Consider the following 141,632-nt stretch of genomic DNA (forward strand, 5'->3'; position numbering starts at 1 on the left):
TGTCCCCTGGGTGAGACGGGAGGCTGGACTGGAGGGACCCTCCCTGGCCTGACCCAGCAAGGCTCTTCTGAGGGTCTTCTTAGGGGAAGGCCTCGGCCTCTCTGCCCTGTGGCTGGCCCTGCAGAGGAACTGGCTGGCCCCTGGGTGAGACGGGAGGCTGGACTGGAGGGACCCTCCCTGGCCTGGCCCAGCAGGGCTCTTCTGAGGGTCTTCTCAGGAGAAGGCCTCGGCCTCTCTGCCCTGTGGCTGGCCCTACAGAGGAACTGGTTGGCCCCTTGGGGAGACGGGAGGCTGGACTGGAGGGACACTTCCTGGCCTGACCCAGCAGGGCTCTTCTCAGGGGAGGGCCTCGGCCTCTCTGCCCTGTGGCTGGCCCTGCAGAGGAACTGGCTGGCCCCTGGGTGAGACGGGAGGCTGGACTGGAGGGACTCTCCCTGGCCTGACCCAGCAGGGCTCTTCTGAGGGTCTTCTCAGGGGAAGGCCTCAGTCTCTGCCCTGTGGCTGGCCCTGCAGAGGAACTGGCTGGCCCCTGGGTGAGACGGGAGGCTGGACTGGATGGACTCTCCCTGGCCTGACCCAGCATGGCTCTTCTGAGGGTCTTCTCAGGGGAAGGCCTCGGCCTCTCTGCCCTGTGGCTGGCCCTGCAGAGGAACTGGCTGGCCCCTGGGTGAGAAGGGAGGCTGGACTGGAGGGACCCCACCTTGCCTGGCACAGCAGGGCTCTTCTGAGGGTCTTATAGGGGGAAGGCCTCGGCCTCTCTGCCCTGTGGCTGGCCCTGCAGAGGAACTGGCTGGCCCCTGGGTGAGACGGGAGGCTAGACCGGAGGGCCCCTCCCTGGCCTGGCCCAGCAGGGCTCTTCTGAGGGTCTTATAGGGGGAAGGCCTCGGCCTCTCTGCCCTGTGGCTGGCCCTGCAGATGGACTGGCTGGCCCCTGGGTGAGACGGGAGGCTGGACTGGAGGGACCCTCCCTGGCCTGACCCAGCAGGGCTCTTCTGAGGGTCTTCTCAGGGGAAGGCCTCGGCCTCTCTGCCCTGTGGCTGGCCCTGCAGAGCAACTGGCTGGCCCCTGGTTGAGATGGGAGGCTGGACTGGAGGGACCCTCCCTGGCCTGACCCAGCAGGGCTCTTCTGAGGGTCTTCTCAGGGGAAGGCCTTGGCCTCTCTGCCCTGTGGCTGGCCCTGCAGAGCAACTGGCTGGCCCCTGGGTGAGACGGGAGGCTGGACTGGAGGGACCCTCCCTGGCCTGACCCAGCAGGGCTCTTCTGAGGGTCTTCTCAGGGGAAGGCCTCGGCCTCTCTGCCCTGTGACTGGCCCAGCAGAGGGACTGGCTGGCCCCTGGGTGAGACGGGAGGCTGGACTGGAGGGACCCTCCCTGGCCTGACCCAGCAGGGCTCTTCTGAGGGTCTTCTCAGGGGAAGGCCTCGGCCTCTCTGCCCTGTGGCTGGCCCTGCAGAGGAACTGGCTGGCCCCTGGGTGAGACGGGAGGCTGGACTGGAGGGACCCTCCCTGGCCTGGCCCAGCAGGGCTCTTCTGAGGGTCTTATAGGGGGAAGGCCTCGGCCTCTCTGCCCTGTGGCTGGCCCTGCAGAGGAACTGGCTGGCCCCTGGGTTAGACGGGAGGCTGGACTGGAGGGACCCTCCCTGGCCTGACCCAGCAAGGCTCTTCTGAGGGTCTTCTCAGGGGAAGGCCTCGGCCTCTCTGCCCTGTGGCTGGCCCTGCAGAGGAACTGGCTGGCCCCTGGGTGAGAAGGGAGGCTGGACTGGAGGGACCCTCCCTGGCCTGGCCCAGCAGGGCTCTTCTGAGGGTCTTATAGGGGGAAGGCCTCGGCCTCTCTGCCCTGTGGCTGGCCCTGCAGAGGAACTGGCTGGCCCCTGGGTGAGACGGGAGGCTGGACCGGAGGGCCCCTCCCTGGCCTGGCCCAGCAGGGCTCTTCTGAGGGTCTTATAGGGGGAAGGCCTCGGCCTCTCTGCCCTGTGGCTGGCCCTGCAGAGGGACTGGCTGGCCCCTGGGTGAGACGGGAGGCTGGACTGGAGGGACCCTCCCTGGCCTGACCCAGCAGGGCTCTTCTGAGGGTCTTCTCAGGGGAAGGCCTCGGCCTCTCTGCCCTGTGGCTGGCCCTGCAGAGCAACTGGCTGGCCCCTGGTTGAGATGGGAGGCTGGACTGGAGGGACCCTCCCTGGCCTGACCCAGCAGGGCTCTTCTGAGGGTCTTCTCAGGGGAAGGCCTTGGCCTCTCTGCCCTGTGGCTGGCCCTGCAGAGCAACTGGCTGGCCCCTGGGTGAGACGGGAGGCTGGACTGGAGGGACCCTCCCTGGCCTGACCCAGCAGGGCTCTTCTGAGGGTCTTCTCAGGGGAAGGCCTCGGCCTCTCTGCCCTGTGGCTGGCCCTGCAGAGGAACTGGCTGGCCCCTGGGTGAGAAGGGAGGCTGGACTGGAGGGACCCTCCCTGGCCTGGCCCAGCAGGGCTCTTCTGAGGGTCTTATAGGGGGAAGGCCTCGGCCTCTCTGCCCTGTGGCTGGCCCTGCAGAGGAACTGGCTGGCCCCTGGGTGAGACGGGAGGCTGGACCGGAGGGCCCCTCCCTGGCCTGGCCCAGCAGGGCTCTTCTGAGGGTCTTATAGGGGGAAGGCCTCGGCCTCTCTGCCCTGTGGCTGGCCCTGCAGAGGGACTGGCTGGCCCCTGGGTGAGACGGGAGGCTGGACTGGAGGGACCCTCCCTGGCCTGACCCAGCAGGGCTCTTCTGAGGGTCTTCTCAGGGGAAGGCCTCGGCCTCTCTGCCCTGTGGCTGGCCCTGCAGAGCAACTGGCTGGCCCCTGGTTGAGATGGGAGGCTGGACTGGAGGGACCCTCCCTGGCCTGACTCAGCAGGGCTCTTCTGAGGGTCTTCTCAGGGGACGGCGGCCTCTCTGCCCTGTGGCTGGCCCTGCAGAGCAACTGGCTGGCCCCTGGGTGAGACGGGACGCTGGACTGGAGGGACCCTCCCTGGCCTGACCCAGCAGGGCTCTTCTGAGGGTCTTATAGGGGGAAGGCCTCGGCCTCTCTGCCCTGTGGCTGGCCCTGCAGAGGGACTGGCTGGCCCCTGGGTGAGACGGGAGGCTGGACTGGAGGGACCCTCCCTGGCCTGACCCAGCAGGGCTCTTCTGAGGGTCTTCTCAGGGGAAGGCCTCGGCCTCTCTGCCCTGTGGCTGGCCCTGCAGAGGAACTGGCTGGCCCCTGGGTGAGACGGGAGGCTGGACCGGAGGGACCCTCCCTGGCCTGGCCCAGCAGGGCTCTTCTGAGGGTCTTATAGGGGGAAGGCCTCGGCCTCTCTGCCCTGTGGCTGGCCCTGCAGAGGAACTGGCTGGCCCCTGGGTGAGACGGGAGGCTGGACCGGAGGGCCCCTCCCTGGCCTGGCCCAGCAGGGCTCTTCTGAGGGTCTTATAGGGGGAAGGCCTCGGCCTCTCTGCCCTGTGGCTGGCCCTGCAGAGGGACTGGCTGGCCCCTGGGTGAGACGTGAGGCTGGACTGGAGGGACCCTCCCTGGCCTGACCCAGCAGGGCTCTTCTGAGGGTCTTCTCAGGGGAAGGCCTCGGCCTCTCTGCCCTGTGGCTGGCCCTGCAGAGCAACTGGCTGGCCCCTGGTTGAGATGGGAGGCTGGACTGGAGGGACCCTCCCTGGCCTGACCCAGCAGGGCTCTTCTGAGGGTCTTCTCAGGGGAAGGTGGCCTCTCTGCCCTGTGGCTGGCCCTGCAGAGCAACTGGCTGGCCCCTGGGTGAGACGGGAGGCTGGACTGGAGGGACCCTCCCTGGCCTGACCCAGCAGGGCTCTTCTGAGGGTCTTATAGGGGGAAGGCCTCGGCCTCTCTGCCCTGTGGCTGGCCCTGCAGAGGGACTGGCTGGCCCCTGGGTGAGACGGGAGGCTGGACTGGAGGGACCCTCCCTGGCCTGACCCAGCAGGGCTCTTCTGAGGGTCTTCTCAGGGGAAGGCCTCGGCCTCTCTGCCCTGTGGCTGGCCCTGCAGAGGAACTGGCTGGCCCCTGGGTGACACGGGAGGCTGGACTGGAGGGACCCTCCCTGGCCTGGCCCAGCAGGGCTCTTCTGAGGGTCTTATAGGGGGAAGGCCTCGGCCTCTCTGCCCTGTGGCTGGCCCTGCAGAGGAACTGGCTGGCCCCTGGGTGAGACGGGAGGCTGGACTGGAGGGACCCTCCCTGGCCTGGCCCAGCAGGGCTCTTCTGAGGGTCTTCTCAGGGGAAGGCCTCGGTCTCTCTGCCCTGTGGCTGGCCCTGCAGGGGAACTGGCTGGCCCCTGGGTGAGACGGGAGGCTGGACCGGAGGGCCCCTCCCTGGCATGGCCCAGCAGGGCTCTTCTGAGGGTCTTATAGGGGGAAGGCCTCGGCCTCTCTGCCCTGTGGCTGGCCCTGCAGAGGGACTGGCTGGCCCCTGGGTGAGACGGGAGGCTGGACTGGAGGGACCCTCCCTGGCCTGACCCAGCAGGGCTCTTCTGAGGGTCTTCTCAGGGGAAGGCCTCGGCCTCTCTGCCCTGTGGCTGGCCCTGCAGAGGAACTGGCTGGCCCCTGGTTGAGATGGGAGGCTGGACTGGAGGGACCCTCCCTGGCCTGACCCAGCAGGGCTCTTCTGAGGGTCTTCTCAGGGGAAGGCCTTGGCCTCTCTGCCCTGTGGCTGGCCCTGCAGAGCAACTGGCTGGCCCCTGGGTGAGACGGGAGGCTGGACTGGAGGGACCCTCCCTGGCCTGACCCAGCAGGGCTCTTCTGAGGGTCTTCTCAGGGGAAGGCCTCGGCCTCTCTGCCCTGTGGCTGGCCCTGCAGAGGGACTGGCTGGCCCCTGGGTGAGACGGGAGGCTGGACTGGAGGGACCCTCCCTGGCCTGACCCAGCAGGGCTCTTCTGACGGTCTTCTCAGGGGAAGGCCTCGGCCTCTCTGCCCTGTGGCTGGCCCTGCAGAGGAACTGGCTGGCCGCTGGGTGAGACGGGAGGCTGGACCGGACGGACCCTCCCTGGCCTGACTCAGCAGGGCTCTTCTGAGGGTCTTATAGGGGGAAGGCTTCGGCCTCTCTGCCCTGTGGCTGGCCCTGCAGAGGAACTGGCTGGCCCCTGGGTGAGACGGGAGGCTGGACCGGACAGACCCTCCCTGGCCTGACCCAGCAGGGCTCTTCTGAGGGTCTTATAGGGGGAAGGCCTCGGCCTCCCTGCCCTGTGGCTGGCCCTGCGGAGGAACTGGCTGGCCCCTGGGTAAGACGGGAGGCTGGACTGGAGGGACCCTCCCTGGCCTGACCCAGCAGGGCTCTTCTGAGGGTCTTATAGGGGGAAGGCCTCGGCCTCTCTGCCCTGTGGCTGGCCCTGCAGAGGAACTGGCTGGCCCCTGGGTGAGACGGGAGGCTGGACCGGACAGACCCTCCCTGGCCTGACCCAGCAGGGCTCTTCTGAGGGTCTTATAGGGGGAAGGCCTCGGCCTCTCTGCCCTGTGGCTGGCCTTGCGGAGGAACTGGCTGGCCCCTGGGTGAGATGGGAGTCTGGACTTGGGCGGACCCTCCCTGGTCTGGCCCAGCAGGGCTCTTTTTATGTCATTATGTGATTTTGAAATGTACTACATGGTTCTCTTGGTTGGAGCGCCGAAATCTGGCCTGTGTTCTGGACATTTCCCTGTTAATGAAGACAATTCTGCTCTTCAAGTTTTGTGGATGAAGAAAATGAGCCGTCCCGCCGTTCAACGTCTCTTCCTGTGTTGGGCTGCTAAGCCCCCCGGGTCAGGACAGGAAGGAGGTCCCACAAGCCCTGTGGGAAAGTGGAATCCATGGGAAGATGACATTCCTAAGCATCTTTTCCGAGGCCTCTGGGGACTTGGCGGCAGCCCCCTACATTGTGTGCAGGAGATGAATCCCGGTGCTTGGAGCAGGACCTCTGTCCACGCAGGCCCCCTGGCCCTCCCCTGGGGAGCAAGTGGGCTTGGCTGAGCTGCCATGCGGCACAGGGCACATTTTTCTTACAGGAGAAATTCTCAGTGGACATTATTTATTTATTTGTATTTTGGCTTTTATACTTCCACTCCCAGAAAGGCTTGTGACAGTTCACAACTCAAGTATGAAATACACAAAACCATGGTTAAAATCCCCAAGTACAACCCCCTCAAAAGTGACAGCTCCCACCCCACCCTCCTCCCCAGCTCAACAGACCATCTGAAAAGGAGCCTCAGGGGGGAGCTTGATGACCTCCACCCTGGACTCAACTGAAAACCTGGCGGAAGAGCTCCCTCTTGCTGCAGGCCCCTCGGAACCGTGAATGCTCAGGCAGCGCCCTCAGCTCTCCCGGGAGCTCATTCCACCAGGCAGTGGATCCCCCAACCTTTCTAGCTTTCTTCTGGCATCTTGTATAGCTCTGCAGTTCCGTTTTCTTCTCCTGCACATGTCTTCTGGCACGAGGCTTACATATGTTGGCTTTCTGTTTCCCTTTCTGTGGCAGTGTTTCAGTCGCGGATGCTGGATGAAGGCGCCTCTTTCTGCCAGGGGCTTCGGCCCAACTCCCTGGGCTGTAAGAGAGGCCCTTGTCTGGAGGAGGAAGGGGGACAGAGAAGAATTTTAGTGAGCAACTGAGCATTTCAGATAGTCCTCTGGAACACTGATTCTTTGCTGAATTGCCATTTGAGAGTTGACTGCAGTTTTGTAGGTTGGCTTGTTCGACAAGCAAATGAAAAGCCAGCAGAGCCATTCCAGCTGCCAGTAGAGGAGGGGTCTGGCACCTGCCAAGCGTTTTTAGATGCTGGGTGCGGCCAGGTGGCACTTTTGCCCAGGAAGAGTTCTGATTGGCCACTGGAAATCTGACTGGCTGACCTTGACCATGTTGGCACGCTAATTCGGGCAAGGCATGTCTGTTCCACTTTGGCACTAGGTATCCCTCCCTCTGTGACCCTTCCTTCGTACTCCTCGCCCTCCCTAGCCCCAGGCGTGCTTTTACTCTTGCCAGAAGGAATGCCCTGCTGGCAGCAGAACCAGAGGACGATTCACTAAACTCCTTCCTTGGATTGCTTCTGCGGCTGTGTGTTTGGTGCAAGAAGGATTGTAGACCTTCCTCAGTTATTCTGTGCTCGGGGCTCTTGGGATTCCCCCAAACTAGAAACCAGCTTCCTTCTGAGCCATGCGTGGCATCTTTATTATTTGCGTATTTTGATCCAGAAATAACTTGATCCATTGCAAAATACCTGACCATAGTTCTCTAAAATGCTGCTAAAATGAGTCTTATTCTGCTGGCCATATGAGAACTATAGATGTCCACGCATGTATTTTATCCAGTTTGTTTTTAGACTTCTAAGAGGTATCATTGTTCTGTACTGTCTGTTCTGCCATGCTTTGTAATATATTCACAGAACCCCAGAGTGGGAAGGGGCTATGCAGGCCATCCAGTCCCACCCCCTGCTTAGTGCAGGATCAGCCTCCAGCATCCAGGAGAAGGATCTGTCCAGCTGCTGCATGAAGGTGGCAAGTGAGGGGGAGCTCCCCACCTCTCAGGCAGCCCATTCCACTGCTGAACTAGACTCCTAGAATCCTAGAGTGGGAAGGGTCATCCAGGACATCTAGTCCCACCCCCTGCTCAGTGCAGGATCAGCCTCAAGCATCCAGGATAAGGATCTGTCCATCCACTGATTGAAGACCACCAGAGAGGGGGAGCTCCCGACCTCCTGAGGCAGCCCATTCCTCTGCTGAACTAGACCCATAGAATCCTAGAGTGGGAAGGGGCCATGCAGGCCATCTAGTCCCACCCCCTGCTCAGGATCAGCCTCAAGCCACTAGTTTAAAGATCTGTCCAGCCTGTTGCGTTTCCGCTGCTCCTTGGGACAAGTTTCTGTGAGGATCCTTCAGCTCATGAGCCTCACCCATTGGCCAGAAGGGCCCATAGCGTTTTGAGGCCTTTTAGGGACTCCCCAAGCGACCCCATTGTGAATTCCCTGGTCCCAGAGACCCAAAACACTAAATTGTGTTTCCCAGGAGCCCTGGCTTGTGGCACTCGCACTGTGGAATCATTACCACAGTGAAATGGGTCAGTGTGCATCTCTCTTTGTGCACAGCTCCTCCTGGTGCATCACTAATCCCTTCAGGAGATGGGGAAGCCTGGCAGCAATTTGGAAAAAATCCAGTTTGTTTCTTCTCTTAGGACCCTTCCCCCACACAACCTCCAGACACATACCTCTTTTTTTTCCAGTGGAAAATACTGTCTAAAAACTTCGAAGCCTAAAGACAATCTATGACAATTCCTTTATATACCGTTGACATATACAGCATATGTTCCAAGATATGTCTTTTGTTTAAATGTGATTCATTTTCTCCTCCATTACGGAATGGGTTGAGCCCAAACTAAATTTTCAGCTTGGTGTAGTGGTTAGGAGTGCAGACTTTTAATCTGGCAAGTCAATTTTGATTTCCCGCTCCTCCACATGCAGCCAGCTGGGTGACCTCAGGCTAGTCACAGACCAGTTAGAGCTGTTCTCACAGAGCAGTTCTGTCAGAGCGTTCTCAGCCCCATATACCTCACAGAGTGCCTGTTGTAGGGTGAGAAAGGGAAGGCGAATGGAAGCTGCTTTGAGATTCCTTCTGGTAGAGAAAGACGGCATCTAAGAACCAGCTATTCTTTATAATGCTACAGGTTTATCCTCCAAGTTGGGAAACTCTTAGAGATTTGGGGGCAGAACGGCAGCATTTTGGGGAGGGAATTCATTGGGCATGTGAAACAGCCACATTTTCTACGAGAACTGATTTCTGCATTCTAGAGATAAATTGTAATTCAGGGAGAACTCAAGGCCATGCCTGGTGCTTGGCACCCATACCTGTCTCCTGGGATTTGCTGTTTGGGGAGATCCGTGGGTTTCGGTGCAGGGGTGGAGGAGCACAAAAAAGTCCTGTTTCACTGTCAGAGCGTCTTGAGAGCTCTCATGGTGAAGTGGTTAAAGAGCAAAAAAAGGACTCTTGTCTGGAGAACTGAGTTTGATTTCCCAATTTTCCACATGCAGCCAGCTAGATAACCTTGGACTAGTCACTGTTCTCTTAAAGATGATTTATCAGAGCTATCTCAGAGAGCCAGTTTGGTGTAGTGGTTAGGAGTGCGGACTTCTAATCTGGCATGCCAGGTTCGATTCTGCGCTCCCCCACATGTAACCAGCTGGGTGACCTTGGGCTTGCCATGGCACTGATAAAACTGTTCGGACCGGGCAGTGATATCAGCGTTCTGTCAGCCTCACCCACCCCACAGGGTGTCTGTTGTGGGGAGAGGAATGGGAAGGCGACTGTAAGCCGCTTTGAGCCTCTTTCGGGTAGGGAAAAGCGGCATATAAGAACCAACTCTTCTTCTTCTTCAGCCCCACCTACCTCACAGAGTGTTTGTTGAGGGGAGAGGAAGGGGAAAGTGCTTGTAAGCTGCTTTGGGACTCAAGGCAGGGTAAAAGATCTTTTGCTAATCCTTAACATTGTAGCCATACGCAGATAATTTCTGAGTCCAAACAATTCTATTTTACTCCCCCTCTACATAAACAACAAAGAAGCATGCAGATCTCTCTCTTGCACTGCGTGTATTTGCAATTTTTCTTGAACAAAACTACTTTTGAATGTCATAAAGATGCCAACTCCACATTTATATAGGTGAAAGTGATGGGTGATTATTTTTATGTTAATAAAGCAGTAACTTAAATGTAGGCCTTAGGAAGTCTGAGCAACAATAAAGCTAGTGTTGGTGACAGCATTCCAATTGAACTATTCAAAATCCTAAAAGACGATGCAGTAAAAGTGCTACACTCAATATGCCAGCAAGTTTGGAAAACTCAACAATGGCTACAGGATTGGAAAAGGTCAGTTTACATTCCAATCCCAAAGAAGGGCAATGCCAAAGAATATTCAAACTACGGCACCATTGCACTCATTTCTCATGCTAGCAAAGTTATGCTCAAAATCCTACAAGCTAGGCTCCAGCAATATGTGGACCGAGAACTTCTAGAAGTACAGGCAGGATTTCGAAGCGGCAGAGGAACTAGAGATCAAATTGCCAACATACGCTGGATCATGGAGTTCCAGAATAACATCTACTTCTGCTTCATTGACAATGCTAAAGCCTTTGATTGTGTGGAGCACAACAAATTGTGGCAAGTTCTTAAAGAGATTGGAATACCAGAGCATCTTATTTGTCTCTTGAGAAACCTATATGCAAGTCAAGAAGCAACAGTGAGAACCGGGCATGGAATCACTGATTGGTTCAAAATTGAGAAAGGAGTTTGGCAAGGTTGTATACTGTCGCCTTGCCTATTTAACTTGTATGCCGACCACATCATGAGAAATGCGGGATTAGAGGAGTCACAAATTGGGATCAAGATTGCAGGGAGAAATATCAACAACCTCAGATATGCAGATGATACCACTCTAATGGCAGAAAGTGAAGAGGAACTAAAGAGCCTGTCGATTCGGGTGAAGGAGGAGAGTGCAAAACTGGGCTTGAAACTCAACATCAAGAAAACAGAGGGCATCCGGCCCTCTCAAATCCTGGCAGATAGATGGGGAAGAAATGGAGGTAGTGACAGATTTTATTTTCCTGGGCTCCAAGATAACGGCAGATGGGGACTGCAGCAAAGAAATTAAAAGATGCTTGCTCCTGGGGAGGGAAAGCTATGGCAAATTTAGACAGCATCCTAAAAAGCAGAGACATCACCCTGCCAACAAAAGTGCATTTAGTCAAGGCTATGGTCTTCCCAGCTGTAATGTATGGCTACAAAAGTTGGACCATAAGGAAGGCCGAGCGTCAAAGAATTGAGGCTTTTGAACTCTGGTGCTGGAGAAGACTCTTGTGAGTCCCTTGGACTGCAAGGCGAACAAACCGGTCAGTCCTAGAGGAGATCAGCCCTGACTGCTCTTTAGAAGGCCAGATCCTGAAGATGAAACTCAAATACTTTGGCCACCTCATGAGAAGGAAGTGCTCCCTGGAGAAGAGCCTAATGCTGGGAGCGATCGAGGGCAAAAGAAGAAGGGGATGACAGAGAATGAGGTGGCTGGATGGAGTCACTGAAGCAGTCAGTGCAAACTTAAATGGACTCTGGGGAATGGTAGAGGACAGGAAGGCCTGGAGGATCATTGTCCATGGGGTCGCGATGGCTCGGACACGACTTCGCACCTAACAACAACAAGGCCTGATAGGAACTGAATATATTTCAACTTTCTCCAATATGCCTGCCCCCCCCTGCAGCTCCCCCCCTTTATATCCCCCACTGTCCGTCTACTGGAGAAGGGGGCCAAGTTCTTGAGAGAGCCAAAGTGGGCCAATTGCAGTTAGTTGATTCTTGAACAAGTTTCTCTCCTGTTGTGTACTGCTAGGCATAGGCATAGAGTCAACCCCCAGAAGTGTAATTTCAGTAATGACTACAGAAATTGTTATTGTTGTTAAACATTTGTATTTAATATTGTCAATACTGACTGTTAAAATTGTTTATTTATATTTTTTACAGTGCTTCACATCACTGGGAAAGAAGAAAGATGTGGGTAAGTTGCAATCACAGCTTGACCTGGATTATTTCCAGGACTGTGAATTCTGTGTTTAAAGAATAAAAATGTAAAAACAAACAAACACCATTGTGGGGTAACCTAAACTCTGGCAAAATAAATTGAACATTGTAAACTGAATTAACTAAATAAGAAGAGTTAAATCTGCCCGGTGATTGCATATCAGGTCTGAACCTGTTCTGGCCACTTGATATCTGTTCCCGAGATTTCATTAGCCTTTTCACCATTAAAGATTCAGCGTTATTTAAAAATTACCTGGTTTCAAATGAAATCTGAATTTATCTGAAAAATACATTCTTTTGATACTGAATATATGACTTGTTCCTGAGCTCTTGAGAGGGTTTCTTTTTTAAGGATTTGTGTGGAAGCAAACGTTGACAGTTGTCAGGCAGTACAATCACACACATCGTGGTTTGATCGCGTGGGTCGGGGGTCATGCAAGTGAATTCAGGTCATCTTTTTTTTGGGGGGGGGATGCTATTTTATGCTTCCTGGCTTATTCAAGACGTTCCAGAAGTTATCTGTGAAGAACAAGGACGTACCCACCCCATGGAATACACTGATCTGTCCAGTAAATGCCTGTTGCGTTTGCTTCTGGTCGAAATTCTTAATTGCGGGGTGGGGGGGAACGATGGGGGTGACAGAGCAGGTTCCTTACCTGATAGAGGAGAAGGAAGAAGCAAAAGCGCTCAGACGGGTACCCTGGGAAGAAGCAACAGCCCATAGTGCTGAAGCCAGTGCTAGTTCAGGGTGAGGGGAAAGAGCATCATCAGGACATGTAATTCCCAGTGTGGCTTCATCTGAGGATACTGCAAACCAGAGACTGGAGTCAGGAATAGACAAGACAGATCTTTCTATAGCCCTAAGAAAAAGCCCCGTTTTACAGAAGAATCTGTACTCCTAACATCTCCCCCCCCACACACACACACACACAATAATAGAGGAGCACCAGTACTTTAAGAAATGAATGCCCTTTGAAATCTCAGTGGCTATTGTGCAGATTGCTGCATTACCACAATAGTATTTGTGGTAGAGGTAGAGATTTTGCCCAAATATGAGACCATCCCGTGTTGCCAGCAGCATATTGATGTCACTTCTGACATGTGCTGGAAGTGATAATGCTGATGACGTTGCTGTGACATGGGGCTGAGCATTGCCGCATCACCAGCAAGGCCCTGCCCCACTCACACCAGTTGCCATGGGGATCCTAGCCACCCTATTTCTCCTCCAGGGTCAGTGCCCCCAAGTCTCCAGGAAACTGCCAGGCTGGAGTTGGCAAGGCAGCATTGCCTTCAGTGCCTTCTAGAGCTGTAGCATGCGGTGTTCCCAGTAGCCACGAGCTGTGGGCTTCCCAGGACAAGCCCTGGAGAGTCCCCGGCACTTCTTGTATTCATAGAAAAACAGGAAGGCTTGAACTTTCACAGGGGGCTTTCCAAGGGGGTTTCCCATGGAGAAGTGCTTTGTGAAGACCACTCGTGATCTCAAACCTGCCCTTATACCAAAGACTAACGTTAAGCAGCCAAGTGCACTTGAAGCGTTCCTCTTTAACCTCGTTATAAATGGTCTCCACAGCCCCATCTTTCTGGTGGGCTTTTTAATCCGCTCCATCTGCCCCCGAGACCAGTTTCCCCGGTACGCGCTCTGATCTTGGGTTGACTCATTGGATGCCTTTGCATTTTACTGCTCAAAGGAAGCCTTAGATACAACTTATCAAAAGACCAGTTACGGTTTTTGTGAAGGCCTTGGCCTATGAAGGGCCATTTGGCCATGTTAATTTTCTTCACTCATTTGCAGTTGTTTCCAGGGTTCCTCACAGCAGCTGAAGGGCCTATGTGTGTGTGTGTGTGTGTGTGTGTTTTAAATGCCTCCCCCCCCCCCCGCCAAAGCAGTTTTCTCATGCAAAAATTGTGACGAAAGAACTCTCACCCAGTGCACATTTTGGATGAGAAAACTATATTCAATTTTAATGGACTATTTAACTGGCTAAAAGCAGATTACTAACCGTGGAGCACTTAGGGGGGAGCAGGTCGTTGGGAGGCTGGACTCCTGCTTTGCCTACAGGAGCCGCAGGGTCAGCACGCAGCCCAGCCAGTTGAAGCTCCTCAGATAGAAAGTGTTGGGGGGAGACACACAGAACTGGCTTAGAGCCCAGCTAGACACGGATCTCCTTGTGGCGTCCATGAGGAGGATGGTGCTGCCATTAGAAAGACATCTACAAATACTGTGGGGGAACAAATGTCCTGTTTCTCCTTCCCTGTGACTCATCAGATGCTGAAACACACACACACACGTGTTTGTGTGTGCCTTTTGGCATGATGTGTGTGGGGAGGGGGTGAGGTGTGACAAGAGCGCTCAGCCTGGTGTGCTGCAGGCCAGACTGTTGCCCGTCTGAGGGACTTTAAAAGGACACCAATGCTGCCTCTTGTTTGGCCTGGCTCGTGCGCACGGCGTCTGCGCATGTACAAAGTGCACACATGCAGGCTGTGTCCTCCTGAGCGGGATGCATAAGAGATGGCATTGAGCTGTGTGAACATATGGTGGAATCTAAAACAGAGAGAAGGAAATGTAGACCTGGAACCTACATGCAGGACTCAATGTCCGTCTCTCCATGTTTGCTCCCTTGGCTTAACAAGCGTGTTTGGAAATTTTGTTGCAATTCTGTGATAAAACCCTGATTTGTGACCTCTCAGTATGGACCAGAACCTTTGCTGGAAGGTGCTGAGTAGGTGCGGGTCTTGCATACGGGGCACATTTTAATGGAGCACAGAGTGCTGCATGGGCTGCTGGGTGGAGTGAGGGTTAAGCAGCCATCAGAGACCATATCAGGGACTTCCACAGATTAATTTGCCCTAACAAGATGTTGCCGAAAATATTCATGAGAAGCTTGGAATTGAGAGAGAGAAAACTGCTCTGCCCTCCCTGCCTTAAGGAGAGATCCAAGGGGGGTTTCCGTGTTGGTCTGAAGCAGCACAACAGTCCGGCACCTTCGAGAGCAACCAAGGAGTATTGAAGGCGGGAGCTCTCGAGGGCAGGCCTCTTCCTCAGACTCCATGAACAATCGTCATAACAGCGGAGAGTTAAGGCAAAAGCCAGTCATGGCAAATCAGGGCCTTCAGTGACCCCCGGGAGGGGGAGGGGGAGGGGGCTGGTGACTCTCCTTGACCGCTTTAACTTCTGAACTCTTCAGTCGGATGAGGGAGCGGTTCATGCTGCCAACTGCACAGCTCAACAATTCATCAAAAGTGAGAGGCACAGATTTGGTTCCTGAGTTTGTGGCTGGCAGTTGGCTGGTCTCCTTGTGGTCCTGTGATCGGAGGGGATCTCCTCTCTCTCTCTCTCTCTCTCTCTCTCTCTCTCTCTCTCTCTCTCTCTGTGACTCTTGTTGTGTTTGTGTGCTTAGGCATGCGCTTGCTGAGTCATGCTTCCCCCTGACTCCTTAAAAATAGCCTGACACCAGGGGTGGGGGTGGGGGGGCATTCAGCCCAGCCGCTCCAGCTAATTAGCAGGGGTCAAAACTTGAGAACCTGATTCTTGTTGGCTCCGGGGTGCCCAGACAAGGAACTGTGTTGTGGGGAAGAAGTTTCTGTGCCCCACTTTTCACTGACGGAGGAAGCGGCTTACAAATCTTTCCCTTCCTCTCCTCACCACCAGGGCTGACAGCTTCCAGGTGGGACTAGGGGATCCCCCGGAATTGTGGCTCATCTCCAGGGAGTAGAGATCAGTTCCCCTGGGGAAGATAGCCACTTTGAAGGTGGGCTGTAGGGCGTTATACCTATCTGAAGTCCCACCCCTCCCCAAACCTTGCCCTCTGCAGGCTCCACCCCCAAATTCCCCAGGTTTTCCCTAACTCAGAGCTGACAAATCTACCACAAGAGGCACCCTTTGAGGTAGGTGGAGCTGAAAGCTCTGTGAGAACTGCTCAGCGAGAAAAGAGTTGATAATACTGACTTTAGGGGACTGGCGGTTCGATTCTGTGTCAGGCAACCTTAGATGTATGTTATTTTCCAGTGGCTTCCAAATTTCCATGTTTAGTGCAGCCCCTCCATCCATCTCCAACATTTCAGTTCCTTGCAGTGGTTCATCAGGTAAGACGGGCACAGCATTCATTCATTCATTCATTCATTCATTCATTCATTCATTCATTCATTCATTCATTCATTCATTCATTCATTCATTCATTCATTAAACTTCTATACCACATGCTCCCAGAGAACTGGCTCGCGGCAGTTTACAAAAAAAGAAGAGTCACATAATAACCAATAAAACATATGGGCCCATTCCGCACAAGGTTCAATGTGGCAAATTGGTTTCGGAAAGAAAAAACGGAATTTTAAATAGTGGAATTCGGAGTAACACATACCTGCCTTTGTAGTGGAATCCAGTTACGTTACAATCGTTTCCCACAGGTTTCCGGTCTCGGCAAAAATCGCTAGAAAGGAAGCAATTTTTTCCATGCTTTGTCCCGCCCCTGGCTGTCAATCAAACGAGCAGCCAATGGGCAGTTGTTACCATGCTCCGGAAAAGCCCCTTTGCCTTTAAGAACAGGTTTAAAAAAAAAAAGAAAAACGCACGTTGCAACAAATATGCCTTGATTCCTTGGTTCCTTGCTTCCTCCTAACATAGAGACCCATCAAGCTGGCAGCTGGCATGTGAGCTGCCGATCCCCCCGTGCACAGGTGCGATTTTCGGCAGAAAATAAAGGGAACTTGCAAACTGGGCTGTGTTGTGCTTGGTGACTTGAGGCGAGCTTTAAAGCAGCTCTGTGGAGGGACTGCAGCCGGAGAAGCCTCGCTGGGTGAATGAATCCTCACCGGTTCATTGCTCTCCGCTCACTCTGAGACAAAAAAATGGCGATTGCTTCGCCAGAAATTCAGAGGAGAGAGCCAGGGGGAGGGACTTTGCTGAAACCGCAACAATGTTAATGCACAGGTATTTTTCGCTAGTGTTGCAGATTGCTTGCAAGAGAGTAGTGCTTTTCGGAGGGTGAATCCACTTTTTGGGATTTCCCTAGAAGTGCTTCAACGAATCACTTTTAGCGGGACTATTTCAGGAGTGTGGCAGATTGTGTACGATGTTGTGCATAACTGCATATTAGTAGCGATTACAATTTGCCACACTACTGCAACATTAAATTTGTGCGGAATGTACCATGGTAAAAACCCTTAAAATCATATTGCACCCACAAAAATACATTATGGACTTTCTAATGAACTCCACCCAGAAACAGGAAAGGAGCTTCTTCGTTCCTAGGAGTCTCCCAGATAAGACAGCCTTGCCCCACCCTCTGAGAAGTAAATAAAATGCCCAGCCGCTGTTCCCACATGGAGGGATTCTCATCTTGCCGTGTCCTGTCTCTGAGGATGCCAGCCACAGTCCCTGGCGAAAAGTCAGGGAGTAAAACTACCAGATCACGGCCACACAGCCTGGGGCACCCACCACAGCCCGCCCGCATTTCCGCTCTCTTTAGGCTCTGCTTCCCCATCGCCTTTTAAATGAGGACAGAATTAAGTCTTGGGCTGTTTGGCTAAAATGTTTGTGTGTGGATTGGAAGGCCAGTGCAGCCGCCAGGGAGCACATCAGGGGAGGTGCAGGTGATGTCATGACATGGAAACAGAGCATTTTACGAGGCTGTGTATTTATCCATTATTTGGAGAAACAGCCATCTTTTAGCTGTTCTTCTAGTTGTTCCTGTCCCTCATTTTTTAAAAACTGTACGTTGTTCCCCCTCCCCCCAGCAGTCCTTAACCCCAACGGAAAGCCTTCATTCCAGAACGAGATCCTGCCTGGCCGTTGACATGGGCACCGCCACACGCCCTGGCGCCCTTGTGTGGATGGCCGCTTCAGAGGGGTGGGGCCCTCGGGCAGTGTGCCATGCGGCAGCAATGTGCTGGGACCTATTAATAGCCCCTCTGTGTGGGTCTTCTAAATGCCACCCATTCATCAGGCTGGCTGAGGTGGTTTGTGGCATGCGCACTGCCTTCCTCCTCCCAGCCACTTGCTCTGGTCCCCTCCAAGCGGCCCGCCTCCTCCGGCACAAACAGGAGCACTTGTGTTTTGCTCCTGGTCCTGCCCACTGGGGGCCTCTCTAGGGCCTCATTCCTTTTCAAACACTGATGTCCAGGAAATCCCACCCGTTCCTGGCTCCACCCCAAAGGCTCTGGCCACCCTAGTAGGAGGCTGGGAGAGCTGCTGAGCTTTATTAAAATGGCCGCTCAGATCGCATTTGGCTTCCGGGAGCCGGCTTCAAAAGCATACCGACTCCTGTCAAGCCAGTGGCCCACCTGAGCTGGCAACCAGTTTCACACAGTGGCCAACCAGGAGAAGATGTTTTCTGTACTAGCCGAAGGAGTTTCAAATTGGCTTCCCATTGGCTTGTGGGGAGAGGAAGGGAAGGTCATTGTAAGCTGCTTTTCAGTGCAGACCTTGACAGCTCTTGCTCTAGGGACCCTTCTGCCCCTAAAAAAAAGGCCTTTTTGTTGGCCCCTTCCCCACAAATGAACGCCATTGAATTGGATGGGGCTTGCTTGGGAGTTGGTGTCCTCTGGATTGCTGCCTTGGCCAAGGAGCGCAGGAATCACAAGGCAGAGCCCCTTTCTGTGTGGGCGATGCGCATCCCCTTCCCACAGGGCTCTGGCCTCAGGCCCAACCGATGGAGGATTCTGGAAGAGATCCACTCCCATCCCTTTGAGGAGAAGGGCTGGGGAGCCACATCGAGATCCCTGGAGGTCTGGTTGGCTGCTGGGCTGCCATCCCAGCTAGTGGCTTCAATCTTGGCATGACTTGGCATCGATGGGCTGAAGGCCGGGGGTCCCGCCTGCTGACTCCAAGGCCTGGGCTCCCGGGCACCCTTGGCGGAGGCTGCACCTGAGGGCATGGAGGCCAGTGGGCTTGGAGCATCCCAAGGGCACGCGGGCCGGGCCTAGAAACGCCCCTCTGTTCCGCGGGGGCTGGATTGAGGCGTGTCACGAGAGCATAAAAGGGGCTCCCAAGACCCGCAGCGCCCGCCCGCCCGCCCGCCCGCCCCGTGTCCTGTGGCCGCGCTGCGCGGGGCGGCGTTGCAGGGCCGGCCGAGGAGTCGCTGCCCCCGGCCCTGTGGGCGGGCCGCGGCCGAGGGGCGGCGAGCAGAGGCGGCCATCCCATCGCGGCGCCCGTTGGCTCGGCTCGGCCCCGCTGCCTGCCCGGCCGGAGCGCCCCGCCCGCCGCCCGCCGCCCGCCGCCCGCAGGTAACGCCGGTCCCGCGGAGGGAGGGAGGGAGGGAGGGAGGGCGGGAGGTCGGGCGTTGGCGCCGGGGCTTGGTCCGAAGCAGGCGAGGCCAGACGCTCCCGCTTCGTCCGCCGCCTTGGCGCCGGTGGCGGGGAAGGAGCCGCGAGGGCTGTCCCGGGGAAGCCGCTTCTCTCCGCGGGCCTTTGACAGGCGCTCGTGGCCGCCTCCCTCCCCTCTGGGCAGCCGCTCGGCGCAAGGGCACCTCGCCGGCCCCTCCGGCATCCTGTCGGCCTCGGCGGCTTCGTGGCCAGGCCTGCCCGCGACGTGTGGCCGCGGGGCTCCGGCAGAGGTCGGCGTGGCGCTTGGGTTTGTGCAGGCGATCGCCGAGCGCAGGGGCTGGCATTGGGTCGTGCCTGCGGAGTCGGGGGCAAGCCAGAGAGCAGGCTGAACCCGGGCAGATAATCGGCCCCCTCCAGGCTCAGGACTGCCCGGTCGTGGGCGACTCCTGAGCCCTGCCGCCCTTGCTGGGATAAAACGGTCGATCCAGAAATCCCCAACCGGCCCTGAAAGCCTTGGCCTTTTTAGTAGAGCAGGAAAGAGTGATACTTAGCAAGAAACTTGAAAAACACGAGTGGAGCCTGTTACTTCCCGAAGCCTGACAGAACTATTCCCTTCTCTATTTGGCAATCAAATACTTCTCCAAATTTGAATTCCCACCCTGGCTTTGCATGTCGATAGTGACAGTCCCTGCACTCTGGTGGGCAGCCGTGTGGCTCTGAAGCAGCAATGCGCATGCACACGATGGGTGTGAAACCCAGAAATATACTTGCTGGTCTTAAAGGTGCCCCTGAATGAAGATGGCCAGACAGGTTTATCTGTTGTCACGGGATCGTCCCCACAGCGGTGACCAAGGGGCATTTTGCTGGGATTCTGCCGGAATGCCATTTTTGTGCTTTTTCCTGCTGGTCAGTGGTTGGCTCGGTCCTGCACATCTTCTTAATTGTTCTTAATCTTCTATTGCCAGGAATGGTTGTTAAAACGTTCAGCCACTTCCAATGCCCATAAATTAAGTTGGCTTCTGAGTGGTTTCTGCAAAGTTTGCAGGTTTGCTGTGGCTACTTTTTTCTTTGTTGTTTCTAATTCTTAACTCCTTTTTGGGTGTGTGCAGCTGATGGGCGGTTAAACCCAAATAAAGATGAGTAGAAGCCGTAGGAGACAATGGTGCAGTGGGGCCTTATTCCTGCCTGCCTGCTCCCCGCCCTGCCTTGTTAGGCTACAGCAGCCCCTGAAATAATTTTCCGACTTTGAGGAGCCCTAGAAGGGATGCCTGCTCTCCACGCCCCAGAAGCAACAGCAGTACCCACACCCTTAGCTCTCCTTCTGCTCCCTCCCCCTACCTGTAGGACTACTGTTGTAGTTCTGTCTCCTGGGGGCCACTTCAGCGCTCCTGCAGACCCCCTTCAGAACTCCCACGGCCTCCTGGTTGGGAATCCCATGGCTTCAGCCTCCCCCCGCCTCCGCCACCACTACTCCAAAGTCAGGCTGGGTGTGGCTGTGTGGCCTGAATATGTGTCCCTCAGAACGACAGACCTGCATGCTTGGCAGGTGACCTCATGGCTCCCTTGCCACTGCATTGGCAGCTGGGCCACAGAAATGCTCCCTTGTCTTCGGCAATTATTATCTTTAAACTGCTCCTGTGGAGTGGTGTAAATAAAGGAGTAAGCGGTAAAGGGGTGGGCCGAGTCCGTGATAAAAACTCAGAGGGGCCAATCAGAAGCCGCTTTGCAGCTCCTGATTGGCCCCTCCAAGTGTCACTCCAGGGCTGGTCCGTCCTCGGCTCAGCCATCCGGGGAGTCACCACAGGAAGAAGAGCCTTCTCCACAGGTGAGTCGCCCGGCCATACAGGCCCTACAGGTGAGTCGCCTGGCCCTACAGGTCGAAGGGCCTTTCCCGACCACGAGGCGGGGCCCAGTGCGTGACGCCCAGCCCGGGGAACGGGAGGCCCCGGGAAGCCTTCGCCCCACGAAGGCTTCGCCAGGGAGGGGGGCCTACCCCCTAGTACTGTCAATAAAGTGCACCCCACAGGGGAGCACAAAGGGGGTGTGATAGCTCCTTCCCCACAGCCACCCTCTTTTTTCTTTAGCAGCGTGTAGAAGGAGCTTTCCCAGAGACCAGCGGCTGAAGGACAAAGGCCAGCAGTGCAGGGAATGAATGAATTAACCTTTGCGCTCAGTTCTGCAGCATTCTCTGGCACCAAAAGCATTGCCACAGATTAAAGCTGCATTCCGAAAAAGTCAGGGGTCCCCCTAGCCCAGTTAATAATTGAGCTCCAATGACCCTTCTTGTGCAGAGTCTCCCTGAAAGTCACCTCCAGATGATTATATTAACTTCTGCAGTTGTTTGGGGGGGGGGGGTTGACGAAGCTCGAAGAGACAGACATCTCTTTATTTCTCGTCCGTGGGTTTTCAGGCTGGGCTGAGACTCTCTCTGTGCTGAGGGAGGAATGCCAGGAGAATAAAGACTCAATTTAAATCCAACACATTCCGTGGTGCTCCTAAGCTGTGCCTGTCGCTGTCCGACTGGCCCAGTGAAAGAGCAGCTGGAACCAGCTGGAAGTGGGGGTGGCAAGAAGCAGCTGGGGCGAACAGAAGCCAGCGAGGAGGGCAAAGGAAGCTTGCTTGGGAGCAGTGGCCTTTCTGAATGGCCTTGGTGGTCATTCTGGAGTCATGAGACAGATGCAGGAGGCTGGACATGCTTTGACACTCCTTGGGGGAGAAGAAGGCAAGGCTTTGGTCTTCCCTGGCTGCTTTCTGCCCGAAACCCCGTCCGAGCGCTTGAGCAGGGCTCTGGTGGCAAGTGCGATCCTCGACTTCCATGCGCAACACATTGGCTGTTCTGCCCAGAGCCCTTGAAGGGGCGTGCAGAATGTTTATGCAGAAGAGCTAGCAGATGCACGGAAGAAGCAGTGTTTGCTGTCCTAATTCCACCCATCTGGGGGATGCTGGCAATCACATGAACACAAGTAGAGTTTAAAAGGCTGTCTTGGAATTGCCCAACAACCATGAACTCACTTCCTCATTTTCTGTAGCCACAATCACAGGTCGCATCTGGGCCACAAAGTTTAGTCCCATGCAGCGAGGGAGAAGACACTTGTCTGGTCTGTCTTATGTACTTGAATGGGATTTTGGTTTTCCCATGGCTGGTTTCAGAAGATTCACTGGGCAGTTATACCTTGGTATTTCTGCCCCAGATATCCGTGGGGAAGATGCGAGAGGGAGAGGGTAGGGGAACCAAGTGTCTTCTCCTCGCCGCCTGTTGACTTCCGTGGCCGTTGGGTCACCTCCTGGTTGGCTGGTGAGCAGCAGGAGGTGGCCGTCCTCTTTGTCTTCTTAGGACAACAAACAGCTCTTTCTGTCCCGACCCCTGAAGCTCAGATATTAATCCCGAACTAATCTTGGGATGTGAGAATTAAACTGGGCCAAAATTCTTGCTAATCTCCTCCCACTCCTCCCCCCCCCCCCCCCCGACAAGCAAATAATGCCAAGATCCCTTCTGCTGCCGGTTAATAAGTGACACATTATTCTCGCAGCGTGTGCCGGGAACATGTATGCGGCGCAAAGGAACACCGTGTTTAACTATCCATTTTACCGGCTGGTGCTTATCAGAAACGGGGCTTGTCCCTTGGTGGCAGAAGTGGATCGAGTATACAGAGGGGACTATTACAGAGGGGGCATTTCCTAATCTGTTAGATAAAGCTCCTGAAGGTGCCTGCATTTGACACCCTTGTGCTCCCAGCCTTGTCCCAGGCTCAAAAGGGCAAAGCCGGGGACCGAGACAGGGCTCTCTGCTTACTGATGCAGCCTCTGTGTCCAGGGTCAGGGTACAGTGCAGTGCCCATGGGGTGGTGGCCCCCATCACAGACCCTGGCTGTAATTTGTCCAGGGCCATGTTGCTGATCTCTGCCTGGCCGTTGTGGCTGTTGCGTGGGGGTTCCAGCGGCATGCACCTTCTCGGCCACAAAGTGCGCTTTGGACAGGCTGCTCTGCACCACAAACGTGCTCTCTAGTTGACGCGTCGTGGTAGAACAAATCTGTGCAACCACCTGATGATGCAGTCCTTCGCTTAAGTGGCGATTGGTGGTCACCCGCGTAGGATTCCTTGTTTCTCTGGGCATCGGGAACTAGCGTCCAGTGCCTTGGCAGCCATGCCCTGGGCCTGTATGGGGAATGAAATGTTGTAGGCTGTGTCCTTAAGAGATAGTTGGCCTGTAACTCTGAAGCATTCGGTGATCTCTTTCAGGGGGTGTGCCTGGCTCTCAGGAGGGTAAAGGATCAGACGGATCCCTGTGAATTATTAAATGACTAGAATTAAAGCCCGTTGTAGCTGTAAATGCAATGGGCGCTAGCGTGGGGTGAGGGGGAGCATCCTGTCTGGAAGTGTAGGTGTCTGCGACTTGTTGAAAGAAAGTAAGAAAGAGAAATATTAAGAGAGAGATAGAAAGGAGAAGAAAGAGACCAATATAGAGAGAAAGAGAGGGAGAGAGAGAATGAAAGAGATAGAGAGGGAGAGAAATTAAAAGAGAGAGAGAGAGAAACCATTCTGTTACTGTTCCTGTATTGGCTTTTCAATTATTTTTATGGCATGTTCTGTCTGGCAACTCTACACATGCTCAGATGCACCTAGTCCTTGGTTCCAGAACTTTGTTAACGAACTGTGGCAGCCCTATTCGTTTCTTCATTTAGGAAATGTGTTGGCCCCCTCTTCAGAGACCTGTTTGAAGTGGCTCACAAAATATAAAACGATAAAATATTAAAAACAGCATACAAATGTTTATTTTCTTTTAAAGATTGGAATGACTGTCTCACCTCTCGAATGAATGTATGTTGTTTGTCTGTCTCTTGGATTGTACTGAACAGAAGAAAGCTTTGATCATTTAATTTTATTTACACTCATTTAAAGTTGGGTTGTCACTTTACGGCAATGAATGCAAGATAGGAAATTGTAAAAAGGATGTTCGGCAGGACAAAGTTCAAGACCAGCAAAACCTTTAAAACCCACAAAGTTTAAATCAGCCTCTAAGATTTCCTGTGTGTGCTGTCGTAGACCTTTCACCCAAAAGCTATTCTCCAGAATTAAACTTTGCTGGTCTTGAAGAGGCCCCCGTACCTTCGCCACACAGGGTGCTGCACCGCCCTGCCGCCGGGTCCCTGGCTCCAGGGAGGTCGCCCCAAGACTTGCTGCTCCTGCACAGGGGGCCGTTTACCCCGCTGCCCCCCATCTGCTCTGGGCGTGTGCTCCTGCCTGAGGCAGCCGGGCCGTTGAGATTCTGCCACACTTTGGGGAGGGGTGGGTCTTTGGTTTGGGTTTTGAAATTAAGAACGTGTGCTGTGTCACAACGCAGTACCGCCTTCCTAAAAAGAAATGCTCCAGGGCAGTGGTCCCCAACCTTTCTGAGGCTGGGGACCGGCAGGGCATCGGGCCGCGCCCGCGCATTGCGCATGCGTGAATGTGCATGCGCGGCCCTGATTCCCTCTCCCCGCCCTCCCGCAGCAAGCTTGCGGCCTGGGAAGTTTTTTACTGCGGGGGGAGGGCGGGGAGAGGGAGCCGCGGCCCGGCGCTATGGTCTTCGCGGCCCAATACCGGGCCGCAGCACGCAGGTTGGGGACCCAGGGAGCATGGCAGAACTGCCCGGGGCATTCCTCTTTATTTACAGGAATGCAGTACTGGGGGTGGGGGGGGGAGAAGCTGGGCCAGGACGCCCTGATTTTTCCCCTTCCAGATGGGCCAGGCCCAACATATGCCCCAATGAGGCCTGCAACAAAAAAGGGGCCAACTGAGAGCCCGAGTCACGCCAGGCCTGGGCTCACTCCAGACAGGGGCCACCAGCATCTGGAAGTGGAAAATAGCCCCATGATCGGATGGGCACTGGGGCAGGCCTAATCCCAGGTGCAGAAATGGTCCTTGACTCAAACTTGCTTCAGACCAACAGGGCAACCCACCTGAATCAATGTTCTACAGACTTTTTCTTAGTATGTTTATTTTTGTTTATTTAGATGTTTCTATCCTACCTAATCCCCTCGAATCCTGGCAGTACCCTCGCGTAAGTACCCTGTTTCGGCCTTCGTGTGAGTGGTGCTGTCATTAGGAACAAGTCAGTTTTTTCTGGGTCTGTATTTCTTGCAGTGACCGGCTCTGTCAAGTCACGGGCATGTATGCTGGGGCCAGCGCATGGCTCCGTTTGACCTCTTCAGTTTTTGAATTGGCTTTCTTTCATTAACTAGAATCAGGATGCAGAGTCAAGACTCCTTTCCTTTGTGCTCACGTCCAGGGTCAGTTTATTTTCTGGTCAGTCTCCAGAATTCAGGGAGGGACGGGTTTCCTTAAAGGCATTTCCTGTAAGCATGTTTATATTTAACTTGCTAGTGAGGGGTAAAGGACAGAGCAAACGGGCTTGGGGCAGAGAACCACGTGTTCATATATCTGTGCCAGTAACTCCTCTAAATGGAGCTAGATTCCTTAGAAGAGGGCAGAAGCTGTGCAAGCCCTTCCCCGGGACACGTTTCTCTGCATTGCTGGGACAGTCATTTGCACTTGGATGTCTTGAGGCCAGAGGAGACTGTAGGAGATGAATATGGCCACACGTGTGGTGAAAGTTACTGTACTGAAAAATGGCTGCTGTGCCATTCATTTGCCCTGATGCATGCATATGCAGAAATGAGGTTCCTCTTTGGGTGCCCCTAGAATTGGACCCCCTGGTCCAACCTTTTTGCGACTTGAGGGTTCTTTTAAGGATGGGCTCCTGCAGCTACACTGCAAGTTTGGTGCCTCTACCTCAAACCCCCATCCCCAGAGCCTGTGAAAGACAAAAAACGGGAACTTTTTTCTCTTTCCCTTTAAGGGTTAAAGTTGCCTGAGATGCCAAATTGTACCAAATCACAGTTTGGTGATTTGAACAAGGTTTATTCCATACTGGGAAATGGTGTGCAGGCCGGATCTGGGCGATCTGTGCCTGAATCAAGACTAATTCAGGCATTTTTCAGCTGGATTGAATCAAATCACACATGCCTAGGCCTGGCTGAGGGGCAGGAGCTGTGTTCTTCCCCTTTCCTCTGTCTTTTTTTCCTGTTCCTGTTTTTTTCAGGAACTTTTCCCAGTTTTCCTGAAAGATCCTGGATCCCAACATGTATCTGAAAATACTGATAAGATTTTTGGGGGTACATTTTTGCCTTTCGTAGATGTGAATGTACACGCCTATGAAGGAAGGAATACAGTCGAGTCAAACAGACCGGGCGGAGTCACTGGGCCAGCCTGGCCACAGACGCCAGGAGAGCACAGGCTGTCCCTTGGCCTCCGCTGAACAGGAGACGCAGGCCGGGGAGAAGGACACACCTCTCGAGTGTGCTGCTGGTGGTGGCAGCACAGTAATCAGATTGGAGCAGAGAATGTGTTCCCACATGATCTGCAACATTCTGATTCTCATGCGCCTTTTATTGTGCTGCAGACATATGGGTTGTAGTCAGAAAGACCACTTAGGTAGAAAGGCAGATGTGCAATAACAAAAGCTTCCCAAGCAGTTGCCAAGGCAGCAAAAGCAGCCTCCGTTATCTCTGTTGTGGCCAGGGCATGTATAGTGTGGATGCGCAAGGTGGCCCAACTGACCTCAGAGGGAAGAAGGCTCTCTGAGGGAGCACAAGCAGTTCTCATTCTTAGCTGATGCTTCTCTGGTCACTTCTGTGCTCTGAGCTCAGCAGCAAGAAGTCACCCGCTTAGCAAGGCAAGTGGATCTAAAAGCCAAATAGATTGTAACGGCATCCCCCGTTCATGGTGAAAAACGATTTGGTAAGCCTTGGATAAGGAGATAAAAGGACGGTAATGCCTAGGACTCTGAGGAGAAATGGCAGGAGAATACTCTCTAGCTCACCATCCACGTTTAGATCCCAGAACCCCTTACCTAGATTTCACCAAGGCGGCAAGAGACCTTACTGGCGACAAAACAGGCAGTCCTTTAGCGGCGGCTTCAACAATAAGAAGCCCAACAAGGGCCGGATTTTCCTATAGGCTAACTGGGCTTCAGCCTGGGGCCTCAAGATCAAGAGGGGCCTAGATTCCACATTTTTAATAAAGGTTAGTACCAATCACAATATGTTTCATTCAACATATAGATATATATCACAGTAATGATGTATTTTATTATCTCTCATGTAATTTACAAACTTAAAAATGGGAGGTGAAAGAGCCATATAAGTGGAATAGCTTAGGGCCTCTTTTCATGTAAATCCAGCCCTGATCCCAATACAGGAATCAACAGTGGAAACAAGCAGGACGGAGAGCAGAAACAGTCTACAATGACTATGTTTTGGCACAGGTGAGAGGCTAGCTAACCTTATTCAAAGATCATTGGGTGGGTCCACATGTAAAGAGATGGTCATAGGAGGTAGTCCACAGAGGTTACGCAACTGAATTTCAGTGCCTGATGAGTTCATAAAATGTCCCCAACTAAGGACAAAATAATTTAGTTGCACAATTAGCTATAGACAATCTGATCCAAATTCAGGCCATAGAAAAAGTACCAAAAGCAGGAAGAAAACAAGGGGTATATTCAATATTGTTCCTGGTACCAAAACCAAACGGAGAATGCAGAGCAGTACTAGATTTTAAATATTTAAACAAATTCGTACAAAACAGAAGGTTCAGAATGAAAACGTTGAGATCCATAACAGAAACCATTCAACGAGATTTGCTAACGTCCCTGGATTTAAAGGAGGCACATCTCCACATGCCAGTCCTAGAAAAACACAGAAGGTATCTGAGGCTCTGTGCTCAAAAAGCGCATTTTCAATACAAGGCACTTCCATTCGGAATCTCAGGGGCCCCAAAACATTATCCAAGCTAGTACTAGCCCCAGTAGCAGAACTAAGAGGAAGGGGGATACATGAATACCCCTTTTGGATGACCTGTTAATAAGAGTGTCATCAGCAGACGGGTCAAAGAACAACACAGAGGTCGCAATGAAAATATTCCAAGAGTTTAGATTTGTAATAAATGCCACAAAGAGTTCAATAACATCAGTTCAGAGAATGGAACATTGTTGTTATTGTTGTTATGTGCGAAGTCGTGTCCGACCCATCGCGACCCCATGGACAATGATCCTCCAGGCCTTCCTGTCCTCTACCATTCCCCGGAGTCCATTTAAGTTTGCACCTACTGCTTCAGTGACTCCATCCAGCCACCTCATTCTCTGTCGTCCCCTTCTTCTTTTGCCCTCGATCGCTCCCAGCATTAGGCTCTTCTCCAGGGAGTCCTTCCTTCTCATGAGGTGGCCAAAATATTTGAGTTTCATCTTCAGGATCTGGCCTTCTAAAGAGCAGTCAGGGCTGATCTCCTCTAGGACTGACCGGTTTGTTCGCCTTGCAGTCCAAGGGACTCGCAAGAGTCTTCTCCAGCACCAGAGTTCAAAAGCCTCAATTCTTTGACGCTCGGCCTTCCTTATGGTCCAACTTTCGCAGCCATACATTGCAACTGGGAAGACCATAGCCTTGACTAAACGCACTTTTGTTGGCAGGGTGATGTCTCTGCTTTTTAGGATGCTGTCTAGATTTGCCATAGCTTTCCTCCCCAGGAGCAAGCGTCTTTTAATTTCTTTGCTGCAGTCCCCATCTGCAGTGATCTTGGAGCCCAGGAAAATAAAATCTGTCACTATCTCCATTTCTTCCCCTTCTATTTGCCAGGAATTGAGAGGGCAGGATGCCATGATCTTTGTTTTCTTGATGTTGAGTTTCAAGCCAACTTTCGCACTCTCCTCCTTCACCCGCATCAACAGGCTCTTTAGTTCCTCTTCACTTTCTGCCATTAGAGTGGTATCATCTGCATATCTGAGGTTGTTGATATTTCTCCCTGCAATCTTGATCCCAATTTGTGACTCCTCTAATCCCGCATTTCTCATGATGTGCTCTGCATACAAGTTAAATAGGCAAGGCGACAGTATACAGCCTTGCCGAACTCCTTTCTCAATTTTGAACCAGTCAGTGATTCCATGTTCAGTTCTCACTGTTGCTTCTTGACCTGCATATAAATTTCTCAAGAGACAAATAAGATGCTCTGGTATTCCCATCTCTTTAAGAACTTGCCACAATTTGTTGTGCTCCACACAATCAAAGGCTTTAGCATAGTCAATGAAGCAGAAGTAGACGTTCTTCTGGTACTCCCTAGCTTTCTCCATGATCCAGCGTATGTTGGCAATTTGATCTCTAGTTCCTCTGCCTCTTCGAAATCCTGCCTGTACTTCTGGAAGTTCTCGGTCCACATATTGCTGGAGCCTAGCTTGTAGGATTTTGAGCATAACTTTGCTAGCATGAGAAATTAGTGCAATGGTGCGGTAGTTTGAACATTCTTTGGCATTGCCCTTCTTTGGGATTGGAATGTAAACTGACCTTTTCCAATCCTGTGGCCATTGTTGAGTTTTCCAAATTTGCTGGCATATTGAGTGTAGCACTTTTACTGCATCGTCCTTTAAGATTTTGAATAGTTCAACTGGAATGCTGTCACTACCACTAGCTTTATTGTTGCTCAGACTTCCTAAGGCCCATTTGACTTCACATTCCAGGATGTCTGGCTCCAGGTCAGTAACTACCCCATTGTGGTCATCAGGGATGTTAAGCTCGCTCTTGTATAGTTCTTCTGTATAATTTTGCCACCTTTGTTTAATCTCTTCTGCTTCTGTGAGGTCCCTACCATTTTGGTCCCTTATCATACCCATCTTTGCATGAAACGTTCTCTTCATATCTCCAATTTTCTTGAAAAGATCTCTGGTCCTCCCGATTCTATTGTTTTCTTCTATTTGTTTGCACTGTTCATTTAAGAAGGCATTCTTATCTCTTCTAGCTTTTCTCTGGAATTCTGCATTCAATTGGGTGTATCTTTCTCTTTCTCCCTTGCCTTTCACTTCCCTTCTCTCCTTAGCTATTTGTAAAGCTTCCTCAGACAGCCATTTTGATTTCTTGCATTTCTTTTTCTTTGGGATGGTTTTAGTTGCTACCTCTTGTACAATGTTGCGAACCTCCGTCCATAGTTCTTCAGGCACTCTGTCTATCAGATCTAATTCCTTAAATCTATTTGTCACCTCCACTGTGTATTCGTCGGGGATATGATTTAGTTCATACCTGAGTGGCCTAGTGCTTTTCCCTACTTTCTTCAATTTAAGCCTAAATTTTGCAACAAGAAGCTCATGATCTGAACCACAATCAGCTCCTGGTCTTGTTTTTATTGACTGGATAGAACTTTTCCATCTTTGGCTGCAGAGCACATAGTCAATCTGATTTCTGTGTTGACCGTCTGGTGATGTCCATGTGTAGAGTCGTCTCTTGGGTTGCTGGAAAAGAGTGTTTGCTATGACCATTGTATTCTCTTGACAAAATTCTACCAGCCTGTGCCCTGCTTCATTTTGTACTCCAAGGCCAAACTTGCCAGTTATCCCGGTTATCTTTTGGCTTCCTACTTTAGCATTCCAATCCCCCATGATGATAAGCACATCATTTTTGGGCGTTGCTTCTAGAAGGTGTTGTAGGGCTTCATAGAACTGATCAACTTCATCCTCTTCAGCAGCAGTGGTTGGGGCGTAGACCTGGATCACTGTGATGTTGAATGGTTTGCCTTGGATTCGAACTGAGATCATTCTGTCATTTTGGGGATTGTATCCCAAGACTGCTTTTCCTACTCTCTTATTGATTATGAAGGCTACTCCATTTCTTCTGCGAGATTCTTGTCCACAGTAGTATACCTGATGGTCATCTGAATTAAATTCACCCATTCCTGTCCATTTTAGTTCACTGATTCCTAAAATGTCGATGTTCAGTCTTCTCATTTCTTGTTTAACCACGTCCAGCTTGCCTTGATTCATGGATCTGACGTTCCAGTTTCCTATGGAATAAAAATCTTTACAGCATCGGACTGTCTTTTCGCCACCAGTTACTTCCACAACTGAGCGTCCTTTCGGCTTTAGCCCAGCCGCTTCATTCATTCTGGCGCTACTCGTACTAGCCGTCTGCTCATCCCCAATAGCATATTGGACACCTTCCGACCTGAGGGGCTCATCTTCCAGCGTCATATCGTTATGCCTATTGGAACTGTCCATAGAGTTTTCATGGCAAAGATACTGGAGTGGTTTGCCATTTCCTTCTCCAGTGGATCACCTTTTGTCAGAGCTCTCAGCTATGACCTGTCCGTCTTGGGTGGCCCTGCACGGTATAGCTCATAGCTTCACTGAACTACGCAAGCCCCCTTGCCACAACAAGGCAGCGATTCTTGAAGGGGGGAATGGAACATCTGGGCATATTAATAGACATGCAAAAGGCAAAGATGTTCCTAACACAGAAGAAGGTGGAAAAAATCAAGAAGGCGGCATTGGCAGTGATCTGAAATAAGGTATCGATAGTAATGGAGCTGGCAAATCTGATGAGGTTGATGATATCTACCTGGAAACTGTACAAGAGGTAGCAAAAACATGGATTTGTCTCCAACAAGTCCTGTCAGACCAACCTGGTTTCCTTTAAGTATTTGAAAGGTTGTCACTTGGAGGAGGGCAGGATGCTGTTTCTGTTGGCTGCAGAGGAGAGGACACACAGTAATGGGTTTAAACCTCAAGTACAACGATATAGGCTAGATATCAGGAAAAAAAATTCACAGAGAATAGTTCAGCAGTGGAATAGGCTGCCTAAGGAGGTGGTGAGCTCCCCCTCACTAGAAGTCTTCAAGCAAAGGTTGGATACACACTTTTCCTGGATGCTTTAGGATGCTTTGGGCTGATCCTGCATTGAGTAGGGGATTGGACTAGATGGCCTGTATGGCCCCTTCCAACTCTATGATTCTATGATTCTAAGAGATAAGAATGCCTTCTTTAATGCAGTGCAAACAAATAGAAGAAAACAATAGAATGAGGAGGACCAGAGATCTTTTCAAGAAAATTGGATATATGAAGAGAACATTTCATGCAAAGATGGATATGATAAAGGACCAAAATGGTAGGGACCTCACAGAAGCAGAAGAGATTTTTAAAAGGTGGTAAAATTATACAGAGGAACTATACAAGAGCGAGCTTAACATCCCTGATAACCACGAGGGGGTAGTCACTGACCTGGAGCCAGACATCCTGGAATGTAAAATCAAATGGGCCTTAGGAAGTCTGAGCAACAATAAAGCTAGTGGAGGTAACAGCATTCCAGTTAAACTATTCAAAATCTTAAAATACGATGCAGTTAAAGTTCTACACTCAATATGCCAGCAAATTTGGGAAATTCAACAGAGGCCATAGGATTGGAAAAGGTCAGTTTACATTCCAATCCCAAAGAAGAGCAATGCCAAAGAATGTCCAAACTACCGCACTATTGCACTCATTTCTCATGCTAGCAAAGTTATGCTCAAAATCCTACAAGCTAGGCTCTAGCAATATGTGGACCGAGAACTTCCAGAAGTACAGGTAGGATTTTGAAGAGGCAGAGGGACTAGAGATCAAATGGCCAATATACATTGGATCATGGAGAAAGCTAGGGACTTCCAGAAGTTCCACTCAAATGGCAGAAAGTGAAGAGGAACTAAAGAACTTTTTGATGCAGGTGAAGGAGAAGAGTACAAAAGTTGGCTTGAAACTCAGCATCAAGAAAACGATCATGGCATCCGGCCCTCTCAATTCTGGCAAATAGATGGGGAAGAAATGGAGGTAGTGGCAGATTTTATTTTCCTGGGCTCCAAGATCACTGCAGATGGGACTGCTGCAAAGAAATTAAAAGACGCTTGCTCCTGGGGAGGAAAGCTATGGCAAATCTAGACAGCATCCTAAGAAGCAGAGACATCACTCTGCCAACGAAAGTGCATCTAGTCAAGGCTATGGTCTTCCCAGTTGCAATGTATGGCTGTGAAAGTTGGACCATAAAGAAGGCCAAGCATCAAAGAATTGAGGCTTTTGAACTCTGGTGCTGTAGAAGACTCTTGCGAGTCCCTTGGACTGCAAGGCGAACAAACCAGTCAGTCCTAGAGGAGATCAGCCCTGCCTGCTCCTTAGAAGGCCAGATCCTGAAGATGAAACTCAAATACTTTGGCCACCTCATGAGAAGGAAGGACTCCCTGGATAAGAGCCTAATGCTGGGAGCGATCGAGGGCAAAGGAAGAAGGGGACAACAGAGAATGAGGTGGCTGGATGGAGTCACTGAAGCAGTAGGTGCAAACTTAAACAGACTCCGGGGAATGGTAGAGGACAGGAAGGCCTTGGAGGATCATTGTCCATGGGATTGCGATGGGTTGGACACAACTTCGCACCTAACAACAGCAACAACCCTGGAAACAGTGATTTGGAATAGATTGCATTCCAGAACTTTACAGTAGTTCCTGAAACCCAGGCAGGGGAAGATTATGAACAAGGAGGTAAGAAAGATAAAAGTTCCAGCCATTGTCAGTTGTCAGGAGCATCTAGTGAGCTGTGCGTGCCAATTGAGGGAGGATCTCTGGAATATTCTCCCTGTCTCTCTGTATGATTGTCAGGAGGATCTCCTTTGAGGGAGGTGGTTCTTCTGTAGGAATAGGATTGAAATGTGTTAATTCAGGATGAAAAGGCCTAAAAGCTGTCTTATGGCCATACATGGGTTGCTCCATATGTCCATGCCCATCGGGGCCAGGCCAGGGCCTTTTCGGTCCTAGCCCCGACGTGGTGGAATGATCTCCCAGAAGAACTGAGGGCCCTGATGGAGCTCTCTGGGCTCCGCAGGGCCTGCAAGATGGAGCTCTTCCGCCAGGCGTTCACTTGAGGCTGGGGTCCCTCCCTTGTACCCCGTAGCCCCCTCGGCCAAACGTTGCCTGTGAGCATATTCCCGGGCCACAGCGACTGTTACTGGGAGGGCTGAGGCATGGCATGGGGGGTGCTAGATTGGTTCATTGTTGCCACCAATATTGTGGGTTTTATCTCGTTCTTTGTCTTTTATGTAAACTGCCACGAGCTGGCCGGGCCAAGAGTGGTGGTCTATAAATACAATAATAAATAAATAAATAAATAAATAAATAAATAAATAAATAAATAAATAAATAAATAAATAAATAAATAAAATGGAAGGCCTCCTGGTCTTCTGCCACGTGCTGTTGAGAGGGGCTGCCAGGATCCCATCAGGGGGAGGCAGCTCCGATGGACAGGGTTAGGCAGCAGGTAAATGATACAGGTGGGCACCTTGAAAGAAAGACTTGATGCCCGTGACTGGGTGGGAGAATTCTGTCCTTGCCAAATGATGCACAGTAGCGTAAAGGTGGGTAGAATATCTGCCCCCTGGTTTCTATGCCTGGTTGTCCCGAGTGCCCGGCTTGTGTGTTCTTGTTCTCTTGCATACGGACTGATGTGTCTGTCCTGCCTAGGCGGCAGATGGGCATTGTTGACGCATGACAGGATACGTAAAATGGGAGGGTTAATGCAGGAGCTCAGGAAGCTAGCCATGAACTGCCAGAGAGCAAATGAGGACAGAACTGGTGCCAGAGTTTGTTATGGTCCCTGGGATCGTTTCTCAAGATCCACTGTCTGTGTCAGGTTCAGTGGCCTTCGTCTCCCCGCTCTTTGCCGTGCTGGCACAGCCCACCACCTCCAGCATCCAGTTAACCTGGCATTTATTTATTTATTTATTTATTTATTTATTTATTTATTTATTTATTTATTTATTTATATTTTTATTTATATTTTTATTTATATTTTTATTTATATTTTTATTTATATTTTTATTTATATTTTTATTTATATTTTTATACCGCCCTTCCCTAAGGCTCTGGGCGGTTTACATAAAACATTTGGGAACATTCACATAGAACATGACGGTGCGCCCCCACCAAAAATGCTGCATGAGTGGGCAGACCCTGGAGGACCCACCCGTTTGGGTGCCGGTCGCAGGAGGGGTCTTGCCAGCATTCAGGACCGGACTGGCGCTGGCCTGCAACTGTCCTTGCATTCCTGGCAAGGGGGCTGCGGCATTAAAAGGAGTGATCTGGTCCCCCTCGTCTCCTTTAGCACCATTTCTGTCAAGCCCTTTCTGACTTCCCCCTGCTGGCTGCCCTGTTCCGTTGCTCTGAGCTGAATCGCCTCCGTAAAGAGAAGCCTTTCTGTTCTTGCAGCCTGTATTGAGCCACCTCGCCCCTAGTCCGAATGTCTTATCCGCACTGGTACTGAAGGATTGTTTTTGTACCTGGCCAGGGCTGGTTCGGGGCGGATGGGGGGGGGGGTGGAAGGGCCCTTCAAGTCACAGGCAGCCTTTGGTGACTCTGTGGGGTTTTCAAGGCAGGAGGCATCCGGGGGCGACTTGCCGTGGCCTGCCTCTATGGAGCAACTCAGTCAATCAATCAATATTTATTTACTGTCATTCAGACCAAAAGGTTTTTTTTTTTGTAATGCCCCTCCAACACAACTGTAGGTAGAGCTGAGCATCTCGCTTGGGCGAAGGCCCTTCTATGGGTGTGAAGTTCGAGGTCTGACAGATATGGGGCTGGCACAAACTTGTATCAGATCCTGTCTGGACACAGAAACTCTGGTGTTTTGGCTACATCGCTTTGCTGACTAATGTCCTTGGCCCTTTGTTTAATTATGGATTTAGCTTGATCTTGGTGTAAGTTGGCTAGCTGTTGTTCCATAAAGCCGAGCTGTGCTAGTTTGCGCTTCACAGTTTTTAGCCAAGTTGACTGAAAGTAGTCTCTTAAGATCAAAGCAGACAATCGCTTCGGTTGGTAGGATAGCTTCAGCCAGTAGAGGATCGACAGCATATAGATCTTGTCTTCCACACTTGCATACCTGTTTCCAATCTCACTCTGGCAGTGAAGCAACTCAGAACTTCCTTGAGGGTCTCCAAATGTGTAAAGCCTCACAAGAACAACCCTGTGAGGTAGTGATGCTTGTTTCCATAGGGAAGATGGGGAGTGGGATTCAAAGAAGCAGCTCCAGTGTGTAGAAGCAGTGTGGGGCCTCAGAGCCTCAAGGTGGCCTTGTGGGGCCAGGTGCAACTGCCCTTCATTGTGGGCGGCTGTGGTGCTTCCTGGCGACATGGTTCCTGCTCGTTTCCTCTGAGAAGGCCTAGCTCAGGGCCTCTGCCTCTGGGACGATTTGTGCTTTTCCTTAAGCAGCTATGCCTGGATTAAGTACGACTACGTGGCCACCCTGTGGCTCTCTAGATGTACACGGACACCAATTCTCATGAGCTCCTGCCGGTGCTGGCAGGGGCTCATGGGAATCGTAGTCCATGAAGAGCCACAGTTTGGCCACCCCTGGACTCAGGTGTGATTCCAAATCCATCAGAGCGAGCTTCTTGCTGCCAGGGCCCGACCTGTAGCCACTGTTTCCTCAGTGCTGTCTGGGGTGCTGCTGTCTTCCGGCCCCCCACACTGACCTGTCCCTGCTGGTCAAGCTCTGGACATGACGGCCATTGGTCCTGGCTGCTGTGGGAAATGACGGTCACCCGGTTTCCTTCTCTGGCGCCACAGGAGCTGGGACAGGAAGATCCAGCCAGGGTCAGACGTGGAGAGAGCTTTTCCTGGGGTGAGCTGGGTGGGGAGGGGGTCCTCTCTTGCCTTCACCCCCCTCACCTCCAGTGTCCCCTACATCAGTGGTCCCCAACCTGCGGGCTGCGGCCCGGCGCCGGGCCGCAAAGGCCATGGCACCGGCCGCGGCTCCCCCTCCCCGCCCCCCCCCGCAGTAAAAAATTTCCCAGGCCGCAAGCTTGCGGCCCGGGAAGCTTCTTACTGCGGGGAGGGCGGGGAGAGGGAATCAGGGCCGGGCCGCGCCCGCGCAGCCCAGAGGTGCGGCCCGATCCACGGATGCGGCCGGGCGCAGCTCGTGGGCATGGCCCACGCGGTCCCTGCGGGCGCGGCCCAATGCCCTGCCGGTCCCCAGCCTAATAAAGGTTGGGGACCACTGCCCTACATTGTATGTCTCCCACTTTGGGCCTTAAGTAAAAGCAAACAAGCTCAAATTTTTGATGGACAGATGTCCTGAGGCCCTTGCTTGTCCCCATGCACCTTCATGCTCATTCAGCTCTAAAGTCAGGTGGTCCCTTTGCAATTCACAAAGCCCCAGAAATCAGAGTTTCTCTTAGCAGCAACCAGAGCAGGGAAGGAGCTCTTGCAAGGGCAGGATCTGAGCAGGATGGATCCAGGTGGGCGGCTGAAGCAGCAGGACAAAGTCTGAGCCCAGGGGCATCTTTAAGGTCAACAGTTTTTTCCTGGGGTTGAGCTTTCATGTCCACACACAGATTCAAATGGGTGCTGGCACTCGAAAGCTCACGCCCCGAATAAATCTTTGTTGGTCTTAAAGGTGCTCCTGGACTCTGCTGTTATTATGTCCCTTCTTTGGATTGATCCAAGGGGGAGGTCACGTTGGTCTGAAGCAGAAGGACAACATTGGAGCTCAAAGGCACCTTGAAGACCAGCTGAGTTTCGTTGAAGGTGAGAGTGTCCATGGCCCTCCTGCACCTGGCCCTTTCTGATCCGGTGTCCCAAGAGGTTTGGGCTCAGGGATCCGTGTGCCTTTAGACAGCCAGCATGGTGTAGTGATGAAAGGGGAAGCTTGCTGGGCAACCTCGGGCCGGGTACAGACTCTCAGCCTCACCTACCTCACAGGGTTGTTGTGAGGGGGGAATGTGAGCTGTTTTGGTTCTCCAGGGGTGCAAAGGGCGGGGTTATAAGTAATGTTAATGAATTTGCAGAGGCTTCCAAGGGGACAGCTGCTTAGGGCAGCAGAACGTTCCTTGAATTGGTGGGTGGAGTACAAATATTTTGTATCCGGGGTTTTGAAGCCCTGTAAGTATAGCTTTCTGTTTTCTTTTCAAGCTTTCCCCCCATTTGGAATGAATTGTGTAGTGGGAGCTTGGTTGCAAGGAAGGACTTGGCTGCCATCGGTCCAAACGGTCACTCGCTTCTTACACGGTCATCCAACGGTCAGAGCACCCTGGTGACTCCGATGTAGGGCAGGCCCCTCTGGGAGGCAGTGCTTAAGCCAGACTTCCTCACCTTTCTGCCTTTGAGAAACATTCCTCAGGCTTTGAGACCCCCCAGAAGTGGCATGATAGTCCGGAATAGGGTGGGGAGGCAGAGCTGTGTCCTCGCCCATTCGGGGCCCCTAACCATCCCCCCCCCTCAGGGCCATCACTGGCCATTTGGGGAGGGGGGCAGGTTGACATGACTGTATAAGGTGATATCACTCACTAAATGTTTAGCACTTTTTAAAAATATATTTTAAAAATATTCGGCAAACCCTTCCAGGGCTGTGAAGAGACCTCAGGGTTTCATGGAACCCTGGTTGAGAAAGCCTGGCGTAAGCAAACCGTGGCTTTCTGGAGAAGGCTCCAGAGCAAAGAGCAACTCCTCTGCATGTCTTATAAGGGCTCTAGGGCAGAGCAAACCGGTGTAGCATGCTGGTCAGAGAGTCCGAACAGGATCTGGGCACACCAGGTTCAAGTCCCCAACCTTCCATGGAAGTTCCATGGGCGATGTTAGATCCGTCATGTACTCTCAGCGCCTACCTCCCAGGGTTGTTCTGAGGATAAACGGAGGACAGCAGAGGACAGTAAGCAGCTTTGGGGGCCTCGCTGGGAAGAAAGATTGGATACAAATGAAATAAATGAATAACTTTGATTTAAAATGTGCAAGGCCAGCCCTGCAGTGTAGTCAGTGAGAAACGCTCTTAACCCATTGATCTGGAAGGCACTCAGACAAGGGTGACCTGGGAGGGAGGGTGGGGATAGCTCATGTCCTGCCTCTTTGGGTTTTCCCACAAAGCATTTTCCTCTGTCAGGCTTAGTTGTGCGGCATGGAAGGAAGGATTCAAAAAAGGAACAGGAACGGGAGGGAGGGAGGGAATAACCCCTCAAGTGCTGCTTCCCTCGGCATTCCTGGGCATGAGGTCATGCTGGAACATGCTTCTGCATCTCCCAGGGTGGGTGGAGATTTCATGCTTGGGTCTTGGAGGCTGGAACTGGTGGCCAGATGCTCAGAGACCTGGCTGGGCAGGAGGGACTCTGTGGGATTGCAGTGAGAGTGACCGTCATGCGTAAAAGGCAGCATGGTGGAAAACATTTCCAAGAATTGCACTGCAGCTGTGGTTTCTCCCCTCCCTGGGCTGAAATGCAAATGTCCATTCAGAGCACAATCTGGCAGAAACCTCATCCAAGAGTGCGTGTTTTTGAGGCAAATCTGAGTGGGAATGTAGACAAGGAACTTCACATTACATCACGTTGGCGAATGTCAAGAATTCCACTTTCCCCAGACTCAAACTGTGCTCTGCTGTTTCAGACCCACAGGGCCACCCCCTGGAGAAGTCCTCAGGCACAGGGAAGCTTATCCCCAGAATGACCCTCTATGGGTCTTCAAGGTGCCCCCAGACTCAAGCTTCAGACCCACAGGCCCCCTCCCTGGATCCCCCTGGAGACGTCCTCAGGCACAGGGAAGCTTATCCCCAGAATGACCCTCTGGGGGTCTTCAAGGTGCCCCAGACTCAGGCTTTGTCCTGCATTTCTGCACATCACTAAAAATAGTGTTACGTCTGCCGAATGGCATAGTGCTAATTCATATTGTGTTTCCTGGCCCCTCCTCACCTTTTTGCTGTTTCACTTTCGTCTGCCGCCTTTTCACGCTTCTCAATCTCCACATGTGCTGCTGGAAATGCCGGAAGAGAGCAACACAATTTATACGCAACTCCCTTCCACCTGTCAATCAATCCAGGCAACCAATCCCCTTTCTCTGTGTTTTAAAGTTCTTCTCTTTTTCCTTTGAGTGAGTCCCTGTGCCTGTTGGCTATTCCATTGGCTTGGCAGATGACAGAGCAAGCACAGGGACCGGTAGGTGGGGGGACGCTGAAACCCCACATCCCGTCAAGCTTTCTGGCTCCTGTAAGTTCTGTACTGAGTCGCTGGAGGCAGGTTTGACCCAACACAGATCTCAGCAGTGACCTCGAGAGACACAATTTGGCAGCACACTAAAGTCATTTAGAAATGACATCTGCACACTTCAAGGCTACTGATGTAAAAAAATCCAGAATTTTTTTTAGCTGTAGGGTAAAAAAGACTCCTCAATTTATTCATTTATTTGCAGGGAAAATAGGAACCCTGGGGGAAAATTGAAATATATACAGTACTTACTTTTCCTGTCAAAGCAAAACATCTTTTACTAATTTAGCAACAAATAGTTTAGTCAGCATATTTTGAATTTTGAAGCTGTGGGAGTAAAAGCTCCTCCCCCAGCATGCAAAATTACCAATTTGTACTATTTGGCATATTTATGGAACTTATTTCAAATAAGGAACATTGCAGTTTATTCCAGTTCTGTAGAAAGAGTTACAGATTGCTGTACCTTATTCTTCCATAGCACATGTATTTTTTTTATTTTCTGCCAGCACAGAAGCAGGAAAAAATAGAAGTTGAATGTAGAGAACTAACTCCATATTAAACAAAAGAGAATATTTGGACAGAAATGCTCTCTGAATCACAAGAGGTGGAAAATTGAGAGTTATCAGACTTCTCCATGCTGAAGTGAAATGTTTTGCAAGTCAAGACTTTCCTCAGGCTAAGAGGAAACATTCAATTGTTGAGGGCATTCGTGGCCGGAGTCGCCTGGCTGTTACGGGTTTTCCGGGCTGTGTGACCAAGGTGGTCTGGTTGTTTTAGTCCCTGATGTGTCACCAGGAACTGTGGCTGGCATTTTCAGGGGTAGGGCATGGCAAGATGGGAATCTCTATCTGCCGAAGGGTGTGATTCCCATCTGGCCACGTCCTACCTCTGAAGATGGGAGCCAAAGTTACTGGCAAGGTTAAGGGAAGGCCAGCATGAAGCAAGTTGCAGAAGTCCCGTCTAGAGGTGACCGTTGCATGGATCACTGTGGCCAGGTGTTCTGGGGCCAGGTAGGGCACAAGATGTGAGGGCCCTAGAGGGGTTTCCCAAATGGGTGGGAAAGAATTAATTTTAATTTTAAAAAATCAGTTAAACATTTATCAGGTGATATGATCCTATATAGCCTCTTGTGGCGCAGAGTGGCAAGGCAGCAGACATGCAGTCTGAAGTTCTGCCCATGAGGCTGGGAGTTCGATCCCAGCAGTCGGCTCAAGGTTGACTCAGCCTTCCATCCTTCCGAGGTCGGTAAAATTAGTACCCAGCTTGCTGGGGGGTAAACGGTAATGACTGGGGAAGGCACTGGCAAACCACCCCGTATTGAGTCTGCCATGAAAACGCTGGAGGGCGTCACCCCAAGGGTCAGACATGACTCGGTGCTTGCACAGGGGATACCTTTACCTTTTTATGATCATATATGGTCAACCTGCCTCCCCCACCAATGGCCAATGATGGGCGTGGGAAGGGGAGGGTCCCCAGGTGGGCGTGTCCATAGCTCTGCTTCCCAGCCATATTCTGCACAGTCATGCCACTTCTGGGATTTCTCAAGGCCTGAAGAAAGTTTTAGGGGTTTCTCAGGGTGAAGAAGCTGAGGAAGGCTGCTGTAGTGTTGTCAAGACTACCCGTTACCTGCCTTGGACTCCTTTGGGGCCTCCCATCCAAATACTAACTAGGGCAGCCCTCCGTTGACCTTTGATCAGGGCAGATCTGCCTGGAGTAAGGCTGCCCACCGCAAGTTTCATCCCCAGCCTCCCTGGCAGGGAATTCCAGTCCTGCAGCACAGCAGCATTTTCTGTATCAGCCAGGGAAGCAGTTCTGTTCCCGGGCGGAGGGGCGGAGTGTGCATTCCAGTTCTGTTTTTCGGCGGTCATTTAGTTTATAACAGATGCTCTGTGCTCCTTGCTGTGCGCTGTGTGAGTCCATTCAGAAAAGCGGCCTACGCCTCTCTCGGATTTCACAGCTTTCCATGACGTCACGGGCTTCTTTTCACACCCTGCCTGGGTGGGTGTTTTAAATTAGGAATGAGTGTGGGATGTGCACACACAAATGAGTGGGGCCCGTGTGGATGCTCGGGAGGTGGGGACTCCTTCTGGTTTCCTGGCCTTCCCACTCTCCCTCTCTCCTCCCCTCCTTGGGACAATTCCTACTCTTCTATTTTTGGCATGGTTTTTTTTAAGTACGACATCTGCAAATGCACAAATGGGGGCCCTGTTAAGCCTGAGCTCTGGGCATACCCTTGTGTATTTTAGACCCATCACTATTAGAGAGACTCCTACAGTGGGAAGGGGCCACCCAGGCCATCCAGTCCTCCCCCTGCTCAGTGCAGGATCAGCCTCCAGCATCCAGGAGAAGGATCTGTCCAGCCACTGCTTAAAGACGCCCAGTGAGGGGGAGCTCCCCACCTCCTTAGGCAGCCCCTTCCCCTGCTGAACTAGACTCCTAGAATCCTAGAGTGGGAAGGAGCCATGCAGGCCATCCAGTCCCACCCCCTGCTCAGTGCAGGATCAGCCTCAAGCATCCAGGAGAAGGATCTGTCCAGCCGCTGCTTCGAGACGGCCAGTGAGGGGGAGCTCCCCACCCCATTAGGCAGCCCAGTCCCCTGCTGAACTAGACTCCTAGAATCCTAGAGTGGGAAGGGGCCATGCAGGCCATCCAGTCCACCCCCTGCTCAGTGCAGGATCAGCCTCCAGCATCCAGGAGAAGGATCTGTCCAGCCGCTGCTTGAAGACGGCCAGTGAGGGGGAGCTCCCCACCTCCTTATGCAGCCCCTTCCACTGCTGAACTAGACTCCTAGAATCCTAGAGTGGGAAGGGGCCATGCAGGCCATCCAGTCCACCCCCTGCTCAGTGCAGGATCAGCCTCAAGCATCCAGGAGAAGGATCAGTCCAGCCACTGCTTGAAGACGGCCAGTGAGGGGGAGCTCCCCACCTCCTTAGGCAGCCCCTTCCATGGCTGAACTAGACTCCTAGAATCCCAGAGTAGGAAGGGGCCATGCAGGCCAACTATTCCCACCCCCTGCTCAGTGCAGGATCAGCCTCAAGCATCCAGGAGAAGGATCTGTCCAGCCGCTGCTTGAAGACGGCCAGTGAGGGGGAGCTCCCCACCTCCTTAGGCAGCCCCTTCCACTGCTGAACTAGACTCCTAGAATCCTAGAGTGGGAAGGGGCTATAGAGGCCATGTAGTCCCACCCCCTGCTCAGTGCAGGATCAGCCTCCAGCATCCAGGAGAAGGATCTGTCCAGCCGCTGCTCGAAAACAGCCAGTAAGGAAGAGCCATTGGAGGCTCCCCAGAAAACTGCCCTGTTTTCCCGAGCCGAAGGGAAGTCGGATTTCCTCCCCCCTCCCTGCCCTCCCCCTCCTACAGCCAGCGTTCTGGGAAGGGAAGGAAGAGCACAGCCCTGTGATGCTGAGCAGAGTTCGGTGAGATCTCAGACTTGCCTGGTGAACGCTCGCTTTCCCCTGTGCCTGTGATCGGCTGGGTGGGAGCTGCTGGGCCTGTCCTGCCTGGGGACTCTGGGCCCTTTGACTCTGGTCCGGGCACGGAAGACCTCGCCCCAACCTAAGAGTGCTGCTTTGGATCCTGGCTGGTCCAGCTGCAACGCCTCTTCATCCTTTGCCTGTGTCTGCGGTAAGGGGGGGGGGTCCGAATGGCAGCAGCATCTAAGAGCAAGTGAAGTTCTTTCCCCCTCTGCTGAAAGAGCCCGAGCTGCTCTCCTCAGAGGTCCTTTGTTTGCTTTGTTTCAGAAGCCGAGGCTAAGCATGCGTGCGCCTGGCTGCGTGCTGCTGGCTTTCCTCAGTACGCACAACTTTATGAAGGTAAGTAGGAGTGCTTGTGTGGGGGGGGGAGGGGGGGTCTGAGCTGATGGGGAAGCCCATGAAAGCGTTCTACCCCGTCCTTCTAGATCAGCCTTTCTCAACCTTTTTACCGCTGAGAAACTCCTGCAGCATTCCTCAGGCTTTGAGGGACCCCGGAAGAGATGCCAGCAGGACCCACCTCCCTGCCACACCCTGGAAGTCACATGTCACCAGAAGTGACATCACATAGACACTCCCACCAGATGTGACACCACACTCTGTTCTCCCCCTGACACCAGAAATGGATCAGTGGCCTACTCTGCTGGGCTGGCAACAGGACTGGAGCAGGCATTCGCCACTCCATCACCTCTGCCCCCCTCCCCTCAAACACAAATTGAAATGGGAGTACCTACCTCTCTGGACTGCAGTTGCTATCACCTGCAACAAGCCCCTCCCCTTTCCACCCCATTCAGGCCCATCGTTGGCCACTTTAGGGGTGGGTCAACATGACCCTCTATGAGCATATCGCCCAATTAGGAAAGCCTTTCCGAGCCTTCAAGAACCCCCTGAAAAAGCCCTGTTGAGGAAGCCTGGTCTAGAATGATCCAGCTTGGCCCCCCAGGACTGGTGCCCTTCCCACCTCTGGAGAAGAAGCAGGAGGAGAGCTGGTTTTTGTACTCTGCTTCTCACTCCCCAAAGGAGTCCCAGGGTGGCTTCCTCTCCCCCACAGCAGATCCCCTGTGAGGGAGGTGAGGCTGAGAGAGCTCTGGTAGGACTGTGACTGGCCAAGGCCGCCCTGTGGGCTTTGTGAGGTGAGGCAGATCCCAGATATGAGGCACTTTGAGCTGTAGATGCTCCCCCTCCTCTTTTTGTCCCCAGAGTCCCCGTTCCCTCTGGACGTCTCCACTGTGAAGAAGGACCATCCCTCTCTGGACCAGGAATCCCTCAAAGTCCTCTGCAGGTTAAAAGGACAACCCCTGAAGGATGGAGGGGGGGGAGGGTGGCCAGCAGCTCAGCGGGGGCCAGGGCTGTGCATGGGGGGGGGGCACCACTGGCCTGTGCAGGTGTGCAGGCCTCAGAACCAGAAGCCTACTTTGCCCTGAGTCATAAGAATTAGCCTAAGCCTCCCCTGCATTTGGTGGATGTGCTTCGCCGTTGCTGCTTCCCGTGGCAGCGCCAGAATGAATGCCCTTGAGGTGGGCCCAGATGGCACTCGGGTCCACCCGTGGCATTCCAGGGCTTCCAGGCTGGATTTGTGACCACCGTGCTTCTGTCTTTGCTAGTCTAGTCCTGCTGGTTTGGGATTCTGTCCTCTTTGGCCGTCGGTCTTGAACTAGTGATCACCTGCCAGACAAAGGGATAATCAATAAGTTGGGCTTAAGCGTGGCTACGAAAAAGGGGCGAGCTGACATCCTCAAGGTGCCCTTGTGTTCACAGAACCTGCAGGGTCAGCCCCTCCTGCTGGGCTTTCCGCACTTAGGAGCCAACTGCATGGCGTCCTGTGGCTACGCTGGGGGGTGCTGGGGCTGCAGAGGGAGGCAGAAAGATCCCTCGTGTGAGCAGCAGTCCCTCTGCCCTTTCTTGGTCCCCCCCCCAAAAAAAGAGAAAAGGTCTTTGACCTCTGCTTGCCAGATGCTCTGCGTAGCCTTCGGGGTCAGTGGGGAGAGCCTGTCCCCCATTGTCAGGGGCTGCCCCTCTGGCTTTCCTAGACCACCCACACAGTTAGGACTGGAGAAGGCTCTGCAGGCCTCTAGCCGGTGGAGGCAGCAGGGAGGCCTTTGAAATGGCTTGGCAGCCACCCATCCCTTTCATTCACTCACCATTGTCTGCTGACCTTTGGGGTGACCTTAACCAGACACAGGCCTTTTGCAGCTCTGAGGTGTGTATTTTGGACAGGTGAGTCTGCTTCCGTGCCAGCTCCTCTGTGATGGGTGCACCTTGGCATGCATCCTCAGCAGAGGGGGCTGCTTAAGGGAGAATTCTGGGGACCAGATTTCCACCATTCTTCCTGTTATTTCTGCTCTTTTGCATTTTCTTCCTTGAAGGGCTTTATTTTTTCTTAATTTCCGGACATTTTAGTGGTGCCCCCTTTGCACTCAGAGTTTGTTTCCACAGTCATGAGCATTTGATGCACTCTGATGCAGAGCAGAGTCCTGCAATGTGCGTAAGAGCCCGCCCCATGTGCTGGCCTCGGGTGTAGACCAAAAGGTGCCCCTGGACTACAGCACTGTTCTGTGTGTGTGGGGGAGAGAAACGTCTGTAATTTATACTAGTAGTGGAAGAAGGGCAGGGTATTACACCCTGCTTTGACTAGCCAAAGGAGTCTCCAAGCGGCTCACAATCACCTTCTCTTCCTCTCCCCACAACAGACTCCCTGTGAGGTAGAGGGGGCTGAGAGAGCCCTGATAGGCAGGACTTTGACTGGCCCAAGGTCACTTCGCTGGTTGCATGTGGAGGAGGAGCGGGGATTCAAACCCAGCTTGCCAGATAAGAAGCTGCCGCTCTTAACCATGTCCTTAACGTTCCTTTGGAATTCTGCTGTCCATCTCTTGTTTAGGGAGTTTGGTGAATTGTAACAAGGATTAGGATCCGTAGGTTGGGGTAAGATACGTGCTTCATGTACAGAACCTCTGAAGTTCTGTTTCCGCCTTCTTTTGGGCTCCGAGGAACAGCCAGGAGCTTTTGCCATCCAGAAGAGGCCACCCTGCCCTACACAGATGGGTGGTCTGAGTGACCCTAAGCCAGATCCGACCTTCATCCCCCGGGGCTTCTCTGCCGCAGCTGCTGGAAGTGTCTGCAGATGGAGTGGATGTCCCGGGATCCAGCAGCCAATTCTGGGGCTTTAACATCTCAGTTTGCCTCTGGTTGTCCTTTGATAATTGGCTTTCCTCTGGGAAATTGTTATTAAATTGCCCAGAATGGCCACAAAAGGGGAAAGCAAATGAGGCTTAAGCGGCTGTCAGCTAAATGTCAAAAGTGGTTGTGCTGACTCCTCTGAGCCACTTAATCACACCCCAAAGGTCTTGGGCCTCCGGGCTGGAGCAACAACCAAGGGCACTCTGCCAGTTCTCCCCTCCCTCCCTCCCTCCCCACCACTCCTTTCTGCCCCTGTTCTGAGGACAATGGGAGCCCCTCCCCACCACTCCCCCACATCAACAAGGCGGTTTCTCCTGAAAGAAGCAGCCGAAACTTCGGATTAGACTCGGTTGAGTTGGGTGGATTGGTTCTGTATGGTGCGGTGAAGAAATGCATGCTGGGAGCAACATAGGGGGGCAGGGTGGTCTTCATGCCTGCCCTAGGGGGCACCCCAGAAGGCTTGGCTGCCGGCCACCTCTCCTTGGACATAGCTGAAGGTCCCCTGCTCAGGATGATGGGGCAGCTCTTTGTGGCTGCCCTTGTGCATGGGGGGGAGGGGGGGGGTTCTGCTCACAGCCCCTGTCCCAGAAAGAAGAACGCCTGGGAGGAAATCTGGAAAGGTTACTCAAAATGCAACGTAAGGTTCAGCCTTTACAGGATTTGGGGATATGTGGTTTTGCTTTTGGAAAAGTGCCAAGAGACAGCCGACTGGTCCTGAAGGGGTTGAGGACTGGGGTGACTCTGCCAGGGGGGGCACCTGGACTCCCAAACGCCACCAGAATGCCAATGACCTCAACTGCATACGTTGCTTTGAAGCACGCATTGTGCCTTGTTAAAGCACTAGAATAAGTGTAGGTTTCATAGGAATGGGAGTCTTGCATGCCTTTCAGTTCCCCGTAGGTGCCTATCTTTTCTGGGGAAATTTCTTCTCCCAGGGCTTCAGGATTTCTGGAAGTTTTGCACCCCTCTCAGCATGATGCACAGAGGTGGCAGACACGGGGTGCCCTTAAGGGTGGCAGAGAGGTCTGCCCCAGAGGCCACAAGGGCTCCTTGCAGCAGCCAGGAGTGGGGTGACTGGCTCTTCCTGTTCAGCGAGGCTCCTTCTGTACCCCGTGAGAGCCCAGCTCTGGGGGGAAGGTTCTGAGAAGCCCCCCTCCCCCTCCCCATTTGGAAAGAAGCTCTTTGTCCCTCTCCAATCCTGCAGTGCAAAAATTATGGGGGAGGGGGGTTGGGGAGAATGACTTTGGCTTAGCACTGAGAGGGACCCTCCTGGCAGAAGACAAGCCTCAGAGGGGCAGAGCTGCCCTGAGTGAGCCAGGCTGCTGCGGAAGGGGCAGTGCTCAAGGAAAACTTGGAGGGCGTCCAGGTGGGCCAAACCGGGCAGTTGGGGAGGGCCAGGGGCAGGGGCAGGGGCAGCTGAGTGGGGGCGGGGTGATCGTGGGTGAGGCTGGGCAGGGGCAGCCATCTGTGACTTCCGGCTCTTACTAACCTACCGTCTGTTGGGCTTCACTGGTAAGCGCAGACCAAAGTGTGGTGTGGGGTGGGGTGTGGTATGGTGTGTGTGTGTGTGTGTGACACACACACGGAGAAAAGGATAGGGGGGAGAGATTGTCTGCAGCTGCAGCATGCTGGGCTGTCATTCTTTTTGCTGCATGCCAACATTTCCAGGAATGCCTTTTCGGAGGGGGGTGGGGGTGGCTGTTGCTTTTCTGGATGCGGTACTGGAAAAGCAGTGCCTGGCACCAGATGAAAGCCTTAGGTCTGCTGGCCTGTGGGAAGGGTCGGACGCTTCCCCCTGCAGAAGCCGGAGGTGCACATGAGCTGGCTTCTGCTCCCTTGGACAAAGTCTCTCCCGGCGCCCAGGCCAGCGTGTGGTGGAGGGGGTGTCCCCTTGATCTCCAGCTGCTTGCTGACAAGTGACAGTGATCCAAAACAAGGGCAGCTTCGTTTTAAATAGCCTGACTGAATGAAGGCCAAGCAAGACAAGAGTCTGCCTTCTTTGTCGCAGGACGCTCATGACCCTGAACGCGTGCGCCTCGACGAAGCTGGAAGTCCACTTTCAGCGGAAACAGGTACGTTCTCCTCTTCCGAGGACTAGGGCCGATCCCGAGGTACTAAGCCAGGCTTCTGGGGAGGGGGGGGTGTTTGCCCCCAGCCCAGGCAGGCCGCAGCTACTCGAGCAGCCCACCCCCGATTAATCTGGCATCTCCCCTAATGCCTTGCTTGTCCCCCTCTGCCCTTTTGGTGGCATTTTCCTCCCCAGCTGATCCCAAAGCCCCATCAGGAGGGTGCAGGGAAGACTCCGGCTGCGGCTGCTCCTTAGGTTTGCTCGGGGCCGGACAAGGCCCTCCTCAGCTGTCTCCCGTGGGGACTCCCTGGAGCCCAATTCCTGGGCACATGTTTTGGATCAGGGAGAAGAAGCCGTCACCCCTTGTGCCAGTTTCCTGGCCTCAAGCATCTCTGGGATGCTGACCTTTGCCCTCTAAGGAGAACTTCCTTCCAGGGATGTGAAGCACAGCTGGGAGATCGTGACTTGGCCGGGGTTGGTCAGGTCAGGGAAATGGCGCAAGAGGGTCCTTGTCCTTAGGGCAGTGCCAGGCCTGGGTAATGAGGGCTGGACCCTCACTAGCTACAAGGAGTCGCAAGACCCTGCCCAAGGGAGAAACCTCTTGTTTTCTGTTAGAATTAGCTGTTTCAAGGATGGTCTTCTTTGTTTTAGGAATCAAATAGCAGACGTGGCAGCAAGAAGGTGCTCTCAAGACACGCTCTGCCTTTGGGGCAGATTAAAACGGCTTGTGTCCAGCAGCAGATCTTTAATTTCGCCTCCCAGGACTGAAATCTAGAATGGTGCCTGTTCCTCGTCCTTGGCTCCTCCGTCTTGGGGGGAGGGGCTGTGGCCCAGGGCAGACCGTAGACGTGCCTCCGTAGAGTGAGGATGGAATGGGGTGCATTGATCCAGGTGGGCCACCCCGTTGGTCTGAAGCAGCAGAACAAAGTTCAATTCCAGGGGCCCATTGAAGACCAACAAAGGTTGATTCTAGATATGAGTTTTCATGGGCAAGCACACTTCTTCAGATACTAATTCATGCTTGCATGAGAAAGCTCAACCCTTGGGTATAACTTTGTCTTCAAGGTGCCCCTGGACTTGAACTTTGTTCTGAATGGGATAAAATTCATTGAAATGAGCTAGGTAGGAATTGGGGGGGGGTAGTGAAAAGTGGAGTCTAAAACCCCTCATCGCTCTCCTCTTTCATTGCGCGGTGAGAGGTTTGCGGGCGCACCTGTCCCGTTGGCTGTTCTTTGCTGGCTGCTGAGTTCCCCTGAATCTTGTCCGTTCCTAGAATGAAGACTCTGAGGAAGAAGATTTCTGTGCCATCCAGAACCGGTGGGCCTTCCAGGAGGACAACCAACGGTGGTCTTGTACCGACTCCGACGACTTCCTCTCCTCAAGCCTCAGGAAAGAGTCCAGCCGGGAGAGTATCCTCTCAGACCTCAGCACTGACCTGGAGGCCACGTCTTTCCAGAGCGATGCCAGCACAGGCCAAACAGGGGCCGCCCAAGTCCCGCCACCGGCAGGTTCCCCCGGCCAGACCTCTCCCGCCTTACCCAGCTCCATCCAGAGCTTGAGGGGCCACTCAGCAGCACGCCCCGCCCCGCCCCTGAGCTGGAACGGAAAGGAAAAACCCAAGAAATGCCGGACGCGGAGCTTCCTCAGGAAGATTGAGTCTCTGCGAAGGAAAGACAAGGAGAAACTGGATTCTGTGGGAGCCGTAGAGGAGGATGGAACAAAGTCCTCAAAGGACCCTGCAGACCCTCCGCTGGGGAAGAGGGCCCTCCTGGGAAGGGGCATATCAGGGCGTCTTTCGGCCAATCGCCAGGCTCATCAGGCCTCGGCTGGAAACAAGCCCCGGTTTAGGCCCAAGCATGGCAGTGTCTACCTGGAGGACTGTGAAGGAGCCTTCCCCAGGAGCACCAGCTGGGCTGCGAGGTGCTTGGGCCACCAGGGTCAGCTGAGAAGGGATTGTTTTGTCCATCTCCCCGAGAACCACAAGCCAGGCACTTTCCCCAGATCTCTCTCTCTGAAAAGCTTCTGTTCCCTCAATAGCAGCCGCTTAGCTGCCTGGGGAGGTGTCGATGAAGTGGGTGGGGTTGGGGTGGGCAGGGGCAGCTGCCGGGAGGCTCAACGCAGACAGAGCCGGCTCTCCTTCAGCTCCACGGGCAGCTGCGCCAGCCTCTATGACAACGTGCCAGAACTGGGCAGCAACGACGACCTTTGGGACTGGGACACGGAGGTGATTTACGAGAGCCTCGATGACGTCCTGCAGCAGGTCTGGGGCTTGCAGCAGAAGGTGGAAGTGTGGTCCAGGGCCCTAAGGCTGGACTTGGAGGGCCCAGATTTAGAGGCAGGTGGAGAGGAGGCAGAATCAGGAGGAGGACCCGCGACCCCCACCCTGGAGGAGCAGTCCATGTCTGACATAGGCACCTCTGCCAGTGATTTCGACAGCACCGGCAACTCTCTGGACGAGGCCGAAGACACAGCCACGCGAGAAAGAAGAGACTCCGGGGTGGGAGCGTCACTCACCAGGCCTTGCAGGTAGGGGAGGGTGGGGGCTGGAGCTGCCCCTGTGCTCTCGGGACTCCACCTCAGCCTCTGAGTTCCTCTGTCACTCTGACGCATCCCATCAGGGACTAGCAGGCCTCAGCTGCACCCCACAGCCAGAACCTCTTTGTTGGCAGCATTTTTTCTGATGCACATGAGATGCCCTCTCAGCACAGAATTATATAATCGCGAAGAGTGGTGAGCCTAGGCATAGGCCATAGGAGGTGGTCTCCAAAAGTCTAAAATTTACATAGAATCATAGAGTTGGAAGGGGCCATAGAGGCCATCTAATCCAACCCCCTGCTCAACGCAGGATCAGCCCTAAGCATCCTAAAGCATCCAAGAAAAGTGTGTATCCAACCTTTGCTTGAAGACTGCCAGTGAGGGGGAGCTCACCACCTCCTTAGGCTGCCTATACCATTGCTGAACTACTCTGATTGTGAAAAATATGTTCCTGATATCTAGCCTATATTGTTGTAGTTTAAACCCATTACTGCGTGTCCTCTCCTCTGCAGCCAACAGAAACAGCATCCTGCCCTCCTCCAAGTGACAACCTTTCAAATACTTAAAGAGGGCTATAATGTCCCCTCTCAACCTCCTTTTCTCCAGGCTGAACATTCCCAAGTCCCTCAACCTTTCTTCATAGGGCTTGGTCCCTTGGCCCCAGATCATCTTCGTCACTCTCCTCTGTACCCTTTCAATTTTATCGACGTCCTTCTTGAAGTGAGGCCTCCAGAACTGCACACAGTACTCCAGGTGTGGTCTGACCAGTGCCGTATACAATGGGACTATGACATCTTGTGATTTTGATGTGATGCCCCTGTTGATACAGCCCAAAATGGCATTTGCCTTTTTACCGCTGCATCACACTGCCTGCTCATGTTTAGTTTACAATCCACAAGTACCCCAAGGTCTCGTTCACACACAGTGTTACCTAGAAGCGTATCCCTCATCCAGTAGGCATACTTTTCATTTTTCTGACCTAGATGCAGAATTTTACATTTATCTTTATTAAATTGCATCTTGTTCTCATTTGCCCATTTTTCCATTGTGTTCAGATCTCGTTGAACTCTGTCTCTATCTTCCGGAGTATTTGCCAGTCCTCCCAATTTGGTGTCATCTGCAAACTTGATGAGTAGTCCCTCCACCCCCTCATCTAGATCATTAATAAATATGTTAAAAAGTACTGGGCCGAGCACCGAGCCCTGAGGTACCCCGCTACTCACCTCTCTCCAGTCTGATGAAACACCATTGACAACAACTCTTTGAGTCCGGTTCTCTAACCAATTCCCTATCCACCTAACGATCTGAAAATCCAGATTGCAGTCCTTCAACTTATCCATCAGAACATCATGGGGAACCTTGTCAAAAGCTTTACTAAAATCCAAGTAAACAACATCAACCAAATTTCCCCGATCCAGCAAACCTGTTACTTGGTCAAAAAAGGAAACCAGGTTGGTCTGGCAGGACCTGTAGGAGACAAATCCATGCTGACTTCCTTGGATCACCAAATTGTCCTTCAGATGTTTGCAGATCGCTCCCTTTAATATCTGCTCCATTATCTTCCCCACAGCAGAGGTCAGACTCACTGGTCTGTAGTTTCCCGGGTCATCCTTCCTCCCTTTTTTGAAGATCAGAATAACGTTTGCTCACTTCCAGTCCTCCGGGACATCTCCAGTCCTTAGAGGTCCCAAAGATGATGGACAAGGGCTGTGCAAGTTCTCTGAAAAGTTCTTTGAGTACAGACCCCATTCGACCACTCAGCTACACTTCATCATGAGTTTAGATATTTTATATAGAGTGTCTTGTCACAGTTCTGGCCACTGAGGAAGACCCAGTACGGTCGAAACGTGTTTGGTCTTATGTGCTGCTCATTCTATATAGTTTTTATATAGTTTGTATTCTGTTTTTAATTGTGCACTACAATAAATAATTTACATTTTTACATTATTTTATTGTACAGCTCAGCTTTTGAGTTCCTACCTGTAAAGGTTGTGTTGTGTTTCTTTTTTGGTTTTAGGACTATCCTGGCCAGGCTTAATCCATCTCAGTTTTGCTAGGGTCGATTTTTGAATGGCCCATGTGTTGACCTTTGCCCTTGCCCTTTCGGTAGATTGGACCCTCCTTCCATATTCTTTTGGAATGCGTCTTGGAGGATCTTTCTGCGTCTTCTCTTGCTTCTCTAGCAACCATCTGTGTTGCATCCCTGGGGACCGAGAGGAAAGGATTCTGCCGGCGGCTGCCAGAGGTCCCCAGGGAGCTCCCCTGTCTGAAAGGCATGAAGGGGAAGGATGCGCCCCGGTGCAGAGCATCAAAAGCCCCTCCCCTCCCCTCCCTGCCCTGACTGACCGCAGGGTCTGCCTTGGGACTCAGAGGGGAAGCTTCTGTGCTGCAGCCGGGGCCTTCTCTGCCCTCTAGTGAGCCGGGACTGAAACAGCAGGCCCAAAAAATCACGACTGTGTCGCCAGTCCCAACTTGGCGGTGGAGGACGTTATGCTGATGAATTGTATATTGTGTACACTGCCCTGGGCTGGCTTTTTTTTTTGGGAGGGGGGCAGCATAGAAATTCATTTGGTGATGATGATGATGATAATGATGATGATAATGATAATTCGCTTCCCCAAGCTCCTAGGGCAAAGAGAAGGGTAGGGTGGGAGCATAACTGAGCAGCCCTCCCCAAGGAGGCCTTACCTTTCAGAGGGGTTTGCCCTGCAGACTTGCTATGGGGTGTGAATCTGAGCCCTCTCCTTTGCTGAGGGTCTCCAGGGAGGGTGGGCCCTTGTCTGTGGCAGCCCTCAGCATGAGACCCTCTCCCAGGGAAGCCCCTCTGGTTTCCGACAGGATGGCTTAACTGCCTTTTAAAGTCATTGCTGTTTCTCGGTAGCATTTTCATGAATAAAGCCTCCTTCTTTGGGGATTTCTTTGTACTTAAAACCAAAAAGTGTTGTGCAGATTTTAAGAGCCTGGCTTGTCCAAAAAGCAGGGTGCAGGCAAATTAATCTCTGACCCCCTCCTAGGAGACTTCACTGGCACAGCTTCCAAAACTCCCACCGCCCCAGCCTGACCTCGGCCTCCTTGGAGCTCAACCGACAGTCGGCCGCACAGCTGCACCTGCTCCGGAAGTGCTCCCTCCTCTTCCTCACCGCCGTCTTGGGAAAGTACACAGCTCCTCACAAGCAGACCTGGGCATGGTGAGTGGACAGGAAGACCTCCAGAAGCAGGAAAATGTCCCCTCCCTTAATAGAAATGGGTTGGAGCAAACTGTGAGTGGGTTGGGTGGTGTGGGAGGGCAGGGGTTTACTCTTTCCCTCCCCTTCCTCTTCACTACCTTCAGGCCATTGCCAAGGGAGGGGGGGGCTGATTCATCCATTTCCTCTCAGTCTTCATCCCTCTGGTGCTCAGCTGTCCTGTGTCTCTGGCAGCACAGGTTGAAAATCCCCATCCCTTTCCTTTGCAGGACAGTTCCTAAGTTCATGAAGAGGAGCAAGGCCCCCAGCTACAAGGACAAGGTGGTCTTTGGGGTCCCCCCCACCGTGAATGTGCAAAGGACGGGGCAGCCCCTCCCCCAGAGCATCCAGCAAGCCATGCGCTACCTCCGTCGACAGTGCCTCGACCGGGTGAGAACCAAAGAGGCTGGGGATGGAATCAATTTAGGGAAACATTTTATTAGAGCTCAAGTATTTTAAAGGCATAAAAGAATGTCTGTTGGCACAATTTCCTGTGGGGAAAGGGCCATCATCAGTACGGCCGCGCTCTCTTTGTCTGCCCCTTCACCCTGCAAGGGGTGCCCTTGGCAACTGCTGTTCCTCCCCAGCTGCCCCACGTGGACCCCGTGGACAGAGAAGTAGACGGGTCTTTGAGTGTCCCTCAGCCTGGGAGTTGTGATGTTGCAGGGATGTGTCAACACATCTATCTGGTCCTTGAAGGGGGTGTGGGTGTGAAAGACAACAGATCCTGATTCTTTGTCCTGCTGTTCTCTCCTCCTCCTTTCTTGCTTCTGCTCAGGTCGGCCTTTTCCGCAAGTCAGGGGTGAAGTCGCGGATCCAGGCCCTGAGGCTCATGAACGAGGTCTCTCCGGAGAATGTGAATTACGACGGGCAGTCGGCTTATGACGTGGCGGACCTGCTGAAGCAGTACTTCCGGGACTTGCCCGAACCCATTTTCACCTTCAAACTCACAGATACTTTTCTGCAAATTTACCAGTGTGAGTGGAGGAGGAAAGGGCACGGGGGGGGGGGGGGAGACGGGGAGGGGGCTGCTGTAACACGATCCTCACAGGAGACCAAGCATTCAACACTTTAGGCTGAGATCTTTGGTAAGGGGGGTCACCTGGGGGGAGCAGATTTGAGCCAGGGCCACCCTGTGCTAGGAGGGGGAGGGGGTAGTTCTTTCCCATGGGGGGGGGGCTTACTGGCCAGAGTGGAGTGCTGAGCAAGACTCTCTCAGAAGTGTCCTTCTGTGTCTCTCACTATACCTTAGGCAACCCCAGTCACAGCTCTAAAACTGAGGCTGAGTCACTGCGTTTATTACAGAACAGGGTGTGGGGTGGAAAGAGGGAAGGGTATCTCTGCCCCCTCCTCAGTAAATTGAGGGGAAAGGTTCTCCCAGCCCACTCGAAGCCAGGAATTTCTTGGTCACTTCCATCATGTTTAAGCTTACTTGCATGATCCGCATTGGAAGCCACTGTCTGCATCCTGAGCAACAAACGGGCTGAGTCAAGCCTGTGGCCCCCAGTAGCTGCTGACATCTCAGAAGCTGGAGTAGGGCGGGAGGAAGGGTGTCGAGGGCAGGTCTGGAGCAGGGCGGGAGGAAGGGTGTCGAGGGCAGGTCTGGAGCAGGGCCGGGAGGAAGGGTGTCGAGGGCAGGTCTGGAGCAGGGCCGGGAGGAAGGGTGTCGAGGGCAGGTCTGGAGCAGGGCCGGGAGGAAGGGTGTCGAGGGCAGGTCTGGAGCAGGGCCGGGAGGAAGGGTGTCGAGGGCAGGTCTGGAGCAGGGCCGGGAGGAAGGGTGTCGAGGGCAGGTCTGGAGCAGGGCCGGGAGGAAGGGTGTCGAGGGCAGGTCGGGAGCAGGGCCGGGAGGAAGGGTGTCGAGGGCAGGTCTGGAGCAGGGCCGGGAGGAAGGGTGTCGAGGGCAGGTCTGGAGCAGGGCCGGGAGGAAGGGTGTCGAGGGCAGGTCTGGAGCAGGGCGGGAGGAAGGGTGTCGAGGGCAGGTCTGGAGCAGGGCCGGGAGGAAGGGTGTCGAGGGCAGGTCGGGAGCAGGGCCGGGAGGAAGGGTGTCGAGGGCAGGTCTGGAGCAGGGCGGGAGGAAGGGTGTCGAGGGCAGGTCTGGAGCAGGGCCGGGAGGAAGGGTGTCGAGGGCAGGTCTGGAGCAGGGCGGGAGGAAGGGTGTCGAGGGCAGGTCTGGAGCAGGGCGGGAGGAAGGGTGTCGAGGGCAGGTCTGGAGCAGGGCGGGAGGAAGGGTGTCGAGGGCAGGTCTGGAGCAGGGCCGGGAGGAAGGGTGTCGAGGGCAGGTCGGGAGCAGGGCCGGGAGGAAGGGTGTCGAGGGCAGGTCTGGAGCAGGGCGGGAGGAAGGGTGTCGAGGGCAGGTCTGGAGCAGGGCCGGGAGGAAGGGTGTCGAGGGCAGGTCTGGAGCAGGGCGGGAGGAAGGGTGTCGAGGGCAGGTCTGGAGCAGGGCCGGGAGGAAGGGTGTCGAGGGCAGGTCTGGAGCAGGGCGGGAGGAAGGGTGTCGAGGGCAGGTCTGGAGAGGTTTGTGTTGCGAATGAGCCCAGCAGGGCTCGCAGCGTCCAGAGGCTGACATTCTGCCCCCTTCAGTTGTCCCCAAGGAGCAGCGGCTTCAAGCGACGCAGGCGGCCATTGCGCTGATGCCGGACGAGAACCGCGAAGGGCTGCAGACGTTGCTCTACTTCCTCAGCGACATCGCCGCAGCCCAGGAGAACCAGATGACGGCCGGGAACCTCGCCGTGTGCCTGGCGCCCTCACTCTTCCATCTCAACGTCTCCAAGAAAGAGAGCACTTCCCCACGGTGAGGGAACCACCGCAAGCCAGCTTGCTGGGAGCAGCGGTATACAAGTTTATGAATGAATGAATGAATGATCGATCCTCTGGCTACCCAATCTGTTGTGTCCCATCCCCCCCCCCCGAGCTGTAAGTACAAAGGGGAGATTGGGAGCTCAGCCCCACCCCCAAAGCCCTCACACGGAAACACTCAGCTGTCCAGCTGCATGAACGGCGGCCACAGCTGTGCCCTGGGGTTCTTTCTGTCCACCCCATTTGCCCTTGGCATCTTCTGCCTGGCCTCTCTGTACAGCTTCTCTCTGTGGAACAGGACTTTGCCGGCCGGAGCCATCTGAGGCCACGAATTGTATCTGCTGTGTTGATGCTATTTCACACAGGCTTCCTCAGGAGGTGGTGGGTTCTCCTTCCTTGGAAGGTTTTAGGTGGAGGCTGATTCTGTGAACTGAGGCAGATTGTGAGTGAATGGGCAGAATGTCCATGAATGGCTCTCGGGGACCTTCCTTGCAAGCCCAGGGAAGTGCCGGTCGCCACTTTGGGGAATTTCCTCCAGGCCAGACTGACCAGGGGGGCATCATCTGGACATGGAATTGGGGTCACTGTGGATGGGCAGGTAGTTGTGAATTTCCTGCATACGGGGTTGGACTAGATGACCCTGAAAGTAACTTCCAATTCTATGATTCTATGATTTTACACGGTCAGGTTTTGAAGATCGTGCATTTCCCTGAGGGCTTCATTGCCACAGAGGATTCATCCTTTTGCATGCCCCAGGGAGTTTGAGTGGTGCAAGATTCTCTCCCAAAGGAAAGGATCTGCTTTTTGCCTTCCTGACTGTACGTGAGTCCAGTGTTCTCACCCGCCCTTCTTTCTTCATGGGTCAGGATGGTTCAGAAGAGGAGCACCATGGGAAAACCAGACCAGAAGGACCTGAATGAGAACCTGGCTGCCACCCAGGCCCTTTCCCACATGATTTTGGGCTGCAAGAAGCTGTTCCAGGTACGCCTGTGCTTCTCAACAGCAAGGGCAGGTTCCCTCTCTCTGCAGGCAGCTGGCCCATTTCTCTGGCATTTGGCGCAGTGAAAAGACAGTAGAAGGGGGCTTGCCATGAGAAAGCTGCTCTCTGATTGGCAGCCTGCTCCAAGGAGGAGGGTCTTTCCTAGCACATTTCCTGTATGGAATAGATTTAAAACTCGGTACCAGGAAAAGTTGCCTTCCGAGGCCTCTCAAAGCCCAGCAAGTTACCATGATGCAAAATGCCCTGCTGCCTTGCAGGCCACGGGTTCTGAGCAAGGTTTGTTGGGTTCCAGCTGGGGTTTGGGGGAGGGGGAGATACTGGTTATTCTGGGAGGGGGATGGATTTGAGGACAGCCACCCAAGGGTGCCGTGTTTCCTCCCCAGATCCCCCAACCCATGATGCTTCAGATGTGCAACTCCTACATATCAGCTGATGCTCAACCCCCACTCTCCTTATCGGAGCTGATGAGTCAGGACCTGCAAGGGGTGGGCGTGAACACCTCAGCTGAGTTGGAGGCCAGTGCCCAGCGCCTGTTGAAGGAGGCCTCGGAGCGTTTCAAGGGCTGGCTCAGCAGATCTGGGCCCCAAGACACGGAGCTGTCAAGCAGGAAGGTAAGAGGGGGCAGTTGAGGGAGCTCATCCCAGGCCCCTTCAGGCCCAGGGAGGAGAAGAGGCACAGAGAGCCTGCAGACACTTTCCCTGAGAACTCTCCGAGAGAGGCTCTTGCCATGGAGGTTTTTACGAAAGGCACTTTCAGGACCCTCCGCAGCTGTTGGGCTGCAGCTCCTGCTCTGCCCACAGCAAGAAGTTGCACGCAGAATTGCTTGTGCCTCAGATGGGCCACATTCTGTGTCTTTCCTCCTTGTTTCCCCAGGCCAGTTTGGTGTAGTGGTGAAGACCGGCAGCCTCTAATCTAAAGAGCCGGGTTTGATTCCCCACTTCTTCTTCATATGCAGCCAGCTGGGTGACCATGGGCCAGTCCCTGATTTCTCAGAGCTCTCTCAGCCCCCCCCCCCCAATCTCATAGGGTGTCTGTTGTGGGGAGAGGAAGGGACAGTGATTGTAAGCCACTTTGACACTCCTTCAGGTACCCTATATACTCACATATAAGCAGAGTTTTTCAGCACAGTTTTAAGCACTTAAAAGACCTTGGTTCATATGCCGGTAATTGATTAACAGCCTGCCCCAGCCAGCCAATCGCAGCATTGCATCTGCAACCTGAGCTCTTTGCAAGTGAGCTAGTGGCCTCCAGTTAACCTTTGCCTTCTGCAAAGATCTTGAAAGCTTACTCTGGCATCAATGGTTTGACTGAGGGATTCTGATATTTCCCCCCCCTTCTTTTCCTAATCACTTCTTCCAAACTATTCTTTTGGTTTCTGTGGGTGGGGTGTGGTGGGTTTTGGGGGTGCTTTGGGATTTACTGTTTTTTTCAGTATTTCTTCTTTTATCTGAGGGGAAGCATTGTTTGCATTTTCTTCTTGGGGTTGTCTTTCTTTTAAAAGTTGATTTTTACAGTTCTTTCTTTCAATTTTCAGTTTTACAGTTCTTTTTTTCAGTGTTTTGTTCTGGGGGGCACTGTAGCCCCTAGTTTGGTAGCTATTGTACTTGTAGTAGGTTGTCAACTTTGGGTACTATTGTTCTGCTCTGGTTTGCTGGCCTGGGGAGCACTGTTTGGTTCTCCTGCCAGAGCTGTTCTCACAGAGCAGTTCTGTCAGTGCTCTCTCAGGATGTCTGGCATCAAGAGAGGAAGGGAAGGCAATTATAAGCCGCTTTGAGACTCCTTTGGTTAGTGAAAAGCGGGGTACAAAAACCAGCAGCTATTCATCCTCTTGACTTTTCTGTATTTGTTGGGAGGGAGCCTGGATGGAAAAGCCTATGATGATGAAGCTTAGGCCACCCTGTAAATTTACCAGTAGCCTGCTGCATTTCCCACCCTCGGCTTATATGCGAGGCAATACGTTTGCCCAGATTTTGTGGTAAAATTAAGGGCCTCAGCTTATATATGGTACTAAAAAGCAGGGTATAAAACACTCAGCTCTTCTTCTCAGGTGGGCGATGGGCACCCTCTGTGGGTGTGGAAAGTGAGCACGGACATGGAAGCGCCCCCCCAGGCCGTGCTCCAGCGGATCCTTCGGGAGCGGCACCTTTGGGACGAAGACCTGCTGCAGGGGAAGGTGATTGAAGCCCTGGGCCCAAACCTGGAGGTGTATCGCTACCTAACGGACAGCATGGGCCCCCACCCTCGCCGGGAGTTCGTGCTTCTTCGGTGAGAGCCAGAAGCCTGCCAGCCCTCCTGCCACCTGCCCTGGAAGCCTTACCCACCTGGAGCTGGGGCCCTTGCTTATCTTTCCTTCTGCTGAGAGACAGAGACGGTTCTGAGGGAGTCACCTGAATCATTGTGCCCCTTTTCTAATCAGCCAGTTGTGTGTTTTACTGTTTGAGGGTCAACACTCATCCCTGTGTAGCTGAGGAGGGGCAGCTGTCTTCCTCCCCGGCCCCATAATAATACCTGGTAACTGGGCTAAGGAATGAAATGTGATTGTCCCACCATTGCTCTCCTGTGTGGCACCTATTGGATAGTGCCAGCGAGGTCCATTGTGCCAGGAGTCAGGTCTGAACACACTTCTGCCCCCTTGAAAGGTTTTTAGAATAACTTTTGTGATAAGCAAATCTCTCCTCTTCTGAACCAACCTAGGGAACTCTCTCTCTCATAATGAAATTGGTTCATGAAATTGGTGCAAGCGGGATTTCGGGTAGCCGAGGCTTCTCTTTCTTCTGTTCAGTTTGGTCCCTTGCCAGGGCAGGGGCTGGCCAGGGGCTCCTAAGTGGTGGGCAAGCCCTCGGACCCTGTGCAGGCTTCCCTCCCAGGAGGAGACAGTGTGGATGCGATTCTGGTACATGGGACTCTGCTTTCTCATGAGATCCTGCTGTGGTTCTCTGGACTTGCTTTGGCTTGCTTTGGAATGGCTTGTTGAGAAAATGACAAATGTTCTGTCTATTTGGAGCTTCTGGATATAAAGCCATCAGTAGGAAATACTAACATGCATTCAGAGAACGGGAGCCGTAATGTCACCGGCCTCTGTAAAGGCAGAAACCATCCTTTCCCCCAATAAGGTCCTCTTGTGCCCTTTTGCAGGAAGTGGCGCACAGACCTGCCCCGAGGAGTCTGCCTCCTGGTCTCCTTATCCCTGGATCACAAGAAGATGCCGCTGGAAGGCGGGGTTAGGGGAGTGATCCTAACCTCCCAGTACCTAATGGAGCCCTCGGTGATGGGGTGCTCAAAGGTGACTCATATCTGCCGTGCAGATCTCAGGTATGGCTTGAATCCCCACTGGTGTGCAGACTGGTGTCCCAGCCAGGTACCTCTGCTCTGCTGCATCCAGCCATGCTTTCTTGCTTGCTCACCTCCAGTTCTCCCCAACAAGCAATCTGTTGGCTTGGACCAGCTCTAATGCTCTGACTTCTTAGCATCTGATGTGAAATAGGACAGGGTCACACATGCAGTGTTACTGGCACACACAGAGATGACTCGCATTGATAAAACACCTTCTGCATCACATTCAACACCAGTGCTTTTCATAAAGTGTGTGGAATTATGTATGTGCATGTGTCAGCCATTCCACTGGCCACGGTGCTTGAATTGAGTAGGCCAATGAGTGAACATGCATATCTGATTCTGAAATAGGTCATAGGAGGAGGATAAAAAAAATTCACACAATTGGGCCAATGAAAAATGGGGGGATTTTCACTAAGTTTGGAAAAGGTCAGGTTTGCAGAGGAAGATCAAAAAATAATAATGAGACCTTGGAGGTTAGGGGGGACATGATAGGCGCAATGCCTCTGAGATCTTGTGGGGCTACCGTCTGAGGTCACAGTGGCTGTTCTCTGGGTTGCAAGGGAGCCCCTAACACTCTTAATGACAAAGCATGGCCAGGTTCGAGGGGGGGAGAATGAGGGGGACTAAACAGGGTGGTCAAGGGAGGGTGTCAGAGGCTGCAAGCAGGAGAAACAGTACAAGGTAGGCAAGCAGTGGGAGGAAAAGGAGGAGGTGCTTAAGAGAGGGGGAAATGAACCCCCTCCCAGTTGTCATGCCTCCGTCCCCCCTTCTTCCTTTCCCAGCTGCTTTTGAATGCCAGCTCCCCTCATCAATGTTGGCTCCTCCCCCGCAAAGGCTTTCTTCAGCTCTAGCAAAAAGAGAACTAAGAAGCACATGCAGAGTTGTAAAAGTGCAGCTGTAGATGAGCAGGAGCTGGATGTTGGGCCCAGTTAATTTTCTTTCGTGTCTTTGCAGAGGGCGGTCTCCGGAGTGGTACAGCAGGGTCTTTGGCCACCTCTGCGCAATGGAGCTGGTCAGAATACGGAACTCTTTCCCACCGTTCAACCCGAGTTGCCCAGAAACAAAACTCTGAGCCCATCAGACTGCTGCACTGTGTTTTTCCGCACTTGTCTCTGGCCTTTGGTGCTCTGGAGGCAGGATGCCAGAAGAATCCTCTTAGCCTTTGGCCCCCTGGCCCCCTCCCCCTGGATCAGTGCCTTATTTCGACTTGCTTGGTTCCTCTAGCCCTCGGGAGGGGCATAATTCCTGGATGAGCACCAACGGCCATTGGCTGGGTCTGCAATGCCGCTTAGAAGGGACCTGGAAGAGCTGGGGGAGGGGAGGGGAGGGGAGGGGAGGGGGGAGCCCACTGGCCTTGGTCCAGCAGCCACAAGCCCAGGGAAAGAGAAGACCTGTCCGTGGTAGCCAGGACCACAGGATGAGGTCAAACGGAGGTGGTTCTGTGCCAGTGGAGCACATTGAGCAGTGGCCCAGTGCTGGCGCCCCGTTTCTGCCTAGACCTGGGTTAACTGCCACCCCTCAAGGTGGACCTCATTGGGCTAAATGGGACATTGGTCTAACTACAGAAGTGCTGCTTTGAATGACCATTGCTGCTGGACTGTGCTAGGTCCAGCGGTACCACTAATGTAGCACCTGGACATGACCATAGCTCTGGAGGAGGTGTTGGGGAGGGGGGTCGAGCTATCACAGGACATGGGAGTATTGAGGTGATGTCTGAGGGATGGGGAAGCAGGTTGGTTGGTGGCTGCTGTTCTAGTAGGTGGTGGTTGTGTTACTGTGTACGTGTGCGTGTGTGTGATACTGGCCTTGGTATCATTGCAGCACGTAGAAATAAATGTGGGGTGGGGGTGGGGGGAGAGACTGAGCTGACTACCTTTGGGTGTAGAAGCCAGAAACATGTTCAATATTTTATTATCCTCGACTGCTGGCTTAAGATGCCCGGGTGTTTCCAGACTCCGAGCTTAAAAGGGGGCATTTGCTCAGAGGAGCCTCTTGGGCCGTTTGGGAACTTCTGTGCAGGGCCCCAAATCGGGGATGGATGAGGCGCACCAGGCCAAATGCTCCCCCATGTGGGTGCAGGAAGAGGTGGGGCAACTTGCCATGACTAAAACTCCAGCCTGCAGCCCGGCATGAAACCTCCAGTGTGTAAACAGCCTTTGGATGTCTTTCAAAATCAGTACGACATCGTCTTCATGCTGTGCGATTAGGGAGTGACACTAAATTCAGACCCCTCCCACATCTCCTGTTTCTCTGGCTCCTGATACAGAGTTCCACCTGCTGGGAATCTTGACCCTCACCATGCAGGTCTTCACGGACTCCACTTTGGACTTCTGCCTCTTAATCTCTTAGTCGAGGGTCATCACTGCCTTCATCTGAACACTGTTAAAGGACCACAGAATCAGGGAGGCGGGAGGGGCCTTAGAGGCCTTTGATTACAAACCCTTGCCCCATGCAGCATCAACCCAAACTACAGACTACCAGTTAAAGCACAGGCAGTGCTTTGGCCAAAGTGCCCAAAAATTGCACATGAAAAGTCAGCCTGAGGAGAATTTGATGTGGCAGCAAGCAGAAGGGCCGGCCTGCTCTCTGGGGAGAGTCTCCCAGCTGGGACTGGGCTGCTTGTGGGAAGGCAACGGGAGAGGGACGAAACGAATGCGTTGCCCACAGTGAGAACATCCGTTGAGTCGGCTTGTGAGTCACTCCAAGAGAGTCCAACAGATTTCTGGTTGCCCCTTTCTCAGATCGAGGACCGGGTCTTGGTCATTCTTTTGATTTGTGGGGTTGTTTTGAGTTTGTAGGGTCATTTTGTGTTCCTGTTGTCTTTGGGGAACTCATTCTTTTCTAATCAATCTCTATAAATACTGTACAAATGGAATATTAATTTAATATATAACCCAGGTGTGTGAGTGGATGGAAAGAGACGCATTTTGTATTTAAGAATTTTTTTTATCAAACAGTCACCACAGAGTGTCAAAGTCAGAGGTTCCTTTTTCCTCTTTTTGTATAATAAATAAGTACTAATACACTCCCGGCCTGCTCATTAATGGCTGAGGCTCCTGTCAAACTGTGGTCCCAACCCTGAAAAAGACCCCCCCCCCCATTGTGACCCAAAGTGTGGGTTTGTCTCAGACGGGGGGGGGGGCGTTTGGAGGTCCAGACCCAGCCCAGTTGTCGGGGCAGCTGCTGGGTTGGAGCGCTTGGTCCAGTGAGGGTGGGGAGGCCACCCTAGAGCAACTCTGCCAATTTTAGGAAGCCCTGGATTGGCTCTCCTGCCCTCAGGGAGCCAAAAGCCTCAGTCAAAAAGGAGCGCTTCAACAGCTGGCCGGATTCTGCGTCTGATACTCACTTGGCATGGGCCCCTCCTCGGGCAGGCTGTTGCCCAAGGCATGCCCCTCAACTGTGCCCCCAGCCCCATCTCTGATAGGGGTCCTGCTTCAGCTCCCCTTTGAAGACATGTCCCCTCTTTCTTTCTCCCATGGCTCACTCTTCCCGCCTTCCTTCAGCCCTTCATTTTGCCTGACTGTTCTCTGTCTAGGCTTCTCCCCTAGAGAGCTGACTCTACCACGGGTCTAACTGAGAGCAGGGACACCTCAGCCACAAAGCTAGCCCTCCAGGCCTCCCTGCATAAACCACCGCATGGGACTCTCTCAAGGATTAGATGGGCAAAGACCCACGGGTGGGGCCTTGAAAGAAACCGGGCAAATGGCTGGGTCGGAAACACAGAAGGGGCCACCGCCTCATGCTGCGTGCTGCTTTCCCTTGGTGTCTTGGTATCCGGGGGAAAACAGGCTTCGAAGGCTGTCACACGAAGAGCAGCTTCACATTTTATACACTGACATTTCCAGCAGCAAAAGAAATGTGAGTCTCCGGTAACCCCAGTCCACTCAAGAGCACGGATTCAGATGTTTAAGAGCCACACCAGTTATCTGCAAACCAGACATAAATGCTGCATAATATTTAGGGCCAGAGGAGGGGGACTGCTACATATTTCCCACAGCAGCTCTCAGAGGCAAATGGTGTGGAAAGCCAAAGCCTTACCCATGGTTTGCCCCCCCCTGGATCCCCCCCTTAAACCCCCAAAGCTTCTTGGCTGTTTTGCCATCAAAACTAGTTTGGCCTTCGTGAAAATTGCAGATGTATCAACCTATTAAGTTGGCCAAGAAATACCAGGGTATGCAAAAGAAAAACAGACGGCTTTTATCTCATCAGCCTCCACCTGGAATTAGACCAAAGCCAAACCTGCAAATGAATCCCTGCTTCCTAGCTTCATGACGGACCCCCCCCCCCCTTTGTGGTACCTCTTCTGACAGGACAAGATCGTGCCTATTCCAAGGAGATAATTTCTCACAAGTCTTTGATTCATTAATTTATATTTATATTTTTATACCACTGCTCCCAGCAAGCTGGCTCACGGCAGATTACAAATATCACAATTCAATTTACAAAAAAGTACCACAATTCACTAAAGCCCACCATTAATAGCCATCATGCTCCATGTGATGCATTGCTGACCCCATTTGGGCTTCTGTGCTTCCATGGGTGTCTCCAAGCGGCTTCCAATTGCCTTCCCCTCCTCTCCCCACCACAGATACTCCGTGAGGTAGATGGGACTGAGAGAGCTCTGAGAGAACTGTGACTGGCCCAGGGTCACCCCACACATGAGGAGGGTGGGGGGAACCAGGCCCAGTTATCAAAGACTAGAGGCCACTGCTCTCCACAACGGTACCAAGCTGGTTCTCAGACGTCCTGGAGGCAGAACGGGGGTGTCATGGAGACAGTGAGCGGACACTCTCCAAAGTGGACAGGCCACGGCTAGCGTCAGATGCCGCTGGAGGGGCAGATATGAGGGAGAGGCTTGCCCCTTGGGTCTTCAGCAGGGACGGCCTGTTCTTCTGCAGCCAGAGCTTGAGTTTCTCCCGAAAGGAGGCTGTGGTGATTGTGTAGAGGACGGGGTTTAACGCGCTGTTGATGGGCAGGATAAACACCACCACCCAAGAGGTCGCCATGCCTATTGCGGAAGAAGGGGCCGTTAGCGCCTTGCACGGAAATGTCCTCCCCAGCCTGATCATACCTGCCCTCAGCAGATATTTTGTTTGCACTTTATTTATGATGATTATTTCCTGCCTGCCCTCCACGGACGTAGGATGGATGACAACGGAAATAAAATTACAGATATAAAAATTTCAAGTATAAATCGGAATTTAAATTAGGTTTTAAAACATTAAAAGCAGAAGCATTAATACCTAAATTGTGCAGGCTCCCTCAATAATTTGGGAAGGGGAGAGGGGCATAGCCCTCCGACTGCAGTTTAGTTTGGTGGGTCCTGATATCCCTGTCAGCATTTCTAGACATCGTTTCCAGGCCTCAACCAGAGGGAGGCCCGGCAGAACCGCTCTGTCTTGCCGATCCAGTGGGCCCAGTTTAAGGTCATGCAGAGCTCTGATCTCGCTTGGCACAGCGTCCCATCAGGCTGGGGCCAGGACTGGGAAGTCCCTGGCCCTGGTTGAGGCCAGTTTAATCTTCTCGGGGTCAGATTTTGCTCACTAGCTCTTTGGGGGACAAAGTGTTTGTTTCACAAACACACATAATAAAGCAGATGCAAAATGTCATGAGAGGTAATCTTATTTCTGTCTGTCTCCTGTTCTCCCCCTAGCAGTCAAGACATCTAAACCATGCATTTCTGTTATCCTTTGCAAGCGAAGTGATGGACCCTGGGGATTTCATCTTGACTGACCAAAATGTTTCCTGTACTTTTCCTAGGTGACTCCTCAGTCTGGCCTTTCCAGCTTCTGGCAGTTACTACTTGATCAGATAACTCTGCATGCAAATATCTCCATATTCCGGACTGTGTGACCCTTAAAATTAGTACCAGCAGACTGGAGTTTAACTGAATTCCTGTTGTCTCTTGAGTGATGCCTATTTCCATGGTTTGGTATTTGGAGAACTACTTACGGTTCCTTCTCCTATGGGAAAATTTGCCCCTAAGGAGTCCCAGTGCATACGTAGGGGGCATACTGCAGTGAACAGCTGGAAAGCCACGTGCCCAATTGTGATCCCTGTGATCATGGATAGGGTGCATTACAGGGGCGCATTTTGTGTGCCGTTGGTAGTCAAGGCAGCTACCTGGAATGGAACGGAGCCCAGTGTCTAGAGGATGGCACTGTGGAGATATTAGATATATCTGAAGAAGGGATACATGTTTCCAGGAAGGTTCTTCAGACAGTTTGGACTCGGAAATCATGTAGCACACAAACATTAGTGAGTGTATACTTCTCCAGGTTTATATTTATAAAAGCTCTTTGTTTTTTGTCAGCCCTTCTTATGATATGTGTCTTTGGAATTTGTCAGCTCTCCTTTTCATAAGATTGATTTATTACAGCGGCAGCCAAATTGTGGCTCTTCAGATGTCCATGGACTCCAATTCCCATGAGCCCTGGCTATATGGCTATAATTTTGAAATGCTTTTCTGATCTGGGTTTACAATTTTCACAGTGTTGTCCTCTGGGCACAGAGCTCTGTTACAGGCTGTCTTCCCACCTTTCTAAGGAAGCTACCTGGAATGTCCACACTGAGCAAGGAAAGGAGTTTCAGAAGGATGAGGGGAATCCAGCAGAGGGCATTGGTGAGGACTATGAAGAAGAACCTCTTAGCAATCGTCACGTCCATGGAGAAAACGTTACACTCTGCTGTCCTGGCTGCAGTGGCATGGATCGAGCAGAACATGTGCGCGTATGCACAGACGATGCAGATGAAGGCAATGAGGTTCAAACCTGCCGGCCAGCGGTGGGAAGAGAAAAAGAGAGTCCCTTCAGTCTTCAATTTTCTCCCTCACTTCCCCACCTCAAGCGCATAGGTTTATTCTGTGCATCACTTGCCATGATTTTTCTGCCATGTGCTGCTTTTTATCTGGCAAACACATACACTGTGATCTGCCCCTCTGTGAGCCCTCCCCACCCTCCGCCTCTCCAGCCTTGCCCTAGACAACTTAAGAGAGTTGTTCCCACAAAAACCACAAGTTGAACTTCTTAACGGGCCCTTACCTAGGAATATCCCTGTGCGGCCGGGCTTTCTGTCCCACCTGCCTGCAGTGGGAAACATACTCCGTTTGTGCCGTAATCATTCTTAAAAAACAAGAAAGGCACCAACGTCAGACCAAAGCCCAGTAGCCAGATGGCGATCAGGGTGGACCGGGTCCATCTCTTTCCCACTCCGTAGCAGCTGAAAGGGAAGACGATGCACAGGTATTTCTCCATGGTCATGTAGGTGAGGAGCAGGACGGAGACTTCAAGCGACAGGGCAGCCAGGCCCCCCACCAGCTGGCAGGGCAGGCTTTCCATCCAGACGTGGGCATGCTGGTTGTATTCCCCTGAGAACTTGAGGTCAAAAATGCCCAGGAGGAAGAGATAGATGCCTGTCAGACAATCAGCAACTGGCCAGAAACAGAGAGATGGCTGTTAATTTGCCACAGAAAGATCTAGTTTCAATTCACAGACTATCACCTAGAACTGTGTTGACTCACAATGCAAGGGATGTAAAAAGATCCTGTACTTTCCTTCTTGTCGTGGTTCGGTCCTTGGTGGCTTGGGAACCAGACCGAACCCCGCCATCAGAGGCGCCCGCGATCACGGAGGTAGGGCATGGTGATCACAGGCAAGCCGGCAGCTGGGCGCCCCACCCGATCGTTGAGGTGGCAATGGCCGCTAAAGAACCTCAATGTCCCCCTCCACCTTTTGACAAGGGCCCGGAGATGGCCCTTTGTTCCAGGAAAATGGGCCATCGGGAACCCCGGAAAACCTCGCATATGTGCATGAGTCATGATTGTATCAGCATGTTCCCTCCGGAAGTACTGGGTGGGGCAATACAGCCAAAGGAGGTGGGTTTTGTATAAAAGAGAGCTTCCACCTGGAGTTCGGTGGAAGCTCTTACTCCATACCAGCGGACTCCACGTTGCTGAAATAAAGCTTGTTCCTGTTGTATCGTCCACCCGGCCTGGCGTGACGTTTTCTTCAAGGGGCACCCTGTTTTTTCAGTTAGCAAGCGGGTTCCCGACATCGTAAGAGCTTCCCCCCGAACTCCGGGGTCGGCATCGCATCCGAGCGCTTATCGGGACGGATCCAGAGATGGCGTTTTCAAGCAACGAGGCGGTCTCGACCCCCACGAACCCCGGGAACATGGGTTTAATGTCCCCGGGAGATTTCCTCCGAAAATCGGGGGGCCAGGACCAGCTGTCCGGGACCCCGAGACCCTCGGCAGCGGCGGCCAAGGGAAGGCGCCGGGCCATGGGGTTCCCAAGCACGGCGGGGAGCGCGCCGAGGTCTGGGGGGTTGGCCCCAACCTGGGACACCCAGCTGAGGCAGGCGCTTCGCCCGGTAAGACCTGAGGAATCCCTAGAGGACCTGCGGCGGGCCATGGCGGACTTGGCCAGGCGCTTGCAGGCAGCTGAAGCCCGTGAGCAAGCTCGGGCCGGGCCCGGAGGGACTGGTAATACAACGGCGGAGGGGATCGCGTCGAGTGAGGACGCCTCCAGCGACGAGGACGAGCCCGGCACTGGTGAGCGGGCCCCGGACCCCGACCCGGAGCAGTTTTCAGTCCCGAGTAGGCGAGACGGCCAGCGGAGAGGCGAGACAGCAGAGGATCTCGGGGGAGCAGGTGAGCCGACGGGGCGGCGAGAGCCGGACCAACGCAGGAGCGACGTGCAAGGCAGGGAGCGGCACGGCGTCGTTGGGCAAGTTGGTAGCCGGTGGAGCGGAGCAGGACGAGACGGCGGACGCCGAGAATCCCGGATCCGGAGGGGGTCGGACTACTCTCCAAAACGTTTCCCCCCAGAGCTTAAGGCGCGTTTCGACGGGACGCCGGACGACCTCCCGCAGTTCCTCCTCCACGCGCTGACGCATGCCCGGAGATATGGAGACCGGTATGAGGACTCCGAGGACTTGGTCTGGGGGGTGGCCTCGTGTCTCCAGGGCAAGGCGGGTCAGTGGTACCTGGGGTTGGCCGAGCGCGGCGACCCGGCAACTCAGGACCTGCAGGACTTCGTGGTCGCGCTCCGCCGACGATTCCAGGACCCCCAGGCTGAGGACAAGGCAAAGAGTCGGATCAAGGGACTTCGACAGGGTACTAGGGGGGTTATGGACTATATAGACATTTTCCGGAGGGAAGCAGGCAAGGTGTTCTCCTGGAACGAGGAGACCCAAATCGAGTACTTCCGGGAGGGCCTTAACCCGAAGCTCAGGGAATGGGCCGTGATCAAGGGGACGGAAGAAGATCTGTCTACACTGGAGGGGTGGTGTTTCGTGGTCGCCAAGCTGGAAGCCAGCCTGGGTTGGGCCGCCGCACCCCCCCGGGAGGCCAAAGGCGGGTCAGCCGAGGCGCCAAGACCGGGCCCCGACAACTCTCGCCCCAAACGACCCCCGAACCCCGAGCGGGAAAGGAGACGCCGGGAAGGACTGTGCCTGAAATGCGGGGGGTCAGGACATTTCGCAGCAGCGTGCCAACGGCAAGGGGGGGAGGACCGCGGGCTCTCCCAGGGGGGAGGTGCGACACGCCCCCAGCAGGCACGCCGGGCGGAGGACCTCCGCAACGAACCGGGAAGCGTCCAGGCGACGGGAAACGGCCAGGACCTGCTGTAGACGGCGCCGGGCAGCAGGTCCCGCGGTGCGAGGGAAAACCCCTACAGCATGAGGCGCGACCTCCGAACGTGGTAATTTTAGAGCTCCGGAACCCGGAGAACGGACTAAGTTGGGTGGGGGAGGCTCTTTTGGACTCTGGATGCGACCACAGCATGGTCCACCCCCAGATAGCCCGGGCTTTGGGGCTACCGAAGCGCATTCGGAAGGTTCCCCTGGTTTTCGTCCAGATGGACGGCAGCCCGATTCAGGGGGGACCTTTCGGGGAGGAGGTGGGTCCTATCGCCATCCACATAGGGGACCACCAAGAGCTGCGGTGGCTGATCCAGGTCCCCGTAGCGGGATATCGGGCGGTGTTGGGCCTGGATTGGCTGAAGGAACACAACCCCGTGGTGGACTGGCGGGCGGGGACCCTGAAGTTCGACTTGACGGTGGGTGCACGGCATCGGGTCCCCCGCGAGAATTCCAGCCACAAGAGGACGGCGGCGCGTCCCAGGGGAGCGGCGGCGGCGCAGCAGGAGAAACCAGAGCCCGAGGTCCCACCAGAGTACCGAGACCTCGCAGCCGTTTTCAGCGAGCGGGAAGCGGACGAGCTACCCCCACACCGCCGCACGGACTGCGCTATCAACATCCCAGAGGGGGCGGTACTGCCCAAAGGGCGCATCTACAAAATGAGTGAGGGTGAGCTCAAGGACCTCCGGGAGTTTTTGGAAAAAAATCTGGCCCGAGGTTTCATCCGGCCCGCTTCCAGTCCCATGGGAGCTCCAGTCTTGTTCGTCCGGAAAAAGGATGGGTCCCGACGGCTGTGCCAGGACTACCGGGGCCTCAACGCCATCGCAGCGGGGAACGCTTACCCCCTCCCGCTGATCCCGGATTTGCTGGCCCGGCTGGGCAAAGGGACTCTGTTCACTAAGCTGGACCTAAGGGAGGCGTACTACCGGGTACGCATCCGGGAGGGGGATGAGTGGAAAACGGCGTTTAACTGTCAATTGGGACAATTCGAATTTAAAGTGATGCCGTTCGGTTTAAGCGGGGCACCTGGGGTTTTCATGAGTCTAATTAATGAGGTGTTGCAGGACCTTCTGTTTCAGGGGGTGGTTGTTTATTTGGATGACGTCCTGATCTACAGCCAAGATCCCCAAGAGCACGTGACCCTGGTGAGGGAGGTGTTAAAGCGCCTGCTGGCAAACCACCTATACGTGAAGCTGGCTAAGTGCGAATTCCACCGTCCCTCCCTGGACTATTTGGGCTACCGCATCTCAGCCCAGGGCATAGCTATGGACCCCGAGAAGGTGCAGGCGGTGCTGGACTGGGAAAGGCCCCGCACCCGGAAACAGCTACAAAGCTTCCTGGGGTTTGCTAATTTTTTTAGAGGCTTCATCCCCAGATACTCCTCCGTAGTGGCTCCCCTCACGGACTTGCTAGGTACCAAGGGGAGAGGTCCTCGCGCCACGCGGCCCAGCGCAGCGCTCGGCTGGAATGAGAAATCGGAGGCAGCGTTCCTGGCCCTCAAGCAAGCTTTCGCGTCTGAGCCCACGCTACTGCACGTCGACCCAACCCAGCCGATGGTGGTACAAGTCGACGCCAGCGACGCAGCAGCCGGGGCGGTTCTCCTGCAGCGAGACCAGGCGGGACAGCTGAGGCCGGCGGCCTACCTCTCACGAAAATTCGCCGAAACGGAGCGGAACTGGTCTACCTGGGAGAAGGAGGCGTTTGCGATTAAGTTCGCCCTCACCGAATGGCGGCATTGGCTGGAGGAAACAGAGGAGCCGTTCGAGGTCTGGACAGATCACAAGAATCTGGAGGCGCTCCGGCAACCGCGATCCCTGAACGCCAAGCAGATGAGGTGGGCGGAGTTCTTTTCGCGGTACAATTTCAAGCTGGGTCACATCCCCGGCAAAGAGAATTTCCTCGCGGACGCCCTCTCCCGGCTGCCGCATCATGGGGAGGGGTACGCTCCCTGCACCAGGTCTGTGTTCGGTGAGGAGCAGCTGGGACGGGGGGTCGTCACTAGGCGTCGGGCCCGGGGGGAATGGGAGCCCGACCCGGCGACCGCCCCGCTCCGAGACCGCCTAGTGGCAGCCTACGGGACAGACGAGGAGCTGGCTGAGCTCCGGGACTCTTTGATTTTGGACTCCGGTCTCTGGCGGAGGGGGGAGGCTGTCTACGTCCCGGAAGGGCTACGACGGGAAGCCCTCAGCCTCTGCCACGATGCTAAGACCGCCGGGCACTTCGGTTTCGTAAAATCCTGGAAGTTGGCCCGGCGGCGGTTTTGGTGGCCCAGTCTGCGGCGGGACACAAAAGCTTACGTCAGTGGTTGTCCTGTCTGCCTGACCTGCAAGCCGGGGGTTGGCAAGCCGAAAGGGCTGCTGCACCCGCTCGAGGTCCCGACCCGGCCGTGGTCAGTGATCTCCATGGACTTTATAACAGACTTGCCTCCCAGCAAGGGGAAAACGGTGATCTGGGTGGTGGTAGATCTATTTTCCAAACAGGCCCACTTCATTCCTTGCGCCAGTGTCCCCAGTGCTTCACAGTTGGCTCGGATGTTCCTGGATCACGTGTTCCGACTGCACGGGCTGCCGGACAAGGTGATTTCCGATCGGGGCTCACAATTCGTGTCCCGGTTTTGGCAAGCTTTCCTGCGCCTGTTAGACATCGAGCAAGGGCTGAGCTCCGCTTACCACCCCCAGACGGACGGGCAGACCGAGCGGGTTAATCAAGTACTGGAGCAGTACTTGCGGTGTTTCGGTTCCTATCATCAAGACACCTGGGTGCCCCTGCTCCCCCTGGCCGAGTTCGCGTACAACAACGCAGACCACAGCAGCACGGAGATGTCGCCTTTTGCCGTCGTCTACGGGACAGACCTGAGACACTTCCCGGAGCTTGGAGAGGTCCCCGCCCGGGAATCGGCCGACCTTCGCGAGTGGGGGAAGCGTGCCGGGAGCTGCTGGAAGTCGCTGCAGGAGCAGCTCCACAAAGTCAAGGCAGCGCAGAAAGAGGACGCCGACCGGAAGAGACGACCAGCTGAGGAGATCCGACCGGGGGATCGAGTTTACCTTTCCACCCGGAACCTCCGGTTGAATTTGCCCAGCAAGAAGCTAGGCCCTCGGTTTTTGGGGCCTTTCGAGGTCTTGGCCCCGATCAACGAAGTTTCGGTCAAGCTCAAGCTCCCCAAGAACCTCCGGCACATCCATCCCGTCTTTCACGTGAGCCTTCTAAAAAAAACTCCGGACGGTGACGTTTGGCACCCCGTGTTTTCCCCGCCAGCGCCCGAGGTCCTGCCGGGGGGGGAGCACCACGAGGTGGCGGATATCCTGGACTCTAGACTCCACAGGGGGAAGTTGCAGTACCTCGTGGAATGGAAGGACTTCGCTTTGGGGGACCGGGAATGGGTCTGGGCAGCGGACGTCCTTGCGCCCCGACTCACTGAACGTTTCCACAAGCGGTATCCTGGCCGTCCCGGGGGGTTGGAGAATGGACCTTTGGGGGGGCAGAATGTCGTGGTTCGGTCCTTGGTGGCTTGGGAACCAGACCGAACCCCGCCATCAGAGGCGCCCGCGATCACGGAGGTAGGGCATGGTGATCACAGGCAAGCCGGCAGCTGGGCGCCCCACCCGATCGTTGAGGTGGCAATGGCCGCTAAAGAACCTCAATGTCCCCCTCCACCTTTTGACAAGGGCCCGGAGATGGCCCTTTGTTCCAGGAAAATGGGCCATCGGGAACCCCGGAAAACCTCGCATATGTGCATGAGTCATGATTGTATCAGCATGTTCCCTCCGGAAGTACTGGGTGGGGCAATACAGCCAAAGGAGGTGGGTTTTGTATAAAAGAGAGCTTCCACCTGGAGTTCGGTGGAAGCTCTTACTCCATACCAGCGGACTCCACGTTGCTGAAATAAAGCTTGTTCCTGTTGTATCGTCCACCCGGCCTGGCGTGACGTTTTCTTCAAGGGGCACCCTGTTTTTTCAGTTAGCAAGCGGGTTCCCGACACTTCTGAACGTTATGCATGCTGGGCCTGTATAGGGCACCCCCAGGACTGCTAGAACAAAAAATAGCTGCTCCAGCCTACTGTACAAGCGATGCAAGGACTCACCTGCGAGGTTTTCTCATCCCGTTCCTTTACCCCAAACCTCAGAGAGTGGCTCCTCCCATTATCAGCTCATTTGAGCACACAGGAGCTGTTTCCATGCTGCATTGCTCCAAACTATTTCCCCTCTCCCTCTGTTTTGGCTTGGCCTCACTGGCCATTGAATCCCATAACTGGCTATTGGTGTTGCCAGATATTTTTTAAAAGACGCTGGAAAATGCAGAGCCCAACAGCAGCTCACCCTGAGCTTGCCACTACCCCCTTCGAGGCTGAATAACGCAAAGGACACTGCCTGGGCATGCTCAGGCTCCCAGGGAACACGGACACCCCTGTCTTTTCACTGACTGGGGGGGAAACCGAATTGTACAGTCTGGTATTTTTGCATTTTCTATCCCGGACAACCAGTGAAAACACTGGACTGTCCAGGTCAATACTGGATACCTGGAAGCCACCCTTGTGATGTTCCCATAGTTGCCAACTCTGGGGGGGGGGAATTACCAGAGCTGCTCAGGGAGAGCTTTGGGGCCAAAACATACCACAAGAAACTCAGGATAATTCAAATAGAACCATCATTGGCCACCAACCCAGGGAGTTCCTGCCCCAGAAGTCTTGCCCTGCCTTGCTTCACGGAGCCCTCCCAATCTAACCACAGAGCATCCTGCCCCCCCCCCTCAAGAGCAGCTTTAGGTCCCTTTCAACTCTATGTTTCTCTGAATCTATGAAGTCTCCACCGAAGTGTAAAACAAAATCCCTTGGGGGGCATTTCCTGGTTGATCCCCCCCCCCCGGGCCAGTGGCTCACAGCCCAGCTCTGCCCCCCCCCCCCCGTCCTTACAGCAGAGAGACTTGATGGCCATTGTGTGAGTGCTGCTCTCCGGAACCATGAAGTGCCTCAGGCAGATGGCCAAGAGGTTCCCAAAGCAGGTGAGGCAGGCCACGAGCCAGACAGAGACGCGGAGGATGAAGCTAGCCAGGAGGTGCTCGAAGGAGGAGATCCCGTCAGTGAGGGTTTGCAGAGGCACACGGGGGGGGGGGGGGCGAAGCTGCAGTAGTGGAACTTCTTCAGGTAGCTGTGAGAGGCAGGAAAGGGCCTTGGAGTTCTTACAAGCCTCGAGAGGGCCAAGGTCTGTTCTGGAGCCCCCTCTCCTCAGTCTTTCTTTCCTCTCCCAGAGTCCCTTCTGGCTCCTGGACTACCTAGAGAAGATGCCATGGCTGGGGGGGGGGGGGAGGGGCTGAGCATCTGTTACCGTCTGATGCAGAGCATCAGGGTTGCAGTAAGAGGTGCAATCAGCCTTCTTGTACTCAGAGACAGAACTCCCCCTGCCCCCCCTTCAGTGCCCCCCCCCCATTTAGCCACTATAGACATAACAAAGCTAGAAGAAGAACACAGCCAGTGTTTGAATTTGCACATTGTTAGACAACACAGACATCCAGGAAAGGCCAGGACTACTTTCCAAGGCACGAGAGCAGTCTATCGCTACCAGGTGGACACAGAAAGAGACAATGGTGTTTCATCAGACTGGAGAGAGGTGAGTAGCGGGGTACCTCAGGGCTCGGTGCTTGGCCCGGTACCCAGGGAGTTCCTGCCCCAGAAGTCTTGCCCTGCCTTGCTTCACGGAGCCCTCCCAATCTAACCACAGAGCATCCTGCCCCCCCCCCTCAAGAGCAGCTTTAGGTCCCTTTCAACTCTATGTTTCTCTGAATCTATGAAGTCTCCACCGAAGTGTAAAACAAAATCCCTTGGGGGGCATTTCCTGGTTGATCCCCCCCCCTAGATCTAGATGAGGGGGTGGAGGGACTACTCATCAAGTTTGCAGACAACACCAAATTGGGGGGACTGACAAATACTCCAGAACAGTGGTCCCCAACCTGCGGGCCGCGGCCCGGTGCCGGGCCGCAAAGGCCATGGCACCGGGCCGCGGCTCCCTCTCCCCGCCCCGCCCCCGCAGTAAAAAACTTCCCAGGCCGCAAGCTTGCGGCCCGGGAAGCTTCTTACTGCGGGAGGCGGGGAGAGGGAATCAGGGCCGGGCCGCGCCTGTGCGGGCCACGCCCGCTCGGCCCGATCCGCGCGATCCATGGGCGCGGCCCGGGCGCGGCTCGCGGGCGTGGCCCGGGCGCGGCCCGATCCGCGGGCGTGGCCCGCACGGGCGCGGTCCGCGGGGGCGCGGCCCGATGCCCTGCCGGTCCCCAGCCTCGGAAAGGTTGGGGACCACTGCTCCAGAAGATAGAGACAGAGTTCAACGAGATCTGAACACAATGGAAAAAGGGGCAAATGAGAACAAGATGCAATTTAATAAAGATAAGTGTAAAGTCCTGCATCTGGGTCAGAAAAATGAAAAGCATGCCTACTGGATGGGGGATACGCTTCTAGGTAACACTGTGTGTGAACGAGACCTTGGGGTACTTGTGGATTGTAAACTAAACATGAGCAGGCAGTGTGATGCAGCGGTTAAAAAGGCAAATGCCATTTTGGGCTGTATCAACAGGGGCATCACACCAAAATCACAAGATGTCATAGTCCCATCATATACGGCACTGGTCAGACCACACCTGGAGTACTGTGTGCAGTTCTGGAGGCCTCACTTCAAGAAGGACGTAGATAAAATTGAAAGGGTACAGAGGAGAGCGACGAAGATGATCTGGGGCCAAGTGACCAAGCCCTATGAAGATAGGTTGAGGGACTTGGGAATGTTCAGCCTGGAGAAAAGGAGGTTGAGAGGGGACATGATAGCCCTCTTTAAGTATTTGAAAGGTTGTCACTTGGAGGAGGGCAGGATGCTGTTTCTGCTGGCGGCAGAGGAGAGGACACGCAGTAATGGGTTTAAACTTCAAGTACAACGATATAGGCTAGATATCAGGAAAAAGTTTTTCACAGTCAGAGTAGTTCAGCAGTGGAATAGGCTGCCTAAGGAGGTGGTGAGCTCCCCCTCTCTGGCAGTCTTCAAGCAAGGCTGGATACACACTTTTCTTGGGTGCTTTAGGATGCTTAGGGCTGATCCTGCGTTGAGCAGGGGGTTGGACTAGATGGCCTGCATGGCCCCTTCCAACTCTATGATTCTAGGATTCTAATGAGGCTTCATTAACTCTTAAGCCTGTCAGTCCATTGCCGCGGGACCCATGGGTTTAAACCTTTTAGAAGGGGCAGCACATGGAGGTGGCGTCCCATCCAGCTCAAGAGGTTAGACTCTGCCACTCTTGAAGCACTACGCCACACTGAATCGTAAGACTGAGTGGGAAGCAGGGAGAGGAGGATGTCAGAACCGTGATTGATGCTTTTGTCATGTGGCCAGCACCCACAAAGGCCACAATCCAGGCATGCCTCCTAGCGCCCGGTGCTTTCCTGGGTGCATGGGGCTTTGCCTCAGCATAGCATCAGTGCTAGAAGAACTCTAATTACTTTTTCATAACAGACAGTAGCCACGCACTCGATACGTTTCAGTTACTGCTTGGAGAACCTCTGGTGTTTTACTTCGCTATCAAAATTTGGGCTGAACCCCCAGGGCATTGGGCTAGAAGAACAGATTCCTTACAGCAAAGTAATGTGACTCTGTAATGGAGGGTTGCAGGTCAAGGGGCTGGAGAGGCACAGGCCAGCACTCTGAGCTCTGCTCACCGGTCCCCCGGGCAGAAGGCCACTTGGGAGTCCTCTTCTGTTGCTGCCACTTTCTGGCTTGCTGGGGCCTGTCCTGGGCAGCGGCACCTGCGGGGTGCTCCTTGGTGAACCTTCCTGCCAGACTGCTGGCTGGACCATGGAGCGTTTGGGACTCTGTGATTCAAACGCTTTGTGTCCCTTTCCCGGCTACTTACATGTGCGACAGATTTCTGAGTTCCCCAAACCTGCGGCTGTGGATGTTGGGAATGTCCAAGCGTTCCATGCTCCTGTTAAACCAAAGAGTCGCCTCATCAAGCAGCTGCCTATTTCAGCAGAAGGCAGTCCAGAAAGGAGGGTGGCCACCTCTGGGCTGGGAAGTTCCTGAAGCCTTTTGGGAAGAGTCTGGTTAGGGTGGAATTTAGAGAGCAGGAGGGACTTCAGCAGTGATAATGCCACAGGGTCTGCCCTGCGAAGGAGCCATTTTCTCCCAGGGAACTTATCCCTGTGGACTGGAGGTGAGTTGTAATTCTGGGGGAACTCCAGTCCCCACCTGGAGGCTGGCAAGCAACCCAATGGACCAGAAGTCATGTCTGTGATACTCACAGGGAGCGCAGTCGGGGTACATTGTCAAATTCATCTGGAAAGATCACATGCAGAGGGTTATTTGAAATATTCCTGGGGGGGGGGGGGATGGCAGAGACTTGTATTGGTCTATAAAGAACCAGGGACTGTAACTACACTTCCCCCCTCAAAAAGTGATTTGTTCATATGAATCAGAACTGGATTCTTAGAATATCCATTCAGCTTTATGATAGCGAATTCAATTCAGCAGAAGTAGCCCAAGCATCTCCTCCAAATTCCGTTTGGCTCCCATTGGAGCTGGGCGGTGATACATACGACTGTTGTAATTCTTGGAGGCCCTTCAGTGTCGATGGCAGAAGCTCCACCAGCCAGTTGGAGGACAAATCACTATGGAGAAGAGAAACGGGAGTGAACAAGGTATGTTGCAGAGCCAGTTTGGTGTGAGAGCCAGTTTGGTGTAGTGGTTAGGAGTGCGGACTTCTAATCTGGCATGCCAGGTTCGATTCTGCACTCCCCCACATGCAACCAGCTGGGTGACCTTGGGCTTGCCACGGCACTGATAAAACTGTTCTGACCGCGCAGTGATATCAGGGCTCCCTCAGCCTCACCCACCCCACAGGGTGTCTGTTGTGGGGAGAGGAATGGGAAGGCGACTGTAAGCCGCTTTGAGCCCCCTTCGGGTAGGGAATAGCGGCATATAAGAACCAACTCTTCTTCTTCTTCCTGTTTGTGTGCTCACGTCCTCCTGGGAGATCCACTGAGAAGGGCTTGGGCCCTTGCCAAGAATCTCCCTAATGGGCCTGCCATCTTTAACGGATTCCAAGCAGAGGGATCGACACTTGAGCCTTCTCATCTGCACTTACGTACACGTCAAAGTGGCAGATTTCTTGCTATAGACAACCAATAATGTTAAACCACACACAACACATGGATTCTTCAGCTCTGTCCACGTCGGGACATGCTTGAGTTATACTGGATCGATCCATAAGAAAAAGGTATCAGTTCGGTGTGGAATTATCAATCTACAACAAGGTGGATGGGTGTCTTCAGCTGGCAGGTTTGGGGTATCATCGAAGCTCCCCCTGGAGTGCTGATAGTGGAGCCTTTTTCAACCTTTTGATCATGGAGGTACCACTGAAATATTTTCCAGCTTTCAAGGGACCAGGAAGTGATGTCAGCTGGCCAAGCCTCCCGGTCACTCCCCCTGGAAGTGAAAGGAGCCTCAGGCTGTGCAGGTGGAAATGGTGCAGGTGGGGTCCCTCCCTTTCGACTCTCTCCAGGCTCATCACTGGCCACTTTGGGAGGAGGCAAGGCAACCTGCTCAAGGGATTAATTTTTAAGAATTAAAAACTTATTTCCTTTTTGTTTGGAGCCAGGAAGAGCAGATACAGGGTAGCAGGGCTCTCCCCAGCAATATTTTGAACCCTCCCCCCCAATGCTATTGTACCATTGAGGGGCCTTTGTGGTACCACGTGGTTCCCCAGTACCATGGTTGGGAAACCCTGGGGTGGAGCACCCGCCTCAGATCTGGGAGCTCCAGATTAGAATCCGCACTCGGCTATGGAAGCTTGGGAGCCAGTCTCAGACTTGCCGGCCACTTAGGATTACTGGAAGAACAAAACGGAAGAGAGAATGCTGCAGGCCATTGTGGGCCCCCTTTGGAAAGAATGGCAGGTCTAAAGGCCACAAATGAAGGTCACTGTGCAGGAGAAAGACAGGCCTCCCCTTGGCCAGGTCCGTTCCTTGGGAGGAACCCCTGAGGTCTTCCCCTCAGGCCCTGGAAAGGCTCCCTGGAGATACTCACAGCTCCACCAGCCTGTTTAGCTCATTAAAAGTTCCCTCCTGGATCCACTCGATCCTGTTCCTGCTGAGGACTCTGGAAAAGGAGGAGAAAGGACAGGGACAGAAATCAGGGCTCCACGTGGCCTTTCCCGCCTGTGTGTGGCCTCTCCATCCACCAGCCCTTGACGTGACCCCCAAAGCACGTTTCCATTTCCCGCCACAGCCTCACGGCAGCATTCGGGGCACCAAAGCAGCTGCCGCCACCAGGGTGCTGCCAAAGATGCCTTCTTGGCCACCGAGCGCTTGTCGTGCAAGCCTTGCAAAGAGTTCGGCTTTGTTTTTGGCCACACACGGGAGACCCCGACCTTGCCTTGAGATGCAACAGGCTATTTGAAAACACAAGCCAAATCCAGTCGCCAGTGGGGGATGGGGGTTAGAGTTGTCCCATTCGGGGAGTGGAGCCTTGATGGAATTGTGGAACCTCCGATGCCTGTTTTCTCCAGGGTGGTGGATCTCTTTAGTCTGGAGATGAATTCTGGGGGATCCTCTTGCCCACCTGGAGGCTGGCCACGTTAGAACAAGAGGAGTGGTGCAGTGGCTCAGACTAGAGTCACTCCAGTCCAAGTTCAGTGAAACTGGGCCAGAGTAAGAGCAGAGTGGGATAGTGTTACTAGGGTTGCCAGCTCTTGAGTTGGAAATACCTGGAAACTTTAGGGGTGCAGCCAAGAGTGGGCAGGATTTGGGGCAGGGAGGGATTACAGTGCTATGGAGGCCGCCCTCCTAGGCAGCCTCTTCTCAGGGGGACTGATCAGTTTGGTCAGGAGATGAGCTATATTTCCAGGGGATCCCAGGCCCCACTAGCGGACTGGCATCCCTGCTACTCATGTAAAATAGAAGCATACACAAGTAGTTGTGTGTGACGAGGGTAATCTCCCCCTTCCCCTCCCCTCCCCTCCCATGCCCCAATACCCTGCCTGTTCCCTCCCAGGCCCTGAAGAGAGAGACCAGGGAGGGGCTAGAAGAGCCCTGCCTCCCTCCCCCATGCCCAGCCACTAGGCCTGATCTGTTTTGTGTCCCTCGTAAAGGTGTTGTGCTGCAATGTCTACACTGTGGCATGTTTATGCCTCCCTCTTGACCCTTATTTATGGTTCCTTGGTGTTGAAATAAAAGTCTCGGGACTCTGTCCTGAAACCCCTCCCGCCAAGCAATGCTAAGAGAGGGAGGAGGAATCTATCGTCATGATGGGGTCGGTGTTTCTGGGTGGGAGGAAGGCGGGAGGGCTCGCTATCTGTATCCACTGGGACATGAGCCTCTTTCCGTTCTCTTGCGCTTCCCTTTCATGTACTGTGGCAACGGGCTGTGAGGCCGCCGGGGAAATGCTCCATCCTGATGGGCCTTTCCTGCTCCCTGCCTCACTGCATGTTGAGTGGTGACTCTCACAAAAGGGATGGCAAAGACGCCTATAAGGATGGGTTTTGTTCCTCTGGCAAGCAAACCACCAGAGGAGGAAAGTAGAGGGAGGCCCCACCTGGACAGGATGCACTGCCAACTACCTAGAATCATAGAGTTGGAAGGGGCCATGCAGGCCATCTAGTACAACCCCCTGCTCAACGCAGGATTAGCCCTAAGCATCCTAAAGCATCCAAGAAAAGTGTGTATCCAACCTTTGCTTGAAGACTGCCAGTGAGGGGGAGCTCACCACCTCCTTAGGCAGCCTATTCCACTGCTGAACTACTCTGACTGTGAAAATTTTTTCCCTGATATCTAGCCTATATCGTTGTACTTGAAGTTTAAACCCATTACTGAGTGTCCTTTCCTCTGCAGCCAGCAGAAACAGCATCCTGCCCTCCTCCAAGTGACAACCTTTCAAATACTTAAAGAGGGCTATCATGTCCCCTCTCAACCTCCTTTTCTCCAGGCTGAACATTCCCAAGTGCCTCAACCTATCTTCATAGGGCTTGGTCCCTTGGCCCCAGATCTTCTTCGTCGCTCTCCTCTGTACTCTTTCAATTTTATCTACGTCCTTCTTGAAGTGAGGCCTCCAGAACTGCACACAGTACTCCAGGTGTGGTCTGACCAGTGCCGTATACAATGGGACTATGACATCTTGTGATTTTGATGTGATGACCCTGTTGATACAGCCCAAAATGGCATTTGCCTTTTTTACCACTGCATCACACTGCACACACTGCATCACCTATGTGCCATTCTTTAAAAAAAATTATTTATAATTTGATTTATAGCCTGCTATCCCGTTGCTGGCTTGTGGTGGGTAACAAAATTTTAAACACCACAATAACCCCCCCATAAAACCATACAAACTCTAACATACATTCATGAAGGCAGAAGAATAAAACGCCCTCCCACAATCCCACAACAGAGGGTGCATAATCGCCTCCGGGGGGGCTAATAGGGAGCGACAGGGGGTCCGTGTTGGCTCGGGGCAGGGCCCAAATCACAACTGTCCTGCCCGTCCTCAACCGGGGAGAAGAGCTCCATCTTACAGGTTCTGCAGAACTGTGAGAGATTTGTCAGGGCCGTCAGCTCTCCCAGGAGCGGATTCCACCAGCTTGGGGCCAAGACTGAAAAGGCCCTGGCCCAGGTCAAGGCCAGTGAACCTCTCTCGGGTCAAGGATCTCCAGCAATTTCCACCCACAAAGCAAAACCTTTCTTTCAGCTTTTGCCTTTGAAGAGTGGACAGGTAAGTGGTATTTCTTCTGAGATCAAAACACACCTGGAGTCCAGTTATAGTGGGGGAAAGAGCTTCCTTAACGTGGGGCTTCTCCAGAACCCCTCCAAGGCACTTAGGAAAGTCCCAATTCTTCCCATGCCCAGAATCACTCTTTACTGGCAACCCCCCCCCCCGAAAAAAAGCCATTAAAAATCAGTTCTGTGATTCCAAACAGTTGGCAAATACATTTTCATGTATTTGCACATACTTACAATGACTTCCTCTGAGGCCCAGTCTTCCCATGGGGGGAAATGTGCACACAACTGTATAGCAGACGGTATAGTGCCCCCATTACCAGAAAGCTGGAAAACCCTTCCGTTTATGTGGAAGAACGTATATGGGATGGGGATTCTTTGCTTCCTGGAAATGGTGTAGCCTCGTTTCTCTTCCCCCTTACCCCTTAGAATTTTTTGGATCTTGTTATATATGTTGCCTCATAACAGCCACTTTGGTGGAGGGTCTTCCTATGCATGCAAGCACACACACTCACAAAAATGCACAGAGAGGAAAGATTGCAGCAGAATGAAAGATTCGCTAAGTTTTGTGGTCCCCTGATGAGCCCAATGGAATATCCTTGGAAGCCAGGCAGGAGGTACATTCTCATAGCCGTGAGAAATGATTCTTCTGGGAGCAATGAGTCTTCTGGGAGGAAGGGGACACTCCAGGCCTGCTTTTAAGGACCCTGGTCCAGGGAGAATTTGTGGCTTGTGTATAGGGATGATATAAACTTGCTAGGCAAGCTTATTGCATTCCTTTGTAAGGTCGCCAAAGGGCTAAAGTTCTCTGTCATCATGTTTATAACCATCATGTTTAGGAAAACTAGAACTGTGGACATTCTGCAGAAGAAACCCTTGGCCTCATCAACAGCTGGAAAGGAAGCTTCAAAACAGAATTCCTGAAGGAGGCAACCAGAAACCACTGGCTGGACATGTCCCTGGCTCAAAATAGATAATGGGGAGAAAATACAGAGCTGAGCCCCACCAACTGCAAGGTAACACCTCTGAGTCCTAGGAATGGCTTATCTTTTAATAGAAGAAGAGTTGGTTCTTATATGCCGCTTTTCTCTACCCGAAGGAGGCTCAAAGCGGCTTACAGTCGCCTTCCCTTTCCTCTCCCCACAACAGACACCCTGTGGGGTGGGTGAGGCTGAGAGAGCCCTGAGATTACTGAAGAAGAAGAAGAAGAGTTGGTTCTTATATGCTGCTTTTCTCTACCCGAAGGAGGCTCAAAGCGGCTTACGGTCGCCTTCCCTTTCCTCTCCCCACAACAGACACCCTGTGGGGTGGGTGAGGCTGAGAGAGCCCTGATATCACTGCCCGGTCAGAATAGTTTTATCAGTGCCATGGTGAGCCCAAGGTCACCCAGCTGGTTGCATGTGGGGGAGCGCAGAATGATACAGCCATGCTTTCATGTTTGTTATGTTAGTGCTCAGGCAAAAAGCAGTCTTATGGCCCTGCAAGGATGAGCAGATGTACCGAAGCCAAAGCTTTTGTGATCTTGAACCCTTTTTATCAGATGCATGACGGGAATTAGAGCAACAGTTTCAAAGAGCAAGAAGAACTGTCAGTGGTGGCTGTGAACTGCAAGAAGAATGGTTTGTGACAGTGGTCCCCAACCTTTTTCTGGCTGGGGACCGGCATGGCGACGGCCACGGCCGCGCCGCACGCATGCGCGCCCGTGCATTACGCATGCGCGGCCCGGCTGCGCATGCGCACGTGTGCGCTGCGTGGTCGCAAATCGCGCATGCATGGCACGTCGTGCATGCGTGCATGCACAAAAGTGCCACGCATGCGCAATTTCGGGCGCGCATGTGCACATGCATGGCCGGGCCGCGCATGCGTAATGCGTGGCGCGGCCCTTATTCCCTCTCCCCCCCTCCCGCAGTAAGAAGCTTTCCGGGCCGCAAGCTTGCGGCCTTGGAAGTTTTTTATTGCGGGGGGGGGCGGGGAGAGGGAATCGCGGCCCGGCGCCCTGGCCTTCGCGGCCCGGCACCGGGCCACAGACTGCAGGTTGGGGACCACTGATTTGTGACACTGCTAAACAAAACTACAGCTGTTCTGATCTCTGTGATCGCAAGAATAATCATTCCTAGAAGGCAAGACTGGATTTGATTGTATGTCTGATCAGTTGATTCTCTGGCCCCCAAGGATCCCTGAAAGTTTTGCCACAGCCATTATAAAACTTACAGAAATACAGGGGAGGAAGTAGCTGGTGACATGCTGTCATTCAGAAATGACGATCACGCAAGGAGAAAGATGTACTCACAGTACTGTGAGCTGGCTGCATCCATGGATGTCGAAACGGTGCACAGCACGGAGCAGGTTTCCCTCCAGATCCCTTCATGGCAGGAGAAGCACCATCACATGGAAGTCATGTGCCCAAGAACCCCCACCCCCCACCCCTTGTAGGTGGTGAGTCCTGCAATCTCAAGATGCTGCGGCCAGGGTGGCAGTGGCTTGGCCCCAAACCTGACTTTCTGTATCTGAGCCTCAGGCAAACTCAGGACTTTTATATCCTCATCAGACTCCCCCCCCCCCCCCAACAGCTCACTGATAGTCACTGGCAACTAATTGGGACCAGACAGGGAGTGTGACTGCAGGTTAGCCCCCCTGCATGGCTCTCCGTTCGTTCACAAACGCAGTTCATGGAAGCTTTTCAAACCACCAGGACTTACAGCCAATTAAGCTTTGGCATCTCGGCACGGAAAGGCCTCCTGGGTAGTGCACGCAAGGCATTGTAGCGGAGGTCCCTGCAATGGGAGCACAAGACAGGGGCTGCATGGACACTCTTGCTCCTACCTATGGAGTCACGCCTCTGTCATGGTTTTCCTCTCCTGCGGCTGGGGAGGATGTCTGCCACCAGCAGGAACATGGATGGCTGCAGATGGTCGTCCTCCCGGCCCTGTGCCCATCATGAACTACTTTTCCAGAAGGACTTAACAGAAATGCAAGGCAGAAGAAGCTACAGTAAAATGCAAAGCCAAAACAAGAAAGGGGAAAACCTTTAAAGATCCGGGGAAGCCCAAGGAAAGAATCACTCCCCTGTCAATAATATTGAGACATTAATTGGGAACAGCCCTCTCTTCAACTGGTGTTGGAGGAAGAGGTGGAAATAAGCTCTCTAGGAGAGAATTCTGGCACCACCAAGGAAGCCCTGCTCACACCCCCAGCTGACGGACCAGCAGAACAAGAGGGCCAAGGGGGACCGACCACAAGCCATCCTGCCCATATCCACTTTGTATAGACCTAAGATGCAACCCAGAGGAAAACACGGTATTTGGACAATGCATGTACAAAACACGTCTGTTCACACAGGGACTTCTTTGAAAGCCTAAATGAAAGCAGGAAAGAGACTTTAAATGTGGCAGGCAGAAGGTCTGTGGCTGCAGAAGGGGTAGGCTCAAGATTTGCAAAATGCAAACTTCCAAGTGGTCAAATTAAAGAGGTACTCACTAAAGGTTGCTTATCTGGGCCACAACTTGCAAACAGCCTGATTTCAGTAAGAGTGCTTGCTAAAAGAGGTACGGTGATGTCATTTGGAGAAGGATGTTTCATTAAGCAAAGAGAGGAGTCTCTTTGAATCTGTTTAATACTTACAGAAAGAGCAGTGATTTCAGCCCCACAAAAGCAAATGGGGTGATCTCTTTGACGTTGTTGTTATCCCGGATTCTAGAAAGTAAGAATGGAGGTGAAGGAGGTTGCCTGAAAAGAATAAGAAGGGCTGGGGGTTTTATACCCTGCTTTTTACTACCTGAAGGCATCTCAAAGTGGCTAACAAGCCCCTTTCCCTTCCTTTCCCCCACAACAGACACCCTGTGAGGGAGGGAGGCTGAGAGCTCTGAAAGAACTGTGACTGGCCCCAGGACATCCAGCTGGCTGCATATGGAGGAGGAAGGAGGGATCAAATCCGTGTTAAAGGCTGCCACTCTTAACCATGAGTCCACACTGGCTCTCAGAAGCAGAGAAGACCTCAAGGTCAGCAAAGACAATCATGTGTCACTCGCTGGGATTGTTGAGAGGGAACACCTCTGCACCTTGACCCATCAAACTTTAAATGGGAAATCTACTATTCAAAGACGTGGTTCTTCTCACCCAGTGGCTATGAGCCAAGCAAGCAAAAGTCTTACAAACAAGCAAACAAACAGGCAAATTAGTTTAATTAAACCATGGGTTTATTCTTGCCTCACAATGTTTTATTGCAAGAATTTATTTCTCTGGTATCTTTGTTTAAATCTGGAGTTTGTATTCTATATTGTATATATTAATATATTAATTTTACCTGAGTCAGTGGAACACGTTCTCCTCTTTTGTGAGCCACACAACCATCTCAGAGAACGGCAAACATTTCCTCTCGTGGGGCAAGCAAGACTCACAGTCCGGCAACCCTCACAGTCCGGCAACTTTCTCTTATCGGACCATAACCCTCAAATAACTGAAGGCCTTGCAAAATTCCTTCCTGGGATTTTCTCCAAGTGACCTGGGATCTGAACCACCTTGTCTTTTGTATAAATGTTTTATTATTACTATGATTATCCCAATAAAGGTATTTAATTGATTAATTGATAATTGAATATATTAATTTTATCCTGATAATGTTTTATACTGTTGCGGCCTATGGCCATGTCCAATAAACTCAACTCCACCCATGCTTTGTGGAAGGTGGTTTCTTCTCTTCTGGAGCGGATTTCCCCATTCTACTGTATCCGGCCCCCCCCCCCCAGTTTCTTTCAAGGGCACCCCGGCATACCCCCTAATATCACAGCCCCAAGTATAAGATGCACTTAGAGCCACTCAAGCAGATGCAGGCCCTGGAAGACCTGAGGTTCCAGCTGAGAGAGATCGCTTGAACTCAAATATCTGAAATGATCCAGAAGAGGGAAGCCGTCAAATGCCACAGGTGAGGCAAAGCACCACCGATCCCTGCCCTCAAGGGTTAATGTCTGGAGTAACTTACTTGTTCCCTCTTGTAGGTGCTACTCGCTGGACCTCTGGCCTACGGGCCTCTTATCATCTTCCAGGCCACAGGACCGAAGGGGCTAATAGGCTCTCTGTGAGAACTTGACCTCAACCTGCTCGAGCACTTTGTGGGCAGAGATCAGGCCCTGTGAAAGGTAGTCATTCTGCCCCAGGCTTGCAGTTGAGGGTAGGCGCCTCCCATCATCGGCCTCCTGGTCTACCCCCTCCCCCCCCCCCTCCAGCATTTTGCCCAAGGACTGTCGGGCTTGTCATATCAAATTAAGATAGCATCAGTTTTTACATTAAGATGTCATTAGATTGTAATGATTTAATATTAATATTCTTGTCCATCTATGTTCACTACCCTGAGCCTACTGTGTGATTTATAAATCAAATTTATACATAGACAAATAAATAAAAATTGTGAGCCATTCAATGGGAGGGGGAGAATCAGGAGTGGTGAGGTAATCTTCCAGCGAGTTCTAGCCGGGACATGTTCTGATTGGTTCATCACCATCACCTGATTCAAGTGGGCCAAAAACTACAATTGGCCTAAGGGTTTAAGGAAACTGAGACTAGTTTCAGTTCTAATGGACTAAGCCCTCAACAATTATCTGCTTATTTGCAAATGGACAGAAATATAAAAAAATGCTTAAGTCCTGGGATTTCATGATAAGATTATGCCATCTAAGACAACTCTTGATTGTGTTAGATGGTGAAGCTAGTATTTCTTGTTTTTGTGCTGCATGGATTTAGAACTGTGTGTTGCCAATTGACAAATTTATATACCTAACATATATATTTTACAAAGGTCTGTTTCTTGTGCACACTTGCCCTGGGAATACACAGGATCCAAGATCAAACTCCTTGATGGCATGTTTTTGACATCACTTTTAATTTCCACTTTTTTCCTAGCATGTCCTCTGAGGAGGTCTCCATGGGAGTGGGAAGTACCATCAAGTCATGTTACAAATTTAACTCCAATTCCAGAATTGATATGATTTGGGCAACAAAGAGAGTTACGAACGAAGCCATTGATATGGAATTTCATCCTAGGTTCCTTTCAGATCATAAAACAATAGGAATGACCTATAAAGAGAGTAGAAGGAAAAAGAGGGGATGGAGATTGAATGAGAGATTATTAAAAAATATGGAGGTGATAGAAAAAGGTAAAGAAAAAATTAGAGAATATATGGAAATTAACTGGAATAAACGATACAAGTATAGGCAATGTGTGGGATGCTGGGAAAGCATTTATGAGGGGTTTCTTCATCAACCAAAGTGCAATTATTAGAAAGAAGAGGGAAAAGAGACAAAAAGAATTATTAGAACATAAGGAAAAATAACTTCAAATACAGAAAACTAGATCTATTGTTAAAGAGATTAATATTATTAAAAAGGAATTGGAAGCAATTATGGATAAAGAATTAGAGTGGAATCTGGAGTGTCTCAAACAAAGAACATTTGAGACCTCAAATCGACCTGGGAAATTATTAGCCTGGAAATTGAAAAAACATAAAGAAAGCAGAATTATTAACAGAATTAGGTCTTTGATCCAAGTAAAATATTTGATCCAAGTAAAATTAAGAGTGAGTTTGTAATTTTTTTCCCCAATCTTTATAAACAGGAAGAACTGAAAATAGATCAAATTAGAAATTACATTGAACAACAAAAAATAAGAAGTTTAACTGAAGAACAGAGGGAAATATTAAATAGTGAAATTAGTTTAGAAGAGCTTGAGACAACCACTAGTAAGCAAAAACTAAATAAATCGCCAGGACCTGATGGCTTGTCAGCGGTTTATTATAAGATGTTTAAACAAGAATTGGTAAAACCTCTACTTGAAATGATGAACCAGGTACTGAAATTTGGTGAAATTCCAAACTCGTGGAAAGAGGCAAATATAACACTCATACCTAAAGGGAATGTGGACCAAGAGGAAATAGCAAATTTTAGGCCCATATCACTTTTAAATAATGACTACAAAATTTTCATGAGTATACTGGCACAAAGATTGAAAGGGGTTTACTTACTTTATTTATTTACGGTCATTTAGACCAAATTTTTTGAAGCACTACTATACAATAGCAGTTTGTAAAGGGAAGGTAATACATTAAAAGGTTAAAAATGCATCAACAATAAAACTTAAAACTTCTTCACCATAAAAGCCAACATTTAGAAGCTGTTGACTATTTTACATGGGTAAAATGAGCCATAAAAGCTATAAAACTAATAAAACTGTTAAAATATAAAACAAAAGACAAGATTAAGATACATCTACTAACCAAAAAACATAAGAAGTTCTGTGGACCTATTATGGCTATACGTGAGTGACCCATTCTTTCCTAATTCTTAAAGCTAGCCACGCAAATTTTGCTACTTTGCTAGTTAACAAATTATCTGTATCTGATAGCAATATTTGCAGGCGATGATTTCTCAGGTCGTGAGGGCATTCTATAAGCATTGGTACTAATGTACCTGTGCAAATATGATTATACAGCTTGCACTCAAATAAGATGTGTTCTGTGTTCTCTACTTGACCCTCTTTGCAGATACAGAGCTGATCCTTGAGAGGGAGTCCATCAAATTTCCCACTCAAGTAAGCAGAGGGTAGGGCATTGTGACGAAGGAGGGTAAAGGATCTCCTGTGCTCAGGATTTACCACTTTTCTTAGATATTGCATCTGGGTGTTCCTGTTTAGGAGATCTTTCCTAAAGAGTGGGTCCTGAATATTGTTGAGATCATGTTGTCTCTCTACGTCTATCACTCTTGTCTTAACAAGATCTATAGCCTTGTCATAACTCATAGACAAAAACAATTGATATGAGAGACCATAGTAGCACAACTTTTTAGTGAGTGCAATTTGCCAAGGTGCGACGAATGTGTCGATCACTATTAGACTTGCAAGACTTTGCTGTTGGAAAAGTAGTTTTAGCCAGAATGTAAAGGTAGCTATCCAAAGCCTGGACTGAACGTTGACCATACGTGTCTCAATCCTAAATGCTACGTTTGAGATGTTGTTTGGTATAGCCAGAATTGCCCTCAGAAATTTAGACTGGACCTTTTCTAGACTGCCCAATCTGCCTGTTATACTAATTGGAGCCCCATATGTTAGCTGAGCAAGAGCCTTAGCCTTGAAGATGTTAATTGCTGCTGGAATGTAACGGCCTCCTTTCTGCCAGAAGAATTTTTTAATTGCACCTGCACTTTTCTGTGCATTTAAAGAGATGTTATTAATATGGGCAGATCTTGAATAGGTAGCCTGGAAAATAACGCCAAGATATTTGTAATGTTGGACTTGTTCTATTCAACCATCCCACCGGGAATATGGGAAGCACATTATAAGGCGCTATACTCTTCATTAGAGATAAAGCTAATTCAGTCAACAGATGTGGGAGAGCTGACCAGGATACCGGAATGGCCACAAGTTAATCACTCTGAAGTCAGGAAGCTCATTGGTACCCTTAAATCAGGGAAAGCCCCTGGCTACGATTTAGTACCTCCTGAACTAATTAGAAGGAACATAGAAGGGTGGGTGCCAGTATTGGCTAAGCTGTTTACAACAATTGATAGAACAGGTATCCTTCCAAAAGGTTGGGAAGTAGCAGTGGTGGTACCCATATACAAGAGAGGAAATAGGAAGGAACCCCAAAACTATAGACCAATAAGCCTCCTCAGCACCATAAGTAAGCTGTATGCTAGGCACCTATGCTGGAAATATAGAGACTGGCTAGAAGAAGAGAACATCCTAGCAGAGGAACAAGGAGGCTTTAGAGAAGGATATTCCACACTGGATCATTGTATGCTGGTAGATCACCTAATAGCTAAATACTCCTCAAAGAAATCAACCTCCCTTTATATCTCATTTATTGATTTTAAATCTGCATTTGACTCCATTCCAAGAGATCTGTTATGGGCCAAATTAGGCAGGACCTCCATAGACAGGAGGCTACTTGTGCTTATTAAAAAACTACATGAAAATACTGCCATAAGAGTTAAATGTAGCCCTCAAGGACATCTCACAGATTTAATCAAGACAACAAAGGGAGTTAAACAGGGATGCATACTGGCCCCCCTCCTATTTAATTACTTTATTAATGACATTGGCAGCTACCTCAAAAACCCAAATTTCCATCCTCCAAAAATCAGTGGAAAACACATTTCATTTTTGCTTTATGCCGATGATCTAGCCTTATTCTCTAGGACTCCCATAGGAATGAGAAGAGCTTTGAGTGCCTTAAACTTGTACTGCCAAGCAAACTACCTTGAAGTGAACCACAATAAAACTCAGGTGATGGTTTGTGGAAAGAGGCCAAAATCTCACATTTGGAGAATAAATGGGACCCTGATAGAGCAAGTAAAACAATACAAATATCTGGGAGTCATAATTCAGGCCACACAAGCTAGAACTGCACATATAAATTATATCTCATCAAACGCGCAGAAAAGCTCAAGTGCAATTCAAGCCGCCGCTCCAGCCACCGCCTTCGCCTCCGCGGTCAACACGCCGCCTCCGCCTTCAAGATCGCCTCCGCCGATCAACAAAATATATGTAGAACTTAAGGAAATGCTGGGTGTTAACTTCAAAAAGAAACCAGAACTATTTCTATTACGCATAACGAGAGATGAAATACCTAAAGAAGTGTATTGTTATTGTATGCCTCAACAGCAGTTGCGCCTCTCGCCTCTCGCCGCGTCAAGCCGCTGCTCAAGGAAGCAACTGTGAGCCGCTAGTAGTCAAGAGTTATAAACTTGAAGGGGAGGGGAGTTCCTGCCTTATAAATATTAAGCAGGCTGCTTTGTCCTGGGCCACTGCCCACCCCTCAAAGAACTGCCGGAAAACATTATGAAATGCCACATGGTAGAGGTTTCAAGCCACACGTGCAAGCTAGAGAAGGGAAGACCAAACCCAGCCCTGCTAAACAGAGAGAACCTATACAGCTATTCACTCCCATGGATTTAAGAAGAACCAACGACTGGAAAATGATATTTCATAGACTCATAGAATCATAGAGTTGGAAGGGGCCATACAGGCCATCTAGTCCAACCCCCTGCTCAACGCAGGATTAGCCCTAAGCATCCTAAAGCATCCAAGAAAAGTGTGTATCCAACCTTTGGTTGAAGACTTCCAGTGAGGGGGAGCTCACCACCTCCTTAGGCAGCCTATTCCACTGCTGAACTACTCTGACTGTGAAAAACATTTTCCTGATATCTAGCCTATATCGTTGTACTTGAAGTTTAAACCCATTACTGCGTGTCCTCTCCTCTGCCGCCAGCAGAAACAGCATCCTGCCCTCCTCCAAGTGACAACCTTTCAAATACTTAAAGAGGGCTATCATGTCCCCTCTCAACCTCCTTTTCTCCAGGCTGAACATTCCCAAGTCCCTCAACCTATCTTCATAGGGCTTGGTCCCTTGGCCCCAGATCATCTTCGTCGCTCTCCTCTGTACCCTTTCAATTTTATCTACGTCCTTCTTGAAGTGACGTCCATATTTCTTAGAACAACACGCCCATATTTCTTGGAATAACAACAGAATAAAGGTGATCCACCAAAAACAGACTGCACGAAGCAGATATTCAGCTATAGAACACAGAGAAGCTCTACTCACTGCAGTTGATGGCCTTCTCTTTATTTCTGCTCTTCTTCCTCCTTCTGCTGAGCATTTCAGCAAAGAGCATTGGCCACCCAACAATATTACCTATCAAGAAGACATCAGAAACCAGGTTAGCCCTTCACATATTCCCCGAAGCCCGGTCACTCTCCTTGTGGGCCACTGAGGTCTTGTATGCGCTGGACCATCTAGCAGCAGCACCGGATTCCCTCCGCTCTCTGCCCATTCGCTACCCACCTGGTTACATCATTAAATGGACTTTAGGGGATGGTCTTCACCTCTCCTAAAGCAAGGCGGAAAACAACTTGAGCTATATCTACTATATGATTCTGGCTTCAAACATGGCCTTGGTCTTCAGAAACAGTAAATTATGGGATGGTGCTTGGTTTAAGTTTTGCTTTTGAGTTTTCCAGAAATGAGAAACCATCTTTGCCCCAGTGATTTTTAGCTGGTAGCTTTTCCATTGTCATCATGGTCTGTCTCGAGATGAATTCCACCTGATACTCCTTAAATTTGGAGCATTTAGCAGAACAGTCAACTACCTCCCTGGCCATGGCGCTGGCAGGATGGAAGTGGCTGCACAGAAATTTGGGGACAGCCGGAAGGGGGTGGCTGCCTGTGCTGCCCAGCCGAGCCGCTGTGAAGAAGCTGGTGCCCCCCGGGGCCCCGAGGGAGGGGAAGCTGTGGGAATCCCATGACCACAGTTCTCTTCGTCTGCCCCATTCTTGCAGTTGTTCACCCCATTGCACTGGAGAACCTGAGGCAAGCAGACAGACATATTGCCACAAGGAAATCCCCCCAAAGAGCAGTGGCCACGATCCAGCCTTGTATCGGCCAAAAGGAACCCTGTCAAGCAGAAACATAAAACGCAAAGAACTAGAACTTGATTACCAAAGCATTTCCCTCCCTATCCCAAACCCCAGCAGACCCCCCCCCCCATTCTACTCCCTCCCTCGGATATCTGGATGCTCAGTTACTTCCCTGCCATTGCCCACCCTTGTGGAGGCCGTGCTATCCTTCAAAAAGTCTGCATAAAACATGTGCAGTATATCAGTACTCCCCCCAATCAAGATCTCGGAATCATAGAATCACAGAGTTGTAAGGGATGTCCAGGGATCATCTAGTCCATCCACCTACACAATGCAGGAATTCACAACTATCTGCCCACCCACAGTGACCCCAATTTCATGCCCAAGTGATCCCCGTACAAAAAATCTCCAGAATCCAACCAGGCCTGGAGGAAATTCACATACCCACAACAGAAATCAGCAATTCCCTGGGTATGAAAAGAAGGGCCACAAGAGACAAACCCTGGCCCATCCCTTCCTGCCCATCCCTTCCCTGGCCCATCCCATCCCTGGCCCATCCCATCCCTGGCCCATCCCTTCCTGTACTCACCATCTGTTTAACTTCATGAAATCAGACTTTCTGTCACATGACTCTCTAGCCTCTGCTTTAAAACTTCCAAAGAAGGAGAATTCGCCATCTCCTGAGGAAGCCTGTTCCACTGAAGAACTGCTCTAATTGTCAGGAATTTCTTCCGGATGTTTAAGCCAAAAATTCCTTTAAATTAATTTCAGCCCATTGGTTCTGGACTGACCCTCTGGGACAAAAGAAAACTTTCTTCCATCTTCTGTATGACTGAGAAACCGCTCTGACTCAGGAACTTCTTCCGGATGTTCAGTCGGAATTTCTTTTGCATTAATTTCATCCCATTGATTCTGGTCCATCCCTCCGGGCAAGAGAGAACAATTCTGCTCCATCGTCTATATGGCAGCCTTTTAAATACTTGAAGATGGCTATCAGATCCCCTACTACTTTTAAGCTTTTGTGCAATGCTTTGGGAAAGAAATTGAAGCAGATGAATATTATATTTATTCATGTGCAATTTGTCTCCAACAAGTCCTGTCTGACCAACCTGGTTTCCTTTTTTGACCAAGTGACAGGTTTGCTGGATCAGGGAAATTCAGTTGATGTCATTTGCTTGGATTTTAGTAAATCTTTTGATAAGGTTCCCCATGTTGTTCTGATGAATAAATTGAAGGACTGCAATCTGGATTTTCAGATAGTCAGGTGGATAGGGAATTGCTTAGAGAACCGCACTCAAAGAGTTGTTGTCAATGGTGTTTCATCAGACTGGAGGGAGGTGAGTAACGGGGTACCTCAGGGCTCGGTGCTCGGCCCGGTACTTTTTAACATATTTATTAATGATCTAGATGAGGGAGTGGAGGGACTACTCATCAAGTTTGCAGACAACACCAAATTGGGGGGACTGACAAATACTCCAGAAGATAGAGACAGAGTTCAACGAGATCTGAACACAATGGAAAAATGGGCAAATGAGAACAAGATGCAATTTAATAAAGATAAGTGTAAAGTTCTGCATCTGGGTCAGAAAAAAGAAAAGCATGCCTACTGTATGGGGGATACACTTCTAGGTAACACTGTGTGTGAATGAGACCTTGAGGTATTTGTGGACTGTAAACTAAACATAAGCAGGCAGTGTGATACAGCAGTAAAAAAGGCGAATGCCATTTTGGGCTGTATCAACAGGGGCATCACATCAAAATCACAAGATGTCATAGTCCCATTGTATACAGCATTGGTCAGACCACACCGGGAGTACTGTGACCAGTTCTGGAGGCCTCACTTCAAGAAGGACGTAGATAAAATTGAAAGGGTACAGAGGAGAGCGACGAGGATGATCTCGGGCCAAGGGACCAAGCCCTATGAAGATAGGTTGAGGGACTTGGGAATGTTCAGCCTGGAGAAAAGGAGGTTGAGAGGGGACATGATAGCCCTATTTGAAAGGTTGTCATTTGGAGGAGGGCAGGATGCTGTACCCATTGGCTGCAGAGGAAAGGACACACAGTAATTGGTTTAAACTATAAACCAATTGGCAGGAACCTGGGGAGATTCATCAGGAGAGCTTTAAACTAAAGCCACAAGGGGAAGGAGACAATCAACATAGGGAGTGTATGGAAGGAAAACGATCGGGGGCAGCCCAACCGGCAAGGCCAGCTCATAGGGAACCAAAAGTAAAAGGATTCAGATGTCTTTATACTAATGCCCGAAGCATGGGCAATAAAAAGGAAGAGCTGGAACTTCTCATGCTGATGGAAAGGTATGATCTAGTAGGCATCACAGAAACTTGGTGGAATGATTCTCATGACTGGAATGTAATGGTGGATGGATATGAACTGTTCAGAAAAAACAGAATAGATGGAAGAGGTGGAGGAGAGCCACTGTATGTGAGGAAGGGGCTTACCTGTCAGGAAATTCTAGTGAAGGAGAGCATATCTACAGTGGAAAGGATCTGGGTGAAAATAAGCGAGGGGAAAACAAACAGGGTGGTGGTTGGTGTCTGCTACCGACCGCCTGACCAACGAGAGGATGTGGATGTTGCACTTTGTGAGCAGCTTGAGAAAATATCCCAGTGGCAGGACCTTGTCATCATGGGTGACTTCAATTTCCCAAATGTGTGCTGGGAAACAAACTCTGCGAAGCGTCCTAAGTCATGCAACTTTCTGACCTGCCTGGCTGACAATTTCATTTATCAAATGGTAGATGAACCCACAAGAGGTTCAGCCATACTGGACTTAATACTGACCAACAGGCAAGAGTTGGTGGATGAGGTGAAGGAGGTGGGGACCCTAGGGGGAAGTGACCATGTCCTCATAGAATTCTTTTTGAGATGGGGGGCAAGGAAGCTTGTAGCCAGACACGGATGTTGGATTTTCGTAGGGCAAACTTTAATAAACTCAGAGACATGATGAGTGCCATACCATGGACGAGAATGCTGGAAGGGAAGGGAGCATGTGACGGGTGGGCGCTACTCAAACAAGAGCTATTGCATGCTCAATCAATGATTATCCCAGAAAGACAAAAACACTGCAGGAGGTCTAAGAAGCCTATTTGGATGAACAGAGAACTTCAAGAGGAACCAAGAAAGAAAAGGAATATATTCAGGAAATGGAGGGAAGGACAGAGCTCTAAAGAAGAGTACCAACAGGTTACTAGGCACTGTAGATCAATCATCAGAAAGTCCAAAGCTGAGAGTGAGCTAAGATTGGCCAGGGAAGCCCATTGTAACAAGAAAAGATTTTTCAGTTATGTGAGGAGCAAACGTAAAGTAAAGGAGGCAATAGGCCCACTGTTGGGTGCAGATGGACAAACTAACGGAAGATGCAGAGAAAGCAGAAAGGTTTAGTGCCTATTTTACATCTGTTTTTTTCCCATAGGTCAAAGGGTTTAGGCACATCTAGAGATGGCTGTAGCCAAAGGATAGTGTCTGGGTGGCAGGTTAACATGGATAGAGAGGTTGTCGAGAGGCATTTAGCTGCACTGGATGAGTTCAAATCCCCTGGGCTGGATGAAATGCACCCGAGAGTGCTCAAAGAACTTTCCAGAGAACTTGCACAGCCTTTGTCCATCATCTTCGGGACCTCTTTAAGGACTGGAGATGTTCCGGAGGACTGGAAGAGAGCAAACGTTATCCCGATCTCCAAAAAAGGGAGGAAGGATGACCCGAGAAACTAAAGACCAGTGAGTCTGACCTCTGTTGTGGGGAAGATAATGGAGCAGATATTAAAGAGAGTGATCTGCAAACATCTGGAGGACAATTTGGTGATCCAAGGAAGTCAGCATGGATTTGTCTCCAACAGGTCTTGCCAGACCAACCTGGTTTCCTTTTTTGACCAAGTAACAGGTTTGCTGGATCGGGGAAATTCGGTTGATGTCATTTACTTGGATTTTAGTAAAGCTTTTGACAAGGTTCCCCATGATGTTCTGATGGATAAGTTGAAGGACTGCAATCTGGATTTTCAGATGGTTAAGTGGATAGGGAATTGGTTAGAGAACCGCACTCAAAGAGTTGTTGTCAATGGTGATTCATCAGACTGGAGAGAGGTGAGTAGCGGGGTACCTCAGGGCTCGGTGCTTGGCCCGGTACTTTTTAACGTATTTATTAATGATCTAGATGAGGGGGTGGAGGGACTACTCATCAAGTTTGCCGATTACACCAAATTGGGAGGACTGGCAAATACTCCGGAAGATAGAGACAGAGTTCAACGAGATCTGAACACAATGGAAAAATGGGCAAATGAGAACATGATGCAATTTAATAAAGATAAGTGTAAAATTCTGCATCTGGGTCAGAAAAATGAAAAGCATGCCTACTGGATGGGGGATACGCTTCTAGGTAACACTGTGTGTGAACGAGACCTTGGGGTACTTGTGGATTGTAAACTAAACATGAGCAGGCAGTGTGATGCAGCGGTAAAAAAAGCAAATGCCATTTTGGGCTGTATCAATAGGGGCATCACATCAAAATCACAAGATGTTATAGTCCCTTTGTATACAGCACTGGTCAGACCACACCTGGAGTACTGTGTGCAGTTCTGGAGGCCTCACTTCAAGAAGGACGTAGATAAAATTGAAAGGGTACAGAGGAGAGCGACGAAGATGATCTGGGCCCAAGGGACCAAGCCCTATGAAGATAGGTTGAGGGACTTGGGAATATTCAGCCTGGAGAAAAGGAGGTTGAGAGGGGCCATGATAGCCCTCTTTAAGTATTTGAAAGGTTGTCACTTGGAGGAGGGCAGGATGCTGTTTCTGTTGGCTGCAGAGGAGAGGACACGCAGTAATGGGTTTAAACTTCAAGTACAACGATATAGGCTAGATATCAGGAAAAAAACTTTCACAGTCAGAGTAGTTCAGCAGTGGAATAGGCTGCCTAAGGAGGTGGTGAGCTCCCCCTCACTGGCAGTCTTCAAGCAAAGGTTGGATACACACTTTTCTTGGATGCTTTAGGATGCTTTGGGCTGATCCTGTGTTGAGCAGGGGGTTGGACTAGATGGCCTGTATGGCCCCTTCCAACTCTATGATTCTATGATTCTATGATTCCAGTAAAGATTATGCCTTTTAAACCTCAAAATGCTGTGAGTCTGAACCTGTGTCTGGATCCACAAAAGGTAACTCATAACTGCAAATGGTCAGCAAAAACTCTGCAACTCTATTGGAGGGGCTAGTCTAGTCCAAAAGTCTCCAAAAGGAGTCAGAGGGAAACTTCCCTCTTAGACAAAGAGAGGCATCCCATCCAGTGAGAAGATACCAAATGCAGACAACCTGTTCTGGTGCAAAGAGAAACACAGTAACCCCCCCCCCCCTAATCCTGAAGCCCCCCTTGTTGGGACAGATTCTTGCCTAGGTGCTGGTCTGTCCCTGTGAGCCTTTCCAGTGTTCTGTAGACTTTCTGATGAATGCACGCGTGTAGAATATTTATTCCTGGAGACCAGCAAGAGTCCTAAATCTCTACAAAACCCACTGGAACATAAACTTGATGAACACTGTTTAAAATTCTGGAGCACAAGGTTGGTGCTGCTCCAGTTAATCTGTGCCTCAGCTACTGGCGTTTTTCCAGGTCCCATTAGAAGGCTGGATGATACAGAGGACGGAGGATGCATTCCTGACCATCCAAGGCCGGCTATCTTCCTGTCTATTTCATGTAAAAGGAGCCTGATTGTTTTGGATCATCATGTTGCAGCTAAAATAAAAGGACTTTTGGAATGAGAACAGGAACATGTTTGCCAATATTTCTAAAGGAAACACTGTGATGGCATCCCCCAACCCAAAAGTGAAGGGAGGGTCTCGTGCTTGAGATCCTGGGAAGGGGAGAGGTAGATTTTGTGTGCTAAAAAATCTTCTTCCAGTTAGTGCTTTCAGATGACCAGTTCCTGGGTGCCCAAATCCATGGTCTGTGGCCAGGCAAAGGGAGAAGCATGTTTATTCTCCCTGCAGGACCAAAAAGGCCCTGGCCCTGGTTGAGGCCAGGCAAACTTCATGCGGGATCACCAACCTATTCGAATTTGCAGAGCGAAGACCCTGCAAGGGGCCTAAGGAGTTAGATGGTCTTGTAACTCTCATTACATAGTCTGATGAAGTTGCTGAGAACACAAAAATCCATCCTGTGAATTAGAGTTGTGCCCTTTGGCCACCTCGGCGATCCCCGAAGCCGGAGGCGGCCAGCACCATGGTGCAGAGAGGAGGGGCGGTAGCAGTGCGCCAGCTGGTGGCCACACACAGGCAAAGTTGCACCCATCACTGCCCCTCCTCTCTGCTCTGCGGCACACAACAGCCTCCTATGTGCTGCTTTGGGCTTTGGTGATTGCTGAGGTGGCCAAATCGCCTCGAAGAACAACCTGACTTTGAATTAAACTTGCAGTTCTGAAAGTTGCAGATCTGGCCTCCAGCTTAGTCCTCCTGCTCCAGGCCAACATGGTGACCCACCTGGATCTAGGATTGTCAGAAAGTAGACTGCAATTGTTAGGGATTGAACCTGCTGGGGACTTCTGCAAGTTACGCAGCATTAAGCCATCTCCCCGTTATATTTTCCAGGCACCCAGTGAGCCCCAAGGTTACCCAAACGTAAAGCAAAACATGTGGGCTGAACCAGTCCCAAGACTCTGTTAGTCCATGGCTGATCTCAACAGGTGTGTGTTGTGTGGAAGAGGAAGGTCTGTCCTGCCTACGAGAGCAAAACCAAACACAGGCTGGATGCAGCAGTGACAGACCCGGCAGCCATTGAGTTGTGTCGCTTTCTCCTGCCTCCTCACAGACCCAAGTGATAGCATAACCCTCTGAGATGCTTCCTCCCAGGTCAGCAAAAGTAAATGAAAGCCACACAGAAGAAAGGGCAGCAGGAAGCATCAGCCTGGCGGTCCCTGTGCCCCATTTCTCCTTCCACGTGGATTCTTCCAGCAAGGCCAACACCTGTACCTGCTCTATGTACACAGAAAGGAGGCTGCCTCCTCCTGAACCACACTCCTGGTCTATCCCAGGTGTAAACTGCACGGAGCTTTTATTCCAGCCCCAGATCGATTCAGTCCCTGCCCTCTACACAGAATGCGATTTCCGTTTGGATTTGGGGCGATTTTAATTTTCCTTCTGCAGCAAGAAGGATTGATTTGGAGTGACTCTACCTTTATTGTGCCATATTTCAGAGTGCTGAAAATCCTCAATATCCATTTGGAAAAGAAAGCTCCGTGGTAGAGAACCTCTGATAGGCCACACCTGGTCATGTGACACGCTTGCCTTAAAGGAAAAGCCCCTAATTTCTCTCAACTTCTGTCGGTCCTGGATTTTTCCTCCCTCTTCTGCCTTTTTTGATCCTCTCCTCCTCCCCTCCAAGAAAAGAAAGAGGCTCCCTGCCTGGCTCCTCTCCCCCCACCCTTCAAGAAAAGAAAGAAAGAGGCTTGCCTCTCTCCCCCCCCCCCTTCTGAGCCTCCCTAACCACGTGCAGAAGACTTCCCTGTTTCAATGGGGAGGGGGGGAAAGGAAGACCCGAGTTCAAAGCGATCTGAATTCAACAGGGTTGACAATGGAATAAAAAAGTAAGTGCAGACTCTGCCCCAGTCAGTACTGTCCACTCCTCCCTGGGTCTCGGAACAATTCTTTCAACTGGAGATATTGAAGACAGAACATGGGATCAGCTGCAAGCAAAGCAGAGACTCTTCCACTAAGCCACCAAAGTCCCTCCCCTCCTGACACATGAGAGATGAAGAAGAGCTTTTAAAAAACATATACCCTGCTTTTCACTGCCAAAGCGGCTTACAAACCTCATTTCTTTCTCGCCACAACAGACACCCTGGGAGGCAGGTGGGGCTGAGAGAGCACAGAGAGAACTGCTCTCAAAGAACAGACCTGAGAGAAGTGCAACTGGCCCAAGGTCACCCAGCTGGCTGCAGGTGGAGGAAGAAGAGTGGGAAATTGAACCCAGCTCTCCTGATTAGAAACCGTAGCTCTTAAGCACGACTCCAAGCTGAAGCTGAGCAGGGTGCTTGGAGGGCTGCCCGAGACCACCCCGTCCCCCCCCCTCAACCCCTCCTGCCCTTCCCGTAGGGTCTCATAGGAATGCTGGCAATGTTCCTGCTCATCCGATCCCTCGAATGTTCTGCCTTGCTTCCCCGTCAGCAGCATGCAGGAGAACAGAAAGAAATGCCCACCACTTACTTGTGAGTCCCTGGGCAACAGAAAGCAAAACTGCCAGGAAGAGATTTGTGCCCCTGGAGCCCTTGAAAGAATACAGTTGAGCTGATGAGCGCATTTTGGGAAAGTCCGGCTCCTGGCTAGAAAAGGGTGCTTTAGCTCCGAAGAGAACCAACCCAGAGCCTCTTTCCTCTCCCAGCCCTGTGCAGAACAGGGCAGCGTCGCTCACAGAAAAAGGTCCCAAGAAGCTATGACAGAAGCAGCAAGCCCGTTGGAGAAGTCTTTGCCACACAACAGCTGCCTGTCACTTCAGAGACCGGCCTCCAGTCCTGACTTCTCTTGCAAGGGGATGAAAGGGAAGATCCAAGATGGGAGGAGAGAAATCAGAGAGAGTTTTCGTGTCTTCACAGTGGGGGAAATGCCCTTCTGGCTGGTTCCCTTTCCATTCCGGTTCATGTTCATCGGCTTCCCTCCTCCAGACTGCCCAGTTTGTGGATGACATATGAGAGGAGGAGATTGCTTCACAAAAGGGCCGCCTGCTGCTGGATGCCACTCACTGGATGCTTCTTTGGGTCAGAGACGCTTCTCTGCCGCAGATTAAGAAGAAGACAAGAGCTGGTTTTTAGTGCCCCACTTTTCTCCAAGTGGCTTCCAACAGCCTTCCGTTCCACCTCTCCACAACAGCCATCCTGGGAGAACTGAGAGAACAGTTCTATGAGAACTGTGATGAGGCCAAGGTCAACCAGCTGGCTGCCTGTGGAGGAGGAGGAGGAGGAGGGGGGGAGGGGACAAACATAGGCTAGAGGCCACTGCTCTAACCCCCAGTGCCAAGTGGAAGCAGGACAGAGTGCTGTTTCTGTGAGGCTGGGAGGGCTGGCAGAGACTCCCCCATTTCCCCCTTCAGAGAGTTCAGCACGGCAGCCTCCTGAGCTCTTTGCCTGAGTGTTCTTGGAGAGCCAGGGGCAAGGAGGGTGACAAACCCAGAGTGAATTTCCTCTCGCTCTGCTCACCACCCGATGTCTGGAGCCCTCCCTGACCATTGCAATGAAGCATTGTGAATTTCACACTTTGTGTGGCATCAGGTTCTGTGCCTCCTGCACCCCACTCACTTTGAGAAGGGGGTCTGGTTGCTTAGTGGAAGCAGAGAAAGTCGAGAGCCTGCAGCTCATGAGTGCTGGGTGGCTCGTCCTTTCACCGTCCTGGTTGTCTTGCAGGGAGCAGACTTTAAAAATAAAAACCGATCGCTTTGGTTCTCTGTCGATGCCATTGGAAGCATGAAATGTACAAGTGGAAAAGATGGATGTACCTACTAGAGTTTAATTGTAAAATGGTTAGTTAAATCCTCACTTACTTATGTATTAATGGTTGTGTGCAGATCTCAAGATAAATGGTGTTTTTAATTGCTGTTGATTCCCTTTCACCAAATTACTATGAAGATAAGGAGAGTGACAATTTTATATTCTTGACTTGGGTGCAAAATTAGCTTGTTATGGTTCTGTTCAGTATTAACTGGAGGGCAAAAAGAAAATGAAACTGATTTGTAAAGAAGAGTCCAGTGCAGCCAGAGATTAAACGGTGCGCTGTGACTTCATGCTAGTACAGGCCTTGGGGCCTCAGGGGAGACCAGAGGAGAGTCATCACAAGGGGAGGTAGGTGTTGCCTGACCTTCCCTTTGCCCACTCCTGCTGCTCTCCCTTTGCTGTCCAGAATTCTGTCTTCCAATTACTTCTCCTCTCTATCTCTCTCCCTCTGTTCCCCATGAGTCCTGGGCACAGTCTGCACTTATTTTGTTTATTCCATTGTCAATCCTGTTGAATTCAGATCGCTTTGAACTCGGGTCTTCCTCTCCCCCCTTCCCCATTGAAACAGGAAAGTCTTCTGCACGTGGCTAGGGAGGCTCAGAAGAGGGGGGGGGAAGCAAATAGAAACTCTTTCTTTGTTTTCTTGAAGGGGTGGGGGAGGATCCAAGAAGCCAGAGGAGGGAGGAAAAAATCCTTTCTTTTCTTGAAGGGACGGACGGACGAAGAAGGCACAAAAATAAATCGAAGGTGGACAGAAGTTGAGAGAAATTAGGGGCTTCTCCTTTGAGGCAGGCTTGTCACATGACCACCTGTAGCCAATCACGGGTCCTCTACCACGGAGGGGAGCCCAGATTCAAAACAATGCAATTTTCTGAATATATTCAGGATTAAAAGCACTCTAAAATATTGCACAATAAAGGTAGGGTCACTCCGGATCAATCCTTCTTGCTGCAGAAGGAAATTTTAAATTGCCCCAAATCCAAACAGAAATCGCATTCTGTGTAGAGGGCAGGGACTGAATCTACCTGGGGCTGGAATAAAAGCTCTGTGCAGTGTACACCCTGGACATGCTTCTACGATCCTCTGCATCCTACTTTAGATAGGCAGCGGGAAGCCTTGCCTATCCAGTAAGGAATTCTCTTACCATAATGTGTTGGCAGAATAATTAATTCCACAAGGATGCATGAACTAATTAAGGAGTCAATAAAAGTTTATTTAGGAATTGACCTGCCTGATAGTGCAGATGAGAGACGGCGAGAGATTCCTAACTACATCTCTCTAGCCAAGAGAGAGGCTAAGTCTGAGGGTGGGACTTCAAAGAAGGAGTGGGAATTTGCCCTGAGAGTAGCAATCTGGAGACAGATGAGGACTGACAGGAGAGAGAAGGGGCTGACCACCCCAGCCTGCCTTATTGTCTTCTTGCTGCCCCCTGCAGAGTCTTCCTCTTTGTACACCAGACATTGCCTTTTCCAGCAAAAATAAGTTATGTCTTTTCTAAGTAATTAGTCTTCGTGTGAAGTTATTCCTCCTGCAGCCAAACGATACAATTCTGCCGTGCAGAGACTCGGCTCTGCTTTCAAACCTGGGGCTTCCAGGCTTCTGCGTATTTTAGCCATCTCCTAGTTTGTTCCGGGGGCCCAATTCGTTGGTCTTAAATGTCCTTAGACCTGAATGGCACCGGGCTGGCATCAGGCAATATGGGGCAGGACAAGAGGCCTAAGAGCCCTCTTTGCCCCCCCCCCTACTGTTGAGAGAGATGGCGAGAACAGCAACTCCAAGCACCGGCCGCCTACTCCCCTCGTATTTCTCTCTCACTTCCTTCCAGGCCAGAGGAGCATGACCATAGAATTTATTTTTCTGCCATGGGACTCCAGGACGGTTATTCTTCATCCTTCCTTCCTGGCAAGAGTTGGTGGATGAGGTGAAGGAGGTGGGGACCCTAGGGGGAAGTGACCATGTCCTCATAGAATTCCTTTTGAGATGGGGAGCCAAGGAAGCTTGTAGCCAGACGCGGATGTTGGATTTTCGTAGGGCAAACTTTTATAAACTCAGAGACATGATGAGTGTCATACCATGGACAAGAATGCTGGAAGGGAAGGGAGCATGTGAAGGGTGGGCGCTACTCAAACAAGAGCTATTGCATGCTCAATCAATGACTATCCCAGAAAGACGAAAACAATGCAGGAGCTCTAAGAAGCCTATTTGGATGAACAGAGAACTTCAAGAGGAACTAAGAAAGAAAAGGAAATGTTCAGGATATGGAGGGAAGGACAGAGCTCTAAAGAAGAGTACCTACAGGTTGCTAGGCACTGTAGATCAATCATCAGAAAGGCCAAAGCTGAGAGTGAGCTAAGATTGGCCAGGGAAGCCCATTGTAACAAGAAAAGATTTTTCAGTTACGTGAGGAGCAAACGTAAAGTCAAGGAGGCAATAGGCCCACTGTTGGGTGCAGATGGACAAACTCTAACGAAAGATGCAGAGAAAGCAGAAAGGCTTAGTGCCTATTTTACACTAGTTTTTTCCCACAGGTCAAAGTGTTTAGGCACATCTAGAGATGGCTGTAGCCAAAGGATAGTGTCTGGGTGGCAGGTTAACATGGATAGAGAGGTTGTCGAGAGGCATTTAGCTGCACTGGATGAGTTCAAATCCCCTGGTCCAGATGAAATGCACCCGAGAGTACTCAAAGAACTTTCCAGAGAACTTGCACAGCCCTTGTCCATCATCTTCGGAACCTCTTTAAGGACTGGAGATGTCCCGGAGGACTGGAAAAGAGCAAACATTCCGATCTTCAAAAAAGGGAGGAAGGATGACCCAGGAAACTACAGACCAGTGAGTCTGACCTCTGTTGTGGGGAAGATAATGGAGCAGATATTAAAGGGAGCGATCTGCAAACATCTGGAGGACAATTTGGTGATCCAAGGAAGTCAGCATGGATTTGTCTCCAACAGGTCCTGCCAGACCAACCTAGTTTCTTTTTTTGACCAAGTAACAGGTTTGCTGGATCGGGGAAATTCGGTTGATGTCATTTACTTGGATTTTAGTAAAGCTTTTGACAAGGTTCCCCATGATGTTCTGATGGATAAGTTGAAGGACTGCAATCTGGATTTTCAGATAGTTAGGTGGATAGGGAATTGTTTAGAGAACCGCACTCAAAGAGTTGTTGTCAATGGTGTTTCATTAGACTGGAGAGAGGTGAGTAGCGGGGTACCTCAGGGCTCGGTGCTCGGCCCGGTACTTTTTAACATATTTATTAATGATCTAGATGAGGGGGTGGAGGGACTACTCATCAAGTTTGCAGATGACACCAAATTGGGAGAACTGGCAAATACTCCGGAAGATAGAGACAGAGTTCAACGAGATCTGAACACAATGGAAAAATGGGCAAATGAGAACAAGATGCAATTTAATAAAGATAAATGTAAAGTTCTGCATCTGGGTCAGAAAAATGAAAAGCATGCCTACTGGATGGGGGATACGCTTCTAGGTAGCACTGTGTGTGAACGAGACCTTGGGGTACTTGTGGATTGTAAACTAAACATGAGCAGGCAGTGTGATGCAGCGGTAAAAAAGGCAAATGCCATTTTGGGCTGTATCAACAGAGGCATCACATCAAAATCACAAGATGTCATAGTCCCATTGTATACGGCACTGGTCAGACCACACCTGGAGTACTGTGTGCAGTTCTGGAGGCCTCACTTCAAGAAGGACGTAGATAAAATTGAAAGGGTACAGAGGAGAGCGACGAAGATGATCTGGGGCCAAGGGAACAAGCCCTATGAAGATAGGTTGAGGGACTTGGGAATGTTCAGCCTGGAGAAAAGGAGGTTGAGAGGGGCCATGATAAGTATTTCTTTAAGTATTTGAAAGGTTGTCACTTGGAGGAGGGCAGGATGCTGTTTCTGCTGGCTGCAGAGGAGAGGACACGCAGTAATGGGTTTAAACTTCAAGTACAACGATATAGGCTAGATATCAGGAAAAAGTTTTTCATAGTCAGAGTAGTTCAGCAGTGGAATAGGCTGCCGAAGGAGGTGGTGAGCTCCCCCTCACTGGAAGTCTTCAAGCAAAGGTTGGATACACACTTTTCTTGGATGCTTTAGGATGCTTAGGGCTGATCCTTCGTTGAGCAGGGGGTTGTACTAGATGGCCTGCATGGCCCCTTCCAACTCTAGGATTCTATGATTCTATGATTCTATGATTCTATGATTCTATGATTCTATGATTCTATGATTCTATGATTCTGTTTTCAGTGCTCCATTTGCCAAGGTTCTACCAATCGGTCAAGGTTTCTCAAACACAAGATTCCTGCAGGCTGTTCCTCTCCATGGGTACGCCACATTGTAATAGCAAGGCATGCTTCTTCTTCTTCTTCTTCTTTAACAAGATGCCATCGCAGGACGTTTTAAAATGACGGTGCCCGGCCAGGGGGACGACTCCTCTTGGCAGGCAGCAGTACTCGGCCCTTCCAGAGTAGTAGGTTAGCAGGGTAATGTGAAAGCCAGAGATGTCTGAGAGTAGGCAGAAGGGCAACAGGGGAAACACTGATCTGCAGTGGGTTGCCAAAACCATTTCTGAAAAATCACTGCTAAAAAGGAGAGGAGAAGACCTGGCAGTTCCTGGCCTGGGTGGACAGAAGGAGAGAGAAGCCAGCTGCAGAGTGGGGCTGGGAGCTCAGAGGGCTACTTGCAAGACTAGAAGGTTCTGTTGCCAAGGATGACATCCAGAGGGGAGAGGAAGAAACACTCACTTGAGACAAGAATTACACATCAAGAAGACTCTTGGCCATGCTGGCTGGCAGCGCATTTCAGCCGAGCTTCACTGCTGTCCCCCAAAGATTTAAGCACCAGCAGTTTGCAACTGTGGAGCAATAAGGAGCAGACCAGGCATCCCCTCAGCTGGGGGGAGCATAGCCCCCAGAAATGCGGCTGACCCAGAGAAACTCCGTGACAAACTGTGCTTCGACCAGCCTGTTGCCTGTTTGTGTAGCCTCCTAAGGGAGGTTTACACACTTCTTCTTTGGTGCACATCCTTACTGGAGACTTGATAGGTGTAAAATGGTGCTTGCATGGAACAGTCAGCATAGTGGGAGCCTGGGTAAATAGTAATTTCTCATGTATAGGGTGTGTGTGGGCCTGCCACTCCCACCCAGATAGCTTGACTTCCCTTTGCTGGAACCATCACCTGGACACACCCACTCACGTGTGCTAAAAATATGCTGTTGTTTTGCCTCTCTATAAGGTGAGCAAGCGGGGTCCTTAATGAATCTCACAGGGAAATAGAACCCCCCTCCCCATGACTTCATTTCCTGAGTGAGACTAAAAGCACGAGTGGTTTCTTGATGACCCAGAATGGGATGGTGACTAGGTGGGGCAGGCTGTTAGTGAGTCCCTAATTGAGTTCTGGAGGTAAGAGGGGATGGAATGATTTCAGGGTTGATGGAATTAGCAACACCTTTGTTCCGCAGCTATGCATTGCTATTTTGAGAGGGGAGGGAAAGACTCAGGGATTAGTCAGCCCAGTGGTCCCACGATGATCTAATTCAAAAATTCCAGGCAGCTGCTGGAAGGATGGGGTTTGGCTGGTGTGTAAAGTTCCCATTCTGCTTGGGAGCAGACAGCACAATTTGGTCAGTTTGGAGGCAACTGACACCCATTTACACATTTCAGACAGATGACGCAATTGCCGGGCAGTGAGATGCAAGGTGGAGATGAGGCTGGAGGAAGGAATTTGCAGGCAAATTCCCCTCAAAAAGAGTGTCTCTAACATGTAAGATGGCCCTTACCTTGATAGGGCAGACCTGGCCGTCCGCATCTACACTACTCAGAATCTAGACGACTGCAACGTACGACTGTACATTAGTTTATCCTCAAAATCAGTTCAGAAACTCCAGGTGGTAAAAAATGCTGTCGCTCAGCTATTATCGATAGCTAAATGAAGCCCATGGATTACTTGCATTTTACAATAGCTCCATTGGCTACCCACTGGTTACTGGGCTTAATTTAAGTTACTGGCTACCATATACTAAACCTTCATGATTATGTACAGTGCCCTGAGCTGGCTTTGCTGGAGGGTGGAATAAAAATCAAGTCAATCCATAAAGCTAAATATCTGTGACTAGATTTAAAGCCTGCTGTAGTCCCAATGCAGTGGGCACTAGATTCTTGGGAAAGGAGGAGGTCCGGGGCATCGGTGAAGCGGAAGGCCTGCTCCTTTCCCCGGAACGAAGCCGTGGCCTCGGGTGGGGGTGGGGGTGAAAAGGCTTCATTCCAGAGAAAGGCCGTGGCCTCGTTGCGGGGAAAGGAGCAGGCCCGTCCCTACTCCTTTCCCCAGCGTGAAGGGACCCGGGCCTTTTCGGAGGGGGAGGGGAAGCCAGCCAGGCGACTAACCTTCAGGGAAGGCTTCTTCCTCAGAGCGGCAACTCCACGGCCAGTCCAGGCGAGGCCGGGCCAACCAGCCAATGGGGAGCCGCGCAAATTGGCTGCTTGGCCCTGCAGTGACACTCGGAGGGCCCAATCAGGAGCCGCTTCGCAGCTCCTAATTGGGCCCTCCGAGTTTTTATCCTGGACAGAGCCTGCCCTTTCTCCTCCCCTTTAGCCCTTACTCTTTTATTTTTTTTTTTTTTTAAAGTTTTTATTTTTATTTTCCAAAATTAAAGACAGTAAGATATATGCAATCTATGTTGTCAATACAGAAAAAAAAGGACTATGCTCTTCATTTAATACATTTGGTTCCCTGTTTCAATTCCCTTTGTGTTATTTTTTTAGATAGTTCAGGTAAGGACCCCATTGTTCTTGAAAGGCCTCTTCTGTTTTTCCATTAATTATCAGTGTCAGTTTAGCCATCTTGGCAAAGTCAGCTAGTTTGTTCAGCCAGTCTTCTGTCGAGGGTAGTTCTTGCGTTTTCCATTTCTTGGCCAATTCTAGTCTTGCTGCCGTCGTCGCGTAGAAGAAGAAGCTCTGTGTGTGGGTTGGGAGGCACTGAGGAGGAACACTTAATAACATAGCTTCAGCTTTCATAGGGAATCTAAGACCCCACATTTTCTGCATAATAGTATGTATTTTTGCCCAAAACTTATAGACTTTTTCACATCTCCACCACATATGAAAAAAAGAACCTACTTTATCATCACATTTCCAACATTTGTTGTTACAATTTTTGGCAATTTTAGCGATCACTTTTGGAGTTACATACCACCTATAAAACATTTTGTACCAATTTTCTTTAAGTATTTGACTGTTGGTATACTTTGGTATTCTAGACCATACTAACTCCCATTGTTCCATTGTCACATTAGTCTCAATATTTTGCATCCATTTGATCATACATGGCTTTACCCGTTCCATTTCTGTCTCGTACCTTAGTAACAGTTTATATATTTGGCCCTGTAAATGTGGTTTATCTTGGATTACTAAGTTTTCAAACTCTGGTATTGGGGCCTCTAGATTTAACGGTTGCTGGAACTCTGCTTTAAATCTGGATACTAGTTGGTTGTACTCTAACCATTGAATTTCTACTCCTTCATCCTTTATTGTTTGTATATCCTTAAGCTTACCAGTCTTTGATATTAAGTCTTTGTACTGAATACAGGTCAACCTTTTTTGTTGAGCTTTACCAAAATGTGCCTCAATTGGCGATTTCAATATTGATGGTGTGGGGGAAAGTCTCTTATTATATCTTGACCATACATTCATAAGCCCACTAGTCCAGGTATTTGCTACTACTTTTTGTTTTTGTTTCCCTGCTGGCCATAGTCTTTCATGAAAACTGTTACCCATAGTTTTTCTTTCAAATACCAATTCTCTTGAGTGCGGTTCCCGTATCCAGTCCACTATGTATGTAAGTGTTGCTGCGTCTTTGTATAGTTTTAAATTGGGTACACCTTGGCCTCCTCTCTCCTTCACGTCTTGAAGTATTTTAAAAGCAACTCTTGGCCTTTTTCCACTCCAAATAAATTTGTTAATCGCTGATTGCCATTTTCTTAGCGTTTTTTCCTGGACCACTATTGGTAACATTTGGAACAAAAAGTTGAATTTAGGCAACAGGTTCATCTTGACCGTAGCCATTCGAGCTGACCAGGACAGTTTTAACTCGTTCCATCTTTTGATATCCAGTTGCATGTTCTTCCAGAGTCTTTCATAGTTACCAATGAAGAGTTCTTGGAATTCTTTGTCTAGATAGATTCCCAGATATTTCACCCATTTGGGATTTGTCTCACATCCGGTTTTTCGGTTGATATTTTGCACTTCGAGATCTGTGGCTCCCTGTAAAACGATTTTTGTTTTATCCTTATTTATTTTGTACCCTGAGTAATGTCCAAAGTCTTTCAATAGTTCCAGGAGAGGGGGAATTGACGCTTTTGGGTTCATGACAGTACACACTACATCATCAGCATAACATTTTAATTTGAATTCCTGATCATCTATTTTGATTCCCATGATCTCCTCTGTGGCTCTTATCTTAGTTGTCAGCATTTCCAGTACCAGGTTAAATAACAATGGAGACAAAGGACATCCTTGTCTGGTGCCTTTACCTATTTTAATGGATTGTTTTGTAAGCATTCCATTTATTAAGATTCTGGCTTCTTGTTCCGAATATATTTGTCTGATGAATTCCAGGAAAGTACCACCACAATCGGTTGCTTTCAGTGTTTCAAATAGGAAATCCCAACTAACGTTGTCGAAGGCTTTCTCCGCATCCAGGAATATAAAAGCGGCCTTCAACTTTTCTTTACGCACGTAGTCTGCCACATTCAATACGAATCTTATGTTATTTCTCATTAATCTTTTTGGCATGAATCCAGTTTGATCTTGATGTATAACGTCTCCGATGCATTTTTTCAGTCTTTCTGCTAAGATTTTTGCCAAGATTTTGTAGTCCACATTTAGCAGAGAGATTGGTCTATACGAGTTGGGTGAGTTCGTGTCTCCTCCTTCCTTGTGAATAAGTGTTATTGAGGCCTGTTGCCATGATTTTGGGAGAGATTTTCCAGGATTGTCTATAATCTCATTCACTAGTTGAAGTAGATGTGGAGAGACAACATGACTCATCTTCTTGTAATATATTGCACTCAGTCCATCCGGCCCTGGGGCTTTCTGGGCTTTTGTTGTCATTATTGCATCGTTTATTTCTTGCATTGTAATTCTTTGATTAAGAATTTTTCTGTGATGGTCTGTGAATTTGCTCATTGATATTTTTTGACAAAATGTTCCAGGGTCTATATTTTGTTCCTTTTTCGTAAATATGTTCTGGAAGAATTGGGTAAGACATGAGTGAATTTCTACTTCATTATTATAGTTCTGGCCTTCATGTGATAGCTTTGTGATGCTATGCTTCTGATAGCTCTTCCGCAGTCTTTGAGCCAGCCATCTCCCCGGTTTATCTGCCCTTACTCTTTTATTACTACCACTCCGCAGGAGCAGTTACAGATATGCCTGCTACCTCTAGGACTCACCACGAGAGCAGGGTGTCCTGCAGGTGCCAGCCTGCCAATGGGCAAAGCAACAACTGTCCCTTTCTGTCACGGCCCCTGCCTTACAGCAGAAGAAGCAGTTGGAAAGGCTCCCACTCTCCTGGCTTTTTGTAAACTATGCAAAAGTGAATCTGGTAACAACCAACCCATCAGCTTGACATCTGTAGCTGACAAAATTTTGGAGCAAATCATCAAACACTCGGTCCTTGAGCAGCTGGAACAGAGTGCTGTGATTTCTAAGACTCAAGAACAAGTCAGTCATGTCAGACCAACCTTATCACTTTTTTCAAGATAGTGACTACCTTACTGGACCAGGGGAATGCCTGGATCAGGTGGTAGGTTCTCCATCTTTGGAGAGTTTTAAACAGATGCTGATTAGCCATCTGACGGAGAGGCTGATTCTGTGAAGGTTCAAGGGGGTGGCCGGTTACAGTGGATGAACGATAGGGTTGGGAGTGTCCTGCCTAGTGCAGGGGGTTGGACTAGATGACCCAGGAAGTCCCTTCCAACTCTAGGAGTCTATGATTCTATAATCATTCAAGGCTATTCTGTTTGGCAGGAGTTCCCCAGGACCTGTGGTGGAGGGGCTGATTCCAGAACTATCTGTACACAAAACAGACCTCCCCAGACACTGAGCCATGGAGCCCCTGTCTCTGGGGATGCCAGCTCTGGGTGCAGATTTGAGGGGTGGGGGCTGGGAAGGGCCTTGGCAGGGTATTATGCACTAGATTCCACCCTCTGAAACAGCCATGTTGTCCAGGGGAACTGAGCTTGGATCTCTGGAGGACAAATGTAGTAGCGAGAGATTTCCAGGGGCTTCCTGAGGGGGGCAGCCCTACCAGTGTCCAACAGGCATTTCCCTCATAATTAAGGTGACCAGATTGTACCACTTTTGGAGGGACATCTGGGGGCATCTGGAAAATTTTACTTATGTTGTAGGTAAAATATATATATATTACAATAGTACTTTTGCATTCTATGAAAATTTTTGTTGCTCCATATAGACCAGATTTTTAGGGCCATTCCGCACAACTTAAATGGAGCCGAAGTCCTACCTTTGGTAAATGCTTTTTTTTTTTTAAGTTCCACATGACGTTGCCCACAAACTGTGAAACTCCTGCCGAACTCCTGAAACATACGGATTTTTGTAGCGCTTCTTGGGGAATCGCAAAAAGTGGATTTCTCCTGAAAAAAGCGCACGACTTCTGAATACAAACTGCAAAACATCAGCAAAAGACATGTGCGGTCTCAAAATAGGGGGACAAAGAAAGTCCCTTCCTAGATCCCACCCCCGAGCTTCCAGGAGACGGGATCACCATTTCCCCCCCTATAAACAGATAAAAGCAACTAATAGGTGAGCACGGGGCTACGGCTTGCGTTCGCCATTTTATTTTGCTTAAAGTGCAGCGGGCAATTTATGGGGAGGGAGATGGAGATGGGAGGCCAAAGCGAGTGGGCAGAAGCTTGAGAGTAGTCAAGAACCCTGCTGCTTCGGTCGCTGAGCATTCACAGCAGGATGACCTAGGAGAGGGAACATCAACGGGAAGGATCCAGCGGGCACCTCCGGAGAATATTCTTCGGGGACGAGACCTTGTCACGGTGGACCTGCTGGCAGTGCTACCCGGAGAGGAGGAGACAATTCTCACTCAGACTCCCCTTGCCTCTGGTAAGCTTATTTCCCGGGATGCCTGGGGGATTCGGTTTTGCTTTCTGTGTTGACAGCTGGCATTTGTTTAAATGCTTATTCGTTGCCACCTTGCCAAACTCTTCCAGAATTATTCTGTGCTGTTATGAACCGTTGGGAGGGCAGAAGATGCCACCAATATCCCGAGCAGGTCCTGCCAACGGGGGTGTGTGTGTGTGTGTGTGTGTCATACTGATCTTTTTTTTCCTTTTTAACATTTCATAGAAACCCTCCAGACCCTCCAGCCTGTCCCTTGGAATCCACAGGTATTGGAGGAGACCGGGACAGTGACCCTGGTGTTTCCACTCATCTAGGCGGGTAATTTAAATATGGTTTTGAGAAAAGGGACTTGGGTGGTTCTATGTGCTTTGTCACCTGTGCAGGAGGACCTGGCCAGGCCAGGACACACCGAAAGGTTTCTGCTCCTGAAATGTGGTGAGTCTGAAGCCACCCTCTGGGTATATTAATATACTTGTCATGAGTTGTGTTTTTTTCTACACAGATTACATCCCGGAAACCCAGGAGGAACGAGGAAGGGCCCAAAGGAGGCTGCTTTCCCAAGTGGCAAGGGGGGTGGAAGCCGGGGAGCTTGTAGCCCAGAGATGCCACCAGGCTTGTTTCCGTGGGACATCCCTTCTCAATTATTTTGAAGGGTGGAAAATGCTAATGCATGATAACTAACAACCTTTTTACACTCTCTCTTTATTAGCAGAGGAACAGTCAGAGGAGGAGCGCACAGAGGTGGGGGCAGCCAGCCCAATGCGCGAGGACCCAGCAGCGCTGCTGCATAGAGGGGCCATGTCTGGGGAGGAGAGACTCCAACGAGAAGGAAGGAGGCAGAGGCGTGTCTCTGTCTTGACCAATGTGGGTCATCGCCTCCTTGAACAGGCAGAGGAGGACATGAGGCGCTCATGTGCTTTCGAGGAGGCAATGCTGAGCTGGGACTGTGAGCGGACACAAATGGAGTAGGAGGAAGGGACACTCTTGAGGGAGGTCTACATGTCCACAACCGAGACCCTCAGAGGGAGTGTGGAGACCATGAACAGGATGGGGGGCCTTGTGGAGAGGGCGGTTAGGGTAATGGAGGCGAGAGAGACAAGGGAGAGTGCAAACCCTCCACAGATTAATGTTAACCTGACCCCCAGTCAACCACAAACACCCCCCACAAACACCTCCCTCCTACAGCATGGCTACACAAACCAGGAGGAGGCCAGCCCTGGGAAAAAGGAAGGTTAAGCCTGCTGATAAATACGCCCCGTAGTTAAAAGCTTACTCTGTTGCTTAAGGTCTACTTGTTAAATAAAGGTTGCTTCTTATTGTGATTCACGAGTCTCCTTTTCTTCATGTTCCTTGGGATTGCAACAGGATTTACTGTGGCAATCTTTGTGGTGACTAGATTGGCCAAGGTTTCTGACCCTGGCTGCAGGGAAGTCTGAGTGCCATTCCACACAGATTCTTTGTAGCAGGAGTGTGGCAAATTGAAATCGCTACAAAAATGTGGTTATGCACAACGTTGTTGACAATCTGCCACACTCCTGAAACCAATCCGCAAAAAGCGCTTCGTTGTAGCGCTTTCAGGGAAATCCCAAAAAGTGGATTCACCCTCCGGAAAGCACTACACACTTGCAACCAATCTGCAACACTAGCCGGAAAGTTCTGTGCATTACCATTGTTGCGGTTTCTGCAAAGTCTGGCTCTCTCCTCTGATCTTCCGGCAAAGCGATCACCATTTTTTTTCTCGGAGCGAGCGGAGATCAACGCACCGGCGAGCCTTCGTTTACCCAGCAAGGCTTCCCCGGCTGCAGTCCCTCTGTTTAAAGTCACCAAGCACAAGCAACACAGAGACCCGTTTGCTGGTTTATTTTCCCTTTATTTTTCCCTTTATTTTCGGCCGAAAATCACGCCCGTGCGGGGGAGGGGGTATTTTTTTTTTCACTCGGGGGGAGTGTGGCAACGATGAAATGGCAGCTCAAACACCACCTGCTAGCTAGACTGGTCTCTCATTGCAACGAATCAACTCAGATTCGTTGCAGTGTGTGTGTGTGTGTTTTTTAACCTGCCTTAAAGGGAAAGGGGCTTTTCGGGAGCATGATAACAGCCGCCCATTGGCTGCTTGTTTAATTTACTGCCAGGGGTGGGACAAAGCTCAGCAATATCACTTCCTGGCTAGCGATTTTTGCCAAGGCCGGAAACCTGTGGGAAACGATAGAAACGCAACTGGATTCCACTACAAAGGCAGGTATGCATAACGATTAATTCCACTATTTAAAATGTTGTTTTTTCGTTCCGCAACCAATTTGCAACATAGATCCTGGTGCAGAATGGCCCTGAGTGAGTGGGTGAGTGGGTGGTTAGCTGGGGGGCATGCATAGCTGCTATATGAGCGGTGGGTGGAAGGAAGACATAAGACTTTAGAATTCATATAAACTGGTAAAGTTTATTTCAAAAAAATGTTAACAATAAAACTTGAAACACAATTAACCCCCCAAAAATTTAACATTGCATTTTTGAACTACCACTCCCTTCCCCAGCCCCACTGCCCCCCCCTTTCCTCCTTCTCAAGAACTCCCCCCCCCCCCCGGTCAATGGTGTCCTGCATTACCAATGTTAAAATCTGGTCCAACTGAAGGGACAGGGGAGGCATTTCGATGGAGGTGAGAACTGGCGTTTTCCCACCCCTCCCACCTCGCAGGACAGTGAAAGCCCCCGCACAAGGCAGAAGGAAGAGCCCGGTCCAACCTCTGCCTGTCGAAAGGCAACTGACCTTCTGGCTCTCTGACCGCACGTTCAGAGATCTGCTCTGGCATCCCAAAAGGCAGGCCACCAGTGGGCTTACAGACAAGGCCGTGGGAAGGGCAGTGAAGCCACCAGAGCCCCCCTGCCCTTGCACAGGGCCCCATTGAGGGTGCCCACCTTTCCACGCAGCCTTGATGGCTCGCTTAAGCTATCAATGCTGGGTGGGAAATTTGGGGCTGGGAGTGAGGGAGGCTCCAGTTGGGAAGCTGCTGGAGATCTGAAGATGGAGCCTGGGGAGGCCAGGCAGGGACCTCTGTGGGGCACAAGGCCGTGCAGTTCTCCTGGGGAACTGATCTCTGTAGTCTGGGGACGATCTGGCACCCGCAGGAGGTTTTCAGCCCCCCCCTCCCCCAGGAGGGCACCAGACAGGAGACTCTGCCGCAGCTGAACCGGGGTAGGCCAGGCGGCTGAGGCAGCCTCTGTGGTCAGGGAACTTCCGCTGGTGCCAGGGAAGAGAAAGGCTCGATGCGCACACAAGGTGGCAGCAGATGACTGCCGCAAGCCGTGGGAGGCAGGAATGCGCCACCAGGCTCAGTCTGGCAAGCAGCAGGGGAGGGTTTTCCTGGGGGGAAATTTGTGTTTACAGAAATAAAATATTTTGCAATTCAGCAGAAGGATTGTGTGTGAGAGAGAAAGGGGAGGGGAGAGGCAGACAAATCTGCAGACCTTGCCCTGATTTTGGGAGGATATTTTGGGAAACACAATGACCTCATTTGCAAACTTGGAAACCAAATCAACTAAAGGGGAGAAAATAATGAAAGCCAGCCTTCCCAAGGACCCTGTGAACTCTTGCCTTGGCAGAAAGGCCGCCGGCCGCGTCTCTACCAACCGCAAAAGGAGTGCCAGGCGAGCATTACGGTCAGAGATAAGCTAGACCTTGGCAGACCCCCACTTTTAGCACAGGCAGCATTTCAACAGGTATGGCTCATCAAGGAAAGAAGGCACAGGAGCCACCTCACCCCTTGAATTTCTGTCCGTGGGGCAGCAGCAGAATGGATCCCCGGTGTCAACATAGAGCCCCTGCCTGGCCCAAAGGCAGCTTTGCCCGCTTCTTCTTAACGGAGTTTGTGGCAAATGGTCCATGTGGATTTACGCCCCACGAGTAGAGGCTCTCTTCTTGCAGAGGGGCTCGCCATGGGGGCAGATGCTCCTGGGGCCATTTCTGGGCAGGGGAACGCGCAGGAGGAACTCTGAGGCCCTCCTCCCACCACACCCAACCGGCTTCATTTGCAGCAGCAACTGCTGCTGTCTCCCTGTGAGAAGATGCCAGTTGGGTAGAGGGAACCCAGATGTGACTCCTGGCAGAACACAGACTCAAATTTGGCCCCAAGTCCTCAAGAATGATCAGTCTTCCTTTTCGGTGCCAAGGGAACCTTGAAAAAAAACACCAAACATTTTGTGCTTATTTCTTTAAGGGGGGCAGAATTACTTTTGTATTGCATTTTAAATTCTGTCTCTTGCTGCCAGTATGTTTTAGGAGAGTTGCCAACTCCAGGTAGTCCAAAACACAAACCGATCACTCCCACGAGGGTGCCAGTGACGAGAAGGAATGATAACGGCTGAACAATAAAGTACTTTTAATAAAAAATGATCAAAAAGTCATTCATCCAGAAAAACGGGGAGGTTTTGCCAGAACAAGGTCCAGAACCTCCCTCTCATTTCATACACAAAGTTTTTCATCAGTGATGCGTTTACCTCGCATGAACCTTCCCTGTCAAAATGTGTTCCCCCTCGTATCCGGCTGAGCTGTAACTTGGAGAGCCCTGCTCTCTCTCCCGCTCTCACCGAAAAGGAGCTTTGCCACTGATGACAACTCCTGTGCAGGAAAACCAGAGGCAAGCTCTGGACCTCGCTCGGGCGCAGCCCCCCAGGTCTTTTGGATGAATGGCTTTTTGATCATTTTTGAGTAAAAGTACTTTATTGTTCAGCCGTTGTCATTCCTGCTCTTTGTTGACACCCCCAGGTAGTGGCTGGAGATCTCCTGGGATTACAACTGACCTCCTCCAAGTGAGATCCTCTCTAACTACTAAGTATATGGCAGAAAAGGCACTACTGACTCAGTTCACCTGAAGAAAATGGCCACTTTGTAAGACAGACTCTATGGCAGGGTTGGCCAACCTGTGGTGCTCGAGATGTCCATGGACTACAATTTCCATGAGCCCCTGCCATCATGCTGGCAGGGGCTCATGGGAATTGTAGTCCATGTACATTTTGAGCACCATAGTTTGGCCACCTGTGCTCTATGGCATTATACCCCACTGAGATGCCTCCCCAAACCCTGCCCTCCTCAGGCTCCACCCCGAAAATCTCCGTGTATTGACACGGAGCTTGTGACCCTTTTCCTACAGCTCCTGTTTAGGACATCTGGAGCAACAGAGAAACAAATCCTGGGGTTGGGAGAAAAGGGGGAACTGTAGGGAGGAGTAAATGAGGCAAACTCAGGATTCAGCTGAATCAATTATACTCAAATCTGAAAAGTACCTCTCCCTCCTGCCCAGTGCTCATCCCCACTTTCCAGATGCAATGAAATTGGGCTGGGCAGGGCCAGGCAGGTGATGGTGTTGCATGTTTGCTCTCCCTGTGATGACCAGGAAATGTTTTCTCATATATTGATACTAGTAATCAAGCCGGCTGGACTCACAATACAGCGGGCACTAAGCAAGGGAGTCCCTGGCAGGCGCGTGCAGCGCGGCTGGCGGGGGCTCCCTGGCCGGCGGGCTGATGCGTCGGAGGTGCTTCGCGCCTGCCGACGCATCAGTCCGCCAGCAAGGGAGCAACTTTGCTCCCTTGTCGGCAGGGCGGGAATCGGAGAGGCCATTGGCCCCGCCAATGGTCTGTCCGGAGGAAGGGGCCAATCGGCACCCTTCCTCATCCCGGACAGAGCCCACCCGAACTCCTCCCCCTAAGCCCTTACGGCTTTATTTAGTCAGGGTTAGGATTTGCTCAGTTCTGAGGCACCTGAGACAGAATTAGGCATCCGATTCCCAAATTCTTGATTCTCCTTGGTGTAGTGGTGAACAGAGGCAGCCTCTAATCTGGAGAAGTGAGCTTCTCACTCCTCTTCCACATATCACCAGCTGGGTGCCCTTGGAACAGTCCCAGTTCTCTCCGAGCTCTCTCAGCCCTACCTACCTCACTGAGCATTTGTTGTGGGAGAGGAAGGGAACGGTGTTTCTAAACTGCCTTGAGACTCATTCAGGGAGTGACAAGTAGGGTGCCCGAAGCCCGCCTGCCCTTCTCCCGCTCCATCCCCACGGCTACAGAGTCCAGGCGCTGTCCATAAAGATTCCGTCGTCCTCAGCCACATTCCTCATGCAGGGGCCGGCATCGGCACGGGTGGTCCTGGGGTGGGCATCCCTTCCATCCAGTGGGACTCCTCCTTTCGGGGCTTCGCCATTCCGGACTCCTCACCAGCCACACTCTTTTGGGCCAGAAGGAATGAAATCTCCTTTAATGCGGATCATAATTATTATTCTTTCACCAAGACTTTCTTCGACGGATGGAGCCTTCTGGAGACCACGGAGCTGGGAGAAACAGCTAACGCTGGCAGTAACGGTGCCCCCAGGACAAATAAAACGCTGACTTCAAACCAGCAGATGCTGCTGAAAGGCCCAGCGCAGGAAATATCTGCAGAATGGATTGGGGATTTATGGAGCTCAGGTTTTTGCAGGTTTTACAAGAAAGTTCCACAAGAAGCAAGGGGCTAGGGGTGGAAGAGGGCAGGTCGATGACGAATCAGGTTCTGAAAAGAGATTGCGTGCTGGGGGGGGGGGATGAGGCGTCTCTCACACTCAGCTTTATCTTCTGGGGCCTGCACTGCTGCAGCCCCACAGTGGGGTGAGGCTCCTTGCCCAGACGTGTGGCTGCTCTGGGAAATTACTTCCTCCTTATTGGGTCCCTTCCCCGGACAACTTTACAACTTTCTTTTTAAAGGCTGAAAGGGTTTTGGCCTGAACCTGAAACTTACCGTCCTTTCTGAACTGTGCTAAACATTTAGGGTGTATCCCGCATGAACGTCAATGCAAATCCATGCATGCAGGATGTCTCTTTCAACAAATGTGCCCAGGGGCGAGTGAGGTGGTGTTTTTAGCCCCCACCCCAGCGGTCTGATCTCCCGGCCTCCCCATGGCCATGTCTCCACCTCTCCCACAGCACAGGAGGAGCCTGTGGTCCCGATCCTTCCAGGATGCCGGTCTTCTGAGAGGAGAGGCCGGCCAGAGGACCCGCAGAGGGTCTTGGCTGCACATTCTCCCTCGGGGTGGGAACATAATGCTATGGAATCCAGCCTCCAAGGGGAACAGCCACAGGGAGATGAGCTGTAAAACGAGGGGACACCCAGGTCCCATCTGGAGGCTGGCCTCCAAAGCTCTCCCAAGGCATCTGGACTTCAGCTCCCCTGAGGTTCCATTCCGCTCATGTGGACCTTGTTAGTGTTATGCCGAATCCTGTCTGAAAATCATCTCAGCTGTCAGTGTTACAGGCATCCGCTCCCTATATGTGCATTTGAGTCTGAGCCGGTCTGCAGCATGCAAGGGACCCACCAGGTTCTGCAGTCATTGCTTGGTGGACAAGAGATACATGAAATAGATTCAAGCACGTAGCCAAGTTGGTCTGAAGCAGCAGAACAAATTTAGAGTCCAGTCAGGCACCTTTAAGACCAACAAAGGTTTATTCAAGGGATGAGCTTTCGTGGGAAGTGTGCATGCCCACAGAAGGTCATACCTTGAATAAAAGGTTGTGGGTCCTAAAGGTACCTATTTGGTCTCATATTATAGAATGGTTTTGTGAAGAAAGGGAAGGAAGTTCCTACACTAAGACTGACCCCCTCTCAATCCCACCCTTTGCCAGTGGTCCCTGGGACCTGCCAAGAAAGACTTCTGCACTTATCTATCCTCAAGGCTCATGAAGGAGGAGTGGAAGCAGCTGGGATCAGGACCTAGTCATGGCCTGAGGACTCAAGGGCTGCCAAGCAAGCTTTCCCCCTTCTCTCCCCCCCCCCCGGTAATGTGCAATGCCTTTTGTTAAAGCCATCCAACCACAGCACATTGTGCAAGCTTCTTTGTTTTTAATATCCCAGCTGATGGAGAGTTATGAAGAATTTGCTGCCCGTTTTGTCTTTTTGCCATTCCTGTCACTGTGATTGCTTGACGTGTGAAGCCCCTTCCCCATCTAGCTTTTTGCCTGGGATGGAGCAGCTCCCTTGTGTGTGTGGAGCGCTGCTGCTTTCCTTCACTTCTCTGCTCATCTCATTTCAGGAGCTCTCAGGAGATTAAGAATCCAAATTTTGGTGCGGGACTATGCATTCTGGTGACCTCTTTCTGGTCTCAGCCTTCAAAAGTTTAAGTTTTTCCATGCTCACTCTGGTTTCTGGCAATGAAACCTATGGTTTGTTTAATCCAGTGACTTGCAATGTGGTAAAGCTTTGCAATTTAAATGTGACGCAGAACTACATTTCCGTAATCCTACCCTTCAGCCCTAAAAGGCCTGCTGGGGAGAGCTGCTGGTCTGCAGTGCGGCTGGAGCCCATTCTCTGGATGACTTCTGCTCTGGCAGGACATGCTGGTGGAGCCACAAATCCCGGGTCATGAGAAGCGCCCGCCCTGTGCTGCTGCTCCAGTGGAAACCTCCGGGGCAAACGGGGGGATTTGCTGCGTGGGATTCCTCTGAACCCCACAAAACCTGCTGAGATTATCTGAATGCAGGCCTGAGTGGCAGAGAGATCTCCCATCTCCAGACAGCTAATATCAGTTCCTCTGGAGAAAAATGACTGCTTTGGTAGGCAGACTGTGCAGCCTTAGACCCCCTGAGGTCCTTCCCACCCCAAATCCCACCAACTCCAGGCTCCAACCAGCTCTGGAGGGGAGAGCACCTGGGAATTTGAGGGGGATGAAGCTTGAGGACAGTGAGATTTGGAGAGAGAGAGGGACTAGGCAGCTAGACAGAACACCAAACCGCCTTCACCTTTCAGAGCATCCACTTTCTCCAAACTTCTGACACCTGGATATCACTTGTATGAGTGGGAGATCTCCAGCGGCCATCTAGACCGCCTTCCTCAGCTATTTTACCCCTGAGAAACCCCCAAGACATTCTTCAGGCTTTGAGAAACCTCAGAAGTGGTGGTGCAATCGTGTGGAATATGGTTGGGAAGCACACCTGCGGACATGCCCACTCAGGGCCCCTTCCTTTCCTGCCCCCTCCATGCCAATCATTGGCCATTTGGGGAGGGAGTGGGTGGGTCAACATGGCCATAAATGGTCATATCACCCAATAAATGCTTTAAAAATTAAACAGCATATGAAAGTTTAATTAACCCCCACCCATTTGGGAAACCCTTCCAGGGCTGTCAAGAAACCTGTGGCTGAGAAAGTCAGAAACAGAGCTTAGCTACCTGCTTCACCCTCAGCATCCAGTGAGCAGTGAGGGTTTACTCGAGATGCAAAGGTCCAGATCCAAGAGCCCTGTCAGGGGCTGGCCAGCAGTCTTGAGGGGCTCCGCACAGGCCCTCCCATGCAGATGTCTGAGAAGGCTGGCATGTGCAGGGGACACAACACTTTGGCACAAGCTCGTGGGGGGAATGGGTGAGTTGCTGCCTGGGAAGGGGACCCTTCTCCCCTCCCCTCTGTTTTGACCAGGGCAGAGTCTGCACTTACTTTGTTTATTCCATTGTCAGTCCTGTTGAATTCAGATCGCTTTGAACTCGGGTCTTCCCCCCCCCCCCATTGAAACAGGAAAGTCTTCTGCACGTGGTTAGGGTAGTTCAGAAGGGGGGGGGGAGCTAAGCCTCTTTCTTTCTTTTCTTGAAGGGGGGGGAAAGAGGAGCCAGGCAGGGAGCCTCTTTCTTTTCTTGGAGGGGGGGGGAGAAGATCGAAAAAGGCAGAGGAGGGAGGAAAAATCCAGGACCGACAGAAGTTGAGAGAAATTAGGGGCTTCTCCTTTAAGGCAAATTCATCACATGACCACCTGTGGCCAATCACAGCCTTTAAAGATTGAGGGTTAAAAGCACTCTAAGATATCGCAGAATAAAGTAGGGACACTCCGGATCAATCCTTCTTGCTGCAGAAGGAAATTTTAAATCGCCCCAAATCCAAACGGAAATCGCGTTCTGTGTAGAGGGCAGGGACTGAATCTATCTGGGGTTGGAATAAAAGCTCCGTGCAGTTTACACCTAGGGTGGCTAGCCCCCAAGGGAGACCTGGAGGCCTCCCAGGATCCAGCTGATCCCCAGTCTACAGGATCTAGGTCCCCCAGAGAAACTGGATGCTTTGGGGGGGTGCACTCTATGGCATTTCAGCCCACTGAAGACCTAACACAGAATGGTGGGGGGCATTGCATTAACAAAGTGGCATTCCCTTTTTATAATTAATTCAATTAAAAAACAAAAACAAGTGGCATTCCCCTGCACTGAGTGGGTCATGTGTGCTGTGCCAGATCTTACAGCCATATGAAGCCATCCTCCCCCCCCCCTCCCCAGACTTCTTGCACAACGGAGTGGAAGACATGTGAGAACAGACCCAACAAAGACATTCCAACATGTGGGGTTGAGGTTTGGCTTGTGTTTTTAGAGCTCTTGGATTTTTTTAATGGCATGTTATAAAATAATGTTCTATATTTTATGGTAGGCAAGAGAGCTGTCGAGGGAGGTTAGCCTGGGAACGCAGGCTGGTGGCAGGGCGGCGTGGAGGAAGGAACGGCCTAATCGGAGCCAGGCCCTGCAACGGAAGAGGCAGGATCAAAACCGCTTTGTCTTTGTCTTGCTTGCTTAAGGAGGTCCATGTGCAGCAAGGACTGCCTTCGTCGTCTCTCATATTCTCACCAGGCAGGACAGAGAAAGTCCTGCAGTGCCTGTTCATGTGAGCTGCAGCCTAAAGCGATGGTTGCCAGCCTCCAGGTGGAGCCTGGAGATCCCCCCCCCCACACACACACTGAGCTACAGCTCATCTCTGGAGGACAGAGATCCATTCCCCCGGGGGAACAGTTGCTCTGGAGGGCTGACTGTAGCCCCCCCCCCGTCCACAAATATCTCCTCCCACAAACCTCATCACCCCCCAAATCTCCAAGAATTTCGCAGCCCAGAGTTGGCAGCCTAAAGCAGCTGTGCAATTAGGAATCTGGCCTAAAAATGAGAATTACAAATATTTCTACATACCACAATGTTGTCACTGGTTGCAAAGGCAACCTAAAATATTTGATAGACCGTTAGTGGCCCCATTTGTGGCTCTTTCAGGTGCTTCTAGTTCTATGGCCATTCGAGTGGTGAAGTGATGAAAGGGTTGGATTCAGACCCCCACCTTCCCAAGCAAGTTTGCTGGGTGACCTCGCAGCAGGCCCTGTGAGCCTGTCCTACCTCGCTGGCATGTTGGAAAGGTCTAAGCCACTCCAGGACCCCACTGGAGAGAGTGGCTGGGTATAAATTAGGACAAAAAATTAAAATGAATCAGTCATTTTAAAATTTGTCCAAGTAGCCCCTTAATGATGCTAAGGGCTGCCAACCTATTTTGTCCGTTTTGAGGAGCCCCGAAGGCAAATCTGTTGGACAGGCATTGGGAGAAGAACCAGGTGAGCCAGCAATCAGCTCCCAACGGGTGGTCAGAGCTGCACAAGAAAAGCGGGCGTGTTGAACATGCATGACGTGAATTCTGTTGTGACACCCCCTGGGAGCCCAGGTAAGCCGCTACGTGACCTACATTTCTCCCCTCCTCCTGGATCCCTTCCCGAACTCCCCTCAGACATCTCCCGCATGGTCAGGGGACTTTTTTGGCTTTGGAAGTTCAGGAAAGAGCCACATGCAGGGCTGGCTAGGCCAGCTGCAAGCAACAGAGGAGAGGGCATGCAGGCGCAGAAGAGCCCTGCAATGCGAAGGGCGGGAGGGCCAGCCGGCCCCACCCCCCATGTTGGTCTTGTCCTCCCGGTTTGGACCCCGAGTGAATCAAACCGTCCCTCTGGGAGTCAGTGGGGGGGGGGGGGAGGCCCAGGGCAGGGCTTGTGCGGCCGTCCCAGGCGTGCTTCCACCAACTGGCTCTCTGAGCCCTCTGCTCCCCTGTCTTGGTCCCCTGGAGCATCTCTTCTTGAGTCTTTGGTTCTGGAGCCTGTCAGAGCACTTCCGCAGCCTCCCATGCAGCGATACAAATAAACACACGGATCAAAAGGCTGAGAGAAGCAGGAAGATTAAAAGACTCCGGGGCTGGGATGGTGTGAAGAAAGCGTGTCACGGATTTGCTGGGCAGGATACGGCTTTCTCTCTCTGTCTTGGTTCTTCTTCCACATCCCCCCTTCTGAGGTTCAGCTTCTCTGAAGGTTCAGGGCTGCCTCTAACTTGCAGCAGAGTTTAAATATGCAAAGAGTGGGGCATTGGGTGCTTAAAGAAGAAATGTTTATTGAGAATTGAAATGCCTCTGGAGAGAGAGGGAGGGAGGGAGGGAGGGAGAGGAGTCCTAGCAGGAAGCAATGGCCTATTTAGGGTCTGGTGACTGCAGCTTGTGCCCTGAGAGCCATTCTTGATAGGGATGCATCAAGCCCCATAGTGGCGGGAGCCATGCTCCCCGACTGGACTGTACCCAGTCACGCCTGCCCGGCAGGTGGAGAATAGCTCAGCAGCATGCACGTGGGCTGCAGGAGGCCCTTCCCCCTGACACTGAGGACCTGAGGCTTCCCACAGCCTTCTCCCTGGAGCGGGTGTCAGTGTGGGTCATCTCCTGGTGGCTAGCAGTCCCCCTTTCCACCGTCCTAACGCTGGTCCCTCTGTGACTGCCCCTTAGTGAGGGTGCTGAGACATCAGATGCCAGGGAGGAGTGATGGTTCATGATGGGGCATTTCTCTGCAAAGGCCCCGCCCCAAGCCCCCGCATCATCAAACCCCGCCTACCCACTTGCCCCAGGAGCAAAATGGGGTAGGTCCATGCTGGGCAGGAAGCCCCCATTTGAACCAATCAGGACAAGGGTGGAGAGTATTTGAAAAACGGAAGAAGGTTCATAATTATAATTTGGACCTACTTAGTAATAGAGGAGAGGGGATGGGGAGTTTTGTGATGGGGTGGCTTTTCTCGCCTTTTTAGGAACTTTTAAGAAATTTGAAACTGCTTTTATGTATTTTTAGAAAAAAATGTATACGATTTTAATGATGTCAACCGCCCTGAGACAGTTATCAGCGAAAGGAGGCCTAAAAACCCCATAACCATCAATCAATCAATCAAGCAAGCAAGCAAGCAAGCAAGCAAACAAACAATCAAACAAATAAACAAACTCACTACATTTCTCCTCCAGTGCCCCTGTAGGGCATCCTTCATATTTGCTGTGGAATCACACACACTTTTGAACTTGTCCATTGGGTTTCCATGGCAAAGATACTGGAGTGGTTTGCCATTTCCTTCTCCAGGGATCAAAATGGTAGGGACCTCACAGAAGCAGAAGAGATTTTAAAAAGGTGGCATAATTATACAGAAGAACTATACAAGAGCGAGCTTAACGTCCCTGATAACTACAATGGGGTAGTTACTGACCTGGAGCCAGGCATCCTGGAATGTGAAGTCAAATGGGCCTTAGGAAGTCTGAGCAACAATAAAACTAGTGGTGGTGACAGCATTCCAGTTGAACTATTCAAAATCTTAAAAGACGATGCAGTAAAAGTGCTACACTCAATATGCCAGCAGATCTGGAAAACTCAACAATGGCCACAGGATCGGAAAAGGTCAGTTTACATTCCAATCTCAAAGAAGGGCAATGCCAAAGAATGTTGAAACTACCGCACCATTGCACTCATTTCTCATGCTAGCAAAGTTATGCTCAAAATCCTACAAGCTAGGCTCCAGCAATATGTGGAATGAGAACTTCCAGAAGTACAGGCAGGATTTCAAAGAGGCAGAGGAACTAGAGATCAAATTGCCAACATACGCTGGATCATGGAGAAAGCTGGGAAGTTCCAGAACAACATTTATTTCTGCTTCATTGACTATGCTAAAGCCTTTGATTGTGTGGAGCACAACAAATTGTGGCAAGTTATTAAAGAGATGGGAATACCAGAGCATCTTATTTGTCTCTTGAGAAACTTATATGCAGGTCAAGAAGCAGCAGTGAGAACTGAACATGGAATTACTGATTGGTTCAAAATTGAGAAAGGAGTTCAGCAAGGCTGTATACTGTCACCTTACCTATTTAACTTGTATGCGGAGCACATCATGAGAAAGGCGGGATTAGAGGAGTCACAAATTGGGATCAAGATTGCAGGGAGAAATATCAACAACCTCAGATATTCAGATGGCAGATATTCTAATGGCAGAAAGTGAAGAGGAACTAAAGAGCCTGTTGATGTGGGTGAAGGAGGAGAGTGCAAATGTTGGCTTGAAACTCAACATCAAGAAAACAAAGATCATGGCATCCGGCCCTCTCAATCCCTGGCAAATCGATGGGGAAGAAATGGAGGTAGTGACAGATTTTATTTTCCTGGGCTCCAAGATCACTGCGGATGGGGACTGCAGCAAAGAAATTAAAAGACGCTTGTTCCTGGGGAGGAAAGCTATGGCAAATCTAGACAACATCTTAAAAAGCAGAGACATCACCCTGCCAACAAAACTGGATCTAGTCAATGCTATGGTCTTCCCATTTGCAATGTATGGCTGTGAAAGTTGGACCATAAGGAAGGCCGAGCGTCAAAGAATTGAGGCTTTTGAACTCTGGTGCTGGAGAAGACTCTTGCGAGTCCCTTGGACTGCAAGGCGAACCGGTCAGTCCTAGAGGAGATCAGCCCTGACTGCTCTTTAGAAGGCCAGATCCTGAAGATGAAACTCAAATACTTTGGCCACCTCATGAGAAGGAAGGACTCCCTGGAGAAGAGCCTAATGCTGGGAGCGATTGAGGGCAAAAGAAGAAGGGGACGACAGAGAATGAGGAGGATGGATGGAGTCACTGAAGAAGTAGGTGCAAACTTAAATAGACTCCGGAGAATGGTAGAGGACAGGAAGGCCTGGTGGATCATTGTCCATGGGTTCGCGATGGCTCGGACACGACTTCCCACCTAATAACAATAATAACACACACACAACAGATTTTGCAGATCCCAATTCTTTATCTTGACCAGCAGTGGCTTTCCAAGATTTCAGCTAACGATCTTTCTTACCACCTGCTTCCTGATCCTTTTAGCTGGAGATGCAAAGCAGATATTCCACCCGTGAGCCCTGGCTCTTCCCATGGCAGAGAGGGAGGCATCCTTAGCAGAAGAATGAGAAGAGCAAAATGCTCCAGAGGAAGTTGCCTCTGCAAGCACATTGTTTTGCAGGAACTCTCAGAATTGAGAAGCTGCCTGTCAAGTTTCTGCAGATTGCCCAATACATGAATCTGACTTGGTACAAAAAATCGAGTTTATTGAAATCCAAAGAGTTGACCTGAACAATTCCTTGTCGGAACGGAGGCAAGGCAATATGGTGATGTCATCCGTTCAGTCTTGTCCGACCCTCGGCAATTCTATACGAAAGCCTTCGCCGTGCGCCCCTGTCTCTGACTGCTGCTTTTGGTTGGTTCATGGTCATCCCTGTATCGACTCTGATCGTGTCGAGCCAGAAGATCCTTTGGCGACCACGTTGCCTTTTGCTGCTGACCGTGCCGAGCAGGAATGATTTTTCTAGCAAGTTTGATCACATGATGTGTCCAAAGTAAGTGAGCTTCAGCCGTACTGTCTTGCCTTCTAATGACCTAGTTGGTTTGCTCCTCTCTAAAACTATCTTGTTGGTAACTTTGGCTGCATTCACAGCATTCGTCTCCAACACCATAATTCGAAAGCATCTATTTCTGAACTTGCCCCAATATTTCCAAATGTCAAAGTACAGTTAATTTGTTTTAGTTCCAGCTATGGGTTGGTGTGGTCAGTTTGGACTGGTCACATCCCAAATATGGATTCTTATTGTTATTCCCACACTCACACACCAAGAAAGGCTGGGGTGAATGATTCACACACACACACACACACACACACACACACACACACAAATATTGGGATTTTCTTACAGCCCCTCCCAGGAAGCTGGCTCTGGGTGGTTAACAATACAATTAAAACTGAGTAGTTCAGATAATAGTAGAAGAATCATATTTAGATAAAAATAATACAGCATCATGAAAATACTGTTCCTGTGCCAGGGGCACTTGCCTATGAAAATGTCCGTTTGCCACAGAGAATCACAAAGAATCAACACAGATTCGTTGCAATGGGTGTGTGTTTTTTTTTTTAAAAAAAACCTTTCTTAAAGGGAAAGGGGCTGTTTGGGAGCATGCTAACGGCTGCCCATTGGCTGCTTGACGGCCAGGGGCGGGACGAGCTCGGCAATAGCGCTTCCTTTCTAGCGATTTTTGCTGAGACCGGAAGCTTGTGGGAAACGATGGAAACGCAACTGGATTCCACTACAAAGGCAGGTATGCATAATGACGAATTGCACTATTTTAAATGGCGATTTTTCGTTCAGCAAACAATTTGCTACAAGGATCCCGGTGCGGAAAGCCCCTACACAGTTTCTGCCATAAGTGTAAGTATTCATTTATCCTTTACTGAGAATTTCTGGTTTCTACTCCTTCGTTCTAAATGGTTATTGTTAATGATTGCATGTAGCTGAATGCATATCTGGATATTGTTCCTGAATATTTGTTTGTTTGTTTCTTTCTTTATACCGCCCTCCTATACGGCCCAGGTCGGTTGACATGATGCTCACGAGACTCTTGCGTGTTTCCCCCTCCATTTGTTCTCATCCTCGGCTGCTGGCTGCTTGTTCACTCCTGGGACACACAATAGAGGATGGTAAATCCACTTTCCTGGATTTACCACATTGCACTTTAAGAATGGCTGCCTCGCAAAACAGCCTTGGGAGGTTGGCAACGTCATTTGGATGGGCCCCAATAAGACTCCAAAATTTGGAGGCCGTGTTGCCAAAAATCCCTTATGCAGAAGTTGTTATCCATTTGGAGGACAGAATGCAATCTACAGGACAGGCCTTTAAAAATCACCATCAGTGTGCAGGATCAAATTAGAGAATCACAAAGAGCAAACCACACAAATTTGCAAGGAAGGGCAGGAAATTAGCATCAGTGAAAATAGCAATTGTTTTCAATTATATATATTTTTAAAAAGCTCTCCAGAGCTTCTTCCAGAGGATGTGGTAGAGTTGAATCCAACTTAGCATGGGCATGTGCACACACAGAAATGTTGCCAGTGCTTAATGCTTTCAATGCCACTGGAAGAATAAGAATACGAATTGGTTTTTATATGCCACTTTCCTCTGCCGGAAGAAGAAGAAGAGTTGGTTCATATATCCTGCTTTTCACTGCCCAAAAGAATTTCTAAGTGGCCTTCCCTTGGTCTCCCCACAACAAACACCCTGTGAGGTAGGTGGGGCTGAGAGAGCTCTGACAAAACTGCTCTGAGCAGACAGCTCTGACAGGATTGTGACTAGTCAAGGTCACCAGCTGGCTGCATGTGGGGGAGTAGGGAATCAAGCTCAGCTCGCCAGGTTAAAAGCTGCCTCTACTAACCATTGTAACAAACTGGTTAGTGGGTTCTGACACACATTTTGTATACTCAACGTGTCCCCCCCCATCTTATGAGATCATGTGACTGTTTCCTATTTTTCACAGTGGCCAATAAGGCAGCCGAGGATCCCCTCCTGTTTGGCAACATGGAAAACAGGCTTTCCTGGCTGCATGTCAGTTCCCAAGAAAGACTTGTCAATTTCCACGCTGTGGTTTTCTCCCTCTGCCTGTGCTCCTTTCTGCTCCCTTTCCTTCCACTTACTGATGCTAAAATGCATGTGCAAATCTGAACCACAAGAGCTTAAATGCAAAGCACCTGCTGGAGGCCAATGCACAACTGCGAGAGGTAAATTGTGTAGATTTTTTTTTTAATTGGATGCCACCCACACCCATCACCAGTGACATTCCCTGCCCGATTCAGAAGTAGCATAAGGGTTTTCCCCACTTCTCCCCCGGAAAAGCCACCTTCTGATATGGATGGGGCAGGTGCTGATGAGAACAAATCGCTGAAATTCTTGTCGAATGCAGAAGCCAGTTGGGGGAAAGGATCTGTGGCTTCCTGGAGGTCGAGGCAGCTGAGGAGCCTGCAAATGGGGCCAGGAAAGGACCGGCTGGAACAGAAAACTCTGGCCGCCTCATTTCCTTGCTGCGTTTGGACCTTCAGAACCCAGAGACCTCACTGTGCTTGGGGGGTATCTTCTGCCACCCACCCTCTATCTTATTAGAACACAGTTGCTAAAAAAACCTGGAAAATGAGTTTCTAATTAGGACTTGTTTGCTTTTATTTAGAACAAATTTAGGCCATACTCAAATTATACTCCATCTTTTATTAAAAAACAAGGATGCATGACTTCATTAAGAAATATTACAAGCCGGGGGAGGGGGGGCACAAGAAGTGCCTATTTCCACCTTTCCCCATCTGATTAAAACCCATCTGCATTTCAAAATAAACTGTCATTAATGTGGACCAAATGTTGCCCAGGCCCTCCTTTTGTGTCAGGAGAAGGGAACACGAGGCAGGGGAGGGGCCTCCTGGATCTGGCTCAGAGACCAGATGAGATTCTTCCCCTGGGCGGAGGGCTGGCCTCTGTGGGGCTCCAGGCCTGGCACGCACAGACTCTCCTGGCACGCATTGCTCGGGGATCCAGCCGCCCAGTGCGAGAGTGGCGGCCCCCGGCTGGCTCTTCCCATCAGCTGTGTCTGGGTTGCCCGGCTCCCCTTGGCCGCTGGCAGCAGGTGTGGAGGTAGAGTTGGGAAGCTCCAGGTATGGGGCTTGGGAAAGTCCTTGAGACGGTGTGAGAAAGAATATGGGGAGGACACAACAAAATTTGCATACAATGAGGAAAGCTTGATAGAGCTTTGTCTGTTTAGCCTGGAGAGAAGACTACTCAGAGGAGATATTGATTTATTTATATTTTAATTTATCCATTGCCACTCCCAAACCCAGCTGGCTCATGGCGGTTGACAATAAAACAATAAAACCCCATAAAAACAGCAGCAACAGTGGTCCTCAATGGGAGAGACACATCTTTTTCCCTACCCCTACGCTGACCACAGACAATACCACTAGGACAGCCCGGTCCCCAATAATCCGCCATTGTCCTTGGGAGAGGTGCCCATGCCCCGCTGACCGAGGGCAATAGAGAATCAGGGTCCAATGGCGCATTTAAGACCAACACAGATTTATCCGAGGCATGAGCTTTCGTGTGCAGGCCCACTTCCCCAGACAACAGGACAGGGATCATAAGAGTATAGATAGAAGGAGAAAGGAAATTAGCAGCAAATCTGTAAACAGCATCATAAGATCCAAATATGCTATCCATTGGAATCTGGGAAGGACAAGTACCTCAGTGGGGCACAATGCCATAGAATCCCTCCTCCAGAGTAGCCCTTTTCTCCAGGGGAACTGATCTCTGTGCTATGGAGATGGGCTTTAATCCCAGGGGTGTGGTTCGAAGGCGAGAGGCATCCCGCGGCAGTTTGCCCTGGCTTGCCCCATGCAGCCATCCTGGACTCCCTGGTGGTCTCCAATCCAAATGCTAGTCCTGGCTCGGTTCCTGAGGCCTGGCTATATAGAGTTCGTCTGGGCTGTCCAGGGCAGGGCGGGGCTCACCTAGATGCTGCCGTTGCCACAGGTGGCCAGGGCTTCCGCTGGTCCTGAAGGCGCTCCTGGACCTTTGTTCTTTCTACTGCTGCAGACAGACTCAACTGACTATCACCCGTATAAAGTGAGGGGGGAAAGTTTTTAAATAAACCATTATTTGTGGCAAGTTTTAACAGCCTGTTCCACACACAACAAACAGGAGTTTCCCTTCTCACTGTTGATCTGGGAAAGTGGCTCAGAGGCCAAGCCCCTTCCCCCACCTCAACCTGGGCTCAGCAAAGAAAATGCTAATTTTTCCAAACTGAAAACCAGCCTGTAGAAGAGGGCATTATGGCCACGGAGCCACAAGAACAGAGGCAAAAGACAGCGGAGAAGGGAGGAAATCTGGTAATTATTACTTAGGGACATTGTCTATTGGAGAGGATGACTAACGGGCTGAGCCATGTGGGGGAAGAAAGGGCACGGATAACAACAGCATCACAGCCAGATTTCATCGCTGGGAGTTTTTCTCAAGCAGCCTTGAAGAAAGAGGGAATGCTGATTTCCATACAGAAATGTGGTTAAGTGTATTAGATAAGCCCTCTACTGTTGGGCATCTGTGAGATGAAAAGCTAAAACTAGGGCTCTTTCAATCTTCCCAATAGCTCTTATGCATTTATCTCCATTTTTAATGGGAACAATTCCGTGGATGTGAACCTGTCTCAATGATGGGATTTTAAAATTGTTCATGTCGTTTCTGCCTCATGTGTTTGCTGCGTTCCCACCCAGCCTCCGTTGTCGTGTAATTCTGCACAAGATAGAAACCGGCCTTCCTGGCCCCGCATGATGCTCCTCCACGGCACAGCCACGGGGCCTGGGGAAGTGTGCTCCCCTGGGGGGGGGGCTGCAGCCAGTTGCACGCTGTGCTCTGTGTGGCATCACAGAAGTTCGTGATGCCCCTTAGAAAGATTCTGGGGAAAGAAAAGATTTCATTTGCTTCAAGGTGAGTCCGTAAACACCCAACAGCCTCTCCCGTGTTCATCGAAATCTGATGTCTGCTGCACAGGGAAAGCAATTTTTAAAAATTGCTAAAACAAACAAACCAGCAAATGATTGTTTCTCATCCTGGGGTTACCTTGGCTGGAGTTTTGAACATGACATGGTGTCCAGCATGTACCAAGCCTTTATCTTGGGGAAAGTCTTCTCAAGCCTCCCATTTCCCCAAGACCATTTTGACTCATCTTGCTGTGATGCTTCTGCTTTAAAAGTTCATGAAGGCTAGTGGAAGGCTAGTGGGCAGGTTTCTGAACCACGAACTGACAAAAATTAATCACAAATCATGAGCTGGTTTGTGTCCATCCCTAGTCAAACCTTCCCCTTCCCCCTGGTGGTTTTTCCTAGACTAACAGTGTGATGCGATGGTCAAGAAGGCAAATGCAGCCTTGGGCTGTATCAACAGAGGCATCACATCAGAATCACAAGATGTCATTGTCCTGCTGAATACGGTATTGGTCAGACCCCACCAGGACTCCTGTGTGCAGTTCTGGAGGCCTCACTTCAAGAAGGACGTGGACAAAAACGAGACAGTGCAGAGGAGAGCAGTGAGGATGATCAAGGGCAGCCTGGGGATGAAGTCCTATGAAGAAAGGCTGAGGGACCTGGGAATGTTCAGGCTGGAGGAGAGGAGGATCTGAAAGGAGGAGGGCAGGGAAAGGTTCCTGTTGTCCGCAGAGGATGGGACCTGCAGTAATGTGTTTAAACTATGTATAGACCGATATTGGTTAGATATTGGGGAAGGGGGAATTCACAGTCCAAGTAGTTCAGCAATGGAATGGGCTGCCTCAGGAGGTGGGGACTGGGGAGCTCCCCCTCTCTGGCAGTCTTCAAGCAGCGGCTGGACAGATCCTTCTCCTGGATGCTTGAGATCGATCCTGCACTGAGTGGGACGGATGCCTTGTATGGCCCCTTCTGACTTGAGAATAGGATTCCTCAGGGGAGGGCGGTATGTAAATACAACAAATAAATAAGATGAACATACAGGGAAGGACTCTGGGGTGGTCTTGTGCTGTACTGCTCCCGGCCCAGTTACCTTGCTCCTAATTCATTAACAGCCAAGGTAGTTTGTGGGTTTGGCATCAGGTGGAAGTTCACCTCCCATCAAGCACTGGATTTATCTGCCAGCCTGTAGGGCCCCCCCTGCCCCTCCCGTGCTTGGATGCATCCCATGGAGGCTTTGTGACAGTCCTCCTGCCCCTCAGACTACAGAGTGGTTTGCTGCTCATTTCTCCATGAGGTGTGCTTTCAGCCAGGAAGAAGAAAACGGCTTCTTTCCCCCCTCATTTCAGCAGACTCCTCGGGGGTCTCTTTTGTGTTTCCTCGGCTGTCTGGAATGAATCCCGTGCTGCCAATCAAGATCTTCTTTGCTCAGACACCACCCGGGACGTGACTTGTGGAGCACGTAACAGTTTGCAACTGGAGCACGGAAAAAGTGGGCGATTAATTAACAGCAAATGTACAGTTAATGGGCCCTCTCTCCTTCTCTCCCATTCTAAACAATTCATCAAGATGAGTTCATAGAAATTTAGCTGATGGGGGACTTAATTACAGATGGCCCATCCTGCTCTGGTTTCATTTCTTTTTTCCTTCTTGCTCAGAACTGAAAGATGATATTTTATTCTTGGTGTTTGAGAACAGATATGGGGGAGAGGGGACTGTGCTGTTTTACCCATGCTTTAACTACAGGAGATGCAAAGATTTAAGGTTGTCCACTGGCTTGTTTTAGCCCAGATTTATTGTTTTTAATTGTCCAGTTATTTGGGTGTTGGCCTTAGCATCAATCAGCATTACAGAGATTAACTATTATTCTAAATATGTACAGGCATTTTTTGCACTGACCGTTCAGTTCTGTAAGTCTGGCAAACAGGGTCACATTCCTTTGGTAGTTCTGCTCCTTCAGTCTAAAGAGAAGCCTTAAAACTTGCATCAGAGGCTGATGCTGCATGAAGGTGGCCATCTTGTTGGTGCTGTCATGGCTCTGTCCACCCTTGCAGCAGGCACAGGGGTATCCTGTCCCTCTCCCCTTTCCGGCAAAGCGATCGCCATCGGAGCGAGCGGGGAAAGCAACGAACCAGCAAGGCTTCATTCACCCAGCGAGGCTTCTCTGGCTACAGTCCCTCCACAGAAGTGCTTTAAAGCTCCCCTAAGTCCCCAAGCACAACACAGCCCCATTTGCAAGTTCCCTTTAATTTTGGCCAAAAATCACACTTGTGCGGGGGGGGGGGGGTTCACTCGGGGGAGCGTGGTAACGATGACTCGCCAGTTCACACGCCAGCTGGATGGGTCTCTACGTTAGGAAGAATCAAGGCATATTCGTTGAAACGTGTGTGGGTTTTTTTTTTAAACCTGTGCCTAAAGGGAAAGGGGCTTTTCCGAAGCTTGATAACAACCGCCCATTGGCTGTTCGTTTGATTGACGGCCAGGGGCGGGACCAAGCACAGAAAAAATCGCTTCCTTTCTAGCGATTCCTGCGAGACCGGAACCCTGTGGGGAACGAATGAAACGCTACTGGATTCCACTACAAAGGCAGGTATGCGTAACGCTGAGATTTCCGCTTTGTGGAACCAATTGGCAACATTGGTCCTTGTGTGGAAAGGCCCCCACATTCCTCTGGAGGCAATCAGCCCAGCCCTTCACGGGTCCCCCTCTTAATAATACTCGGAATTGGATGCAGTAAGTAACCCAGTCAGAGGCCGAGTCAGCACATTTCCCCATCTAGACTTGCTCTCATTTTTCACCGGCCGTTTCTGGCATGGCTGATTTGCCCCAGGCTGGGGGGGGGGGGGCTGTTGAAGGCTGGCCCTTTGCTGAGTCTTCTCTTGCAGGCTCCGCTGGAGAGGTCATTCAAGGGCAGTGTCGCCTTCCGCTGCGCAAGTTCACGGCAAGATCTCTTAAAACGTTTAGTATGCACGTAATCTGTGGGGGGCTGTCGTGTTTCTGATTTGGTTCTTATTTACTGGCATTACAGCTCCTGGCCTTCGCCTTATGCTCTGTGATTGTCTGATTGCTCCCGGACCTGAATCTAGTTTCTTGTTTTAAGAGCTGAACAGAGAACAAAAGTAACTAGTTGGGTTGCCAAACTCCAGGTAGGGCCTGGTGTTCCTCCAGAATTACAGTTAATCTCTGGACTCCAGGGATCAGTTCCCCTGCAGGAAGGGGCAGCTTTGGAAGGTGGTCTCTAAGACATCCCATTCCTCCTGAATCCCCCTCCCCAATCTCCGAACTCTACCCTCCCGAGGCTCTGGTCTCAGATCCCTGGGAGTTTCCCAGCACGGAGGCCGACACTTCGCCATATTGTGTTTGTCTACAACTGAGAGTCACAAAGGGGGGACCATGTCATGGCAAAATGAAGCCAAATTTAAGGGCACCTTAAAGACAAATATTGAGATAAATGCTATTCGTCTTTAAGTGCCCCCCAAGTATTTTTTTATTATTGAATGTTAGCTGTGGTTTTAACTACCCTCTTATGCAAACACTTTGTATCTCTACAGCTCCACATTTGAGGCTAAAAATGCAAAACAAAATGATTACTGGTTTGATGTGTTTATTTCTCTTTTGGCTCTGGTTTGGCAAGCCATTTCCTTATCAGTTGAAAGAAACAACAGCATGAATATCAACCTTGTTCTGCAGGAAAGATGTGACTCCTCTGCTCTCTCCAAGGACCTGAGGGGCCCATAAAAGAACACAAGTGGGCGGAAACCACATGGATTGTGTCCTATCGAATGAGGGTCCTCGTCAGCAGAAAACTGATCAGTGACTTGGTATTAACAAAAGATGTCACTTCCCACCAAAAGCCGTGTCTCTCCCAATATTTTATTTCTGGAATTCACCAGTCTCAATTAACTGGTGTTATGCAATTAAACAGGCGGGAGGGAGAATGTAGCAGTCTCAGTTTCTGGTCCAGCTTCTCCAATTCTCCCCTCCCCCTTGGCTTTCTATTCCGTATCAGAAAAACTGGCCATGGGAAGGAGGGAGGCCCCTATGACCTCTGGCCACCAGGGTCTCAGCCGTAGGCCTGGTGGAAGAGGGCCATCTTGCACGACCTGTGGACCTTTGACAGCTCTGTTAGGGCCCAGGTTTCGACTGGCAACATTCCACCAGGTAATTATATCCACCTGTTCGAGGCCAGGTGGATATCGTTATCTCAGAGAACTCTAAAACGGGGGTCACCAACCCCCGGTCCGCGGCCCGGCCACGGTACCGAGCCGCTGGCAGCCGCACCTGCCTCCCCCTGCCCACAGCGAGAAGGAAGAGAAGAGGCAGGCAGTTGCCGCGCATGCACGTTAGCGCCACCTGGTGGTGACAGCGTGCACGCGCGACAGTTGCACGTCTGCGTTTGCGCAGCACCCAGGCCATCGGCTCTCCCCTCACCCTGGAGGCGGTCCCTGACCTGAGAAAGGTTGGGGACCGCTACTCTAAAAGATCCAGTGAAAACCCACCCGATTCCTGGATCAAGATATTTCGGGACATTCATTTTGTCCTGTGTCCTTGGAGGGAGTTCCCAGCATCAGGGGAGGGGAAGGCAGGCAGGACGTTTTGCGAAAGCCAAAACCAAACAGGGACCCCTGTGAGTTCACTGGGGTCAGTTTACTGCCTAGCTGACTTTACAAAACAAAAGAGGCAGAATAATGATGATGTACACAAAATAATAAGACGCATAACGAAGGTTTTGGATGGGAGAACAAAAGCCAGTTGTGGGGAGAGTCCATGATTTTCTGCTTCCCCCATCCATGGAGAAATCCAGGGACTGCACTGATACGAGGCCCATGGGCCCATCACGCAGATCTCTGTGGGCCCCTGGAGACACTGGGGGTGGGGTGAGAGGAGGGGAGGGGAGAGGAGAGGAGGAGGGACTGGACGGGGTACAGGCTGACCAGCGTTTTCTTTTTCCTTTTTTAAAAAAGCTGTTAAATATATCCTGACAATCTTATTTCCAGGGTCTCGGGATTTGCAAGTCAGAGGTTGCTCCACGCGGAGTGCCACGGACTATTGTGCTCAGTCTTCCTCCCTGAGAAATGTGGGGAGTCAGACCGAAACCCTTTTGGCTCCGCCTGAGGCCAAAGAGGAGCCCCCACCCAATTCATTTTGAATTTCATCGAAAGGAAAATGTCTCAGATGATGTCAAAACTCTTTAGCCTGATGCCTGGCACATAAACTTGATGTCAGGCGCAGTTCTGGCCAAGACATGATATGCCAATTTTCTGTTTGTTTGTAGGCTTCTGTAATCATGAGAAGCCCACCTGAACGGGTCCTGTCCCAACAACTTTAATACCACCCAGAAACCCAGCCTTTCTCTCCCGCACACAAACAATGTTCTTCTGATGTTTTGCTTGCACAAGAATGCCTAATCGTGCTTTCCATTTTAGGGGCAGTTCTATGCCTCCTGTCCCTAACACAACACACACACTGATTGCAGTCAGGAGACTGCACTGGACTTCAGCTACGGATTCTTCTGTGCCATGGAATGAGACTGAAATGGAATGGAAAAGTTAGAACCAACACCCCTATATATCATAGGCCAGGGGTGGTCAAACTGCGGCCCTCCAGATGTCCATGGACTACAATTCCCATGAGCCCCTGCCAGCGAGCA

The 141,632-nt window shown here is 51.1% G+C and overlaps 2 protein-coding genes across 4 annotated transcripts; one reads left to right on the top strand and one right to left on the bottom strand.

Annotated features, from left to right (window-relative positions):
- The first annotated feature begins 18,533 nt into the window (after window positions 1-18,533).
- On the top strand, window positions 18,534-64,229 carry STARD8 (StAR related lipid transfer domain containing 8). 3 transcript variants are annotated; one of them, XM_077309201.1, is made up of 15 exons: window positions 18,678-18,733; window positions 24,767-24,813; window positions 43,339-43,410; window positions 44,269-44,350; window positions 48,254-48,317; window positions 49,587-50,839; window positions 53,863-54,036; window positions 54,303-54,462; window positions 54,851-55,049; window positions 56,653-56,863; window positions 57,735-57,849; window positions 58,252-58,479; window positions 59,916-60,133; window positions 61,004-61,180; window positions 62,159-64,229. In XM_077309201.1, exons 5-15 carry the CDS (start codon window positions 48,261-48,263, stop codon window positions 62,274-62,276), a joined length of 2,910 nt encoding a protein of 969 aa, XP_077165316.1. In that variant the 5' UTR covers window positions 18,678-18,733; window positions 24,767-24,813; window positions 43,339-43,410; window positions 44,269-44,350; window positions 48,254-48,260; the 3' UTR covers window positions 62,277-64,229. The 3 variants fall into 3 exon arrangements, with proteins under 3 accessions (XP_077165317.1, XP_077165316.1, XP_077165318.1); XM_077309202.1 differs by lacking the exon at window positions 24,767-24,813 and having other exon boundaries at window positions 18,534-18,733; XM_077309203.1 differs by lacking the exons at window positions 18,678-18,733; window positions 24,767-24,813 and adding an exon at window positions 43,097-43,222.
- Window positions 64,230-65,970: 1,741 nt separating this feature from the next.
- Window positions 65,971-101,202, bottom strand: LOC143822425 (relaxin receptor 1-like). Its single transcript, XM_077307543.1, is given in 14 exon segments — window positions 65,971-66,212; window positions 67,759-68,017; window positions 68,245-68,633; window positions 75,752-75,922; window positions 75,925-75,986; window positions 78,724-78,795; window positions 79,112-79,183; window positions 79,406-79,477; window positions 80,895-80,966; window positions 85,869-85,940; window positions 86,278-86,352; window positions 87,200-87,271; window positions 94,713-95,016; window positions 101,166-101,202. Coding segments are annotated over 14 exon segments (1,971 nt in total).
- Window positions 101,203-141,632: the final 40,430 nt, after the last annotated feature.

Source organism: Paroedura picta, chromosome 13, assembly GCF_049243985.1.
Source record: "Paroedura picta isolate Pp20150507F chromosome 13, Ppicta_v3.0, whole genome shotgun sequence".
In the NCBI taxonomy this organism is placed as follows: Eukaryota; Metazoa; Chordata; class Lepidosauria; order Squamata; family Gekkonidae; genus Paroedura; species Paroedura picta.

Excerpts from the sequence above, each read along its gene's own strand:
- STARD8 (XM_077309202.1), top strand. The coding sequence starts at position 48,261 with ATGACCCTGAACGCGTGCGCCTCGACGAAGCTGGAAGTCCACTTTCAG. Across the intron at positions 54,463-54,850 it reads GTCGACAGTGCCTCGACCGG|GTCGGCCTTTTCCGCAAGTC; the intron begins GTGAGAACCAAA and ends GCTTCTGCTCAG. Across the intron at positions 57,850-58,251 it reads GCTGCAAGAAGCTGTTCCAG|ATCCCCCAACCCATGATGCT; the intron begins GTACGCCTGTGC and ends TTTCCTCCCCAG.